At 42.5% G+C, this 144179-nt stretch overlaps 1 protein-coding gene across 1 annotated transcript; it reads right to left on the reverse strand.

Moving 5' to 3' along the window:
- Positions 1–22098: 22098 nt before the first annotated feature.
- On the reverse strand, positions 22099–95596 carry CEMIP2 (cell migration inducing hyaluronidase 2). Its single transcript, XM_080913176.1, has 24 exons — positions 95265–95596; positions 79905–80247; positions 75655–75795; positions 74737–75298; positions 71376–71545; positions 66063–66251; positions 64237–64406; positions 61989–62198; positions 61527–61732; positions 61324–61393; positions 58457–58585; positions 55813–55901; positions 52614–52745; positions 51387–51422; positions 50218–50373; positions 46743–46920; positions 45625–45840; positions 42261–42469; positions 36765–36947; positions 34163–34382; positions 31137–31235; positions 27814–27968; positions 24606–24709; positions 22099–24194 (listed from the first exon to the last, which is right to left on the reverse strand). The coding sequence occupies exons 2-24, from the start codon at positions 80233–80235 to the stop codon at positions 23998–24000; spliced, it is 4152 nt and encodes a 1383-aa protein (XP_080769302.1). The 5' UTR covers positions 80236–80247; positions 95265–95596; the 3' UTR covers positions 22099–23997.
- Between the last annotated feature and the right edge of the window lie 48583 nt (positions 95597–144179).

Consider the following 144179-nt stretch of genomic DNA (forward strand, 5'->3'; position numbering starts at 1 on the left):
TTTATTCCAGGTCCTCTTGATTCCCGTAAACTGCATGGACTTTGTTCCCATCACCTAAGCTTCCACTTCCAGCCCTGCTCCCTGTGCCAGCTCTCTAGACCACAGCTTCCTGGTATCTGCTTCCCAGGTGTATGCCCCTCCCTATCTGGAAAGAGAGAGGTAAATGAGGAGGTCATTGTCACTAGGCAACATCTGAGGAAGGCAGAAATGCAAAAGGAACAGGATTGTCAGGAAAGTAAAAGCGAGTCCTGTTTACCCTCTCAGGCTAGTCTCTACTATCCTTCCTTACTGCGACCCTTTTGAATAGGCCTCAAGAAGAAAAAAAAAAAAAAAAAGCCAGTGGAGGCCCCTAGCAATACCAAGTTTCCCTTGAGGAACTGTTAGCATTGTGGCCAGACATGGAGCTCCAATTCAAAGACTTCCAACATTCCTTAGGTTTGGCTGTGCTGCTAGCCACAGAACCAGCCAACACTCAACCGCTCCAATGTCACTCTCTGCCTCAGCCATTTGTTTCTCTTCCTAGGATTCCTATGGAAATTTTCCTATGAAATAGATCAGAGAAGATGAACAAAGAGCTTCCCCTTGAGCAATCATCTTCCACTCCCTACCCAGATCAGATGAAAAAAACAACATTCTCAGATTGCACAAACAAAATTTGGTTCTGAGGCTTATAAGAGCAAAGTGGGCAAGCATTCTTCGATGGGTTCAACTGGCTGATCTAAATGAAAGTGAATTCATAGGATTCCCTCTTCAGCTAGCATCCTGGAGTCAAGCCAGGCCCTCAAACAAAAGCACTGCACAACCCTCCAACAGGGATTATCACCAGGAATAAACATCTGTAGCCTTAATTCGACCCAGAGTTCTGGGAAACAGGAAATCCAGACATTTGTTATTTTCATGGAGCAAACCAACCTTGACACAACAAGAGACAATAACAAAGCAAAGCCACTGAAAGGAAGAGAAAGAGGTGTGACTGATATAAGGCAGAGTGGAGACAGGACCAGGGTTTGCCCTCAGGACTGACATTTACAACCACATCACCTAAGTAAGTTTTACTTACTAGCAATCCCAGTGTGCTTGCTTAACCCAGGTTTGATTTTTCTTCCCTTCACAACAGAGAAAGCTTGTTTGTCACAGTGTAACTGTATGCACTGTTAAATCTATAAGCATACTATTCTAGAACTAGATAGTTTCTGGTCCTCCAGCATTACAGATTTGTGAATGATGTGACCTACAGGATTTCACAAACTCATTTCTTTTCTTTGTCCTAAGGATTAAGAAGTTAAGACTAGAAAGCCCAAAGACCTGGGGTTAAACCAAATACCAGAGGTCAAAACAAAAGCCAAAACAACAACAAGTCAAACAATAACAGAAATAATAAAACTATTCCTAATCATATTCTGCTATACTTACAGGTCAGTGATTTATTTATTCATAAATCAGAGAAGCTTTCTCTGGCAGCAGATGGGAACAAATGCAGAGACCCACAGCCAGACATTCTGTGGAAAGAGTCTAAATTGGAGGTCTTCATCAAATTCCTCCCCTCAGAAGAGAAGGCAGAAAGATTGCATGAGTCAGAGAAGATAGTGACCACCCTGAGAACACAGCACTTTGAGTCAACTGAGCAAGGTGCGTCTGAACTCACAGAGACGGGAGCAGCGAGCACGTAGGTGTGCACCAGGTCCTCTGCTCATGTTACAGCTGTTAGCTTAGTGGTGTTGATGGGTCCGACTCTTTGGGCAGCTCTTGGGACTCTTTTCTTCCTGTTGGGTTGCCATGTCCAAGTTCAATCGAAAGCTTTTGCTTCATCTTATTATATTCTGTCATGTTTGGTTGTTATCTCTTGGATGCCTGTTCTTTTTGAATGAGAGAAAAAGGGTCCAGCCGGAAAGAGAGGTAGGGAAAACTAATCAGGATATAGTGTATGAAAAAAAGAACCTATTTTCAGTAAAAAACAAATGCTTTGATGAAAATTAATAATTAAGAAGTTAAATTTTCAGGAATTAAATTAGATCCACTTTTGCCTAGGTGGGGGGAATGACTTCTCCATTGCCTGCACATGAGACATGCACCTGTGCAAAGTTAATTGGGGGCTAAAGATAAAGTGTTTATTTTCTCCCTTTCCAGAACTTTGTTCTCTTGGGTATTTCATGCTTCCTTTGGGAAAGATGAAAAATGTAGAAATATAAGATGAAAGAACATAAGAATATAAGAAAAGTTTAGATTCATGTCAGCATTATTATGGCATGTATTAGAATCGCTAAATAGAAAGTAGGACCTTATCAAAATTGTGATTGAAGTTTATAAATTTCAATGACCACATTTACATAAAAATAGGTTTCATATTTCAGCACTACTAAAATACACAAGTTATTTGTTCAGAAGTTGGAGTTACATTTTACAATCGGGGTTGTGTTTAAGTCTCTGTCAACCAGACATAGTGAGAAAGTTGCCTCCATTAGTATGCGCTGACTATAGTGAGCCGTCGCGACTTGTATGATGACACCAATGATAACCATTCAGATACAGTTTATAGCCAAATTGGGACTATTTACTCTACCCAGCTGGGATTATATTCAAGTGTTAAGGGACCTCGATGGAGCTCTGAGAGTCCAGAGCCCATGGGTTTTAAAGGTAAAAACCACATCCTGGCATCTCACTTGGCAGCTGGCATGGGTACATCACAGAAGCAAGCAGCTTAACAGAATCCGAGATAAGCAGATAGCTGGAATTTCTCCACAAACAGGTAGTTTAACAGAAGCTAAGTAAGCTAGGACATCTGGACCTTGGGTTCCTAGACTAAAGCTGTGTCATTTTTCCTGGAATTCTCCATCAAGGAGATCAAATCCAGAAATGGCCTCAGCAAGAAGACAAGGTGGAGCCCACCACTTGCCTGGTCACGATAAAGGTCAACATCTCTTTGGAGTTCTTTCAAATGAAGTCTATGATATTAACAGTAACTGTTGCTTGGGTGTTTATGAAAATATTTCAATATGCTCTGACATTTAATCAAAAGGTTTTGAATATCCAGAAAGTCACAGAAACAGGGTAGAGTGTGATAAGTGTAGTCTGGGGGGAAGGAACAGTCCAGTGTATATAGCAGACACTGAGCAAAACAGTAAGTGTGGTGTAAAGAAAGAAGAAATGTGCCTGCATGTTTTCTCAAAACAAGCACATGAACAGACACATGACAAAGGATTCGTTGCTAATAACATGCATGCATTGTGCTGCCTTATACTGCATAGTTAAGCCTCATTTATCAAGACTTCATAGAAGGAAACACGTCAAAAAACTTCTGGTGGTGTACTGCAGTTTCTTGCCACTTCTGCAGACTAGGGCTGATTAACAGAGTGATGTCGACTGAGACAGAGGCACGTGCTGAGGCAAGACCTGTAGAGGACACGTGATTGAAGAGAGTATAAGACTCAATGGACTGAGATGGAGGCTGACCTAGGTTTGTTTATAGAACTAGCTGTGCAATACTTGTGATCTTGTGTCTTCAGTGATCTTCTCTTTACTGAGAGAGGCACAGCCTAGAACTTCTCTTGGTGTTCCTGTTGGTTCTGATTGCTCCTGCTGATTTGTGCCAAGGCTAAGGTCATGCTACTTCTGCTGCTGACCTGACTCTACCAAAGTGGACTGCTGGTGTATCTGTGATGTGCTTGCAAGTGGTTCAAGCTGCTGCTACTAACCTGTGAACTGAACTTCCAATTTCCAGACAACAGAGATGGGAGTTGATCCAAAGACCCTTTCTAAACAGGTCCACTTCTCTTGTATCCTTCCTTTTCCACTATCTCTGGTAGATGGTGGGCTATAAGAGAGGTAAAAGTTTTTAAGAACCATCATTAAAAATAGGCATAATAAAAAAATTAAAGTTACAAGTTCCTCCTCTGTCCTCCAATCTGCCATCTCTGCCATCTCTATATCCACAGGCTAGGGTTCAAATATTTAATACTGGCTTTGCTTGGCCAGTGTCCAATTAAACAGCTTATGTGCCAGCTTTACTTGACCTAGCTATAGTCATGTGGTTCTCCTGCACTAACTCAATTTAAAATACTAAAATACAACCCAAAACAGACTAAAATACAACCAAAAGCAAGTTCATATGCCAAGGTCACATAGCAAAAACAAAAACAATATTGAAGATTAAGATCACTTCTCTTCCCCCAAATCTATTAGTCCTTTAGTGTTCTTTAATAAGAATTATCTAGAACCAGAAAAGAAACTCCTCATAGTATATTATAGTTAAAATACCAAATATACACAGCAAAGAGTGTATTGCAAGAGAGAGAGAAAAAACATTAGCCATATAAAAAGAAAAACTTACCAGAACAACAGCTAGCTTCTCAAGAACTTTAAAAGCCATAAAAGCAACATACTTCAAATTCTAAAAGATCATGGATGTCAACCTAGACTACAATACCCAGCAAAACTATCCTAGTAAATGGAGATAGAAACATCCCTATAGTATAAACAAGTTAAAAGAATTATATCTGATAAATCAGTCCTAAAGAGAATACTGGAAGCAACACTGTGCTGAAGGGAAGACTAATACTAATTCATTTTTAAGCCAAATATGAGGGGAAATGGCTTAAGAATCACAGTTTGCACCAGAAGACATATTTGTTTCACCTTGCACATTACATGTGATCTTCTTAGTCATATTGCTCCTTGGCCTTCTAGCAAATATCAACTGGAAGTTTTATTTGTTATAGAACAAAGTAAGTATATACTGACCAATTATATTGCTTATGAACCAATAGGGAGCTGCTATAGGTCCAGGCATTAAGCCTGATCAGATTCTAAGCGTTTGCCCTGGTGGAAAGCTGGTGCACCAGGGAGAATTCATCTTAAAGATTTCATAGTCACAAGGATATGAGTTCAGACACGTGTGGGCAAGATTAGCTCTTGAGGGGACTGAAATACCTCAAGATCTGCTCTGGTCTGCAACATTGTAACTTTCCATAATCAAAGAGTTCCTTTGGCATGGCTTTTGTGTTTTCTGAGAAGTTCAGTTTTGAGGATCTATTTTACTTTTGTTTTACAAGGAAAGAGCCAATTTTCCCTGAAACCTTTTGTTGAAGAGTCTTCCCTTTCTTTCGCTTTAATTCTTGGTATTTTCACTGAAAGATGATCATATATAAGTGGACTGATTTGATATGCTCAATTCTGTAAGGCTGTCTGTGAAGGCCAGTACCACACTGGTTGCTCTCCTATAGCTTTGTGATATATTTTTAGGTCAGATAAAGTAATTCCCCAATCTTTGTTAATTTTTTTCAAGACTGCTATTTCAGGGGTTGGGGGGGGTCTTTTGTTTCACATGAATTTTAGCACTGTTTTTTTTTTTTTTTTTCCTATTTCTGTGAAGAACATTATTGGTATTTAACAGGGATTAGCTAAAACCTATAGATTATCTTGAAAAATATGAACATTTTGATATTATTCTAATCTATGAGCATAGAAAATAATCTTTTCATTTATTTATGTCCTATTTTACCTCTTTCCCAAGTCTTTGGTTTGATTTTTGTTTAGGGACACAGTTTAGCCTTGCACATACTAGAGTTCTGACTTACACCTCAAGCCCTATTTTATAGTTCTGTATGTACTAGTGATTTGCATTGTTGATCATATCATTCCCAATTACAATTTTTGTACCTATTTTAAATAGGATTAATTTTCTGATTGCTTTTCAGATAGTGGCTTTTCTACATAGAACAATAACAAAGTATTTATATTTTTTCTATTTCTATTTATGTGTATATGTAGTATTGTTGTGAATACAGATACCCCCAACATCCCAAAAAAGTCAGATCCTCTGGAACTAGAGTTATAGGCAGTTTTGAGCTACCCGATGCTGGTGCTGGGTATTGAACTCCAGTCCTCTGGAAGAACAACAGGTGTTCCTAACTGCTAAACTATCTCTCTACCCTTAAAAAAGGAATTTTTTAACAACCCACAGAATTCATCTATTAGTCCTAATAGTTTTTTTTTATGTAGTCTAAGTTTTTTATATCTATGATCATGTTATCTACAATAAGGACAATTTGACACCCTACTTTCGTATCTGATATCCTTTATTTACCTTAGCTAATAACTCTTAGCCAGAATATCCAGACCATTTCATATAAACGTGGTAAGAAGGGCAATCTTGTTTTGTTCCATATCACAGCAGAAAGCTTCAGTTGTTCCTGTTCAATATGACATTAACTATGGGTCTGACATAGGTTGCCTTTTTATTATACTGTTGAATCTTTACCATGAAGTGAAGTTATGTTTTATCGAATTTTTTCTTAATATATTAAATAATCATTTTGTCATGCTGATATGACATATAGCATGTTGAAAATCCTTGCCTCTTGTATGAACTGCAGGTGGCATGGCAGATGGTCTTTCAGAGTGCCCCCAAGCTCAGTTCCCTCAGACTTTTCCAACCCTTTGTCATGTTTGTTTTGGGATGGGGGTGTGGAGCACATGTGGAAGTCAGAGGACATCTTTAGGAGGTTGGGTCTCTCTTTCTACTACATGGGTTCCAGAGATTAAACTTGAATTCAATGATGACTTGGCAATGATGACTTACCTGCAGTGCCTTCCCACTGACCCAGTGAGCTCATGTTCTTTGCATCCATGTTAACCAGGTATGTAGACCGTGGCTTTTTTGGTTTTCATTGTCACTTTGTTCTTGTCTGGTTTTATGGAGAGGAAGAATGCTACCTAGCTTTGTGAAATGATTTTGGAAGAAATCTCTCATTTTCAGTTTTTGGGACTAGTTTTCAAAGGCTTAGTTCTTCCAACATCTTTGAAAGAATTTAGTAGTCACTCTACCAGACCCTGAGCTCGGCTTCACCGGGAGACTTATTGCTTATTTTAACCACCTTTCCGATTATTGGTTGGCAGAGGTTTCCTAATTCTTCGCCCTCATTCTTTGTAATTTCTATGGTTTCAGTTGTAATTATTTATTCAATCCTGATTTTGAGCCTATTTTAGTTTATTTGGCTAGAGATCAGGTTTGGCTTGTTGTTTGTTTCATTGGTATAGTTTTTGATCCAGGGTCCTACATAACCCAGGTAGCACGTGAACTCATTACATAGCCTAGTAAGATCTTTAACTTCTGGTTTCTATGTTCCTACCTCCACAAGAGCTAAAAGAACCTAAACATGCCACAGTGCCTGACTTAGGTGGTATTGGGATCAAACTTAGGGCCTTGTGCATACTAAGCAAGTGAGCTACATCCTCAGTCCAGTATGTTGATTTAAAGCAACAGACAAACAAAATCAGTGTAATGTTGCAGTGCTATGTCAGAAAGATTATGAGTTCCAAGCAAGTCTGTCAAAACTCTGTATCATTTCCTATATCTTTGTTTTAAATGTCTGTTTTATTTTACTCTGATCATGAATGGGAGTGAGGAGGCAAGTGAAGTTCTAAGTGAATGGGTATTATTCACAAGGACATGGTCATGTCAAGGACCCCAGTATCTCCGGCCAATGGGAATGTCCAATGTATTCCCTCAGTCTGCCAAATTCTTCCTCAGGTCAGGCTCAAGGGAATGGCAAAGCCTTCCCCAGTGATATGTGGCTGTTGACGTTGTGTATACAGAAAACATCAGCTGCATCTTGCTCCTCTCCAGTGTTTATACTCTGAGACTGTTCCCCAATAAAGGCTTCCTGCCAACATTAGCTAAACCTACCTCTTTGTAGAGCTGTATCCAACAAAGTCAACCCCGTCATTCAGATGTCTGAAATATGTGGGCAGAGTATCCTGGCTGCTACTGATAAGTCTTTATCAGAGCATGTGACTTACTTGATCCCAGCTTTTCTACATGGGTGGCTACACATGTCTGTCATTTCCTCAATCTGTCCCCCATTCCCTGTCTCTGCCTCTAAGCTCTTCCAGTCACAGCACAAATGAGCATGTGTTCATGTATGCATGGATACACTTGCGAGTGCAGGTGTGTGTGTGTGTGTGTGTGTGTGTGTGTGTGTGTGTGTGTGTGTATGTGTGTATGTATGTATGTATGTATGTATGTATGTATACATGCATGTGAAGGTTAGAGGTCAAGCTTGGGTATCATTTCTCAGATGTCATCCAAATAGACTTAAAAGAAAAGATATGTCCTATCAGTAGCCAGAAGCTCAAGAGTAAGTGATGTTGTCTGTTAGGAATGACTAACAGAAAATTCATATCCCCTCCTTCCAAGTTCGAAACAGAGGTATAGAAATAAGAGAATTTGATTTAGGTGTGCCACCCAAAGAAGCCCCCCATTGACAATACATACAAACAGTCATATGTATTCATAAACATTAGCCTCATAAAAATCCAGCCTCGTGATCCATCTAAGAGGCCTGCAAAGCATGTGCGTTCATCTAGCAGCACAAGTGATGGTGTGCTGCCTTGCACCCAGCGAGCTGAGATCATGGAGAGAATAGGTACCGCTGCTCAGGCTCGCTTGCCTAATGGAAAGGATAAACTGTGAACAGTTCCAATGCACCCTGTGTCTAAACAAGTAGGTTTCCCTGTTTGCAGATTAAAATTCCCACTGAATGTGGCTTTCTAGTTCATGGCCCCAAATCTCTATCTTCAGCTTCTTTTTTCCCTTCTTCCTTGCCACAGGAACTCTAGCTATACTAAATTTGACTAAGCAGAATATTCCATCATGACTGAGCATTATACCCATGGTGCAGTGCACCTCTCAACCCTCAAAGATGCTTCCTTCTGCAGTATTTGATAACCAACACAGAGACCTACAAGTGGTCACAGTACAGTGAACAGGAGACTTGGAATGCTCAGCCCAAATCTAAAAGTTCTATCATACCTGCTCCCTCTAAGTCTCTGAGATCCTTGCAGAAGCCAGGGTGGAAGGATTGGGAGAGCCAGAGGTGGTGGGTAACTACAAGGAAACTGTCTTCTGGACATAGCAGGGCAGTTGCACCCATGAGTTCACAGCAGTAGTGACGTCAGGCACAAGAACCGCACAGGCTCAAGCCAGATAAAATTCCAACATAGAAAGGGGAGGTGGGCACAAAGCCCTTCCCAGGTGAGGACTCACTGGCAGGTGATAGCTCATGGACCCAAGACAGGTGACCACGCTTCAGTGAAAGACCACACGGCCCAGAATAGAAAAACAGCACAAACTACTTAATAGGATTTAAAAACAGAAAACCAGGACACAAAATTGGGTGGGTAGAGAATGGGGGGGAGGAGTTGTGAGAGGAGTTGAGGGAGGGGTAAATATGATCAAAATACACTGTGAGAGATCCTTACCAGACTAACAAAAAGATAAAGGAAAAACCTACCCTGCCATGCCATGCCCTTCCAGCTTACATGTCTTCTGCATGAAAAACCGGCCCTTCCTTATTCTTCCATTTTTTTCTTGAAGGTTGCTTCCTCTTGGAAGGCATTTCCCTCGGTAGTATTAATCCCACCATCTGTGAGCACACATTTTATAGAACTCAGTCCTTCTGGGATGGATTACCTCCAAAGCACACCAACTGCCTGTCATTACAGCCCCCCTCCCCATCCTAAGAAGCATATGGAGGAGAGAGACAAGACACAGGATAACAAATGCCACTGCTGGAGAGATGGCTCAGCGGTTAAGATCACTGGCTGCTCTTCCAGAGGTCCTGAGTTCAAATCCCAGAAAACGCGTAATGACTCACAACCATCTGTAATGGGATCTGATACCCTCTTCTGGTGTGTCTGATGACAGCTACAGCATTGCAGGGGAAATGTACTATGGGGGTCCTCAGCACTGTGACAATTACCCAATGATAAAATCCAGAGTAAAGCTAAAAAGTCTGAGACAAGGAATAAAAAAAACCCAAACAGCAAGCACGGGGTCATATGTGGCGTGCCTGCAAATCAACTGATGACTGATCCACTGGAGAGTAAGAGTCCTGCTTTCTATAATGGCGGTCCTTCTTCTGACACCGTCAGTGGAGAGTTCCTGCAAAGTGCATCGTGTCTAACACATTCCTCTATTGCCAGGTCGCGCTTCATATTCTCTAGGGCTCCTATTTGTATTATTTAATATTGTTGTATCAATATTTATAGTTTATATGTTGTGTTGAATCATTCCATATAATATTATGGATAGAAGGAAAAGAAACAGTATTTTACGTCTCAATAGCATCGGAAGTTTATACCAATATTAAAAATTAATTTAAACCTTATCCATTTTCATAATTACTACTGTCTACCCTCTTAGTATTTTATTCTCTGCTTTTCTTGTTTCTAACACTATTGTGCACTAGACAGATTGATTTTTTAACTTTCTTTCTTCCCCAATATAGAAATTATGCAACTGATTTTATTTTTAGAATATACTCTTAGATTTATAACAAACTGACAGACAAATTAATCTCATCTTCTCTTCTGAAAAGGGCAGGGCCTTTAGCACACTGTAAATTCCTCCACACTTCTACTTAAGGACTGCCCTGAGTAGAGGAATTTGTTTCCAGTTTCTCTTTACCATAACCAGCTCTGCCGTTATCTCTATTCCTTTTGCTCAGAATTCTTTTCCTTCATCACTTCCCCCTGCAATCTCTTTCATCCCTACCCAAGAGTAAGCAGCCTTCGCATCAGGGCAGCAGCGATTCTCAGGCCTCCACATCCAGGGTCCCTGACTGATGACCCAGCATTTCAACAATATTCTTAACCACCTGTCCATCTGTCTGTGATGCAAATAACCAGGCCCAGGCCTTTGCAGATATTAGGCATGTGCTTGCCATGGTATCCCCGGTGTATCACAGGATCTAAGCATGACACCTGCTCCGAGGAATCAAAAGAGCTGAGATGCCTGGAAGACACAGCAGTTATATTCTTACTATATTCCCAAGACCATGAGAACTTCCTTCCCGGGTGGCAAATGCTCTGGAAAGGCTTTGGGGAAAGTTTTCTGGTTCCCCTGGAGCTTCATCTCCCCCTTATTACTTGGAAATAGTTCTAACCTACTTTCTAATGTGCACAATGTTTCCTTGACTCATTCTGAGGTCAGCTCTGTGAAAATAGGAGAATACATGTTAATATTAAACATGTCATAGGTAGGGCTGGAGAGATGGCTAAGTGGCTAAGAGTACTGACTGCTCTTCCAGAGGTTCTGAGTTCAAATCCCAGCAACCACATGGTGGCTCACAACCATCTGTAATGAGATCTGATGCCCTCTTCTGGTATGTCTTAAGACAATGACAGTGTACAGTGTACTTACATAAAACAAATAAATAAATCTTTTTATTAAAAAAATATATATCATAGGTAATAAATCTAGATCCTAGACTGAACAATAAAAAGATTGTTGAGAAGAAAAGTGATTTTTTTAAATTCAGTACATTTACTGCCTTAATTTGACATGTAAATTATATGTAAGATTAAATGTAATAAAAGTATTTGAATTGTAATGATTTTCAAATTAAGATTAAAAATACCTCATTATGGATTAAGTTACTCCTCTATGGTCCAAATCATACCTTGGACTATGATTAACTCTGACTTGGGACAAATCACTGTTCTTTTAAGTTAAATTTTTTCTTTTGTAAAATAGATTGGTATCTGTCATACACAGTGATTTCCTTTAGCACAGGAAAGGGAGAAGGGTCACTAAAACAGTGGTGTTGCCCTTGAGATCTGACAGGGTGTCCTCCACGAACTGGCCAGAGGTGACAGCATCAGGATGCCATGTTAGTTGTCTATACACTTGTCACATAATGAGGCTGGCACCTTACAATGACTTCCTCTCTCTTCCAACCTAGTGGGGAACACTCGAAAACCATCAAGCAGATGTCCATGAGCAACCTTCTTACAGAAAAACAGCAAAGTATCATCTAAAGAGTCAAAATCCTAAGGAAACAAAATAAATTTAAAAAATAACCCAAAGGAAAGCCTGACAAATTATTATAATTGGGAGACTCCTCCATGAGTAAGAAGTCAGATGAATATCTCGGATGGGATGTAAAGCTTTGGAGTAAAAGTTCACGAGACACAAATAATGAGGCAGCAAATGGGCAGTAGGTAGAGCACCTGTCCAGTGTGTGTGAGGCTCTGGGTTCCACTATCACAACTGCACACATCTATCTGCCGGCACCAGCCGCCTGTAATCCCAGCAGTACTATCCAAGGAGTCCAGGAGCTGCCCTGTGCCTTCCATCTTGGAAGAATGCAGTGAGAAGCTGCTGTCTCTGTGCTCTGACATGAATCCTCACACTGAATCCATCTATACTTTGAACTTTGACTTCCCAATCTCGGAACCCAGTGCATTGTATTGTGTTATTGGAGCCCTGATAAAGGAGGCAGATTGACCATAGCAGAACTTCCCTGTGTGTAACTGATTGTTTTATCTATAATTTATTTTTATTTGTTATATGTGTGTATGTCTGTGTTCGGGTATGTGAATGCATTGCCCATGGAGGCCAACTAGGGCACTGGATCCCCCGGGAGCTGGAGTTGCAGCACAGTCAAGCTTCCCAGTGGTACTGGGAATTGAACTCAAGTCCTCTATCAGAGCAGTAGTACACGCTCTCGGTGTCTGACTCATGTCTCCTGTGATTTGATTTTGAAGTATTTGAAAATGTTCTTTGTTTCAGTATCCCAATGATACTTTCCTGTATTATTTCCTGAAAGCTTTATAGCTCTAAATTTAATCTATACGCAGGCTATTTTCCATTGTGGTTTGAGATAAAGATTCATTTGTAAGAATCCAGTTGTCCTTACATCATTTACTGAACTGACTGTCCTGAACTGATCCGCTCATTCTCAGTGTCATCCTCATTGTGTTAGAAGGTTCTGTGAAAACTTCACTAGGTAAGTTGCTTGTGTAAGCACATATCCATTTAACCCAAGATGCTAATACAACCCATCTAGAATATAGACTGTTTCAGCTATAAACCTATGGATCACGTGGAAATGGTCATAAGCCTTACTTTAAGAAACATGATACTGGGTCTATGGGATGGCTCAGCCAGGAAAGCACTTGCCATACCAACACAAAGAGCAGTTAGGATCCTCGGTACTCGGGTAAATGCTGTCAGGCCCGGCAGCACTCAGGAAGCAGAGACGAGACCCCGGGAGCTAACTATGGCTTAGGTAGACCACTTCAATCAGAGATAATGAGCAATAGAAGAAGACCCCTGACATCAACCTCTGCCTTACACAGGAGCACACATGTGCATGTGCATACCCACACGTGCAAACACACATACACATGCATGAAAGAAACATCATCCCAGGCATTGGTAAGCACCCTGCACTAAGAGTCCAGAGGAAGGTATTCTAGGTTACAGAGATTGATCTCCTTAGCAGCCCATTCTCTCCTATGTGGTACCTGGCAAATTTAATATCCCCTACTCGACATCTCATTTCAAGATGATTTCACTCAGAGAAATCTAATCAAAGAGGCTAAACTTAGAACCTCACACTAAGTGTGTGGGTATATCTGAACAGCTAACTTCAGCATAGTAATTAACAGTAGACTTGACTCTGCCCTTGAAACAGGATTCTTATCTCCCACACACAACATTATATCATGACCTCTGACCTCTGTATTCCTTAACAAGCTAATGACATTGGAACAAGAAATGAATTATTAGACATATGATCCACACACACACACACATACACACACGCACACACAAAGTTGGTGATCACAGGAGGCAGAATTTGCTCTTGAAAGACTCCTTTCATACTTACCAAACTCAGAAATTAAGCAATTAGTCCACTGGCTCCCACTTGCTAATTTAAAAGTAAAAATAACAACTACTTAGAAACTGCTTTTGCTAAAAAGGACTGACCCATTTGGGCCCCTGAGTGACAAAAAGCATGGTACTATCCTGGCATAAAGATAAAAGTAATGTCACTGTCACCTTTTACAATGTCCTTACCCAGATATTCAAAAGGTATCTGAAGCTCTCTAGTCACTGTCCTAAACCTTTAGTCACCTTGGATTCCAGAAACAGCAAACCCTTGCAGACTGATCATCCCTGTGCCAGAGGAAATGTCCCATGCAGACCAATTTACCCCACAAGCAATGATGTTTTCCAACTACCTTTTAAACCTAGAACTGAGATAATACTCAACAAGACCACATCTTGGTCAAGTTTAATGATGCCCCACCCCCAAGGCCGTTATTCCTCTATTCAGAACGTACGCCAGTGACTGCCTGAAACCCCAAACCTTGTGTTCCCAACACAGCCTTGTTGATTTCAATCCTGTCCCGAGTTTTACTTTCATTTGCTCTTTTTCAAGATTCATTATTATTCTTAATTATGTGTGTGCATGTGAGCACGTGCACCTGAGTGCAGGTGCCCGCAGAGACGGACGAGGGTGTCGGGATGCCTGCAGCTGGAGCTACAGCAGCTGTGACTCCTCCTACCCACGGTCACACGTCACATGGGTGCTGGGAACCCAATGTGAGTCCTCTGCAAGAACAGCAAGTGGCCTTAATCTACGCCCCTCCATTTGCTTTCTTTGGAGGCAAGTGGGACCTGACACTTGGGAACAACCTCCCTGTTCCCAGCCAAAGCTGAGTCGTTCATTGTTCTTTCGTTCATTCTTTACTCCCAATATCAGTATTGGGCTGGCTCTTCTCTGTGGGCAAAGCACTTGCTGAGTAAAAGTAGAGACCAGAATTTTAGTCCCCAGAACCCACGATAAACTGAGTGGATTGTAGTCTACCATTTCAATGCTTCTAGAATGAAATGGGAGGCAGAGACAGGATAATCCCTGAAATTTTGCAGACCAAGCAGCTTGGAGTATATACCATAATTTCAAACAACAAAGAGATCCTTTCTCAAAAAAAAAAAAAAAAAATGAGGAGAAAAACAATATGGAAGCTGTCTACTGATCTCTACCGCAGCACATCACACACACACACACATACACTTACACACACATACATACATACACTCACATACACACATTACACACATGCATGCACATAAAAACATATATATATATATACCACACATACCACACACACAAACATATACTCCACACACATATGTACACATACACCATACCATACACACACACCATATCACACACACACATATATACACTCATATACACACATACATATACCACACACACATGCACACATATAAAAACATACACACTACACATACCACATCCATACATACTACACATATATACACACATACCACATACACAAACTCATCACACACATGTGAGGGTGGGAGGCAGGGAAGAAAGGGGGGAAAGAGAAAGAGAGAATGTTTCAATGTTATTATCTTTTAGACCTTCAGTTGGCTCCCTCCGTGTTTCCCAAAGTAACCAAATAAAAGCAAATAATTCTGTATTTGCTGGTTCCATCTTGTAGGACACAACAATATATGTATCAAAGGGATGACTTAGAAGATGACTATCTAACAGTTATCCAGAGACTTCTGACTCAGCTCTTTTATATAAGACATCATTAGTTGAATTAACAGCAACTTGTTCCAATATATATATATATATATATATATATATATATATATATATATATATATATATATATATTTACAAGAGACAGAAATCACAGATCATCAGTAAAGCAACTCCTCCTCGGGGATTATTTTATGTTTGTAACTGATCTCCCCCCACCCATGGGTAAACGGAACAGGAGCTCCCTGATCTCGCTAAGTTTCCTCTTGCTTGTGTAGCATTTCTCCACGTGGATCCTTACCTAGCCTTACTTGTGTGTGTTTCTAATATGGAGCTGCAACAGGGGAAAGTTATAATTACCAAATCTCTTTCTTTTAGCTATTGAAATAAGGTGACCTATAGAAATGCAAGACACTACAAACAAAGAAGACTTCTGGAAATATTACCAGGTAAATATGCTTGCTTGTGGCCAAATCCCTGGGCTCAAATTCAAAAGGAGTATATGCTTCCAAGCCTGACAGTGTTAGTTGTCTGGTCTGTGTTCTGGGAACATTACCTAAAACAGGAGGAACGTTGGTTATTATCTACAAACCCCTGATCAACAGAAAAAGACTCCTTTTAGAGCCAAGTGCTCACATCCTGTTGCTGAGATTGATTTGATTACTCAGTGACTCATTCTGTAAGTTGTGGCCCTTCCACATTTATAACTCCTCACTCAGATGGCTACACTTTCACATTTAGGTCAGTACGTGGGAGGGGAAGATTGCCTTACAAATCAACCAGATTAGATAATTAAAACTTTTGGGTACACATTCTTTGTAGCACAGTAGGTATTGTGGCAGACATTTAAATGTAATTATTGCCCAAATGAGAATGAATTTGAGACACAAAACCTGCTTCTCAAGTAGGTTAGCAAGGACTAAAGATCCTGAATGTTGAACTCATAAACAGGATGAGGAGTTACAAGAGGTCTGGAAATTCAGTTTTGCCAATAACACACACACACATACATACACTTTGGAACCTTGAGCAGAGGGCAAGAAGTGTTGGTGTAATGTGTGACCATAAAGAAATGGGCAGAAACATGGGCAGGTTTGTTGCCAACAGCATTCCTTCCCAAGTGTGCAATTTAGCTTCAGCTTGTTACATAAAACCTAGCTCAAAACCAATCTGCTGTATGCTAGTGACATTTCCTCTTGGGTAGGGAGGGAAAACTTGGATGGTTGAAAAGCAGAGGTTATTAGCCAAGAGTCGTTCTGTGGATCTCAACCTTTCTAATATTATAACCCTTTAATAGTTTTCCTCATGTTGTAGTAATACCCAACCATAAAACTATTCCCTTTGCTACTTAATAAGTGTAATTTTGCTTTTGTTATAAATTGTAGAGTAAATATCTGTATTTTCCAATGGTCTTAGGCAATCCCCCGTGAAAGGGTTGTTTGACCCTAAAAGGGTTGAGACCCACAGGCTGAGAACCACTGCTTCATGGTAAAGGCAGTTGGAAGAGACAAACTAATAGCTGGACTCAAGTTTCCCCTCACCAGATGGCAGGAGCAGAATGCTCAACAGTCCAACTGGAAAATGGGTGTGGCCGCACATTTTCCCTGTAGAAGACTCCTTTCCACATTCAGAGCTCTGCTCTGTAACAGCTGGGTCGCTGAGCTGAGGTACCCGCGCAATCACCGGCATTAATGCAATCCTCCCGTGGGTGTTCAAACCAGTTCCCTAGGCAGGTACTGCCTGACCCTAGCTGCTGCTGTCCACAGACAAGAAAGACAAGACAGGGGCTGGTGGCACAGGGCAGTTTCAGTGTGCCCTCCGCCATCTTGGAAACCTGTTTAAAAATTGAGTTCCTAATCTGTTAACTGTTATAAAACACTAAAGAATTTACAAGTATGTGAAACCCACCAGGTGTTTCAGATTGCCAGCTGTGTGTGAGCCAAGGTCACTTTCCTTCAATACCTCCTGTAATTACACAATGAGTTTATAGTCCTGCTGGACAAGAGAGAAAGCTGAGGACTGGAAGTAGGAAGCTGCTCCCAGTAACACCACTAAATGCCTTTACTGGCATCAGACCTAAATTGCTCACCAAAATATCCATCATTCTGTAGCAAATAACTGCCTCCAGCCTTTAACTGCCAAAGGCTGTCTTCCTTAAGCTGGCTTCAAAAGTATGTGTGTGTGTGCATGTTTACATATATATAGTATGTGTATGTGTATCTGTGTATGTATAATGTATTTGTATATAAAATATTTTATTTCAAAAGTGTATCTACATACATACATATACATATACACACAGATATATACATATACACACATACACACATACATATATATACATATACATATACAAATTAATAAGATTTCTTTTCCTATGGACCTTTTTAACATCAGAACTTTCTTTTTTCCCATGTTGGGAGTTTTCCCATGTTTGAGACTCATCCTTCTGAGAAGCCTTCTTAGTCTAGGTGTCTCCCCCAATAAGTAGGTGCTGATGAACCGATACAAGAGAAACTGAGCATCCTACCCAAGATCTCACCCTTTCCTCAACAAGAACAATGTCCTTATTCCCAAGTCCATCCAGTCACCTCCTGCCAACCTTCATGAAGGTCATGTAGTGGGAGGCATTGGCTTACAAAACAAATGCTTCTCTCTGATCATTTGTCCACATTAAGACAACACATCTGTACTAAAGGAGCTTTGACACATACAAAATAATTCTATTTCCAAAGCTAAGACAACTGTGCTGTCATTGTGCAGTCTAACCACAGCTGATGTTTACTTTATTTCAAGTCCTTACAAAAAGTAAAAAAAAAAAAAAAATTAAAAAGGAAAAACTTGCAAAATCCAAAGGATGCCTAAGAGTTCTAAGTAGGAAACAACCATAGCCATTGCGGACATCAATAAGGGAGAGAGGAAACCTGATCCTGGGCTTTGTAAAAGTTTGCCTCAGTAATTGCCACATACTCTGGAGGGCATCAAATCTGCCTAGCTGTAACCTGTTAAAGCAAACCCAGGGGGTGTGGGTGGGAGGCGCTGTGGAAAGATGGAGCCGGTAAGCTAAGCATGCACAGTACTCCAAGTGCAGCTGGACGTGTTCCTACTGAGGGAGTGTGGAGAAGAAATAATCGCCTTCCTAAGCAACACCTGGGGAGCCCATGATACAATTTCCCTGCCAGCTCCACCCGCTGGAGATGCCCGTGGGGTGGGGGGAGGACAGAGTCTGTGCTTTCAAGTGGCTCTCGTGACAGCTACAGGTTTTTCTCATTATGTTCTTTCAAGTTTTCCAAATGTTGACACATTCCACAAACAAGACAAGGAACCTGACCAATGGGCCTTTCCCCACATCAAGGCTCAGCAAACTTTTCCACTAAAGCATTTAATAGTAAGAATCTGGGGTCCTTGGGGACCAAAGGCTTCTTCAACCTTACGAAGGTACACAACAGAACTCACTCCTCCACCAACAATAATGGCTTAAATAGCTCTAAGTGATGAAGAGTTTGAATGTATTCTCCATAATGAATGGCAGACCTTCAAGTAGTAGAGATGGTTGTATCTAATGGATATACAGGGCTGTGTCAAAACTTCACAACGTACCTTGTATGTGCATTTATGACACCGGAGAAATCTAAAAATATTTTTAAAAAAATTCCCCATCCTTAACTCAGAATTGTAGGGAGGTGCTACCAGTTCAGTTTGGTAACTTTGATGATCAAACCATGATCATAACTCCTGAGCTTTTCTAGGGGGTGACTTTAAATGTTGATATAAGATAATCATTTTGTCAATTAAGGACATTTAAAAAAATCATCCATGTGTACTTTCCAACCTTCATAGTATTTTTCAGCTAAAACATTTTCATCAGGTAACTAATAGTTTCAGAGCTTTTGTGAGGCACAGTTGCTCATTCAAAAGGCAAAGTTCTAGCTATCAGGGAAATGCAAATCAAAACAACCCTGAGATTCCACCTCACACCAGTCAGATTGGCCAAAATCCAAAACTCAGATGACAGTAGATGCTGGTGAGGATGTGGAGAAAGAGGAACACTTTCCCACTGTTGGTGGGGTTGTAAACTGATACAACCACTCGGGAAATCAGTCTGGCAGTTCCTCAGAAAAATGGACATAGTACTACCTGAAGACCCAGTTATTCCACTTCTGGGCATTTACCCCAGAGATCCTCCAACATACAACAAAGGTACATGCACCACAATGTTCATTGCAGTTCTATTTATAATAGCCAGAAGCTGGAAAGAACCCAGATGTCCTTCAGTAGATGAATGGATACAAAAATTGTGGTACATTTACACAATGGAGTACTACTCAGCTATCAGTAACAATGACTTTCTGAAATTCTTAAGAAAATGGATGCATCTAGAGAATATCATCCTGAGTGAGATAACCCAGTCACAAAAGAACAGACATAATATGCAGTCACTGATAATGGGATACTAACCCCAGAAAGCTCTGAACACCCCAGAAACAACCCACAGACTGTGTGAAGATCAAGAAAAGAAAAAAGAAAAAAAAAAGAATATATTTTAATTAAAATAGAACTGTATCACATCCCCCTTTCCTTCCTACAGCCCCTCCCAGTTTCTCGACTATCTCTTTTCCTATATTATTGTTACATATATACATATGTGTATGTATATGTACCCACAAATACTTAATTACAACCTTATTAAAAATGTATTTATATACTTTTATGCAAAAATGCTTAAAAATCTGTATATTTATCTTTGTTTTTTAAAATAAAGTTAAAAAAAAAAAAGGCAAAGTTCACTCCATGAGTCTCCGTATACAATTCAGTGTGTGCCAGGCCCCAAGTGAGTATCCTTAAATCATTTAGCTTCTTCACACTGAAGCTAAAGTGAAAAGAACCTTCATTGTTGAATGGCTTGAATTGCCCACCCAGCAAACTGTGGGTAACATCATTTGTGAACAAGGAACCTGAGGTGGGCTCTCCAGGACTTTTTTAAGGCTGAAATAGTTGGGGTCTAGACTAACAGTTAGCACCAGCCTAGCATGTTTGAGGCCTGTATTCAACCCCCAGTATGAAGAGGGAAAGGAAAAGATATGGTAAGAGAGAAACAGAAAGGAGAAAGAGAGGAGAGGGGGAGAGAGAAAGGGGAGGGGTTGAGAGGAGAGAGAGAACACAGACTAGCTTCAGCCCAGAGTGTCTACTCCTATTTGTAGCAGCCTAACATGGCTCATCACCAAGTCAGACTGACAGTACCATTACAATCTCTTATCCTATTAACACTAATAATATGATCTGTTACCCTATTAAAGGTCTTCGTCCTAGAATTCTTCCAAGCTATTAAATATGGCTAAATAAGTACCTGAACCCTCAACAAAAATTCTAGAGGTCTGGCTTAAACAAGGCCCTAGAGGAAGCTGGGTGTTAGAACTACTGGTAAGGACAGTACTTGGGAGGCTGAAGAGGGACGATCTTGAGCAAGAAGCTACTTTGTAGCCCGGGCTACATGGTAAGAGTCCACCTCAAAATGATAAATAAAAAGAGTTTAGAGAATGAAGTCCAATTCTGCCGAATGGAGCTAGTAAATATTCTCAGTGGGATCTGAGCACTTATCTGCCAGAAGAGAACCTGCAGTGATTAAGTGCTTGCCTTCCTATGGAATGAATCCACTGCGCTGCTCCACGTCACTAAGGAAGGAAAGCCCAGTTACCAGGGGCACTCATCACTTGTCCTTCTCTTCCATGACCTTCCCTCCTCCACAGATTAACCAGCTGAATGGCATAAAGATATGAGAGGGATATGATACACTTGGCAGACAAAGCCTGTCCCCACCCAGAGTGCAAACATCAGCTTGGAGGAAGTTGAGAATGATCTGTCATGAGGCCATGCACCTGTCTTTCATCGTCTCCAACACAAAATCTTCACCTTTCAAAATAATCTATGCAGCACCGGCCTGGGTAGCCACTCATAGGCATGACCTTCTGTCAAAGACAGAAAACAGCCGTCGGTTGACATTTGAAAGCCACTGTATTTCTCCCTAATCAGTTGATGGGTGGGCACCCACATTTCTGGAACCCAGCCAGGTCCTTCACCTGAGAGAAAATGTCCCCCTTACCAGGTCGTAAATTACTTGGAATACAATTTCTCAGCACATAGAGAATATAGTGAAATCTGAGCATTAGCTTGTGTGCCTAAAAAGCAAAGACTACCAAGTTTAAAAAAAGCCTTTGAAAAAGTAACAGCAGTAAAGCTACTTTAAGACTGAGACTCCTGTGAGCGATGTAGGAGTCTCAAAAGAGCACACAGATACATGAAGGTGTTTTTAATCACAACAATTTTGCAGATAAGAGCTGAACAATGGGGTTGTACAGCATTTTCAACATGGCTGCATGTTGAAATCACCCAAGGAGCTTAAAAAATCTAATTAAATTAATAAAAAAAAGTAAAATAAAAAAAGACCCCACATGTCCCAGCTACACCCAAAATCAATTAACTCAAGTCTGGGAGTAAGCCAGTGGGATCCAGACCTCTGCAGGCGATTCCAACATGCAGTGAAACCTGGTCTCCTCTTCATGGTAAAACGTGTTTCCTTTTAACTCTGCCTTACAAAATCTGCTGTTTGGATGGTCAATCGTCACTTTTGTCAGTGACTTCTTTAAAGCTAGACTCTAATATCTCAGCAATTGCAGAGATTCACAAATACACGAACACAAAATATGTGTGCACACATTTTTATTTATTTAACTTAGGCCCTAATTATTAGTACATAAAATCAGAAAAACCGAGTGCCTTGAAACTTACATACCTTCTCCAAATATATATATATAGAGGGAACTCTAAAACAGTACACATCAAATATATTTAAGTCATAACACTCACCACACACAAACACACACACATCCCCACACACAATCAACTCAATCACCTTCAGGAACCATGACCCACTAAATATATTTAATAAGTAAGATCTCACTGTACAAAGAAAAAAAGGAGAAAAAAAAAAAAAAAAAAAAACAGACAAAAACACCCATATCCAAAAAACCCAGATAAACAAATAACCAAACTTTGATTAAGACACGAGCGCGTCCTGTGAGCACTACAGTCCGCAAGGTTTGTCACAGCACTTTGAGGTAGCATGTTCTGTAAAGTAACACAAGTCACAGAGCTGTTTTAGAATGTCCCCTAAGCACAAGGTACAGGCATCAGCCTTGGCCGTCCACGGAGGAAGATGAACTTCTCTGTACTCATTTGCGACTGTCAGCCAGAGCAAGCCTGGCTCCTCGTCCACTCGCCTTCGTGCCACAGCAGCAGCGAACTGATGCATCTTCTTCCCTCTGGCTGCAGAGCCAGCCTCCTCTGCCACATGTGTCCCAGCTGGCGGAAGAAAGGCTCAGTAGAAGAGACACTGGGCAACAGGAGTGCTTTCTTCTTGTCTTTGAAGGCTACATTCACTAAGACAGGTTACAAAGAGGTTTATGTCGTTGCCTCCATGATCCCTTTCCTTGGATACAATGTTTATGGAGTAGCAAGCAGTAGGCTCTGGGATTTTCTGGCAGGACCATGAGCAGAGACGCCTAAAATAAATCCACACAACAAAACAACAAAACACTGGCACAAGACGAAAGAGGCTTTCCTTTTGCAAGTTAATTTTTGTTGGCAGGGTGATTTTGTTTTGATTTGTTTTGTTTGTTTTTGAGACAGGGCTTCTCTACATAGCCCTGGCTATCCTGGAACTCACTTTGTAGAGGAGGCTAGCCTCAAACTCGCTGAGGTCCACCTGCTTCTGGAGTGTTGTGATCAGAGGCATGCACCACCACACCTGGCTTTCTCGTGCAAGTTCAAATGTCAGGAGTTTACAGTTTAGGAAGTGGCTTGCTTCTTTTAGGGAAAAGTAATTCAGTTCAGCTCTGCACTTTAAAGGTCAAGACAGGTTAAGAATTAAAGCTGCAGAAAAAGTCCCACCAACTTCAGACCTGGATGCAAGAAAGCTTTGTGCTGCTTCTTTCTTTTGTTTTTCCCCCAATGGTTGCAGATCTAAAAGATCTCAAAAGCTCTTTTGTCTCAATGTGGTTCCCTCTTTGAAAGATGAACCCTCAAAAGCAATCAGTATACAAGTGAATAATAAGGGCACATGACCAGACAAGAAGGGCATGTGTTGGGCCTGAGTTGCCACTTAAAACAGGATCTGGCATCACATAACACTCTCGTGGGCTGTACAGGAATGAGCCCCAAACATCACTGACCAGGGCAGCCACTGGAGTTGGCTGCAGGACTGAGCATTAGACTTCAAGTATCTGAAATGCTACAGCAGCCAGTCCTCTAAGGAGCTCAAGGAGCCCTTGGACTCTGCACCCTGTTATACAAAAAGCAGAGCACCCCTGATGGACTTATCAAAGCAAGGGGCAAGAGAACTGCTCTCCAAACCCAGCAGCCTCACAAAGACAAAAGGGCTCTTGACCACCTGCTCAGCGCCATGGTGCAGGAGCTGAAACTCAAGCAATTGCTTGAGTTCTTCCTCGCTTTTGTATCAGACAGGTAAATGGTTCCATTGGGTTAACAGTGTTGCCTTTAAAAATGCCATAAATTAAATAAGTTAGTTCACATTTTTTTTTCCTTTCCCAGCACTTAAATTACAGTCAAGTCTCTAAAGTACTTTCAAAGCCTGCTGTAACAGTTCAAGGTCCCTTCTGTGGACACTGCTGGTCCTGGAGCACCCGTATTCCTCCATCTGCAAAGGGAGATACTGCTCCAGCACCCCAAGGCCCTGCTCACCAGGACTGGTGAACAGCTTAGTCCATGACGGTGTGAAGTTTCCACTGAATCCCAAAAATACAATACTACCTATAAAGAGAGAGAGAGAGAGAGAGAGAGAGAGAGAGAGAGAGAGAGAGAGAGAGAAGTTAAAAGTGTATAGTTACCATTTCCAACAAGATAATGAGGGAAATGAGTCAGAGTTGTACAAAACAAAGACAGTTTTTATATTTATATTTATATTTATGTGTATATATATAATTATAAATGTAGATATAGATAAAATACCTGCACTTCCTTATATCAGCAATGAACTCTTGCCTCCCAAATGACAAGCAATATCTCAACACACCTTTGCTGACACAATTCTTTATGAAGAAACTATTCAATGATGCTCACTTTGGGCAGAGCTCATGAGAACAGTGTAGCAGACAAACACCACCATAAAAGTACATTCACCGCAGCATCCTAAGAATGGCACAGGATACTGCCAACACAAACCTTTGCTGTGCAGATGTGCTGGCTTGGCCAATCCCAGACGAACTAATGAATCCGAGATATTCATCTGCTTTATCTCTCCTCTTGTGCTCAACAGAACGATTGACCTGTGGGTCCAAGTTAGACAATCAACACCAATTCTGGTCACTCAGGGTAGGTTTACTGTGAATCTTTCAGGACTAAGGACAGCAGAGGCATGCCAGGTAAAAGCAAATTTAGAAAGGAAAATGCCAGACACAAGTCCTAATTCCCTGCTGTAAAGGGACCTTCTCATGTCCCTGGGAGGGCGATAACACAGGGAAACCCACGAGAGTCACGTAGACATGAGGGCAGGCTGGAAGCCAGCCCTGCAAGGTTAGTCTACTCAGTGGACAGTGGTCTCGGTTTCTCCGAGTCAATGCCTCTATGAGGAATGGGTGAACAGAAACTCAGAAGGTAAAAAGCGGGGGTGCCCATCAGCAGCACAGTGTTGGTCTAGCATAGGGAGGCCCAAGTAATAGCAACGAATCAAAACAAATATACGCTGCTCTCCATGGTTTAAAATTTTTTTAACTTGTTTTTTCTTTGTTTGTCTTAATTGCCATCTTTAAGGTTGCTGAGGTGGCTCAGTAGTTGAGAGCAGCTGCTGTTCGACCACAGGACCAGGGTTTGATACCCAGCACCTACACGGCAGCTCACAACCACTTGCAACTCCAGTTCTAATGAACCCGATGCTTTCTTCTGGTCGCTGAAGGCACCAGGCGCACACATACATATAAAAACATAGTAAATTCTTTTCTAAAAATTGTCATCTTCAATGTACAATATGTCAACACAATACTTAGGAGCTGTTTGTGGATTCCTGCTTTTCTTCCTGGTATAGAGACTATGGTTTCGAGGTTTACTTTAGTTTCTGTCCAGGGAGCTGATTGCATTAGTAGAATTTCTTTAGAAAGAACTTAACACTCTTAGACGGGGACCGAAGTACCAGCTGCCAAGTACAGTAGGAAAGCAAGCTGTCTCCTCCCACTTAAAGGAAATGTGCGGCCTTTGTAATTTTGTTAGGGGCACCTTATAGCACTGATTTCCACTTAGAAAAAAAGATCCCTCCTTTGCACTCTGACTAATTCCTTTGGCAACGTAGATCTTCATGTGGGACTTGATAAGTGTTGAAGCCTGGGACTAGGCTGTGGGCTTGTGGTTGCAGTCTTCCTAAAGCATGCTGAATGGACTCAGAATTACTGCAGGGGACTGGCCACAGCAGTCCTGCAGATCTGAACTTCTTCATAGTCTGGAATTATCCAGCTTGTCTAGAAACGGCCTTAACGTATACACACCTACACACACACACACACACACACACACACACACACACACACACACACACACACCAACAAGCTCTCAAAAAGTCACTGTCATTTGCGCTATGACATAACTTCCACTTCTTTGTTTTTTTTTTTAGAAAGGGTCCCATTCTGAAGCCTGTCTGGCTGGAACTTGCTAGGTAAATCTGTAGTTATCCTCCTGTCTCTGGCTCCAGAATGCCGAGATTATAAGCATGTTCCACCACCCCTGGTCCCTGCCCTCTAACTTCTCAACACTGTCACTATGCATTATACATACGCAGCAATCCAGGGATCCAACTGGTAAGCTTCTGAAGACTAAAAAGTAATATAACCAGCAGCCAGATGGAGAAGAGCCTACTCTAAAAAGCCTCTCCTTCGGTAGAGGCTTTTGAATCTTAGGTTTGTAGGGTACCTTGTAAAACTGTGTTTTCTAATATTTATGGTGAGATTTACATTCTGTGTTGGTCGAGGACAAGCGAGTAAATAGGTTTTTAAACATTGAGAAAAACCTTTAAAGAGCACTGAAACCTCAGAAAGGAATCCTCTGAAATTATCCTGAACCACGAGACAGACCTATAGCTTCCCCTCTTATCCACAAGGTCTGCACACATAAATTCAACAGGTCACTTATCAGAATTATTTGGGAAAAAGCACCACCCAAACAGTGCAGTGGGCAAAGGAGCTTACCATGCAAGCCCGACAGCCTGAGTTCGATTCCCAGGACCCACATGGTGGAAAGAGAAAAACGATCCTGCAGGATAGTCTCTGATCTTTGTGCGTGCACCTTGGCATGCATGGGCCCACATCCCATCATATGCAAAGTAAACATAATAAATAATGGGGGGAAGGGGAGGATATACACATGATATGCATAAACAGACTTCTTCCCTTATTGCTGTCCCCTAAATAATATACAATAGAACAAGTATCTAAATGGCATTTATGTGGATCTTGCCATTATATAAGGAGATGATTTAAAGTGGATGGAAGGACCATGAAGATGATATACAAATATTACACCAGCTTGAACAAGAGACATGAGCATCTGCAGATCTGATTATCTGCAGGGGGAACTCAAATCAAACGTTTGTGGGTACTGAGGGAAGACTACCGAGGAGTGACCCCCTCCACACACACAGTACCCCCATCCCCCATATACTAATGCATGCATAAGAACAGCATGAGCATGTGTACACAGAGGTTACACTAACATAACCCAAAGGCTTTATAGGACTTACTGCGGAGGTGGTTCTGCAGGCTACATGTAGCATCAGATCAATGGGAATAACCAAAAAGCCAGGCAAGGCTCACAATTCAGGAAGTAGGAAATGTTAACCTTAAAAGTTGAACATCTAACACAAAGCAGCAGGGTCTAGGGATCCATCTCCTGTCCTCCTGCATGATCTGGTCAACCCCAGAGAACAAAATCAGACCCTGCTCTTAAAAGAGAGCTGGGGCACACAACCACTTAAAAATTAAGTTACTCTTTTCCAGATACCATGTGACTTGAGCAATGCCTTCCTGAATACTAGCCACTGTCCAAGGCTGTGTGAGAGTCCATCTGAGGGGCCAATGAAGAAAACCACTAGGAAATTACTTCAAAATTAGAAGCCTGTGAACCAGTTAGGTGGGAAGCAGATTCTTAAAAGCAGCATTGGGAAGAACTGAAAATGAGATTTTTCTCTTCCCAGGAGCCTTATCAGCCACAGAATCTAGGATCCAGTCTCTGCTAATGGCCCAGGGATCAGCCTGAGGCGGAAAGGGGTAGCTCAGGGAGCCTAGGATGCTCATGAAGTAAACAGAGCTCAGAAGTAAGCATGTGCCATGGCAGTGAGGAGTTACATCTTAAGGTAGCTTTGCTCTGGTGCAGAGCAAGCTCGACCTACCTTGGAGGGATGCTAGCCTTTAAATATTCTTCCATGTGACTGACGTCTGCAGAAAGGAACATCCGTTTTTCCGTCAACCGGAAGGGCACAGTGCAGGCATCCACAATGAGGAGGAGGGCACCTGCACTCCGGAAGGTAAAGTCAGTACCATTGACCTGCGAATACAAAAAGGCCTTATGGTGTCATCTCCATTTCAGAGATATTCCCAGGACTCTAAACCCAGGATTCAAATTCTATCGTGTTTGGTTTATTGTCTCCCTGAAATGTCTTGGTGGTACCCAATTCCTCTAGATTTCAGTTTCTTCAACAGTAGGTCATAACCAAATATAGAGTCCCATGACTGGAAGGTTCTGACAAATCCACGGTGTTTCTGGCTGTGCTCAGCCGTGGTGAATCATGTGATTTGCTGGAGTCTTGGTTCTGAACACACACACACACACACACACACACACACACACACACACACGTGTACTTTACACTGTGCATGCACCACCTACAGTTCAGAAAATGCTGCCTTCAAACACCCCAGCTAAGTCAAGGAAACTGCACGCTGCTACCTGCAGTATGTTAAATGCACAGTTTTCTGCTCAGGTGGAAAAATAATGGCTGAATTATGGAAACAAAGCCCTTACTATTTCCCTACCACCTTTCTTCTGCATATAAGTACCGACTGAGGCTATCTTTGTGACGTACTGTTGCCATGTTTGGTCTTTAAAAAATTGTTTAAGATGCTGACTTGTGTTTCATTAGAAAAATAAAATCACCCATTAAATTTTGCCCTGGGATTAGGACAGAATTCTCAATAATTTCCAAAATGGCCCTAAAACTCCTTTTGTCATTTTGTGCTATTTATTTAAATTCTCAGCATTGGTGATTATAATGTCAAAATATGAATAAACTTTAAAAAAGAAAAAAAAAACACTAAAGATGCTTTGTACCTTAATATGCAGACAAAATTTAACTTTGTTATGAAAATAAAGAAATCACCTCCCTATTAAATTCACTTTAATCTTTGACAATACTTAGTAAAATTATACGCAGACCAAAGAACTGTCTTGAGAAGGATTTCTTCATGGTTTGTCAGAAGCAAGTGTTTGGCTTGTGTAGGTATGTTATATATCTATATCCCCGCATTTTTCTAAAAATTCCTCTGCAGAAAGGAGGCTGGGAAAAGGTTAAAAGGCTCACCTAGCCTCTCTTGGACAGGGGAAAGGGAAGTCCTTGCTGGCCAGATAACATTTCCTAAGCAAGAGAAGGCAGGCAGCCTCCTCAGCTTCGAGGGTGACCCTGAAGTGTCCAGATCTCAGCACGAACGCTTATAATACCACTGAGGTCTGGAAGTCAGAGCACAGGCACTCGCACCCACCACACATAACCTGTGGAAGGCCCTGTCAGCATCTGGTCCAGAATACCAAAGCCACTGGATGCATTCTTTCTCCCACAAATACATATGTCTCTTCTGACATAAAAATGGCAAAGTGGGACTTTGGCTGACACTTAAGCTATGAGCTACTGGGGCAAAAATGGAATGGCAGGGAGCAGAGGAAACATGGGAAGAGAAAGACACCCTCACCCTGGAACCTGGCTGAGAGTCAAAATACTGTAAAACAACTGATAGATCAAAGTTGCCCACTAAGATAACACCTGTCTTCCTTAAAGAAGTAAAAGGAGACAAGGCACAAGAACTCACAGTCAGGATGTACATGACCTTGAGCTTTAATTGTGTTGGCATCCTACTAATCCTAAGTCCCCAAAACATACCTCCCAACGCTACCTTACAGACTTACCTACAAAAAGAGTGCCAACTTGTCTGTTTCCTTCCAATTTTATACTTAATCTTTGAGCACTGCCACAATGATTTTTTTTCTTTTTTAAGAAAGTTATGTTAGAAAGCTACAGAATTGAAAAAAAAAAAACAAAACAAACAAACAAAACCCCAACAAACTCCCATTGTTGGTACTGAGGCACAACTCTCTTCTGTCCTGGGCTGAGCCCTCCCCTTTAGAGTTTGTCCCCTCCACCCTCGACCACACACCCTCGCTCTCTTGCTTTCTTTCCTGTGTTCACCCCGACATCTAAGACACAGGCTCTCCCCTCTATATGGAAGTTTGAATGACAATGGCCTCAACAGCATCCTGGCTTTGAATGCTTGGTCCCCAGTTGGCAGAATTCCTTGGTAGGGATTAGAAGATGGCCCTGTTAGGGCATGTCACCCAGTCATGAGGTAGGCTGGAGATTGTAAAAGCCTATGGCATTACCGGTTAGCTTTCCCTTTAGATTGTTACCTCAAGATGTGTGCTCTCAGCTACTGCTCCATGCCTGCCTGCCTGCTGCCAGGTTTCCTGCTATAGTCAGGGATTCGCCCTCTGAAACTATAGGCTGGACCCCAATAAACTCTCCTATAAGTTGTTTTGGCCATGATATCTCTTTGTAGCAACAAAGACAGCCTGCTTAAATTCAACTAACGTTGGCTCCTGTTCGGAGATTGTTTTCTATGGCAGTCAAGGATTGAGCAATGCTTTTTTTAAAAATTATGTTCCTAAAAGGGACCTTTAAAGAAAAGGCCAAAGGAATTTGAAAGCCATCGTGTCCCATATTTTAAAACAACCGGGAAGTTTATTTTAACTCCCAAAACGAAATTAACCATGATTTTCTCCATTTCTAATGACCATGAGAATTATTCCCTCATGAAAGGTGCCTTTGCTTCTGTAATAGGAATGGAAAGTAATGTAAACAGATTTTTAACATTAGTCCAACAGTAATCAATAAACAATTCACTTGAAAAAAACAAACTTTAAACACAGCCGTTAAACAGGCATTTCTACTTCAGTTGCATTTCTGCCACCAGTAAATCAAAGGGAATGACAAACCCATGACAGGTCCAAGAAATAATGTATGTCACTAGGATTTAAGACAAAAGCCAGAAGCAATACTAGTTCACAGGCATGTGGTCTGTACTTTGCCAAAAGGCCAAGAAGCAATGCTGTGGTTTGATATCTGTGTGCCTACAAATTCCTATTTTGAGATTCCAGCTCCCTATGTGATGGCATAAGGAGGTAGACTGAGCCCTTGCGGAATGAGGGGGAAGCCTTCAGGAATGAGAGGTTCCAGCCAAGAGAGGATGGGACACAGAGAAGACGAGCAATCTAAGAGCCAGAAAACCGGCCCTCCCTAGACTTTACTTCTAATACTGCCTCGACCTAGGACTTCCCAGCTCTAAAACTGTGAGCAGTAGGTTTCTGACACTTCCCAACTACCTAGTCTGTGGCAATACGTTACAGCAGCAGCCTCCAAAAGACGAGGCTACACCAGGCTGTACTTACGGAAATAACAGACGGCTCTCCACGCTGAGTTTCTGTTTTCCCAGGAGACTGGAACAGTACAGGGAGGTAGCTCTTGTGAGGGTCACTGCTGAACACCATCTAAACAAGAACACATTGCATCCTTAAAGGCAACTGTATCCATGGCCACGGGTCTCTGTAAACACACTCAATTATATCAAGTGACCAATTCTGTATCTGAAGTTTTTATAACTACTTCATGACCTGGAATTCTATTTCATTCATGTAATATAGAAAGTGTATGTCTCTTGGTTTTTGGGAAAAAAAATCACAGGTTAAAGCAAGTGTAACCTTGTTAATTAAAAAAAAAAAGGGATTGGAGAGTGTCTAGCATAGCATGCATTCCCACATCAAGTCAATGAAAGTAACTCAGTAATATGTGCTAATTATAAATCATTGTAAACATTTCATGGAAAATCAGGCATACATCTTTTTAAAAAATTATTTATTTTAAATGTTTATGTATTTATATCTACCTGTCTCTCACTGTCTATGTATGCATGTGTGTGTATGTATGTACAAGTGTACAGGTATCCATGGAAGCTTAGAAAGAACATCAAATCTGCTAGAGGAGGAGCTACAAACTGTTGTGAATGAAGCTACCCTATATCAGTACTAGGAACTAAACTCCTGTTTTTTGCAAGAATGGCAAGTGATCTTAACAGCTGAGCCATTCTCTGGTCCTAGAACACGTCTTTTTAACAGATCTTTGTCAGATCAATTATCCTGAAATAAGGTTCATCAATCTAGGACCAAGGAAAGTCTCTACATAAGGAGGGCTATATTGTTAAACAACTTTCAGTGTCCTGAATGGGCCATGCCTCAGCCCCTCTCAGACAGAGTCAGCCATTACATGCAGGCTCTCATTTCCCTCTGATCTATCACCTCTAATAGTCAGGGTGCTCCTCCGCTTTCCACCAGCACCTCCTTTCCTGCCTCCCTGCTTCCTCTGATGCTCTTCCTCCTTCCCTCCCACCTTCACCTTTCCCTTTCCCCCCAATTCATGCTTGGTCCTTAAGGTCCACCTCCCCAACCAACCTGTCTCATTCACAAATCCTAGGCAGAGGAACAGCATCTGGTCCTTATAAATCCCCATCAACAGTTTCACCAAGAGACATTTGGAAGTCTTTTGAGTCTTAGTTTGGGGCAGAGTTCTGTGAATTTTTCTAATTACTTCTAAGACACACGTGTTTGGCTCTGAGATACAAACACTTGTCTCAAATTTCCAAGTAAACACAATGCTCTCAAACACTTCAAATGCCCTGCAGCTGTGCAGCCAGCCAGCACTGTCGCCTGTCTTCCAGTTTTCTTTGTGAGATGTCTCTACTGTAGACCAGGCTGGCCTCAAACTTGAAATCCTCTTGCCTCAGCCTCACAAATTTGCAATTATAGGCATATACCACCACACCCAGCATCAATATTCTTGTAATGAATTCTATGTATCTATGAAATAGCAGCTAAGAATGCGAAAGTAGGAGAGAAAGCTGTTGGGGGTTGGGGGGGGGGTTGCCCAAGGCACCAACGATAATAAAGTCATTTTGAAAGTTACCAAGTTTATTTAGTAAGAAAAGACATTCTAAACACTGGGCTACAAAATTCAGTCCCTTAATATTACCTAAAGGTAAAAAATATGACCTGCATCTCTGTAGCCCAGGCTGGCTTTGAAATTGACACCCAGTGGGTTTTTAAGGGTAATTTACTGTCACAGCCTCACTTTCTCATATTTGTTAATGATCTTTGCTCTCCCAGAAGCCAGCCCACAAATGCCAAGCCCTGTGCACATGAAGAGTGCTTTCATATGGGTATATGTGTGTAGATATGGGTCTTACCTGGCTCATATACATTTTTATTTTCTTTGCTATGCTTTGGCCAGAATGTAGGGCCTTTAATATGCCAAACATATGCTCTTCCAACAATACACACTCCACAACTGAGATTTCCAGCTCTCTTTTTTTATACGTGTGTGTGTGTGTGTGTGTGTGTGTGTGTGCGCGCGCGCACACAAGCACACGCACGTGCATGTGCTCCTGAAAAGCTCTTGCTCGCTCAATGTGCGCAGTACCAGCATCCTCCAGGCTCGGGCTGAAGCACTAACCCAGTAGCATTACAGTAGAGCAGGAAGTCCCGTGACCGACAGCCAGGGGAGGCTGGCCCAGAAGCAGAGTCAGAGCCATCTCTTCCTTTACCAATATTTGTTTCTATATTAAATGTGTCAGGTAGTTATTAGTTCTGAATTTCTTTTTCTTTTGGAACTGGTCTGACTTTCCTTAGGACCTCATCTGTGTACAATTCTAGCAATTTACTTCAGCTGCCACGTTTTCCCCAAGCTAACTGGAATAAATTCTAAGCAAGAGCCTATCGAGAGATGCATTTTTACTTCTAGCCAAAGTCAGTCTGCATTTTGAGTTACAAGAAAATATAATAGCATAGGCTTCAAAAGAGTGACCTTACCCCTTCAAAAAGGAAACAAGTTTTGATATAAGCTGGAATTTCACACTACTAATAAAACCAAGCATTATGGGGCATGGTGGCATAAGCCTGTAATCTCAGTACTCAAGAGGTAGAGGCAGAAAGATCAGGAGTTCAAGTCTTCCTAAGCTACAGAATAAGTTCAAGGACATCCTTCACTTGACGAGACCACATATCTCCAAAAGCCATTAAATACATCATGAATAAACCAAACAGTTTTACAATACTTTTAGACATGTAAACCCAATAGTACTATTGAAACAGAATTCTAAACCTAGGAAATAAATCATTTGGATCAACACCGTAACCTTTAACCAACTCATAATCAAGGCAAATTAATCAAGAGAAAAGATATTTTTGCTAAAAATGGGGACTGTTCTTCTTGTGAGTAACACACTCTATAACAAACCCAAATTCAAGGGGGGTCAGCATGTATTTATAAAGTTGCAAGATAGATGTTTCAAAGCCAAGTAAGTGTTCTTGCTGCCAAGACAAGAAACTCTGACTTTCCCAAAGGCCTCCTCCTCTTCCCTGCTTACCTGGTGGGCGCCGCAGCCTTGACACAGCCCCGTAAGCATAGCTGGCATGCGCTTGACTGCCGAGGGCTTCTTGTAATACTGCGGGTACGCCTTGGCCATGCAGTTACTCATATCTTTGGAGTCTGTTGCTGCCTGAATCTTGACTCTTTCACATCCCTGAGATGAACAGTAACTGTGGCCATCTCTGTGGCTGTGGGCTCTGAGATACAGAAACAATAACCTATAAAATAGAAACCAAGCCCATTGATGTTAGTTCCTCTCAGAAGCGTAACATTTCTCAGCTTGACTCATGGCCAAGGGGATATTTCTCTAATAAAGTAACTCTCCCTTAAAAGAAAAATAAATTGCAAAGCTAATAATATGTCTCACTTTCCTCTTTATCCCCCTAGTGCAACAAGTCAAATTCATGACTGCCTTGGGGAGGACTGGGATGGTTTCATTCAGCTGTCCTGAAAGACATCAGAGTTGATTTCTTGTTTAAATTAATTCAAGGGATCATCTGAGAGGATGGAATTTAGCTTGTCTCCATGAAAACTATATTTATATTGAGCTTAGAATATAGAGCATTCATATCATCTGCTCTCTTTGCCATTATTGCTCATAAATCACTATGGAAACAGGAATAATAAAACAGCGACTGCAGCTTGTTTAACAAAGGCTAAGACAGTCAAAGCCCTATGGTGTTTTCCAGAAGCACATGGGCCTGTAGTTTATTCTTCTCAACTGGGCCAAAACCAGGCTAAGGGAACAGTTTCGCCAGTCCTGAATTACTGTCTCCCTACAAAGATGAATAGAAAACCCAAGTTCTAAGACATGCTGCAGCATTATCTGCAGACCTAGTGTTTCCAAACCAAAGAAGCAAGATTCAAGGGACTTGATAAAATGTGGCTGATCACCAGAAACCAAGAGTTCACATTCTAAGATGAGGTCAAAAGACAAGGAAAAGTTACAACTGAAAGGTAAGGGTACAATCAAAATGGACTGTACAAAATTCTCAAACAAGAAACAAACACGCCTTTAGTTCCAGCACTCAGCAGGCAGGACAGGTTGATCTCTGTGAGTTCAAAGTTAGTCTACACATAGAAAGTTCCAGGCCAGACAGCGTTCAAAATGAGACCCTGTCTTTCTGCCAACCCCCAAAAAGGTAAGAAAATTGGTGACTATCCTAACATCTAGTAATTTTAGCACAAATAGTTAAAGAATAACAGAGAGCTAAACAGGCAAAAGCCTTTTAAGATATAATTTCAATTGTCAAAATGAACAGAATTAAAAAGAAATAGGTCTTCAGAAACTGGATTGTTTTTTAATACCCAAACCAGAAAATAATGTCCTGTCTGTACTGTAATCATTACTTTGTGGCCACTGGAATGGCCTTTCAAATTTGGGTGTCCCATTCATTATTGTAAAAGTTCAACTGAGAATGGGGAAACTCTGTCACTAACAAAATAAAGGTCCTGTTAATACTACTTATATTTAATTAGAGATTGAAAATTGGAGACTCTTAATATGACCGCACTGGCTGCTGGGGAAGAGGGTACTAGAGGGCAAATGAGTTGCTTCATCAACAGAGGCTAACCAGATAATTAACAAATGAACCCCAACTTTCTTCCCCTGAGCAATCCTGCTCCCACTTCTCCCCACTCTGAACCTTTTGTCTTTCCCACGCATGCCATACCAGGGTAAGCTCATGCCTCCATGCATCTGTGTTGTTTTCTGCCTGAGACTCCTTACCCAGCTCTTTCTACCTTCCCCCAAATGCCCAAGAATTAGCTAGCGAGGCACCCTTTCCAGGATATCCCAGGGGCAACAGTTACTCTAGTTAAACCCATCAGTTACCCTCTACAGCACATTAACTACACTGTTATCAGACTTACAGCATCTAAGTTTTCCACTCTCTAATACCTTGCTTCGGTAACTGAATTTGCTGGAGAAATGACCCCATTTTCCTTGGTGTCTTTATACCTCGAGAGTGGACTGTAGGCCTAGGAGAGTCAGAAGGAGCATGCTACTTGCTGGAGAGAAGAGGAGATCAAGCCTACCATAGCCCACAGGCTGAGAGACTGTAACTGGACAAAAGCAGACAAAGCCACCAGGACCCCAGGAGAGCAGGATAAGAATTAAAAAGTGGAAAGATGCACGCAGCCTAGAGAAAGTTGGAAGCAAATATGCCATGGTTACACAGTGATGCTTAAAAACTCATGGTCAGCTTGAGAAATAACCTTAGGTTAGAAGGGGAAAATGGGCTTTCAGTGAAATACAATCAATATCTTACATAAATAACTATCACAGAGTTGTTGTGGAAGAACAAATTATTCTTACTTTCAATTGGGCCTAGTGATGGCTCTTGACAAATGACAATCTCTTCCCTTAAATTGCTGTAATAAATAAACAGCAAATATCTTCACTTGAGTTCTACTGCCAACTACAATTACCAGTCGTTTGAGCCTTGCTCCTAATCCCTAAGAGTGACGGACACAATGTCCACACCAGTGCCCTGCTCCACACAACAACACCCCAGGGCTCTGAGCTATGCTAGGGAGCCAGCAATTTCATCCTTAAAGAAAAACAGCATTAGTCCTCATGCACTGCTTCCATGGATTACCCTGTGCCAGAGTCAAAATAGAATCTTCTCTCCGACGGCTTCTTCTGTAGCTCCTCCATCGACTGCGTAGGCTCATACTCCTCCATTCTGGATAATGAGCCATTCTGCCGCTGCAGAAAGCCAACAGAAACCTGAAAGCTTGTGTTGAAGGGGTAACAGAGGCCAACCCGGATCCAGTCATCCCTTTAAGAGAGACAGAAAAAAATCACACTTGTGTTGTTGTCTTTGGAACACTGCAGCATATGGCTTTTAAGCTGGCTTCTCTCTGCCTTCTAAGTCCCAAGCCTAATATACGTACCTAGTTCCCAAATATCTGGTATCAATGTATATACACCAGAAATGTGGTCTAACAAAAACATGAATGCCGAAGCTTGGTTTCAAGAGAAGTTGGAATTTATTTGTGAATTAAAATTAAGCAACATATACTCTAAGCAGATAAAGTTCATGTTGGACATGGAGACACTAACATGAAACCGTCAACATCGTTACAGTGGATTTGCCAGCTAGTGAAACTACTTGAGAGAATGTCTGAACACACACACACACACACACACACACACACACACACACACACACACACACACGTCTTTTGAAACTTCAGTTAAGTGATATTCTAATGCCACAAAAGAGAAAAATGAAGGTATATGCCATTTATCCATACTACCAAACTACTACAATATTCGTCCTGAATGTCCTTAGATATAAAATTATTTCTTTAAAAAAAGATTAAAATATTTTCTTTCATGACAATTTATTTTTTGTGTGGCGACATAAATATACTTTAAAATGTGTCCTTTTAAGCATTTTGGCTTGTACAGTTCAGTGCATTAATTATACACACAAGACTGTAGCCACCACCACTGGCCACGTCACAAATTTCTCTATCATTCTAAAGAGCTTTAGTATGGAGCAAGAAGTGAGCACCGGTTGATATATTTTATCAACTAGTCTCACTGATGAATAAATATGAATGCAGACAAAAGGCCTTCAAAGCAAAGGTGTCCCATGAAGTATTGTTAGTAACAGCAGAAGGGGTCAGAAAAACCTTGTGTTCATGGTTGTTTAAACAGGTACAGACTATCCTCAGAAAACCTGAGTGTGAAGGGAAACGCAACCATGCTTGTGTGCCTGGCTTCAGTCAGGATTAAGGATTGTCTCTATTTTCTTTTTGTTTGTCTCTATCTTCCTTATTTTGCTTAATAAGTCCAGCATTTAGATGTTTGGTGTTATTTGCAGAAGTAGAGCTATGACCTCTCTGCAATTACACTAAATTCAGAAAAATTATTCATCTCTTCCTCTTGCCTCTGCCCATCATATAATTTTTATGAACTTTTAGCTAATTAGGCTAGGAAAAGATGACTTTATTTCAAGCTCATGTTGACTTTTTCAAACTTTGGGCTCACCCTTTTCCTTTTTAAAAGCCTTTTTAAAAAAAAATTCAGAATTGAATGAAAAGTTTACATTGTACTTTCTAGAACTGGAATACCTTACCTAAAACTCTAGAGCCAACTTAATACAACTTTGTGGACTAGGGACACTGACTATGCTCTGCATTTGTCCCCACCCCCTACCGTTCTTTTCTCATTGGCTTCTCTGACTCACTGGAAACATCAGACTGGGTCTCAAGAAATCTTACTGGGAACACTATGTGAGCTATGGACAGAAGGTGGAGACTGAGCCAGGGGCTGCTGTGAGGATCTGGGCAAAGATGTGGGTGGCCTAAATTCATAACTTATGAAGGCCAGGCTGGAAATATGACAATGACATTAGGAAGCCAGAAATGAGAGTTTTCCACAATGGGATGAAAACGGAAGGGTCAGCATAAGGAATGAGTGCCAGGTGTCGGGGCTGGGTGACATCAGCTAAACACAGGCAAATGGCAATGTGTTAGAGAAGAAACCACGGGTTCATGTGGACCACCCACCAGTCTCATGGGTAGGGCATCCACCATCATGGGTACACAGCCTCAGAAGAGAGATACTTGTATGCCTAAGTCCAGCCCTCTTTATTTCAACTGCTTACTAATCAAATTCCAACAAGTCAAAGCTTCATGATCAATAAACAAACAAACAAGGTAACCAATTTTTGGGTATAGCAGCTGCATGGAATCCCATGAGCTGGCTACCTCACAATTCCAGCGGCTTTTTTCCCCTTGCCACTGTTTCTTAAATAATAAAGTGTAACGACTGCTTACCATGCCTTAACATCGAATGTAAACAGATGAACAAAGAATACAGAGGTTTACATGTGAATTATGAGCAACTATCATGTCATTTCATTTAAGGGTGTGAGCCTCTAGAGTTTAATATTTGCAAGGTGTCTCACACCAGCTCCCCAGAGACATAGGGGAAAGACTGTTCCCCCTCCTTTCTAGTCTAAACTTTTCCCTTTCTCTGATGTTCCCCAAATCCTATTCACCAAATCTACCATTCTGAGCTCAACAGGTGCTTTCTCAACTCTGGACTTTGAACAAGACTGACGACTTAGAGAGTAAGGATTCCTCCCTCCGTCCTGGCTCTACTCCTCTAGGCAGGATTACCATTCCTATCCAATGTCCACCAAAGACTTGAAAGATGAAAAGAAAGAGGAGGAGGAAGATACATATTCACTCACTATTTTCCCTACCTCTCTAATTGTGAACTCATTCATCTTTATATCAACTGACACACAGTAGATGAATAAATTAGTAAAAAATGCAGCCCTGGACTGAATGTGACATTATGAGGACAGACAACTGATTGAAACAGTGTGGTAAGGCATTATCATGCAAATCTCTCTTACATTCTAAGACTCTAAGGGATTGGATTTTTTTTTCCCTGAGAAAGTGACATTCATTCAAAGAGAGAAAAAGAAAAACAAGACACTCATCCCTTGCTTCCCTTCCCTCCACACTCCAGGTGTTCTTCAGCTCCCAGGGACTGAACCCTGGTTAGGGCCAGAGAGCAGGACAGCCACTCAAAGGAAGACCACAAGACTGAGGGGCATCTCTTCAATGGAGGTCCTGTAGAGAGTCTCAGTGTCTTCAAGAGTCTTCGGCCTTCTACTGTCACCACATTAATAGCCAACCCTTATGCTCAAACTGACCACCACGACCAATTCTGTGGGTGCAGCTTGCCCTTGTTAGTGAGAAAGTGAGAACTGATAGCCTTTGGCCAGTTGGTCAGTAGTAATTAATACACTTCTAGAACTAGACTGGAACTCCCTCATGGTCATATCTTGTGCCTTTTGGTTCATATCTCCATCCATGGCAGAAACCATGAATTCTCAGGCATGCAACTTCTCAGCGAGCAATCCAACTTCCTTCTAGTATTGATAAAGATTGCTGCCTGGATGAAAGTGTTTCATAAAAGCCATAGAGTGACAAGTTCACACCTCTTGTTCTATATTGGTGTATATTGACAGATACCGTCCAGGGTCAATTCTTCCTTCTTGACAAGAATCTGAACTTGTTGGTGACCTTGAGGACATCAGAAAGCAATGTAGCTGACAACAACACTAGGTGATACTGTTGAGCTTTTGGGATATAGAATAGATGTGGTCCTTAACCCCATATAGCTTAACATTTCATCTGCTTCATGATGATATTGGGGAGCTTCAATCTGCAGGTTCTGCATGTACATTGGTGCCTGCCACAAAACACCCAAGACAAGAGACACCCATGTAGTCCCCTAGTGCTATAACTACATTTTATGTCATCTGAGCCAACTCATGAGTGGGTACAGAACTGAGGTATTGAATGCCCTTAGACCTAGTTCCATCTGAAGAACAATATGGCAATTGTATCTGTTTTCCCAATCCCAGACTGGGCTTGAGAACATATCCAGTTGGCACAATGAAGAATGGCTGCCCTCTGAATGGAAGCTTCTCAAAACCATAGACATTAATCCCACAGAGAAGAGAATCTGAGAGGTTCACGTTATCAAAGCTGTCCACAGTCTACTCCTGACCACGCCTTCAGGCTCCATCCTGCCAGGGATGGACCAAGAATCCTGACTCAATCCTTAGTGAGACTGGAACTTTGGCTGCACCTCACAGCCAAGTCATGAATGAAGGTCACTGAAGACTAAAGACTTCTATGGCACTGTGTACTCAGCCTGTCTGATCAACCTGCCTTTAAGAGGACAATATACAAACAATCTTACTTGAATTTTCTATGTAATCAGCCTCTGCAAAGTAAGCTAATACATAGCTGTAATCTTAAATTGTGTACTCTTCCATGTCCTGACCAGAGTATGGATTTAGTTAATGGTAATAAATGCTGAAAATAGCAAATAGGTTGAAAGCAACCATAGAAAACAGATGTCCGCCATAGATGCTAGAAGCCACGTGGATACAGGCTGATAAAATTGTCTGCAGTGATGCGGTCAGTAGTTTTTTATCTGGGACAGCTGGGCCCAGTGAGTCAGAAAAGCTTCATTCCTCATGAACTCTTGGGTTTCCATAATGTGTCCCTCATTCCCTCCCCATGTGATGCTTTCTATGCTGTTCAACACTAGAGTGGAGCCCTTTCTTAAGGACTCAGATACAGATGCAGACACGGGGACAGGGACAGGCAAACGGCATTCAGGCAGGCAGATACAGACTCATGCAATAGACAGATTACTGAGAGTAGACAGGGAGAGAGAGGCAGAGAGAATCCGGGGTTGGTACACCTACTAGAAGGAAAGGTGTTTTGACTTTTCTCCTTAGTGTAGCACCTACACATGTAAGGGACTCAGATCATTACAAATGAACTTGGACTGACTCAAACAGGACCGAATCCTTCAAGGCAGGATAGGAAATACCTGGTACCCGTGCTCTACCACTCCTTCCTGTTGCCCTAGCAACCATTACCAACCAATCACCTTCCTCTGTCCTGTCTCTGCTTGGAGTCGAAAGTCTTTGAATTTTGTCAGCTATTGTGATTTGTACCCTAATCCCAGCACCTGTGACTGTGGACTGCCACAGTGTCAAGGCCAGCATGAACTTCGTAGCAAGGCTGTGTCGTTCCTTTTCCCCATGGGGAAAAGAAGAGAGGGGCAGTGAAAGAAAAAAGGAAAAAAAAAAAAAAAGCCAGCCTTTTAATTTAATTTAATTTTCCGCAGGCTTACTCAGAAAACCACATAAAATTGGGGCCAGCTCTCAGAAACTGCAGCCCTCAGCAGATGGTACTGAAACCTATCTTTTGAGCAGATGACATGGCTTAGAGAGAACTCTTGCTAACTTGCTTGAGGTCCTGGATCCAATCCCAACTACCTCAGAAAACAAAGAACAAAGCAAAGCAGAGTCCACTGCCGGACAGCCTTTCTGTACACAATACCGTGATGGCCAAGAAGGAGAACCATTTTCACAGTCAAATCGATTTGCATAATCAATATGTACAGTCATACTTCCATCTACACAGCCTAGACAGCTTCTCCACAAGAGTAAAGTGCATGAAGTGGCTTCACGTGATGTTCTTTTCTCTGCAGTGACTGCCTATTCAACTATTTGCAAGGACAAAAAGAGAAACATTACTTGTTGAAGTTCACGAGGTACAAGAAAGTGGTACGTGGCGCTGGACCATTCCAGTGGATGGTGTAGCCCTTCTCCAGCATGACGACAGGCTGGTACTGTGGGGAGATGGCCCTCTGGTTGATACCCCGAAGCACCATTGGGTGGGATGGGTATTCATCTCGTGTGATGATCATGCTAAGATTCGGAGTGTTCCACGTCTGAACATACACCTTTAAGAAAAAGACAAAAATTGGAAGAAAGTGAATAAAGATTATACTGCTTCAAGGACCTACCAGTATACATCAAAGGTCTATTTTGAAAAGAGAGATTCTGTGGTAAGTGCCAGACCAACTAAGCAGTGGCCAAGTGGTGTAAGCCATGCTTACGATGCAGTCTGCTTAAGCTAGACATCGCTAAAACCAGTCCCTCACACTGCTAGCCAACATCAGCATCACTTCCACCACCACAGGCCAGCTTGTTCATCAGAATAGAGAATGTCTGTGGCTTGTCAGAGAAACCCCTCCATCTCAAGAGCTCACATCCAAAGCAAATCAGCAAACACAGGGGAAAACTGATATGTTCCAGGCGAGTCTAAGACTTCCCTCTGATCCACGGGATGGAAAATTCATATCTGAGAGCTCTGGCTGTACCCTTCTGTGACCTCTAATTTGCCCAAGAAGTCATTTTTCACCTATTCAAAAGGAACAGTTAAAAGGTTTCTACAGCATCTGGAAAAACATGTTAAGCTTAGATAAACTGGAAAGTCCTGAATATTTTCCAGTAGCATTTGAACCACGGTCCAGGCCAAAGTAAAGCCTTCCACCAAGGCACCTTCCACAGCACAGCCTCCGAACAATTTCCTAAAACAAATCAATATCCAGCAACACGATCTTCAGGAGAGTAAAATCATCTGCAGAACACTGACATTTTACCAAAAATGCACTGGACTCCTCTACAGCCTTGTTCACACTGGAAACAAACACTGAGAACTCTGTCCTGATCTGTTGCTTCCTGCTTCTGCCACAAATGCACAGGCTCCACTCCTCAGTAAAAGCAAACAGCTATACATCTGGGCCTCTGTCTAAATTTCAAATCTTTAGGAAAGAATTTCTGACCCATGGTTCTCCCACTCCTCAAGTCTCCCAGGAAGCATAAATGACTCAAGGCTTCCTTTGGCTACAAACAGAAATAAATCAAATAATTCCGTTCCTATCTCAAACAGCATTACCAATCCAATGGCCAAATGGTTGCCTGAGTTCTGAATGAGAACATATGGTATTTAGTTAAAAACTAGAACTTATGAAAATTATTATAACCATATACCACATACTTTACAGACATATAACATCTTCATTAGTGAACATTCACTATCTTCAGTCAGTCTGGCACAAACACACACATGCATACATACATATACATACATACACACACATACATATATATACACACAATCACATACAAATACATACACACATATACACAAACACATACATACACATACATATACATACATACATACACACACAAATACACAGATAGCCAAAAAAATTAATAAAAACTGCAGCCACTTAAGAAGAGTAAAGGGTAGAGTCTAAGTTATTGATGGGGGACATTCAATGTGGGCCAGGGGCAATTCTGAATAAAAACAAAATAAAAGATGGCGCGCCCCTTTAAAAGTCCTACTTCTCATCCTTGTTATGCTGGAGGGAACTCTCCATCCACTCCTTGACCCTTCAGTGACCTGCTCCTCTTTGGCTGTTCTTTTCCCCATCTATTCGAAGGAATGTGAATCCCCACAACAAAGACACCAATAAAATAAACAGGAAATGCTGTCCAGTCTTCATCCTTCCTAAACCTTTTTCTCATCTACAGAGAACAAGTTGCGACACTTTTTCCCCCCTTAACTTAAGAGTAACATTCTTTTACAATCATTTCAAAGTCGGAAGAATAATGAAGAATTCTGTTCTAAGGAATGCCAACTGCAGGAGGCTAAGAGGATGAAAACCACATCTAACTTGGGGTACTCAGAGAAGCACTGAGGCAAGAAGCCACAATATGCACTTGGCTGCTAAGCCACGGTCAGTGGCAGGGAGAAACCACACAATCAAAGAGGCATCTGGTGTTGGCTATCGCAAGCCAGTGTGACGTAAGAGCATCCCTTGTTCTTCCTCCAGTTTCCTTCGTGCTCAAATCAGCCCCTTCTTTTATTCTTTGTTCCCCTCTGACTTTCGTTTTTCGATATACTATCTTGCTATGTAGCCCAAGCTAACCATGAAGTAAAGCTCTATCTGCATTACCCTCCTGAATGCTGAAATCGCAGCCATGCGACACCAGGCCTAGCCTAGCAATCTGTTATTAAATCCCACATTTTTACTGCCCTAAATATGGGGGTAAGGAGTCTGCCCTCCTCCTCCAAACTTCTGGGTAATTGATGCCTCAGCTCCGTAAGGTCTTCTCCCATCGTCTTGCCGTTAAAGCCAGCTTTGTGACTTTCCGCCCTGCTCTTTAAATGGTAGCAGGTTCCCCAATGGTGGCCGGACCGCAGGCTAAGCAGAATCCATGGAAGTGTCCTGACCTGTCACTGTTCTCACTATGCATGGCCACAGGGTATCTTTCAACTTACCCACCTCACATTTCAGCGCACAACAGAGTGCAGGCAGTCTGACCTCAGAGCCTGTGCTCTTATCCAAGCACACTTTACAAATAAGCCTCTCATGTGTTGATATACATACTCACTGATTTCAAAGACGTGATTCCCCACAGATCTGAGCTATTCCTTCCATATCTCTGCAGACTATCACAATATAATTAGCATTTCCCTGGATTCCCCCTTGTCTATTTATTTCCAAACCTCAGTTCCTTCCTTGGAATCTTACTCTTCCTGGGTCACATTCTATCTCAAAGTCAGATGTCACAGATAAGGGCCAGGAAAGCAAAGGATAAAATTCCCTCGAGGGAACACACTTGGAATGTAGGAAGAAAACCAGAAAGGTTAAGAAAAACATTAGAGCGATGTATCTGTCACAGCACCTGCCTGCAGTCTCGGGCCACAGGAAGTGGAGACAAAGCCAGGAGGATTGCCACAAACTCCAAGCCAGCTTGGGCTGCATGGGGACCTTGCCTCAGAAAAGGAAACGTGGCTTTACTTGTCCCGGAGGAATCTCAACTATGTCTTGAAGCCCATTTACCTTACCTCCACTGCTGACCTGCTGCTTTAACTCGTTTCGGGGAGCTTTTAGTAAAACAGTCTTCCTTTCTCTTCCATGACACTTACTTTCCTCCCCTCCTCTATAAAAAGGACACCCCCAAATCACCCTGCAAGCGCCAGCCTCCTCCCAGTGGTAGCACTGCCCGGAACCAGGCCTGGACCACCTGCTGGGCCTACCTGGGCGTAGGTCCCACTGCAGACCACTGCATTCCACTTGGTGACGTTGACACAGTTTGGATGACGGATCAGGTAGTTGTCCATCCTTCCCACATAGGCGTCCTTGTACCCTGTCACGGAGCCATCAATGTCGTGGAAGATGGAGTTCTTATCACCGTCCAGTTCACAGTCCTCAAACCAGGGGCCAGGCTTCCCAAAGAAGACGTTCAGAGAGACCTGGCGGCAGAGGGGACCAGAAATATCGCAGAGTGAGTCTCCTGCCATCTCACCTGCCACAGAGCCCACAGTAGCTTTGCAGCTTTCCTGATGAGGCATAGAAGTCACACGTCACTGATGTCAACTGTGGTAGCCAGGTGATCTGAGTTCTACAAAATGACACGCTTAAGCAAAAACACTTCTAAAGCTCGACTGGGAAGCATTAAACCACAACTTCTTTTTTATTTTATTTTATTTTTTCACTTAAATGATAAAGCAGGGGGGAAGAGAAAAGTAGAACCAGACATCCTGTTTTATAAACTATCATTAACTCCACGAGTAGCCGGGTGCGGAGGCACACGCCTTTAATCCCAGCACTTGTCAGGCAGAGACAGGCAAATGTTGGTGAGTTCCAGGCCAGCCTGGTCTAGAAACCAAATCCCAGAAAGGCCACGGCTTATATACAGGAAAAAATACTGTCTCAAAAAAATAAACTAAATAAATAAACTCCATGTGTAAGGTCTGTCAATTCCCTGCATGTGAATTAAACCTGGACTAAATAAAAATCTATTCAAACCATACCAGTAATCATTTTACTTCACTAACAAATCAGCACAGTCCACAGCCGACACGCGGTGTCGGTGCTGGCTTAAGGTGGCCAAGTTCTGCTGAACTCACTAGAATCTGCTGGAAGACAGGTGCTGTCTCGTCTCATCTGAACATAGAACATGCCCGTCACTGGCCTCCATGTCAGGCACTGACTGCAAAGCTAGGAGGCTGGGGATGAAGCTCAGGTAAGAATGTTCTCATGACTCCTCCACAGGGACTGTGGTGAAGGTACCAACAAAGGATTTGCACTGAGTCTGAATGACAGAGAGAAAAGTATAGTAGTAGCAATTCCTAACTCAAGCGCTAGATCTTACCTGTGGACCAAATTTCACAAGGGAGACGTTATTCCTGGGTGTTGTCTGCCAGGAATTCTTCATGAGGAAGCCAATTGCACTGCTGTACCTGTCTGGAGTTGGCACATACTTTTTGAATGTGCTTTTTGTGAGATGAATAGGCCCATCATAAATCTGAAAGCCTCGAATTGGGAATGTCCTATAAAAATACAAGATATGTTTAATACATGTGGGCCTGACTCTCTCATAACATTTATGTTTTACAGATACTGCTGAGTCTCCATTAAGCAGCAAATAAGACACAGGTAAGCGAGATACAAGCCCTAATGTGATGAAAATACAAGATCTTAGGAGAGACATAAAGAAGAAAAAGTGCAGATAATTAATACTGTGGATACAGTGTGCTCCAGCAGATGGGTGGGGAGAGACCTGGGTACGACAGAAACTGACGTGAATTTCCCTGAACCAACTCAGCGGTGACGCTTTACTCAAAGCTGGGGATGTAGCTCAGTGCTGACCTTACATGACCAAGGTCCTGGGTACCAGCAAAAAGAAAAATGAGAACAAAGAGAAGAAGGAGAAGGAAGGAGAAAGGAAGGGATGGGAAGAGGAGGATTTATTTGGTAACTGCTTGTGGTTTTGTTCTAAAAGATAAATTTGTGATCAGAGAACACCTCCTGTCCAGCCACAGAACCAAGGTAAAAAGTCAAAACATAAAAGTTGGTGAGGATGTGAAATCCAAGGCCTCGGGCCTGGGCTGTCAAAGGGACTAGCTATGTTAAAATTCTTAGTTTGTCTTTCTTCCTCCTCCCTTATCCTCATAATTGCCAGCCAGAATTAATGTATAACAGAAATGTTTTAATTTGTGACTTCATTACAATATAGCAATTTTATTTAAACCATAATATATAATATTCTGAATTCCTTGGGTTTCTTCACCTATTAAAGCTTTAAAAATATTTATTAAGGGTAATTCGGAGGATTTCTATGGCAGCTGACCTGCTCCTTGGCAGAGTTTGACAACAATGTTTAGAATAGCAAGAAAAATGAACTGTCTGATTAAAAATATACTTTATACATAAACTTTGGGCATATAAACCAACAAGAAACACTATAATGTAAACCAGACAAGACTATAAACACAGTCAAATAAAACTTGAGTTCATTAATCCAGGAGTAAGGTTTTTTTTTTTTTTTTTTTTTTTTTTTTTTTTTTGGCTTCTTTAATTGTCCTCAGCAAAGATACAAAAAGCATTTTTGAAACAAAACTAGCTGTCAAAATTTAAAATAAAAAAAAAAAACAGAAATAAGAAATAAGCTAGACAGACTCTCACTACAGCAGCTAATAACCCACGCTTCTGTAAAATTCAGTTAGAGAGAAGTACAACATAATCATAAGGTGCAGAGCTAAAGCCAAACTCAATGGGTTCAAATCCTACCTCCACTACTTAACAAGCTCTCATTTATAAAGCAGGAACATGCAGGACGCACTTGCCTGTGTTTTGAGAGGGTGAAGTGACCCACATCCAGAGAGGTCCCATAATGGGCTGATTCTCAATGGGTCATGGCATCAGCTTGGAACTGAGTTTATTCTCCACCTGGTTGTCCCACACATGTAATGAAGACAGCTCCAAACCTCAGACCTGGGGGCTGGGTTAACTTGCTTCAAAGGTGGCTCTAATCCAAATGCTACTTTAAGAATTCTGAATGCCGATATGACAGTTCTTCGGCAAACTGGGAATAAATACACCTAAGACCCAAGTATACCAATCTTGGGTATATATATCCAAAGGACATTCCATCCTACCACAAGGACACTTGCTCAAATACATTCATAACAGCTTTATTCATAATAGCCAGAAACTACAAACAGCCTAGATGTCCCTCAACTGAGGAATGGATAAAGTAATTGTGATACATCTACACAATGAATTATTGCTCAGTGGTTTAAAAAAATGACATCATGAAATTTGCAGGCAAATGATATGACAAAATGAAAGACAAATATGATATGTACTTACTTATAAATCGACATCCACAGACCCAGAAAGGTTAGGTAATGGGAAGAACCTTATGGGGACACATGGGTCTCCCTGGGCAGGGGAAAGAGAATAGATTTTTTTCTGGTGACTGGTGGTGGGTAGACAGGAGTGGGAAGGTGGGAGTTGGTGGGAGGGATGGAGGGAGAAAGTATTCGAAGAGATAGCTGTTTAGTTAACTTGAGGCCTACTTCATAAGAGGGAATCCATACCCTACACTGCCCGGCTAACCAGGAACCAGAGACTGGACAGCTCAGAGACCTAGGGTAGAACTAAACACAGCTGTCAGAGGAGAAGGAAGGATCACTGAAATGATTCCTAGTAATAGTCTGCTATACTTACAGATCAACACTTGTCTGGTCATCATCAGAGTCTTCCTCTGGCAACGGATAAAAATGGATGCAGAGATCCAAAGCCAGACAGACAGAGTTTAAAGTGGAGGTGTCCATCAGGTTCCTTCCCTGGGACATCAGGGAACCCCTCAGAAAAGCGGGAGCAAAGACTTCCCCAGAGAGGAAGAAGGACACCAGGAGGACATAGTCTCCCAAAGAATCAACTAAGCAGGGGTCACAAGGGCTCAGAGAGTCTAACACTGGGAACAGGTGTATCTCTAACTCTTTGGCCTGCTCTTAAGAGTCTTTTCCTCCTTTTGGGTTGCCTTGTCCAACCTTGAAGGACGCTTTTGTCTTGTCTTACCGTATCTTGTTTTTCCTGTCTGGCTGTCTCTCTTGGAGACCTGCTCCTTTCTAAAGAGGAAATGGAGATGGAGAGGATATGAGGGGAGGGAGGGATAAGGGAGCACGGAGGAGGGAAGGGATGGGAGCACGGAGGAGCGGAGGGTAGGGAAACTGTGGTGGGGGTGGAGTGTGTGAAAGAAGAATCTATTTTTAAAAAAGAAAAGTTCACACACACGCACACACTGAGAGATTCTGACTGTAATAACAGGACACCTGCCCATTTTGTCCCAGCCCCTCACCATCTCAGACACATCTAATTACATGGCCTCAGCTGCTTTCTGAGGCAGCTTTGGCATCCACCAACTCTCATTTTCTAAGGCTCTTTTCAGAGGTAATTTCCCTTTTCCAGTGGCTATTTCTGAAAAACCAGCATCATGAATTGCAGGAAAGCTGACCTAATGTCATAGTTTATGGTTTGGCAACTTTCTATGTCTCAAGAAAGGAAAAAACATTAAGAGGGAAAAAAAAAAAATTCCACTTATATAACAAGGTCTTGTGTAAGGGATAAGAAACAAGAACGACTCCTTTATAAAACCAATAATAAAACATATGACATGGATAATTATTAATGCTCTGACATCCCATGAGGATAAAGGACAGTGACAGTAACGGTAACAGTGAGTGCTGGGAACGAGACAGGGAAGAGCCGAAGTGAGGCAATCTATCCAGGCTCGTTACAGAAAAGACTGTTTAGTTCTCCACCGCCAAAGTCCTACTCACCTGTTCCTGGGTAGCGTCCGAGGCTTCTGGTCTATCCCCCCTGTGCCCATGTACTTGTTTTGGCCACCCTGAAAGCCGTAATTCCTACTCTCCCCGACAAAGAGGGACTCTGACACCTCCTGGCTGGACCCTTCATCACTTGGGAAGCTCCCATCACTGGTGAAGAGAAGAGAGTGGTTACAGACATTGTTGGGGAAGTTTAAATGGCCCCCCGAAGAAGTCAAGCTAAAATTTAAAAAGCTAAACCATAAAAACTTAAGCTAATATCTTTCTTCCGATGTATAGTATAAAATCCTCAGAAATTGCTTTTATGCTATGAAAATTCCTTTTATAAATTAGTGAGTAATTTGAAAATTATATACAAATACATGAAGTTTAATTTGTTAGCAACAGCTGATTAGCCTCAAGCAACAATGAATTTGCCCAGAACATAGCAATTAAGTGACAAGCATGTATAACGTGGCCAGTAAAATAATCATTGTCTACAGGAAAAAAAAAAAAAAAAGTTACATAAAAGGGTAGAGGTGCAGGTCAGCGGCAGAGGGCATAGGCAGTGTGGGCTGATTTGATGCCCAGAACTGTGGAAAAATACACAAAAGCCCAGACACACACACACACACACACACACACACACAGTTTAGTTCTCAAAGCTTCTCTTACTTGTATGTTAAATCACTTTCTAAGAGGAAAAGTATGATTTTTAATCTTCTCTCTGTTTATCATCTTTCATACTTTATTTTTAAAGACCTTTAGCCTGAAGCAAAAGAGTTTTCTTCTAAGCACAGTTAATAGTTACCCTACCCTTCTGTGGAATTTCAGCTAAATTTCATCTACAACTTTGGCATAAATGCAATTAGTCTATTTAAAAAAAAATGTTTTGGCCCTCTAGTGGTGGTGCCAAGAAGAGTGTTTTTTTTTTTTTTCTTTCTTCCTTTCTTCCTTCCTTCCTTTCTTTCTTTCTTTCTTTCTTCCTTCCTTCCTTCCTTCCTTCCTTCCTTCCTTCCTTCCTTTCTTTCTTTCTTTCTTTCTTTCTTTCTTTCTTAATGCTAATAAATTTAAAAACTTCCCTGGGTTAACTCTTCCAACCCCATTCCAAAACACACAGACAAAAATACATAGGGTGATTTTACCTTAAAGTTTAAAATAATCAAGTTAAAACTGTTACAAACCTGGCAAAGGTCAGCCCCTTTCCATTATCTGCAAATCTGTAAGAGAAAAAAGATGAGAGTTTGTCTACGTGATCAGGAAACATGGACCATGAAAGTGCTTATGCTTTGCTCCACAAACACAGAAGTCCAACCTCCCGGTCACCAAAGTGTCATCTCCATGCAGAAGGGGCTGGGTTCAAATCCTCACATTGCCAACTGTAACCCGTTTCTCAGCCAGATCTCCTAAGTTTTCTCATCCAGAGATTAGAGATATTAATACAACATTTTTCATATGATTCTTGAGAGAATTAAATGCACTAAACCACTGCAAGTATTTGAATAGTATCTGGAACTTAGTAAACACCATGTAAAGGTATTAGCTAAAATGTGTTTTTAATCTCTATTTTTAGAAAGAATTATATCACACTCTTTGCTTCACAATTTTTCAGTCTGAGAACTATGATATCCCTACAGATTTAATACAGTGTTAAATTTGGGGGTGAAAATGTTCAGAGAAAATCAAAACTTTTTTTTTTTTTTTTTTTTTTTTTTTTTTTTGCTAGACTGTTGACCACTAAAACTAAATTCCAAATACATTGGTCCTCTCTTAAAATCATGCAAGTGGAAAAAAACCCAAGCGAGGTGCTTCCTGCCTCCAGTAACACGCAGGTCAGCAGGCACATTAAGTCAAAATTGGACAGCTTTCATTTTGAGAGGAGTGGCAAGAAGACTGGACAAAACTAAAGGGTTTCCAAAAAGAACAACAGTAATAATCAAAACCCCCAGGTAGTTTCAAACTCTCTGTTTAGCTCTCTGACGTAAACAGGGTTTGGTTATATAAAACGAAATCCTGGGTTTCAGGCCGACCTACTGAAGGCCTCTCATGACACCAGACAAGTTCATTTCCAACAAAAGCTCCAAAATGAAAAGGTTCCAAGCCTCGGCAGTAGCGTTCATCCTCAGGGCCCATCCAGTCTGTTACTAATAATAATAATAAAATAATTCCAGGAACCACAACTCTACCCTCAACCTACTCAGTTAAAAAACAAACAAACATCTGACTGGCTGTGGTGGCACTCACTGCTAACGGTATTTGGAAAGGTCTGAACTCAAGGTCTTGTTACATATTAAGTTCAAAGCCAGCCTGGGATACCAGAGGCCCTGTCTTTTAAAAAAATAAAATAAAAATAAAAAGCTTAAGAACAGCCGGCAGTGTCAGCAGGTATTTTCTCTACAGAGAACACTCACGCTGAATTCTGAACAATAATGTCTCCTCCTCGGACCCAGGCACCGTTGTCATTGTTTTTAAAAGCAATGAGCCTGTCAATGACAGCGGCAACTCGTGGCTTTTCAGGGTCTGCGTCCTGATGGGGCCGAAACCTGTGTGGTAAAAAAGCGCTTTGTTAAGAACTGAAATAAACAAAGAAAAAAAAAATAGAAATTGTCTATGTATATACATGCTATAGTCAAGAGAATTGGGCCAACATAAATACATACATACATACATAAGTCAAAATACAACTTAGTTATAGTTCAAATACTCATAACAATTACATTTATTTTACATGTATATTTCACAGAAAAAAAAATCCTTTTGTATATTCTTAGAAAGTCAGTGTATGGAGTAGGTCCACCTGAGGCACAGCCAGCAGAGACAAAAACCTACCATTACTGCCCTCTGAGAGGCCCCACCCAGCAGCTGACCAAAACAGATACAGAGACCCACAGCCAAACTTTAGACAGAACTCGGGAGGTATTGTGGAAGAGCTGGGGGAAGGGCTGAGGGACCTGGAGAGGACAGAAACTCCACAGAAAGACCAACAGAGTCAACTAACCCGGACCCTTAAGGGTTCCCAGAGTCTGAACCACCAACCAAAGAGTATACACAGGCTGGACCCAGCACCCCCCCCACACACACATATGCAACATGAGCACATCTTGGTCTTCATGCCGGTCACCCAATAACTGAAGTGGGGGTACACACTGCTGCCTGCCTGTACACCCCGTTCCCCTGACTGTGCTGCCTCACAGTGCCTCACCCTACCCTTTTCCAAACTTCTTTATGAAATTCCCCAACTTCAAATGAAGTTTCCCAATCTTCAAATTCCCACTCTTTCCCAGAGAGGACTCTGATAACCGGTGAGTCAGCTTCCTCCCTGAGGAACAGGACGAGTGTGTCCGCTGCACTCTACAAGCCTGGTGTTCAGCTCACAGCTTGATTTATTACTCATTTGTGTCCTGTCATTACTTTTTACTCATGTCTGGGTTGCATGAACACATGTGGGCATAGTCTATTACATTGGTTTACACAAAATGATATACACGCAGCTGCCAAGTATCTTGTCTTTCTCCTTCTATAATCAGCTCTTCACAGTGACGGCTTCCTAGCAGAGTCTGTATTTGAAAGCTGGTAAGAGAACTCGTGGAGTTCAGAGGGACAACTACCATGTCCGCAGTACGCACAGGTCTGTCTAGGAACGAACTTCTGAAGGGGTCAGTCCAGTTACAATGTCCACAGCCTCTTAAACTCACTTATTCCTCCATCCATGTACATGCATGTGCACAAACACGTACAAAGTACACAGCGCGCCTTTGCCCACATGCACACAAGTGTGGAGGAACAATCACGAGTGGGGGCAGGATGTTCCTGTCAGCTGGTGTCCTTACTCACGATTCACATTTGTTTTTCACACAGGGTCTCTCAGTAGACCCAGTGCTTCACGACTCAGCTAGGCTGTGTTCGGCAATCCTGGGGCTCCTCCTACCCCCCCTTCCACCTCGCCTGCCTTTTATGTGGGTGCAGGAGGTCGAATTGACATCTAATACATCTGAAGCAAGCGCCGAGCCAGCTCAGCTGGCAAGCATACATAAACTCTTTCAAGGCAGAAAAGGAAGCCAATTGGTTAGCAATTTTTCTGGCAACACCAAGTTGACAAAGCACACCCCACTTAAAACTACCAATTATAAAGAGACGTCTTTAAAAGCAGGTGTGAGGTTTGGTGGCTCCTGCCTGTAATCCCAACTCTTGGGATGCAGAGGCAGGTAGGTCCCAGTGAGTTCTAGACCAGACTGAATTCCATATTGAGTTTAGTCTCATATCATATATAACTAAAAAGAAAAAAGCAACGGCAACTTTCCAATAGCAGCTTTGGGTTTTTGTTTGTTTGTTTTTGTTTTGTTTTGGCTTAGTCACTCTGTTAATTGGATTTATGGTCAACTTGATATAAAGTAGAGTCACCTGGGGAAAAGTAACCTCAACTGAGAAATTTCCTAGAGCAGACTAGCCCATCGTCCTGTCTGTGGGGCATTTTCTTGATTGCAAAATGATATAGAAGAGCCCAGCCTACTGTGGGTGGCACTCTCCCTAGGCAGACAGGCAACAGCATCCCCACCGTCTGCCTCAGGCTCCTGCCACTGCCTCCCTCAATGTGGATGGAGTCTGAGAGTTGAAAAAGATCTTTCTCCTCCCCAAGCTGCTTTTCACAGCAACAGGAAGCAAACTAGGACAGCCAATATTTGTGGTTCATAATTTTATCCTCATCTAACTTGTCCTTACATTTCTGTCCTTTTTTGGTGTTTCATGTTGATCACCTTGGGGCCTTCTTAGGTGGTCCCCGATCACTGCTCTCAGAGGGTTCATGCTTAACTTGACCTCTGGAATCCTGACGTACAACTCACCAGCTTCTCCTGATGCCACATCTTAGCAGTGTAAGGCAAGAATTGTGCTCTGCACATTAGGTCAGATCCAGCCACCTCTCGTCTGGCTTCTGCTTTATTCCCTTAACAACTGGGCCAGTCATGATTCTTCCCAATATCTAGCAAAAGCCTTTACAATCTATCACCCTTTCAACTTCATAATCTGGTCAATAAACTTGAAATATGTTCCTGGTTTCTACTGGGTATGACTTCAGGTTGCCCCATTGTCCAGAACACTTTATATGCACCTGAGATGCTTTGTTTACTTTGGCTGGCAGAGAGAAAGAGAGAGAGACTGAAACACTGACCCACATTCCAAACACATTATGTGGTTACATGGAAGAGTGACACAGCCTGCCAGGAGGTTAACCTGAGGTTACCAACGAAAACCAGAGCCATTTCCTTGAAACAAATCCAGTGTTCTGCCACATTTGAGCACTTACTGTAATTCTATAGGCTTAGGTTTCAGGAGGTTGGCTTGCTTTTCAGGGAGTAAGTCTCTGTTCTCAAATCTGAAATCTTTAACCTCGCTCTCTGTTTCTCTCTGCAACCCCTTCTCACATGAGTCTCCACTGTGAAAGAGGAACAAGGCATCAACTTCCTGGGCACTTCAGAAAGATAAGGGCCTCTTCTGTGGGCCTTCAAAACTTCGCCTACATATGTTGCCATCCAAAAAGAACACCACGTGCTTGAATGTGAATGGTCTCGTCCTGGTGAAGCCTAGGAGTGTACACTGTGAAGGCTTCCTTACCTTGCACTGTTATCCAGGCAGAGGTACTCCCTTGGATCAGAGGCACTGGAGTTGGTCGTTTTGACACCTTTGTCAACAAATAAACCAGCCTGAAAGACACAACAAAGGGCTAAAAAGAATCTGGATCTTGAGGTACAACCACATGCATAAGGAGGCACAAAAACACTTTTCAGCTTCTCATTTTACCCAGAACTGAAAAGTGGGGGGTACGGGAAGGAGGAGGAAAAGTGCTATGACAAGAATAGTGTTCCTGGATATTTTCAGCTTATCCATCTGGACATCCAACAACCATTTAGTGTGTGCTTCACGTTTTACACATCAATTAGCCAAATACACACATGCACGTGCACACCACATACACACATGCACATACACACACTCCCTGGCAAAATGGGACTGAGACAAAGCTTCCTTGGGGCTGGGAGAGAACTCCAGACAAATCTCCTACAAGCTACAAAAATCCTCAAGACAGAGAGAATCTGACTGAGCAGAAGAATGGGCTGGGGTTGAACATGAAGCAGCTGAAGATCTCAAAGAAAAGGACTCACAGAAAGTGTCTATACGAAAAACTCTAGAGAGAAGAGATGGCATAGAATATTCGAGAACAAGTCCTAGATGGACTGACAAGACCAAGGACGGGAAAATAAGGGGAAGCCCACGTCAGGCCACACAAATTTAAACCTTCAGATTTAAATCTCTTACAACTAATGAAGTAGGTGCATGCTGTCCTGCTTATGACACCAAGAATTAAATAATAATAAGTTTTCATATCATGAATGTAATTTTTTAAAATGGTATGCTAGAGCTATAAGACAATGGGGATCTGAGAAAAGCATCAAAAGCAATACTATACACAAAAAGCAAATACTCCAACGGGCAGAAGAGATGACTTGGGAAACGCTGCCCATCATTCAGGAGGAGAACAAAGACTCGGGTTCCTCACAAGCAGAGAGGCCAGTAACTCATCAGTGTAACTGATGAGCTATCTGGGGCCAAGAAGAGAGGTTTAGATTCTTTTGATTACATCAAACACAGAATCAACTAATTGTTTAATTCACTGAAATAAAGATAGAGAAATTGGGCAAGCATAAAGTGAAGGATTTCCACTTTAAGTGTTTTTAAACACTGAAGTGTAACCCTGTGAGCAGTCGTCTAAACATGGTGGCTGACCTAGGCGAGGTATTCAGGAAGCCTAGCATGCAAGCTGCAAGGGCTGGTCCAAGTACACACACACACACACACACACACACACACACACACACACACACACACACACACACACACACACACACACACATGGTGATCCCAGCATGCCATGCGTCTTTTTATGACTCCAAAGGTTCATTGGTTATAAAATATTCTGCATAATTATTCCCAAATTTAACAAATTAAGACATAATTATAGCCTCCAATTTAGTAGTCTTAGAATTAATGACATAAATGAGTGTTACGGCACATGACACCAAGAATTAATTAGAAACAGTTTTCACATCACAAATATAATTTTGAAAAATTAAAGATTTTTTCCTCCTTTGGGATTCTACTTTCTAAATATTAGCATTAGTCAATTACCCATCTCACAGCACTAACAGCAGGTTTTTCTTGTCTCCACTCAAGCAATTCGAAGTTTCTCATAATACTTAGATTTCCAGGTTGTGTGTGTGTTTGTGTGTGTGCACACACACATGGGGGGAGTATGAATCTGTATGCACAAGGTCAAAGGTCAGAGAAGAGCATCAGCATCCAGTGTCTCTCTCTGAACCTGGAAGTAGGTTGTAGTCCAGCAAGCACCAGCCAGTCCCCCATCTCTGTTTGCACAAGCTCTACTGTTACAAGTGCACACCATGGCGGTGTACATAGTAATTTAATCAGCTGCTCCGATCCTAATTCGGGTGCTCATGCTTGCACAACAGGCACCTTGCCTACTGAACCCCCTAAAGGCTCCTCTGATGGTCATCCACGGAAATGTTCACTGGAGCCTCATTTGAGTCATATCACGGGCAAGGATCTAATGACACACAATAAAGAGGCTGAGAAACCGGGGAACAGGAAATGAACAGAGGACATTCATCATGATGGAAGGGAGGAGGAGGGACAAAATGGAGGTTCCAAATGGCTGTGTGTGACTTAAACTAAGTGCAATCTCCTTAAACAGTAGTTGGCCACTGAACTACTCGCTGGCAGTAGTCAACGGCCAAAGGACACTCAGCCAGGAGTGCGGAGAGAAGCAGGAAGTGAAGCAGGAAGAAAAGTCCTAAGGCCCAGATATGTGTCCTGTGACATGCATGGCCCTGGAAGGGGAGAGGGAGGGAAGGAGGGCAGGGAAGGCAGGCAGGCGGGTGGGCAGGCAAACAGCAAGGACCCGATAGAAGATGAGGACTGGCCAGATGAGATGATATCTGTAATAGATTTAATACGTTCACATACGCTGTGCCATGGGATGGTGTGACTATGCCAGCCCTTTCCAGATGCTGGCTGAAGATTATAAGAATCAGCCACCATAACCCTGAGCCAGGAGAAGATCTGCTCATCATAAACTGCGACCCTGTCACTGCGACTCTGTCACCGCAGCACAGAGAGGACAAAGGGATCACGGTAGCAAAATCCACCCTGTGATCGCACGCACTTCCACTCAGAAGCCTACCTTAAAATTCGAATGAACCCTGTTGTTATAAAATATTCCCAGTGGTGTGAGTTCTGGCTTCTCCAGAAGCTGCAGTCCACTGGATTCCCCAGTTGGTTCCTTGTGGAATAAATACCATATTCCAGCATCCTACAAATGAAAAGGCAAGGCCATTAAAAATATTATCTTTTAAGAAAAGTTTTTATGTGCAAAAATGGGTTTCATTATGACATTTTTATACATTTATACATACATACATACATACATACATACATACATACATACATACATACACACACCTCCCTCACACTCACTTCATCCAATACCTCTAGCCCTCCTCCAAGCTCCTCCTCTGCTGCAAACAGTTCCCCTCTGCTTGGATATTATATTTACAGACACACATATACATATGCACAATCCAGATTCCTTCGATGAAGAAAACTTGTGGAATTTGTCTTCCCCATTTCCCCTCTTTGTCCCACTTCCTTCCTCCCATAACAGACTCCCTCTTCCCAACCAGTTGGAGTTCCCTCCTGTACTTTATATACATATATTTGTATTATATCCAAATTCCAAATATGAGAGAAAATAAGCAACATTGACTTTCCACATATATAAAGCCCCAGTTTTTATGAAGCCACCATGTGAGACCCCCTCATAAGCTGCAACAAATGTTTTTTATTGTTTGAGGTTCAGAATTAAATGCAAAAAGTTGTCCACATTATATAGCATCCCTGAGCGATTATAACTGGTTGTTTTTCAAAACAAATAAGGTTTTTGAATGCAGGATGGGACAAAAGACAGAGTTGGCAAATACCCAAACCCGGTTTCCTCATCATTATAAAATCTGAAATGTTCTGCAGAGGAGAGCCCTGCCTGCCTTCTGTATGACTAGAACAGCACAGCCTTTAAGCAATGTGGTTTTTCATGTTTACCTCCAGACCTGATCAATAGATGAGTCATGTCTATTAAACAACTGTCTGCTGGCAGACAGAGCTCACTGGCCTCTTTCAAACAACTCCAATGCCCTTCCTGTTCTCGGGCAAGTTTGTGCCAAAGGGCAGGCGGGGGGATGCGGGGGACGCCACATGTATGAATCAGGGTGCTGTCTCTCAGTGTGCACCCTGTCTGGTCGACTGCAGGAATATTGGCCCTAACAGGAACAGAACAGTTTAGAAGTTTCTGATATAAAGTGAGGCATAAAAACAAAATTCTTAACTCAGTCTCATTTTTCATTTTGTAACTGAATTAATAATTAGCTCAGTGTGAAGGACAACACACTATGGAACAATAACAAGGCATTTTTTTTAACTTAACCATACCGTGTGAAATGATAAATTGGTATAAATTCAGCATGTCTTTGTTTAGTGCCCACTATATACTCATGTGTAGTAAGATTATTGTAATTTTCAATGTAATGGGGGAAAGGATCATTAAAATAAAACATATGTAGTACCCTGTTAGTTGTTACTGAAGTCCTTTAGGGACACAGAAGAGACGTGAAGTGTGGAAGGTAGGCATACCTACACACCCAAATGACTGTAATGTCAACATTTTTCCATGATCAAAGTTTGCGAGTGGGTCTTAATAAAATGAACTATTTTGGAAAAAAAAAACATTGGCCACCTCGACATTCTGGGTGCAATTCAGACAGCAAAAGGAGACATAAAAGGTCTGGAGAAAAGGCTTGAGATGGTACCCCTGCAAAAACAGGGGGCAGAGCCAGCACCCCTGCAAACAGGGGGCAGAGCCAGCCTTCCCGAGATGCCAAGGGCTAGGGGGATGAGGACTACAGGAGTTCAGCAGCTGTCGGCTGTAATGCTCATCAATTCTACACAGGTAACAGCAGCTTTATAAAAGGCAATACCGAGGTGCGACGAAACTGCTTTAAGCCGCTTTGTTTACACTAAGAGAACACCCTGCCAAATGTTGGCTTTACTGAAGCAGTATATCTAGAGAGAAAACTTCAAGAATGACCAGGCAGGAGACACATTCATTATTCTTGTTCAAGACAGGAGGACTTCTTACAGCTTTGCCCCAGGCTGTTGTGGACTATTTATGAATGATCTCCTCTGTGATCCTAGCTTCTGGCAAAGCCAAGAGGAAGCAGTGTTCTGACAGCCTAACTTTCCAACAAGAAGCAGTGAAAACAAACCCACACAAGATACCTGATGGAGAACAAATGAATGAAAATCGAAATCATCCTGTGTCCAGGGCCTGCCCAGCCAAACACTGAATCCTTCACGTATAAGGACAATCGGCGGTACAGGTTCAGCCGTTACACAGTGATGCCTGTGTGTGTTTTGCTCAAGGCAGGTTGCCTCTTACTTATTTCTCAGAAACGGCGTTCCACATTAACATACTGAACGACTGTGATGTGTACATATGTGTACAGTAACTATTTAAGTTACTGCATGTTCCTGTGTGTCTATATGTGTCTTAAACAAATCAGGGCTGAGGTTTTACCCTGCTTTATCAAGATGCCCCTAGATGCAACTAATTCCTGCAAAAAGGTGTGGTCCCTGGCTCAAAGAACACAGTACTCTACACACTGACTCATTCCCATAAAGACATGGGAAGGCTTTCCTTGATCATCACCACTACAGATGGAAGTGATGTGCTGCTTGCCCAGCAACGATGTCATACATCACACCCTACCACTCCATCCTGGGGACCGCTCACCCCTGTTCCTTCTTTTGCTGTCTGTCTCTAGATGCATAGCTCCTAACTGGCAAGGATTTAGAAGGGAAGAACCATCTCAGTTACTTCCTGCTCTCAATGAGACAAGCAGTACCAGAAAAGGGAATCATGCCTGGGTTTCCGAGCATCTATGACATCATACCTGTATAAACCAGAGCCATCACAAGAATCAAAAAAGTGTGATTTACCTGTGAGCCTGCAGCTGCATTATTGATCAGATGGTTGTTGGGGTGGGCAATCCAGAAAGTTGAAACGGCCCTGAAAGATATTGTTGAGGGTGACTTAAAACACGCTTTATAAAACCCCTGTCCATTAGAATCTCCCCAACGAGAGCTTTCCAAAAAGTTGAAGGCCTTGACACAACACAACACCCTGTCCGCTAATTACTCACATACAGTCTGTAGTAGGCACAGGAATGTAGTTTCCAAACACTCCATCACGCATGACGGTGCACATGGAGCTGTTCCTGTCCGTGGGGAGGAGAGTGCCCGGCTTGGTAAGAAGCCCCAAGTTATGGAACAAAATATTTCTCTGTTCAACCCCATCTTCCAAAAAGAAGCAATGGCCCAGTGTGTCGAATCCAATGGTGTCTCTGATCTGCAGAAATGTAGGTGATAACGTCATTGGACACAAGGCTGCTTGGGGTTTCTGTGATGAGTGATCATATGATAATTTCGGTGATTAAAAATGACTAGGCTTCTACAAAAAGAAAAACCAATATCTTCAGCAAGAGAAGGTTTTTTTAAAAAATGGCATGTGTTCAGTTATGTAAAATGGAAGAGTCAGGAGCATCAAGGAGAGCAAACATTTCAATAAAAACTGTTGCATGTCAGCACAATGTGAAGCTACTTACTAGCAAGCCACTGGTCCCATGCACAGTGATGCACCTTGAAAAGCTGTGGTGAATAGACAGGCCATCCACAGACGCTGGCTGTCTGTACCCTCCTTTAGAATCCACGTCTCCACACAGGTGAAAATGCACAGGATACCGTCCCAGATGCTGCTGGCCCATGTGTTTCAATTCCACATAAGAAAGATGGACTGAAGTAAAATTCTTCTCTATCTATAAGACAAAATGAATCATTTTTAGGAGAGGAAAGAACCAAGGAGTGTGCATACATATTATTTAAACAGACGGTATCTATGGAGAACACATATGACGTTTTGGGAGTTGGGGAGATAGATCAGTTGGTAAAATGTCTGCTATGCAAACATAAGGATCTGAGGCCAATCTCCAGCCCTATGTAAAGAGATAAGGGAGGGAGGTAAAGGTTTGTGGTCCCTGTGCTGAGGAGGCAGATGTAGGCAGGTTCATTGGCCAGCCGGTCTAGCCTAACTGCTGAGTCCTAGGTCTCAATGAGACCCAGTCTTGAGCATAGGACACATTGGTGGACAACTCCTGAGGGAAAACCCTCAAGATGACTTCTGGCCTCCATAAATATGCAACTCTCTCTCTCACTCTCTCTCTCTCTCTCTCTCTCTCTCTCTCTCTCACTCACTCACACAAACTTCATACAAGCACACCAATACAATAAGAACATGTCTCTTCCTTTGTGTTTTACTAGAGCCTCACTTAATATGGGGGCCAGAAATGTAACTCAGTAGTGCTGTTTGTTTGGCTTGTATGAAGCCCCCAGTTTGGTTCCCAGCATTATGAAAGGGGAAAAACAACAGGAAATACTTCTTTATATATGTGCTTGTTTCAAAGACCTATAGGACTAACTTCTAAACAAACTGGATTTCTCAGAGGGGAGAATGACAGGATAGGACAGGAAGTTATGGGGTAGGGTTAGGCTCATTTCCTTTCGGTTTCTTAGACAAAGCCTTGCTGTGCAACCTTGGCTGACCTGGTATTCAGTGTGTAGCTTGGGCTGGCCTCATCGTCATCCTTACAGGGACCCACCTACCTCAGCCTTGCAGGTCCTGGGAAGGCAGGTGTGTGCCACTCCACCTGGCTATGTTTTGCTGAAACAGTGTGTAAGACTCAACAATGTAAACAAGGCTACAGCATTATAAAGTCACTGAACTGAAACTCAGAATCCGAGGATGCACTTCATCCCATAACCACAAACCATTGTCCACAGTGAACAAGATCAAAATCCTAACTTTAGTAGAAGGTGACTATTGAACCACAGTGAAGCCAAGATGATTAATAAATCAGATCAGAGGCTGTCTATGTTTCAGTCATTCAGGGTCTTCTTTGATTTTTTTACATCCTCTCCCACAGTTAGGTAGTGACTTATTTCTAACTCCTTACCAGTATTTAGCTTGTGGAAATTCTCTTTTAAAATTCCCTTATGGGGGTTAAAAAAAAAAAATCCCCTGTAATACAAAGTTGGAGCACTCCCAGTACCTTCATACAACTAAAATAACGCAGGTATGCTGGTTCAGCATTTCTGAAACCAGCAACTCAAAAGCACAACTAATATTCAAAGGTCATCCAACAGAGATCTCAGACAGTGTGCAGACCAGACCCAATAACTGGACACAGAATACTGCCTACCACATGGTAACTACTGTTCTAAGGAGTAAAATTCTGCACACAATACGTTTTATAGAACCAGATTTGGATTGTGCATATTACTACTGTCTACCTTTTGGTAGGATCAAGTTAAGAAGCCAAGAAATCTGGAGAAACTGCTCATCAAGCTCGTCACGGTGCTGTGTGACTGGGTTCTTCCCCCAACATCGAGTGGATAATTCTTCACAGAATAATTCTTAAATGAATGAACAATGCCCAGGCTACCTAAAAGCACAATGTTCTTACTTATTTGTGTGTGTGAGAGACAGACAGGGTCTCACATAACGCAGCCTAATTTTGTAGTCAAAGTTAGCCTTGAACTCCTTGATTCTCCTGCCTCAGCCTCCCAAATTATTGGATTAGAGGTATATACCATCATACCTGGCTATCTTTTAGTTTTTTGTTTGGGTTTTTTTTTCTATTATTTTTAAAAAGTATGTCTTCTTCTTCTATCTCTACGTGTGGATAACAGACAGACACACAGACATACACACTATCTAATTCCAGCACTCAAAAGTTCCACAGCAACTTAAATACTCCCAACTAGGTTTCAAAGAAGCCATCGAGTCCTTTCACCCACCATGACATGTCCCCCAAAGGTGTCATAATCAAAGAACTGGCAGTGATTTTCAGCGTAACATGAGTCCTCCATTTCTCCTTGGATCACAATGTTCCGGGTGAGAAGTCCAACCTCTGCTCTCATGTCTACCCCATCCATGATCTCACCCACGTGCAGGTACTGGGGGGTCTCTGGTGATGCAGATAAAGGAAGTACAATGTGAGAACAAATAAAGAAAAATATGAAGCCATCCAAAAAGGCATTCTTCCTCATTCAGCAAGCTCATTACCTAACACCTCTGACACCTCCAGAAGCAGGGATCTTACAGTCTATTCCAACTGCCCACACAAAGCCTGAGCCTCCTACTGCTGCTCTCACCCCCAGGCAGGGTCAGAGAGCTTGCTCCACCCTCTGTAGCATCCTTCGGTGATTTGCACTAAAGACCTGGGACCAACCTAACACTTTCTCCCTACGTCTTGCTGTCATTCTGCAGCCAGTTCATGGACGTAGAAGAACCAAATGCCAGGGGTCTTACAAACATTCACTTTTGCAGCTCCTGCTATGGCTTGTCAAACTGGGTGTCTACTTCACACTAAGTGACCAACATCTGAACACCAACCAATGGAAATTCCAACTTACTATCTTTTGGTTGTGGTCTGTCTGTGTGTGTGTGTGTGTGTGTGTGTGTGTGTGTGTTTATTTTTCAAGACAGGGTCCTCTCTGTGGAGTCCTGGATGCACTGAAACTCACTCTGTGACCAGGCTGACCTTGAACTCACAGAGAGCTGTCTGCCTCTGCCTCTTCAGTGCCGGGATTAAAGGTGTGTGCCACCACTGCCAGGCTACTACTTACTATCTTTTAAATATCTACCTTTCCTGGAAGTTTACAAGACATTTAAAAGAAGTTTGTTTTCTCTCTCTCTGATGTTTTTCTCTTAAACTCAGGAAGGAAAGAGGGGCTTTCCACAGACAGCAATGATGGATGGTGTGTGATCATTGTAACTTGGGATTTTCCTTTTCTCTCTGGCATGTGCCTGGTATTATCGAAAGAAAGAAAGACAAGAAAACTGAGCAATACACAGAGAAAAAGTGAATGCCACCTCTCAGCTAAGCATTTCCACTCAGCATTCTACTAAAGCTCAAAAATGTCAGGCTCCAAGCTTCTTTACTTGAACAAACGAGTACTTTTTGAAGAGTGTAGCTTTTGATTTTGGCGACACAGCATTAAGTGTGAACCGGCAAGAAAGCAAAGTGAACGAAACCGACAATGTGTGCCAAAACCCACAAGCAAAACACGTCTCACGCAGCTTTGGGCAGGACCAGTGGCGCAGGATAGGGGCAGAAAGAAGTGCCTGGCACATGGTAGCCACTCTTGGCCCTCACAACTCCTTAGAGAATCTTTGTGAACGGCTGCTCTCTTCCAAACACTGTATAATTCACCATTACAGCAGCACATAAAGTCTAATGAAACTATTTGGCTCGATTTTAAATATGTCCAAATTAAATATGACTAAGCCATGCAAATGGGAACTCAAAAAATACTTTACTTATGAAAGACTAATATTAAAAAATTAGTTGTTGGACCAGTTTACTATTATCTGACAGTAAAAAAAATTAGTAAAAACTTAGAATGGATTTTAGGAAACCAGTTTGCCTCGTTCTCGTCTTTACCTGTTTGGCACAACACTACCTGTAAGGGTAGCGTTCTCTGTGCCATCTCTGGAATCTAGCTATTGGCACCCTCACCACTAAGACTGTCAGCAGTGAGGGGAGAAAAGACGACAGGAATCCAGGAATTGGATGCCAAGAAAAGAGTGTGTTTCCCAAGCACAGTAAGGAGTCCTATACCTTTAACTTTGACCTGAAAACGGCTGCATTCAGGGCAGGGGAGAAGCGTCAGCTCCTCTGCTTGGTACATGGAATAGTCAGTGCTTGCAACCACAATTCGGTCTCCAGCTTTCCAACTGCTTACATCGTCCAACAGGTGAAGCTTCACTCCATCCGCAATGTCCACCCGGAAACCTGAAAGGGAAATTCCTAAACAAACAAACAAGTAGGTATTAACACAAGTGTTTTCTTAAATAAATTATAAATACACACTTGCAAATTAAAAGCTAAAATATATACAACTCAGCAATCTTTTTCCTAATGCTAACCATGTGCTAGTGATTTATTCCAATGTTTAAGAAAGAAAGAAAGAAAGAAAGAAAGAAAGAAAGAAAGAATGAATGAATGAATGAATGAAAGAAAATTCTGGCCCCTAAAGAAAGAGAGCCCATGTACTACTAGGCATGATACAATTGTTTCATCAGTAAACTATTAAAATTCTGAAGATTCTCATTTGCTTATTTCATCTCAGTCAAAAAAAAAAAAAAAAAACAAAAAAACAAAAAAAACAAAAAACTGTAATACTGTGCCTTCACTACACATTCCTATGTCCCAGGAACAGGTCACACTTGAACAGAAGTGGCCTGACCCAGAACAGTTTTGAAATAAATGTCCAGTGGCTTTACTTGGTCTGACATCAGAAGAGACAGGACTTTAGTGCACAGATCACTTTTGTGCTAGGAATGAAGAAACAGTGCAAAGGACGCCTCATTTCTGCACCTCTGTGCATGCTTTATTCATTTCCATTTTGAATTTATAAACAACGGAAATCTATTTTTCATAGTTCTGGAGACTGGAAGCAAAGTCACTATGTACCCCAAGCTGGCTGTCTCGAACATGCCGCCTTCCCTCTTCTCTCTCGGTTCTGCACAGTGGAAGGGCAAACATCTTCTGCATTCTCTACCTGGGATGTGTTTCCACTCTTGTTCACCAAACAAATGACTACATTAAATGTTTATAAAATGTTGGGAGACTGCAAGGAGAAGCCAGCCTAACACACAATAAGACCTGGATGTGGTCACTAGGACCTCAATCTGAAGTCACAAGAAGTCTTTAAAGACCTCCACAACATCCTTGCAGGAAGTAAATAACCTCTGCTCTGGGCCCAAGCAAAGGCTGGTAGGATTTATATCTTTCACACCCTTGCAAGGATTAACAGTAAAGGCATCATCATCCTATTAAATACTAGTAACAATGTTTAATATAACACTATTTAAAATAATGGTAGTTAATACCCCTTGTGCATTCACTACTATTTCTCTTCTTCATAGTGCAGGTCACTGGTGTGTGTTAAGTGGATAATTAACTACTTTGATACACTGTGACCTATTGAGTAGATTATTGTGACCTGTCTACCTTAGCTCCTTTGGAGGGTGTTGTATTACCAATTATGGGAAGTTCTGACTACTGATAGATGGTATAGTAGTTTGAGTGAGTTTGGCCCCTATATGCACATATATCTGAATACTTGGTTCCTATCCTAGTTGGTGGAACTGTTTGGGAAGGATTAGGTGTGGAGATATGCCACAGCCTTTGAGGTTTCAGAAGCCTATGCTATTCCCAGTTAGCTCTCTCTGCCTTGGGGTTGAATCAAGATGTGAGCTCTCAGCTACTACTCCAGCCTACTTGCCTGCCCACCATGCTGGTCACGGTCATGGCCTCTAACCCTCTGAAACAGTGAGTCCCAGAGTAAATGCTTCACTTTTACAAGTTGCCTTGGCCATAGTGTTTTATCATAACAATAAAAAAATGATGATGGTCTCTCGGAATATTGCCTGTGAAAGTCAGAGCCAGTCCATAATCAGGAAGAAAAGAACTGAATTGTTAATCCAGCTTCTCTCTAGCTCACACATTTATCTGTTTCTTGCATTCAAATCAATGTTGAAACACATACTGTTCCTATAATATGAGTGGCTAAAAAAAGTCAGGAACGAAAAGCTGATGTCAGGGAAATGTGACAAGAACAGGAGGCAGCTGCTCTACCAAAGTGACAGGCATGGGAAACCTTCCTCATCGAAGATCCGTGTTGAAGAAATACTTCTCCAGCACCACCCTGATTCCCAAAATGCTGCTGACTCAACTGAACTGAAGATTATGTCTACTTGAGTTGGGAGACTAAAGACACATTTGGGCAAGGAATAGGAATAATATGGGTGACTCACAGTCTTAATCAATTGCTGGATAAAACCTAACCTGGCTAAGTCATGGAGTCTCATGGAGTCTGTTCCTAGAGACTAGTCTGCTCTGCATGCATATTTTCTGCATAGAATGATGTGTACACATATGTGCAAACACAAACACACATAGAAGTACCTAGTAAAGTTTGCATATAGTCTCAGTATGTTTCTTGGAGTCATATTTGCTACCGTAAGTAACTCCAGCAATTATAATAGATTTTTATTTATAAACATAATTTATTGTTTATGGTGAAACTGTAAATCACCTTCCAAAAAAATAAAAACAGGCAATTTAAGAACAAAGGTCACCAGAAATCCTAGGAAAACAAATCATTACCCCAAATTTGAGTTTTTATAAAAAATAAAATACTCCATAAAAGGGCGCAATGAGGAAATATTCAATTTTTTTCACATTAAATTTCAATACTTTTTTTTCCCAAGATACAATTCTAAATAAATAAATTTTGATTTGAAAGGGCATTAGAATTTATTTCTCTTTCAAAAACAAGTCAGAAAGGACTTGGGACACTTTAGTGTTTATAATAATTTTTCAGTTTTTTTTTTCTAGGTTTAGGAGAAATTCCTGCTTACTACGATAATCTCCCGGCACCCCTCCTCAAGTAAGAAAGAAAGGAAGTAAGTTCAGTCTCCTGCTTCCGACGGAGTTTCCACCCGTTCAGGAAAGCAGGAAGCCCATGGCAGAAGGCAGGAGTTCCCCTGTTCCAGAAGCATGAGCCACTGTGAAGTGGAAATGAAGGTCCTCACACAGGAAAAGCTGATTCAAACCTTAGCTGTAGTCGCCTCCAGCCTGGAACTGTCCTGGAGAAATATCATCCAACACACACTGGACCAAGCTCCAGCTAGGACTCATGCTTACCACATGTGCCTGACAGAGCTATGGGAGCCGGAAGCAGGGCGTGGCCAGCTTCTCCATCCGCCATGGACATCACTTCCTCTCCCTTGCCTCCCACATTGCTTAGAAACCATACATAGAAACTCCCTGTCACATCTCAGAGATTCCTTTTATTTGGGCTTTAATATTTTATTTTATGTGTTTGGGTGTTGTGCCGGCAGATATGACTGTATGCTGCATGCATGTAGTGCCCCCACGGGCCAGAAGAGAGCATCAGATCCTCTGGAACTGGAGTTACAGACAGTTGTACCTTGCCATGTAGGTGCCGGGAACTAAACTGAGGTCCTTGGGAAGAGCACCAGTGCTTTCATCACTGAGCCATCTCTCCAGCCCCTCAGTGATTTGTTCTAAAGCAGAACAGTGGTTTTAATCACAAGCACATGGTAGATCTTATTATGACCCGAGTCACGTTTGTGGCAGCTAATATCTGCCTATCTTCAATGTCTATGTGCACTATGCTGAAAACCTCACATCGGATACATGCGACATCTAGTGCTTCTCTTCTTATCATCACTCTTCAAATGAGAAGCCTGAGGTTCAAGAAGTGAATCCCGAGCCTATGATCAGACAAGAAATAAAGGAACCAGGATGGGATCCCAGGCATTCTGTCAACAACGATCAAGATTAACAAACAATTGGTTTGCTACACCGATGAGCAATCCTAGGTAACTGCAGATACAGTAAAGCTCTTAATTTTGCTAAAGAGCTATCAGCAAGCCTAGGCTACAGAGCGAGAGTCTATTTCAAGAAAAACAGAAATTTGGCAAGGGTTACATTACAATAAAAACTTATAATGAAGAAAATTTAAAGACTCAGAGGTTAGAAAGACAGCTTAGCAGGAAAAAGCCACTCGCCATGAAAGCTGTAACCTGAGTCTGATCCCTGGATCCCACATGGTAGAACTAACTCTTATACACATACAGGCACACAATGCTACATGAATGAATGAATGAATGAATGAATGAATGAATGAATGATAGAAAGGAAGTTAGAAAGAAAGAAAAAGAAAAGAAGAGAGAGAGGGGGAAAGGGAGAGAGAGAGGTTAGAGAATTAAGATATCTGTTTTAGGAGCTTGAGAGATGGCTCATCAGTTAAAAGCTCTTGCTGATTTGCTGAAAACCTGGGTTCAGTTCTCCGCACCCACAGAGCAGCTCACAACCTCTGTAACTCCAATCCCAGGGATCCGATGCCCTCTCGGGCCTCCTCAAGCACGAGGCACACGTGTAACACATACACTCACAACAGAAACAGATCTCTTTGTTTTTAAATATAACTGAATTAGAAAGTCGGGTCCAAAAATACTACTGTGAGCTGAAAAGAAAAAAAAATCTCTGAATAATAAGGTTAAAATTAAATTTTATTTTATACTGCTTCTGTATTTCCCGTTTGTCCATAGGAAATGTCTAGGTAGATTATTGGGACATGGCAACAGGACGATAAGGGACACAGCTAAGTAACAAGGTGGGGATTTTTTTCCTTCTGCATGTAGCCAAAGGCAGCGTTTGCCGGCACACCTACCATAAGAGTCTAAGCATGTTAGTGCTTACTCACGGCACTCACGGCACACACCACGCAGATCAGCTCTACTGCTCAAGGGCAAAAGGAAAACCGTTTCTATTCCTTGTGTTAATTACTTTTCTGTTGCTGAATAAAATACCCTAAGGAAGGGGTGGGAGCTCCCCTCATAGGTTGAGAATCACTGTGGCCAACACAGGCAGTAGGAGCTTGAGCAGTTGGCCACACTGTGCCCACAGGCAGAAAGAAGAGAGGGATGAATCTGGGCTCAGTTTACCTTTTCCCTTTTCGTCTGAACAGGAAAGGTGTCACCCACAGTGGGTAGTTCTCCCCACCTCAGTAAACCCTGCAAGATAATCCCTCACCCTCCCAAATGCCCAGAAGACGGGTGACTGTAGAAGTCACCAAGATGACAACTAAGATCGCCCACCATTCTACTTAATTAGACACTATGACTCAGTGTCGAGAACACAGTCCAAGTATCACTGCTTAAACCAAAATGGATCAGTGGCTTGGTGAGATTTCCTGAGTCTACAAGACCTAAGTTTAGTAGGGAAATCAGTTTCAATTTCAACTGGCTAACAAATCCACTGAGACAGACAGACTGCTGTTTGGACAGAGAGATACCCTCCAGCCATTGTCACAGAGTTTAAACGACCCTTGCCCACCTTCAATCCATTCACTGTAAGCTGTCACAGAGAACTTCTGACCATCCAGGGTGTAGAATTCTCCTTGTGCCAGGGCCTTCCCACCAGTGCTGTGGTTTTCGTAGTTTCTCACAGATTCATTGCAGGAAGAACTTCCACCATCGATGACACCAACTAAAGCCCAAGCTTGCCTATAACAAAAAGACAGCAAGCACAGCTGGTTATCTGTCGTAAAAATGACCCAAACCCCAGACATGGATATTGTGGGAGGCTCATGTTGGACATCCGTGTTTCATCTTTCACTTCTCCCATGAGGCTGCACTTCCAGGCTTTTGCTAAAGTAGCTGACGGCACAGAAGCAAATGCACCTGATTTTTGGGAACTTGTTTTCCAGCTCTCTCACAGTGAAACAGTGAAGACTATGGCTTCCATTAACCACGGACTTCCTGGACACACACAGGAGCATGTGTCATTCTAGCTATAAATCCTTGTGCCCCCTTACATTCCCGACCCTTGCCTCTGCAGCCATGCTGCTGGGACTGCTATCACACCCAGCCTCTCCATTTGTTTGGTTGCTTCCATCATATTGCTAGGGATAGAATTCATGGACTGAAAACTAGAAACGCTCATCCTGTACCTGAATGTGCAGGTAGATAACGCCACACTGAGCTGAGTGTTCGCTCAAACCCTAGCATCAGAAGGACTAGAGGGAAGAACTGTTAGCCCAGACCTCTTCCCCACTACCCCACTACCACAGCTTGAGAAGTAGAGGATCAAAACATCTGCATGGGTAGTACATTGCCCAGTGATGCTAAATGAGTCTACTAGTCATACTATGAGAACCCTGAAGATTTAGAGAGAGGACTCAGTCAGTGGAGATTTGGAAAACCATAAAGACCTGAGTACAGATTCCCAGCACCTCATAAAAGGCATAGTCCAGTGGCACACATCTGTGGTCCTGGTGTCCAGGGGCAGACAACAAGCAGATCACTATAGCTTTCTGGCTAGCTAGCCAAGGCAAAGCTATGAGCTCCAGGTTCAGTGGAAGATCCTGCCCCCAAAAAATGAGGTGGAGAACAATTGAGGGAGATACTAAAGGTTGTCCAAGGACCTACACATACACACACACACATGCACATGCATACACACATGCACACACATATACATACACACACATATATACACACACACATGCACATATATACATACATACATACACACACACACACACACACACACCTCTAATTTAGAGATAACAGTTTACAGTAGTAATTATCAATGTAGTGACTGAAGTCCTCCCCTTTGAAAACCGGATCAAGACACCCTCGACATTAGCATTTTTTAATGTCTGAGTATTTGGCAAGGTTGAAAAATCACTGAGTTACAAGTTTCTAATCATCCTTAAAGCCACAGAATTATGATCCAACAAATTTTCCATTTTACAATTAACCTGAAGAAAGCAATGTATTTAAAAATATCATCTGACTTCCACAATAACAAATACCCAACAGACCCGCCCAAGCTTAGTCAAAGAAAAGCTATAGCAACAAAAGCCAGGAAATTTGCCTTAAGCCTCCTGGTTCAAAACATGAAAAGAAAAATGTGAACTTCCTACTCTGAGGGGCGGAAAAATACTAAACATGATCTCTGCCAGACAGATGGCCAGATACTCCGAGATAAAAGTTCACTTAAGCAAGCCGACATCCAAGTCTCGCAGCTGCCCCTGTGAGGATTAGAGACTGAGAACCAGTCAGCTGTTTATATCCGTTGACGCAGCAGAAAGGATCAAGCAGAAAGTGTCCCAACTATTATCTCCCAGCAGGGAGGAGAGGAAGACTGTCAGAGGCCCCCTTTACTGACCAGAGCTGCCTCAGCAACTATGAAACAACAACATTCTGTTCTATTAACATTATATCAAGAACACTCCTACTTCCGGCCTCCACTTGCAAGAAATTTCAATGCACTCAAACAGTCCTCAAAGGGGTAATTGTTTATGAGCACTGGAGATAATGTCAGAGGCCCTGAACACCCTTCTAACCTCTCCATTAAATGGGTGATGATATTTTGAAGGGAATTTAGAAAGAAACAAAGGAGATGCTCACAATGTCCTCCCAGTCTATGGTGTTACTACTGAATAGAACCTTTAAGGGGTGGTTTGGAAAGATAGGTTGGGGCAGCCAGTTAAGAAGTTAATAGCACTGGCTGCTCTTCCAGAAGACCAGTTTTCAGTACCCTGTACCTAAGTGAGGTGACTCTGAACGTAGCTCCATGGGATCTAACACCCTCTTCTGGCTTCTGTGGGTACATTCACTCCTGGAATCCTGTGTCTACCTTTGCAGCTGACACAGCACAGTCCTTGAGTTCCTGCAGGCCTCTTGTCTCTGGGACACCTGTCTCTCATTTCCCCAGTCAGTTTTGGCTGTTGCTTTCTCTTCTTGTACTTTGACATAAAAATAAATAGCAATCCAAGAGCATAATAGACCTCTTTCCCTCACTAACATCAGCTTCGAGAATGTCTATAGTCAATATTGTGCCCCAAAGGACAATCTAAGTGTGTCAGTTCAGGATGCAGTCAAGTCCGGTTCTGTCACTGCAGACGTTTCCCAATGACCCTAAGAACATTCAGCAGAATTATAATGTTGGGTTTCTGTTTCCTTCTTCCTTTCTTCAGTTCCGTTCTGTTTGTTTTCATTAAATGGTGAGCCAGTAACTCCCCCCAGCCTGCAGACAGCATTAGGAAATCAAGGTTGATTAGCAGAGAAACTAGAGGCAGAAGTGACTTCTGTTAAGAACAATTAGCTTAGCTCTCCAACTTTTGGCTGCCTCTCCTATGCCAGAATCCAACAGAGCTGAGCCAATAAAGCAAGTGGAATCGAGCGAGCATGTAAAGGATTCCAAGGGAATTAGCATGCAAGAGATTCCAACAAAGAAAAAGAAACCCATGCAAGCCTGCCCCACAGGGGTTTATGACAGGCTTTTCATGGAACATTGCCGTAACCTTACAGCTCCTCAGCCGGCTCCATTAGCCTAGCCTTCAGTGCGTTCTATTTCATTATTCTCAGAAGATCATGGTGAGAGGAAGGCTCTTCAGAGGCAAATCATCTTCATCTGCCCATTCTTTTGCAGAACCACATCTCTGTGCTTTCCACAGGCCTTAGAGACCATTCACAAGGGGCTTCATCAACCGAAGCCAAGACAGTCGGTGTACATCTAGTTAAACCCAAAGAAACAATCCGAGGCAGCAACCTGAGAGACCTTTAGTGGGGTGGCCCTGCAACCAGCTAACTTAGCATCGGCTGCCCGTGGTTCTTTGCTCGCCTTCTCTGCTTTTACAGGATATAGGGTCTGACACAGAGCAGGGAGAAGAACAAAGTCTACCTACCTGTAGCCCAGACCTTGGATCAGCTTACTTCCCAACCGGTCCTGGATCATCTGGATCGTTCCCTGTAACAGGCTCTTGACTGCTGAGTCTCCAACAGCAATAGCGACAATCCGGCCGGGGTCCTGAGCTCTCAAAAATTCCTGAAGTCTCCTGCTCTCGTTGTGGTACTCGTGGGTATCAAACTTCTCATATTCTAAAACTCTGGCGGTGTCCTGGTCAATGACCCTCACATTAAGGCCCCGGGAAAAGTCCTTTTCGAAGGCATACGAGCCAAAGGGCAAGCCTGAGGAATGCAGAGTCCTCACCAGCATCGTCCATGATGTCCTCCGAGCCCCATGTAACTCCAGTGTCCCGCCAGCCTCCACGCCAATAAACTTCTTGCCAAATGTTGGCATACTTTCAGATTCATCTGACTTGCCATACAAGGTAATTGTTGCTTTGGATCTATAGCGGCATTTTTCTGCTCCAATATGAAGCGCCCCACCATCCTGGATCAGGATGTATCGAGTCCTCAAAGTTATATTCCTGGATCCGTCTTTATCATCCCCAAACACAAGCAGTCCTGCAAAGAACGACACTACTTAAACCTTTGGAACTATGTTCTAGCTAGCAGACGTGGGTCCCTGGGGATGGTCCACAAGGGTGACAGGCCCCCTGGTTCCAATCCCTGCTGCTTCCTGGCTGCCACCATGATATACCCAGCTGCCAGCTCCTCAGAGAAAGACACACCAGTGAACATGCTTCCCCAGCCATTTCGGACTGTTCCCTTTGGAACTCCAGTCAAAACAAACTGTTCCTTTAAGCCACTCTGTCTTATGTCCTTCTTAAGCATACTACAGATATTCTAATAGGGACCAGCAATGTCCCCCACACTGCAGAACATCCATGTGGCTCCCACAGACAGGGACTGTTACCTACCTCCATTCTGAATGACTATAGAATTCACTGTAGCATCTGAGGTCAGGCGAAACATATCCCCCTCCTTGATAACAATGTGTTTCGAAGAATCTTGTCCTGGATCCCAGTTCCTGAGACGAGGGTTTTGATCTGGACAATTTTCTACAAAACAGCACAACCCAGATATAAGCCAACAAAGTGCTACAAAACTAGGAGACCGGCCAAGCCCAAGAGTCACTGTCATTGAACACAGATCTGCATGGAAGGTGCAGAAACAGGGACGACTTCCTGCCCCTGGAATGGTACCCCTTCCCAAAAACGAGAGGAATCAATTTTTACTTCAATGTATTCTTAAAATAAATATATTTAACATCTTTAATATTTATGTTAACTGTTGTATTAAAAATTAAATTTTAAAATATTTTAAAATAAATATTAGCAAAAAATTAAATCATCAGCATCTGGATTATGTCAAACTTCACAAGATAAAAATGAAGTTCCCCTGACTACCCACTTTGAAAATAAACCACAGTAATTATCAATTTCTCTTGGAATCACACTATAAAGAAGGTTTTAAAAAGAAAGTAATAAGCTGGCAATGTAGCTCAGTGGTTTAGTACTAGCTTATCATGCATGATGTCCTGGATTTGCCTCCCTTCCCCACCCTCTGTGTCTCTGCCTCTCTGCATCCTTCTCTCTGCATCCCTCTCTCTCCCTCCCTCCTTCCCTTCCCCACCCCCCACCCCCGGCTTTGACTAATGGAAAGAGAAACTGTAGAAGCTTCTAACATGTATGTTATATATTCACAAGTTCCTTCCTAAACACAACGAATCAGAAAGCAGGCAGTAACGGCACCTCTTTCACCACATGCACACTTTCCCAACACAACTGCAGAACGCAAGTGGCCAAAGCCATGACTTCTCACTTTCAGAGATGGGGAAATTAAGAGGAAAAAAGCCACCACAATCATTGCTTAGCAAGTTGAGTGACATGGAAGTGCCACATGAAGAAATGAGGTCCGTTACTTACAATCTTCCTTTAACAGAACTGTAACTTGCCCCTTAAATAGGAGATAATAGAATGACAAGTGCTGTGTAGGAAATATGTATCAGGGAAAGAAGAGTGTCCCAGCTTCACTTTTGATCGACTAAGAACTGAAATTTGTCGAAGGTCATTTGTCCACTCCGTAAAAGATACTATGAATTTTTGTAAAGTATAAACAGAATGGGGGTGGGGAGGGGAGACAGACAGGACATATTCCTTCAAGTCTATAAATCAGCCTGGGGGAAAAAAGCCAACATGTATGAAATAAATTATGTGATCCTTAATCTAGGTGCAAGTATCCTCAGACAACTAAGAGAAGCTGGAGTTACTGAGGCAGCTTCATAGACTCAGAGCCCAAAGGATGGACAGTATTTAAATCAGAGGAGCATGAAGGGGAGAAAAGAATTCAAGAAATGCTGGGGCTGGAGACAGAACAATGAACAATGCTTAAGAGCATCAAGAACTCTTACAAAGGACCCCAGTGTGGTGCCCATGACCACATCCAGCTCCCAAGTACCTGCAGCAACAGTCCCAAGGGATCTAATATCCTCTTCCGGCCTCTGTGATCAACCCACACAGGTGGCAGGCACTCACACAGATACACGAACACACATACACATTTATTAAAAACAACAATACCTACTTTACTTGAAGAATAAAAGAAATATATGTCCCCCACCCCATCTGTACCCCACCTGGTCCAACTGTTACTCAAGTCACCTTATATTAGGCACCTGTATTTAAGTTAAGGAATGGGTGGCATATGCTTAGGACAAGGAGCAGATGCACTGTGCTTAGTGTGAAAGCAGAACACTGGAAAAGAAGAAGAGCATCTAAATCTGCCTTTTGAACCTGCACACCCAACGTTGTTTCTAGGTGTCTAAGGAGCCTATGTTATCACTGTGAACCGGGAGCAACTAGAGTTAAATTAGCCCCACTAAGGCCTTGGCAACTGTTTGATGGCATTGTTTCTCACACACCAGATTCAGAATTAATATTTAACTCTTCACATTATTCAGTAATCATTACCATTATATGAAAGGCAGTATCCTTGGGGCTGGCAGTGTGTGTCTCACTGACAGAACTTGCTTAGTGTAAAGCCCAGGACTCAACTCCTAATACTACCAGAAATAAAGCTCCAACCCTTTCATAAAACTGCTGGAATTCACAAGCAAATGTGTGTCCCATGTCCCAAGCTACTGAGAAGGAATTCCAGTCTGTGGAGACCCGAAGCCCACTATAATAGCTATGTGTATTCTCTTAATTGTTTGAAATCAATTCCCAGAGAGCACACTTCATTAGAACCATCACCCCTGTATCATGGTTCCTTCCAGTAAAATATACTTAAGTGAGAAAATGTATGATGTGCAAAAACCATTAAAAATCAACTCAGTCAGCCCCGTCTTCCAGGCTAGCCCAACTGTGGAGTTAGCACATTTATAACAGCAGAACCTACAGTGAGGCTGACCATAAAACACCTCAGCACACCAGAAGCTTCCAGCAATGATTTGCACTTGTATGGTCAACATGTGAAACTGAAGAACACCAACTCAAGGAACCATATCTGCAACCCGGTGTCTCAGATGGACTAAGAAAATACCAAAGAAAACCACAGACTTCAGTTATGATTTCCCACTAGTCTGGCTTCCCTCTCCTGAAGATTATTTGGAAAATGTGAATCAGAACTTGGTTATTATGTTTGGAACTGGGAATAGAAATTCAGCTCTCCGTGTAAGAAAAATCAAATCAATTCATGGTGTGGCCAACTGGCTCAGTCAACAAAGATGTGGAGAGGCTCATCTCTCTTCCTCCCTGTGTATTCTCTCAGTAATGCTGGTCACTACTTCCTCTGGGACCTGAAAATTTACAAAATCCTTAAAGTACCCTGAAAAACAAAATAAGGGGCCTCGACTGCTACACTATTATATGTGTTGAAGACTTTGTTCAAAAAAAAAAAAAAAAAAAAGACAGAAGACAGTGGACCAGACTGTCCTCTACGTCACAGTCACAGATACTCTTGAGTTTTAGAATGCTCCACGGGCAGGTCTGTGAAGCTACTGTTGGCTGAAAACATATTGAAGCTGCAGTCAACAAGATTCTCCAACAAACACACACACACACACACACACACACACACACACACACATCACATCACATCACACACACATCACACACACACACACACAGAGAGAGAGAGAGAGAGAGAGACTCTCCATCCCTCCCTCCGTGTATGTATCTATATATATGTCTGTGTGTCTCTGTGTTTATGTGTCTCTGTGTCTATGTGTGTCTGTGTGTCTTTCTGTCTCTGTTTCTGTGTGTGTGTGTGCATTTGAGAAGGAACCCACGAATGTGGAGACAAGAGCAACACAGAGGGTCAGTCTGGCTCCATGCTGACTTAGGAATCTCTTGGTCACACCTTCCCAGCACTGCGGGATAAGCACATGCCACAACACCCAGTTCTGCTTTTGGTTTCCGTTTACAGATCTCTTTTTAATTTTCACTCAGATCTGTTTGTGAATGCACAGCAGGTGTGCAGGTGTCCAAGGGAAGCAGAAGAGGGTGCTGGAGCCCCTGGAATTCCAGGTGGCTGTGACAAACCCAACACAGGCTATGGGAACTAAACTCTGATCCTCACCAACTGAATTATCTCTTCGGGATTGACCATTAGGTTTCTGGCCTGGCTTCTTGATAAGCAAATGTCACTAAAGGGATTAAAGCTCCCTACCTGATCTCCAGTTATGAACAGAATGGAAAGACTGCAGCCCTGGAAGCAAGCTTCTAAGGATACACTCCAGAACTCAACTTCTGTGCACTGTTTATCACACCCGTTTCAAAGCACTCGAAAAGTTTATCACTATACGGATAACCAAGTAAACTTTTTGTGATCCAAAACTCACCGTTCCCACAAAGCACAATCCTGCACTCCCACGGGGGGTTGTAAAGAGCATGTAAAGAGATGCTCCAAGAACAACTTGAGCCCTGAGAAACCGTGGTGGGTGAAAACAGGAAAGACAAGCCTTCCCATTTATAACTTCCCAGATTCCTCAAACTGCTCTCATTTGTAAGAAGTCACACCTCGTCCTACCTGTGCGTTAGGCAGCTACCGCCTGCCTCAGCAAGAAAAGGCCTTTTTCTTTAAAGTGTGTTCCGTCCTCCCCTTGGCGCTCCTGTTGGACTATGCTCTATCTGCGCACACACATACACCATTCACATGCAGCACATACCATCTGGAGCATATTTTGAGGATATTCCCAAAATGACTGCAAGCGCCACAAAAAACGAGAGGCTGGTTATAGCGAAGCAGATGAAGGTGTTCTTGTGTCTCTTCTGCTTCCGGTTCTCCCTCGGAGTTCGCTGCTCTTCCGGGGAGAAAGCAAAAGTTGCCGGGGCTTCTTGGCTCCTGGAGGTCAGTTTGGCTGAAGCGTGGTTCTTTGGAGGAGGAGCGGGACGTAAGGGAACCACCTTCCCCGGAACATAACCAGGTGAGCGGTGGCCGTTTCCGTTTTGAGGTTGCAGGAAAGCAGGGGAGTGGCCCCTGGAGCCAGCGGCATACATGATACCCTGTCACTGTGGAAAGGAAAAGAACCTTTTGAACCTGTACGCTGTCATAGCATTAAAACTTTGTTTGTGAGCCAGGGTCCTACAGACCAAGCTCATATAGAACTTACTATATGACCCAGGCTAGCCTCAAACTCAGGACAATGCTCCTGCCTCAGCCTCCCAAATACTGGGAGTAGAGGCATGATCCCAGCTTACAGAAAAACATTTGAGCTGGGGATCAAACCCAGTACCTTGTACATTCGAGGCAGGCACTTGACCACTAAGCCACATCCCAAGCTGTCACAAATGTGGTGTGCTAAGACAAGCATAAGTCGTCGTCTTATTTTTTAATCCAGTGACATTAAATATATTCATAAAGTTGCGTGACCGTCAGCACCATCCTTTCTCTGGTATTCTTTAATGCCCTGAGCAGTAGCTCCACACCCTGAGCACACTTCTCCATTCTCACCTCAGTCTGATACTGACTGAAAATACCAAGTCAGTTACATCCCCGATTCAATTAACTGGGTCCAGCCATCTTCTGTTTAGGTTGTCTTCTAAGGACACTGCCTCTCTGTTCCAGTGCAGAGCACAGAATTGCATCCTACAGCTGCCCAAGGCCCAGGGACACACCCCAGAACAATTCAGTTAGGGTGGGGAGGCTGGGTCAAAAATGTTGGAAAATTAACATTCCCAAGAGAATCTAACAGGCACCTAGAGCCACCTGCTCCAACCAACTGTTCTGAGCTTTCAGAATGGCTAAGCATTAAGAAAACCTGCTAGAAATGGATATTGCCAGACTCTTGCTTAGTCCTTGTGATTCAGGCTCAACTACTGCAAAGAGAACTCCAGATTTACTTGCTTTAAAAAATACTTTGAAACAAAAGGGCAAATGATGTAATTACATTATAGTCTCAGGAATAAAAGGAAAACGTGTGTCCATAAAACACACTCCGGTGACACTGAAGCAAGTGATCACCTCACAACCCTAAACTCTTTAAACTGAAAGTACAAGTCCGTGCATCCCATGAGAACCCAACAGATGCCCTAGGAAGTTCCCAGAGAAAGGCATTCCCGTCTGGGTGTTCAATTCTCTGACTCGGGCTATCTCACGGTTAAGCAGTTTAACCCATTACCTCACGTACAGACTCTGAATGCCCTCAGTATGAACCTTTAGTCTGGTGCAGTGACGTGTGCCTATAATCCAGCATTTGAAAGGCGGAGGCTGGAGGATCAGGACTCCAGTGTTAACTACAGCCACATCGAAAGTTCAAAACCAACATGAACCACAGTAGGCCGTGTCCTCCCGTCCGCCTCCAATGCCAGCCAAATATGAAGGTAAAAAGAATCTAAAGTTTTTCTTTTCCTTTCTAAAATACTCAACGTTCCAGTGATTCTTTTAAACTAAAATGCATTTAATCCAACAAATCAACAAGTAGGTACCATTATCCCCATTTTGTTCATGAGAAAGCTGAACCCTAGAAAGAGATCCAACACTTAACAGCCCAGAACCGTGACTCTAAGATCCGGCTCTTAACAGTTTGCAAGGGGATAATCAGAACCTAACTGGCCTCAGGCAGAAGGTTAATTTCTGGAATTTTCCATGAATAAGTTCACTGGACTAATGCTAAGTGATTCTTTTTGAGCTAAGAAAAAGTGACACACACAGAGGTTCTCCTCTTTATGTTTGTCACAGTCAGCACTAGGTAGAACAAGTTTTGAATACAACTGTTGATTTAGTTAGGAGAGTATAGAGGAAGAAAGGAGGAAGGGATTCTCCCATAATGCCTTCCCACCGTTGATAACTGTGACAACAGCTTCAGAAAACACAGCATCACGACATCCATTACATCCCCTTCCTTAACAACCGGAACATCCCAGTCACCCCTCAGAGTAAATTCCTAGTCTTCTACCAAATAAAGAACAAGAATCCAGTTGTACGACGAGCCTCCAAATCGTTCTGAACAATCAGCAAGCCCATTAAAACATAAACTGGGGGACTGGAGAGATGGCTCAGCAGTTAAGAGCACTGACTGCTCTCTCTCCCAGAGGTCCTGAGTTCAATTCCCAGCAACCACATGGTGGCTCACAACCATCTGTAATGGGATCCAATTTCTCTTCTGGTATGTCTGGAAACAACTACAGTGTACTCATATAAATAAGTAAATAAATAAATAAATATTTTTTAAAAAATTAAAATAAAAACATAAACTGGTCCACAAATAAGTACTTCCAGGACCCAAGTGACATGGAAATGAATGGAGACAGAAGGAACTGATCACACGAGGCAAAGTCCATTGTCTTGAGTTGGTGTGTCTGTCAAAATGACTAGATCCATGAGGCTTGATATGTGAACAAAAGCCATTGTTTAGAGGAAGCTTAAGGTCATTCTTGAAATAAAGCTTACACTTCAAGCAAAGAAAAAAACGCCACCTTCCCAGGTGCTAGTGAGGAAAACGCTCGTGTATCTAGCAGCAGTCTCAAACAATGGGCATGGCCAAACAGAGTGAGACAAGAAAAGCTGTCCATTAACAAACACTGGGGTAGAGGGGATGTTCCTGGGGCCAGGTTCACTGGGAGGGGACACACTGTCAGGATCTGCTGTGAAAAGAGTGCCATCTATACCTCTTGAGCTGCAATCTGTCTGCCGCTTTGTCTCTGGGTGAGAGGGACTGGTGTTATTCATCAGACTGAAGGGCCTTTTTCCGGGAGATAATATGTCACACCAGATGTAGCCACACACAAACACACAAACACACACACACACACACACACACACACACACACACAAAGCATTGAGGCTCTAGGGAGTCACCAATGCACTGGAAATGACAATAACATGTCCTCAGTGTTACAAAATGGCAACCCAACATGAAAATTTAGAAGGCTTCTGCCATAAATGAGTCCTTCTGAATCCACTAGACCACTGGCTAAAAGCTACAGACAAGCCATCATTCTTGTCAGTGAAAGTAAAATAGTACTTCCACGATATTTTAGGATAAATAATACAAAAAAATAACTTATTTTCAGTGCATGAAAACTGTTAAAATTGTAAAACAGACACATACCTCCTTTCAGGTTTCATTTAACATTGATGGATTTACTTTAGAGATGGTACTATGAATACATTACTTTAAAAAATATCGATTGCCGCTTAGAGACTTAAATTATTCATGACAAAAAAAAAAAATGTGTCACAAATCCAAAAAGCAGCTGCGCTCAAACCATTAGAGAGAGGGTCATTAGAGGGCTGCGGCAGAAACCATGAGGGTCAAGAAATCTAGCTTCCAAATTCCGTTTAAATCCTTTGTTTGAAAAAGGTAAAATTCACCCAGGAAATACCGCCAAGGGTTGTTCAGCCTCCCAAGCTCTCAACAGCAGCTGCTTCCGCCTGAAAACCCAGCGCTGCAGAGGGGCACCAGTGTACCTGGGTGCTCCAGCTTCAGTGTGAGCATTAGCCACCACCTGGGTTTTACTGGGGGTCTGTTTTACTGTCATGGTGTGAGCTGGCATTACCAGTCCCTTTTTAAAGGTCACTCTTGTAGTGAAAATCAGATTACAAAGAATGGGCTCATCCATTTTTTATGGATATTTTAAAGACCAATATTTCGGGGGCATGGCACAATGGTGTTCCCAATACAGAACATGTGGACATCAGAAAAGCTTTGCACGGTTTTTAAAGCATAATTTTTGGTGTTTGATTATATTTCAGAAGTCCTTGAAACCGTTATCTTTTTTAATGTATTTATGTTTATGTTGCGTGCATTGGTATTTTGCCTGCATGTATGTCTATGTGAGGATGTCTATCTTGGAGTTACACACGGTTGTGAGCTGCCATGTGGGGAGTGGGAATTAAACCCCTGTCCTCTGGAAGAGTAGTCAGTGCTTCTAAAATGCTAAGCCATCTCCCCAGACCCCTAAAACAATTACGAAAATACACCCGGTGATGTAAAAATATTAGCTCAACAGACTTGATTATAAACCAAACAAGCATATAATTAGAAATACTTAGATGAGCAACACAAATAAACACGTAAGGCAGATAACTAAAGCAGTTCCTAAGACCACGAAAGCTTTGATTTACAAAAGCTGATAAATGTTAGGAAAAATGAGCATTCAAAGAAGTATGGGATATGTAAGTTTTTCTCAATTCTCAGTCCCTCCTCACCACCCCTCCCCACCTCTAAACCTCACTGTAATTTAAATGGAGTTTCCTTGGGAATCGGGCATGTGCACTTTCCAAATCACAGCAAGGCTGGAGGAGAGCTACAGCTGATAAAAGAGCCACAAATTAATTTGTGTGATATAAATACAGCCAGTTTTCGCAGGAAGCAGTTATTTCTAATGATGACGATGTTAAAGGGAGTTGTGAGTTTTAACCTTTAAGGAGTGCAGCTTGGGGAGGACCATTTTTAGGGGTTTTAAACAAGTGAACATTGTCTTGTCTAAGAGGCTCAAGAGGCTCTAAGTTCCCATTGTGTTTGCTCTTCCTATACTGTTTAAAGCCTTATGCTTCGATTAATTTATGTAATTATCCATCTATCTCACCCTGAAGTTCACACGGGACCCTACAGACAGTAGGTGCTCAATTAAGTGGTTGCTGTAGTTAGACTACAAATTCCCGAAAAGAAATTCATCATAAATGTTAGGAGAGGTGGGGTGTGTGTGTGTGTGTGTGTGTATGTGTGTGTTCCAAATATAATAGAGCATATATTTACTCTCTCTCTCTCCCTCCCTCTCTCCCTCTCTCCCTCCCCCACCCTCTCTCTCTCCCCCTCCCTCTCTCCCTCCCTCTCTCCCTCCCTCACTCTCTCCCTCCCTCCCTCTCTCCCTCCCTCACTCTCTCCTTCCTTCCCTCTCTCTCCCTCCCTCCCTCCCTCTCTCTCTCTTCATCTATCTATAGATATATATGCATGTATACACATATAGTAAAAAGAAAGGCAGAGTGGGTGAAAATCTGTCTAATTTTATGTTATAGTTCTGAAGAATCTGTTAAACCACAGATTTCTGGGTTTTTCTTCCCATCTCTTCTCTCTCTCACCACGCTCTCTTCCCCACATCTTCCCTCCCTACCCACCCCCAGAGGAATTTTCCATTTACGCCTTCATTTTTTTTATTTTATTTTTATTTTATGTTCATTGGTGTTTTGCCTGTATGTGCATCTGTGTAAGGGCATCAGATTCCCTGGAACCAGAGTTACAGACAGATGTGGGGGCTGGGAATTGAACTCTCATCCTCTGTAAGAGCAGCCAGTGCTCTTAACCCCTGTGCCATCTCTCCAGCCCCACCCTTTAATAATTTTGAGGTTCTCAGGAATGTAGCTAGAAAGTCAGTTCTCGTTCAGCTATTACAAAACCCAGTCTGCATTCTGCTGACAGGTCGAGCCACGTCTGCAAGCAGGAATCCTACAGAGTGGGTAGCGACCGGGCTGGCTAACTTTACCCTTTCACGGTGTGCTATGATGACTTAAACCACACAGCGTGATAGAAAACCTTCCCCTCTAAAACCTTCCCTTTCCCAAAAGTTGGCAGAAGATGAGGAGCCGGATGAAAGGGAGAGTCCCCAGTATGTGGAGATGCCAGATGCACACCACAGGTGCTTGTTACTCACAGAGTGATGGCAGACACCAGCTCCTGGAGCATCAGTTTTCCAAAAGAGCCAGCCCCGCCCCCCTCTGCAGAGGCTCCCACTGCGCTTCATCAGACACACACAGCTCCCAATCATACTCATACCCCGATCCTTTAGCTTTGTTTATACTCTTCCATATGAGGATATATTTTTAAATGACAAATTCAGGCTCGTAGAAACACCAAGATATCAGCATAATCAAACCAAAGACTTCTTCCCAAGGTTGTAGTTTTTGAAAGAACAACCGTCTTTGCTCCTAAGAATCTCTGTCCAGCTGGTTAAAATTGGGCTAAGCTAACTTGCTCTTTTGTTATGATCTTAGAAAATCTTTACAGTGTGATCATTATTGTATCTAAAAAGTAAAATCATGCAATAAAAAGTTAAATATTCAAGAAGAAAAGGAATACACAAACTGCGAAAACACAGAGTATGAAATATAATATATCTGAACTTCTGACCCAGTCAAACTGTTAGCTTCTAGCCGCTTTGAATTTTCAATTAAGATTCTATTTAGAGAAAGACCCAACGGAGTTAGTTTGGCTTAGAGATGATGTTAGGTATCTCACGGCTCTTTACATAGAGACTGTGTCTGCTACTAAGGAGTAAGCAGGGTCTTGAACATACAAAACTGCCCAATGAAAAATAACCTTAGCACCTGGATATTTTTTTTAAGGCCGTTAAGTTTTCAGACTTTCAAGTACATATTTAAATTTGATCAGTGTCAAGAAAATGATGTCCTTAAACACATACAGATTTCTGTGGGACAAAGAAATGTTGGGAAATTCTGTGTGAATGTGAGTGGGTGTGTGCGTGTGCATGCGTGTTTTAGGGAAAAATAAAATACCGCACACTGTATTCCCAAAGCATATAGTATAAATATAAAATACGTTTTCCTAAAATGACCGCTGTGCGGAATTCAGCATGAATCCTGCGTCTGTACGCACAATGGCTGCGGGAGCAGACAGCAGGTTGAGAGAGCACCCGCCCCTTCACTCGGAGCTGAAACTGGAATAAACATGCGCCGAGAGAACTGAAAGCCCTACAGCCCATTGGCACCATTGGTACACTCAAGGCGCACAGCTCCATCAGGGCACCAAGCCTCTTTTTCCTTTCAGTTTCATCATCAGGGGATGCCACATTCCCTGCAACCATCTGGCTTTGAAATCTTGGCTGATTTCACGGCAACTTTCCTTACACTGAGCGCGTTTCTCTTTCGTGAAGCCCCACGTACCCACGCCAACGTCCCCAGGTGCAAGAACAGATGAGCCCGAAGTCCAAACCTCCCCCAGGATAGGAAAGGACAAGGACTGAGAAATGAATCGTCAGCCAGGCAGTGATGGCACACGCCTTTAATTCCCAGCTCTGAGAAGGCAGAAGCAGGTGGACCTCTGAGTTTTAGGCCAGCCTGGTCTACAGAGTGAGTTTCAGGACAGCCAAGGCTACACAGAGGAACCCTGTCTCTCAAAAAACAAAACTGGGATATTTACAAATGTCTGTGACCAAAAGCCTCAGGGGAATACTTTCCCTATTGTTAGGTAAGCGGCTTCTAAGCATTTGAATTAATTCGTACGTCCCATCTTTCCCATAGGCATATGTCTGGCAATAAATATTCTTAAGAGTGCCCTCTCAACTCTGCTAAGCAAGTCCACAAGGAGCAGAGGGTGGCTGGTGACTGAGTCCTCAACAGCTGAAAGAAACCAAAGTTATCCACCACGGTGGAGTTAGGCAGAACTCCGCCTCCTATCTACACTAAGGGGCTGAGTCGGCAATGACTGTAGATAGCAAACTCCACTCTGGCCCAGAGATAAGAGCAAAAGGAAACAGATCACAGGGGCAGGCCTGGGGAGGCCTGGGAGGTGTGGGGAAGGGGAGGGCTGTGGGAACCGTCAATTATGAATGGCTTTTCTCTAGAATGAGCTCCTGCCATAGGACCAGGGGACCAGACCAAACCAAACTGGATTCAGTGACTTGTGCTCAATGCCACATAACCAAACTAAGTAAAACAAAGAAAAAGACCTCAAAAACAAAAATTTCCCCCTAAATACAGGTGATGGCAGTCTACCTGAGCCCGAGTAGTAAGGAAGAGCCTTTGGGGGCACACAAAAAAATAGAGCCCTAGTCAGCTAAGGAGTCAGCTATTAGGATTGTTTTCCTACCTTACAAAGACCACTGTCCTGACACTGCCTTTCTCCAGAGTGAGAGCTGTCCCCATTCACGAATCCCAAAGAAAAACCCAAGCAGATCCACAACTGTACTCAGTGCGGCTCCTACTTCAGATAGCTCTCAAAGGCTCCTTAATCTGAAGAATCAGACAAAGAGAGGGAAGAGTCATTTGCATCTCGGCCTTTCACTGTTTCTTTTTAACCCCAGAGCGCTTCCTCAGATCCCTTCCCTCTCCCCTCATTCAGTCTCAGAAAGCTCCGCCCCAACCCCGTCCAACACTCCTTAGGCCACACCCCCCACCAAAGTCTTGTTCCCCATTGGCTAGAAAGACACAAGAGGGGCTTCCAACCTGCTGACAGTGACAGATGGCTGTGCAGAGGCCCACAATGGAGGCTCCTGCTCCTCCGTACCCTTGCAGCTGACCTTCCAAAGAAAGACCCAAAGCCGGGCTCTGACCTGAAGGAGGCTGATTTAATTAACACAGCAAAGGGCAAGGCAGCCAGCCAGCGGCCTGCACTGGCTGGCTGCATTCTCTGCACTCTGCCAGGGACAAACCTTTAAAATGTTGTTCAGGAAGAAAGCACCAGGAAGTTACCCTGGTGGAAGTCAAAGGTAAGGGAAAGGCTGAAACAGGAGTGTCTGACTACCAAGCCCAGATTCACCACAAGGTCCTAATCTAGTGACCCAGTAACATTGAAATGCTGCGACTCACAGAATAAAGACTGTGCTCTGGCCTGTTTTTCAAACCAAGAAGTCTAGATTAGCAACGATGCATGAATTGAAATACTCTAGGGTATTCAAGCACAGGACCTGGACCCAAGTATACTACTGCCCTTCCCCGAAACAGGAAGCTTCTAATCCGAGAGCACAAGAACAAAGTCCAGCTTGTCTGTGTTCTTTCTAGATCATTTGGCTATCTTGGAATCTAACTATGGAGACTAGATGTCCTCGAATTCAGAAATCCACCTGCCTCTTTCCTGGAATTAAAGGTGTGTACCACCACCATTTCTTAACTCGAGGGTTCTGCCTCGCAAGAGAGAGATGGTAGTCGTTAGAGACAAGATAGTTAAAATACATACATACACACAACAGCACACATGCCACACACATATACAGGGCACACCCATGCATATACAGCCCTCCAGTCAAGATGCTCTAAGCTCAATGCTAAGGGCGGTGGGGAGATAACAGGAATCAACAAGGGCCTGCAGTACAAGGTACAACAAAGAAACTGGCTTGGTGGATCGTAATTTATACAATCTTACTCAGTCTCTAGGAATACAGCATACTTTGCATTTCCTAAATACCCCCATCAAACCGCTCCGCCCACATGTCGAGCACAAGACCACTCCTGTGCCAAGTCCCCCACCTTGTAGATGCTTGCCAGCACCCGGAATGACAGTGCACTGCCCAACAACAACCAAGGTGGTTGGCGAAAGCCAAGACGTGTTTCATAGTCTTTGGATCTTCAGGGCATGATGTCACCTGCAGGTGAGCTCTAAGCCAAGCTACACATCATTCTCCATCCTCTCCCAGAGCATGGAAAACCTCACCCAAGCACAGTGGCCATGTTACACCTTGTCGGCAATTGGCCTGATCGAGGGCTACTGGAGTTGAAAAACAGGTCCTTCATGAGCAAGTATTGACAGAACTATGACGGTGGCCTGACTTCATGCAACCAAAGCAGGGAGAACTGAAAACCTGAGATGCATGATCAGCAAGTGTCCCAGACAGCAATAACATTGGCTGGTTTTGTGTCAACTTTACGAAAGCTAGAGTTATCACAAAAAAGCCTCTGAAGAGGAAATGCCTCATGAGATCCAGCTGTAAGGCATTTTCTCAACTAGTGATCAAGGCAGGAGGCCCATTGTGGGCAGTGCCATCCCTGGACTGGTGGGTTCTATAATAAAGCAGGCTGAACAAGCCAGGGGAAGCAAGCCAGTAAGTAACATCCCTCCATGGCCTCTGCATCAGCTCCTGCTTCCTAACCTGCTTGAGTTCCAGTCCTGACTTCCTCTGGTGATGAACAGCAATGTGGAAGTGTAAGCTAAATAGACCCTTTCCTCCACAATTTGCTTCTTGGTCATGATGTTTGTACAGGAATAGAAATCCTAACTAAGACAGCAACAAAACTGAAAAAGACCAGAAGGTTCCAGGTCAAGAAAAGACAATGTGCTCACTGGGCAGCTAGGTAGAGTTAGCAACTGGCTGTAGAGGTCAGGCATGGTCTACACAGACACAGACACCACACAGGTGAATGTGGAATCAGCAGTCGCTGTTAGGAAGTAGAAGGATGCTATGAACCTTGCAGTGAAGACTTCATGCCCTTTATTTCACCTTGTGAGCTAGACCACCTTCAAACACACCCTACTAACTTAGCTTTGACTATCACTGGGAAATGATTATCCATGCATTCCCAGTGAGCAATTAAGGCCACATCTTTACCTCACGGGGACAAGCTTGAAAGTTTCATATGAAGACTTCATAGTTAACAAAGTTGGTTCTACTGTATTATAGTATTGGCTTTTTTAAAACAAAAACCCACAATGAATTTTTCTCATGTCTTCTGTAATGGGATGCAGAGTTTTGTTTTGTTGTTTTATTTTGGTTTGGTTGTTGTTGTTGTTTTTGGTACTTATCAAACTCACCAAACTACTCATTCCTCAGGAAAGTGTAGCCATAGGGAATGTATAGCTGAAACCATTATAATACAGATGTTTGCAATCTCCAAAATGAAAGCCAATAACTAGATAAAAGCTTCTAAATCAATAACTGGTTCACTCAAGAGACTCAGTCTCCAGACCTGACCAAGAACACACCTGATTTGTGATGAATTAGGCTATGTCTTAAGATACTTCATCAAACTCAGAGGAGATAAGGACAAATCCTTTCTCAGTGGCTCAATCTAGATTGTCTTACACTGCAAGTCTGTCCAATATCCCAACAGCATTTCTACACAGTGCTAAAACCATTTAACACAGTCAGGATAAGACTATAATCTCTCCTTATCAACTGTCCATCATAAAATTCCCATACCCAGGAGGAAGGAGGCAGATGTGGTGTCCAAGGTCATCCCTTGGCTGTATTACAAGTTCAAGTCCAGCCTGAACTTCATGGGATACCATGTCAACCAAGGAACCAACAGGAAATAACAACAAAAATTCTTACTAAACACAACTTAACTTCTACCTCCTGTCTACACTAAGTAGTCCTGGTAAGCCTCATGTTAAAAGTTCATTTTTTCCATCTTGTGAAAGGAATGTCTGGTTACAAATCTGTCTACGGGAGGGAATCTACTAATAATTTAAAAACACATTTGTAAGAAGATAGTAAGTACATTTTCTGGGTCTGTTTTACTTTCTTTTAGAGGCCTTTTACCAAAGACTCTATGCCTCACTCTCTCATGGATGCCACAAGCCTTGCCTAGTCTAGAAGTGTAATTAAACACTTGCTGAACGTAGTTCTTGATGACCAGCATTGTAGGTTTCTCAGAAGGAGCAAAGAGAAAACAGGAGAACACACAAACTACCCCTAACATGTTTTTATCCCTATGATTCACAAAGGGAAAAACGTCTGCATGTTTCCAGGAACTTGCTTCTTTGGGGGAGAAAAAAAGAACTTCTACAATATTGCAGTTTTGCATCCTGTTTAGAGAAAATGCAAGTAAAGCTAACATTTTTTACTCAGAGTTCCTTATTTGACAGAAATTTCCCACAAAGACCTCCCTACTATGTGCCTATCACCCTACTATCATGGACAATAAATATGGGAGAGGAAAAGACATGGGTCCAACTTTTAAACCTAAGTACAATGGGTTTCTAAGCTCAAGGAAAAGCTAAACACTTAATAACTGCCAACAAAAGCAAAATGGAACAAGCAAGTAAATAGGAAAGGAGCGGGAAACCGCTGTCTGGAAATAAGGACAAAGGGGTTCTTGTCCCTGCTCAGCCGTTAATTTACTACACGACCTTACCTAATTAGTGAGCCTCTCGGGGTCTCCACTTCCTTAATTTATCAGTATTTTAGGATCCCTTGGATCTCCAGGCCAGGACTCAGCAATGTACAGCAGTGTCTAACACCCTGGCTCACACTCACGCCACCCACAAAAGCCACACTTAACTTTATACCTTTAAATATCTAAGTCTAGATTCCCCTTATAAAACGTCAGCTGACCTTATGCACATTTCTAGTGGGGAACTGAAGCGACCGCCGTCTTACAGTTTCAGGTTTCATCCCGACAACAGCTGCTGTTAGGAGAGCATTTAACAGTCTGGTTGAAAATTATACCTCTTAACAAAAGAAGACAGTAAGAGTGACTCTTCATAGTCTCAGATAGGCAGATCCCCCACCCCCACCCCCACCCTATTCCAATGTTGACCTTGTGGGGACAATGGAGTAAAAGGGAAGCTGGTTGGAGAGACAAACTCAGACAAGGCCATCTTGAGTGATACCCTGTACCACAGAGCTCATCATCCCTCTACTCAAAGCACGACCAAGTCAGTGAAGATTCCCTTTGAGCTGGGGGGCCGAAGCCTTGACAAGGGAGGTATATGCAGAACAGCAGGCAGCCTGTGGTCCCACACACCTGCTTACATTCGGACAAGAGCCAATAAATGGAAATCTATGGGGGAAGCCAGTTTGATTACGCTATAATTTATGTCTACTTGTTTCAAACTCCAGTATAAAATAACTTTGGGTTGGCATCGTTAATTCAATAATCTGCCTATCAGTTGGAAACTTAGTCGACTCCAGTATATTCATCAAGCCTCTTAAACCTTATCTCACGGATGAAAAACTAGCCATTAGCCCAGCAGCACATTGCTTTCAACCACCAAAGCCTTCTTCCTTTAAATCCATGCCTGACTTCCCGCCTTCGGTTTTGCTGGGTGGAGTGGCAGGCCAGTGACAGGGAGTTCCATGGTGGCCTTAGCAGTGTGGGACCAGCCTTGGCTATCAAGTGAGACCATCTCAAAAAAAAAAAAAAGAAAGAAAAATAAAAGTGATACTTCTTACGCCATTTTTCAGTCTCTGCTCTTTTGCCTGGTTTAACAAATAATGTCATGTCAGAAACTATTCTGCCGCCCATCCACCCACCCTCTGGTAAGCACTTCCTCTGCCCTCCTAAAGAGGCATAGGCACAGTGGATCTCCCATTCCCACGCTGATAAGATCTCAGTATTGTTAGTTTGCTTGGGTCCCCAGCAACACTCATTTCCTCGGAGGCAGCCTTACTCATCTGTCACTGGAAAACACACAGGGATCTCCTGCCCTCTGGCTTCCCCATCTGCAGCCACTCCCGCTGACAGAAAGTGCCACAGAGTATGCTGAGAGTCCTTCCAGCATGTCTGGCACGTGATGAGAGGGTTTATTAAGTATTCAGTTAATGGATCCATGGCAGATGGATAGATGGGTGCATGAGTAATAAATACTCCAGAGCACTTTATAGTGGGTAGGCATTTACAAACTCAAACGATCCATTCAGTAGGGATTACGGTTTTCTCCTTCTGAGATGTGGCTCATTTATCTCAATTTCAGAAGCTTGCTCAGAGGCACACACAGCTACATCCTTTCACAATGGTCCACAAGTCGGCTCTATGCCCATTTTCTTGGTATCTGTAACAACAGGCTCAACTTCGTCCCCTACAGCCTAACTGAGGTGTTACCACATTCGACTTCCCTGTGATTCTAACACGTCAAAAAATCGAAGAGACCTTCTTCAGACAGCCATGGACCTGCTATCCCAATTACACAGAACTTCCTAGAAGCCAGGAGAAGAATTTAGATGCTAATGTCTTGTCCACACATTAACACACACAGGTATGCACACTCACCACGCCTCAGCTTACTCTCATCTGACGGAGAACAGGTTCACTTCTAACCTTAACTTTACTTTCTGGAAGAACAAAAATTAGATAGGCAGGATGGAGCAGGGTGAGCTCAGGTCAGAAGACAAATCTCCAGCCCCAACCACCACTCTACACATAAATAAGCAGTTATTTCAAAGACAGAAAACACCACCACAAGCTGTCCTGTGTTAACTAAATGAACGTGCCTGGTGGACATTCTGCTTTGCCCAGAAATGCACACTCAAAGGAATCCTTTGAAAAACAGTGAGGGACACACCAGAGTAGGACGCCCAGACCGGTGCTAACGAGTCACCTTTAGGGGTATATACAATTTCTATGTATTTGGCGTTAGCAGCCATTTACAACGGATATGCCTGGTTGCAGTGGGAATTCAGGCCTCCCTTAGCTTTGAGGAAACTCTTCTCCCACTTTCTCTCCCTCTACATTTTCTTTTTACTGGTTCTGCACGCCTTTAACCTGTGCAACTGGGCAGCTTCACACTAGTCACCAGCACATGGGAGTCAGTCCAAGACACTGTGTGGTTCAGGAGCAGAATGGGAGTTCCTAAAGACTAGGCACTCTACCTTTAACCCCAGTGCTGATGAAAGGAGACGCGTCGAAGTCTGTTTTCCTAACCTTCAGCGGAGGGTTTAGGGGAAGTGTTTCTGCTCCACAGGAGGGTCTAGTGACAAACATCAACCCCCAGCAGAGATCTTGGTTTTATTGCAGGAGGTCAGTGAGTAGTATTAAGTTCAGCACCTCAGGGCACTCACAGTGAGAACCCCCATTCTTTGTCAGGACCTCCCAACTCTGCCGGGAACTGTAGTGAGTGGGGTCCTGTGCTAAAACTGGTCCCCGGCTTTAGAAATGCCCAGATTCTGAAGCCGCGTCTTACCACAAGGAGCAGGGTCACATTAACTCAGGGAACATCAGGAGACAAAGATCCCCACCACCAAACTTTACACAAGCGCGCTCTTGTAGACGCCAAGGCTCCACAATGCACATTCCATCAATCTTTCCCATCAGTCTGCGTCCCCCACGCAGCCTTTCCCGAAAGTTTAGGGCTGTTCACACCGACTTTAAAAGATCCATTGTTACCCTCCCCGAGGTGAAAATATGAGTCCAAGGGGGATCAAGCCCATATTCCTATGGACCCCTTTTCGTGGAAGAAGGTTAAGTCTCGGGAAGCGTTGGGAGAACCCCCCGGCGGGAAGGCGCCAGCGAAGACGGACGCTGGGACCCACAGGATGTTGTGCTTCTCAGTTAAAAAAAAAAAAAAAAAAAAAGGCCAGCACAGGGACTGCCAGGCCTCCAGGACGCCAAGGTGCGCAAGTCGGGTGTGCGCCCTCCCGGCCCCTGGGACCGCCAAGGAGGCGGGGCTGGGCACCAGGGACCAGAGGAGCCTTACCTTCCCCTCCCCCTCCTGGCGTCGGTCTACTCAGGTGTCTAAGCGATGGCCAGGGGAGCGGGAACGGGAGCGAAGCTCCTGGAGTCCCCGCGTGCAGATCGCCTCTCCATGGCCAGGAACCCGCGACCCGCTGCCGCTCTGAACTCAGAGGCAGACTACGCCGGAGGAGAAGCAGTCGGGGCCGGGGAGTAACGCTCCTCCCTCCGCCTTCCCGGCCACCTCCTCCGGCCAGCCCGGCTTGGCGCTCTCGGATCCTTCCCTCCTGGAGGAAGAGGAGGGGAATCGCCGTCCGGGCGGCGCGAGCCTGTGCAGCCCCGAGACAATAGCGGCAGGGCGCGTTCCCGAGCCGCGCAGGTCCCCGGTCCAGCGGGCGCCGCGGCTCGCTAGGGTCCCCCTAGCCTGCCTTGGGCCACACAAGCGCCGGCTCGGCTGGGCCGAGAGTGCTGCGGATTGGGCAGGCGGTCCCGAGCTAAGGAGGCGGGTCAAAGGCGGGGTGGGCGGGACCTGTTGTCCGAGGGACGAGACCTGCGGAGGCTCCGCCCACCACAAGCTGCAGACGAAGGCTCAGCGCCTCCAGCTGCCTCCAGCAGGAAGAACGCCAGCCAGCGCTGTCGCGGGCCAGGGTTCCCCAGCGGCGCCGCGACCTTCGGCTGCAGATGACTACCTGGGAGTTCCCGAAATCCAGCGGAACTGGACCTAAGTCTGTGTTCCTCATCACCCCAACTGAGTCTGATACTACTAATTTTTTTTTTGTAGTCTCTTGACAAAGCCGACCTGAGCCTGAGCCCCTCATCACTCGAAACTGAGCCTGCACACACACACACTCAGACACACACACATACATCCTATTCTCTTCCGTCGTCATCCAATAGTTCAGTTAGACATCTTTCATCGCTCCGGAATGAAGCTGACTCGACATAGCATAGCAGTAGTCCCCCAATAATATCGCGCAAGTCCCCCATCCCACTCAAAAACTTTCTGAGCCTCGGGTCATGGCGACTTGACTGCCCCCACCTGGCTGGCCAGCAAGGGAGCTAGATTCGTAGCCCTCTCCGCAGACGCGGTGTGTTCTTGCAGACCGTTCCCTTCGGGAGCTTGGAGCAGCCCCAGCATCTCACACTAAGGCCAGAATAAATATACCTAGATCTGGTCACGCCTTCTGCCCATGCTACTCTAGAGTGGCTGAGGCTTGCAGGGGGCGGAGATGCAACACTAAAAGCCAATCCTCAGCCCACCCTACTCCAGAATATACTGGCCGATGGCTTGAGTACCCTGCCACCACTGGGTCCCCAGGAGGAAGTTGCTCTGGCAAAGGAAATAGCTTTTCCTGCAGCAAAGGGCGTGACCTGACTTGGTCTGTCAGACCACGAGGTCAGGAGCTAATGACAGCTGCCAGATTGCCAAATCCGGACAGTCATCATCCTCTGTCTAACTCGGAGTTGGAAGTGTCCCCGCTGGAGAACTGTTTCAATGAATACTGTACAGACAGGATTGTTCATTTTTCAGGCTCACTGTTGTTGTTTGTTTGTTTGTTTTCTCTTCTCCGCCCTTCCAGTAAAAAATCAACCATGTAACCTTGACACACCAGCAGACAGGAAGGGGAATACGCTATTTCAGGTTTGGTTCAGGACTTCGTAGAAGTGAATCAGTGTTTCCAGACTGGGACGAGTAAGAATCCCCTGAGATCCTAAAAAAACTTGGGATTGCCTCAACAAAGTACTATGGACTGAGTCAGAGGAGTCTGCGAATGTAAATTTTGGAACTGCTTCTAGACCGAACCCACAGTTCACTGAAACCTTGGAAAGATGCACCCAAGGAGGAGGAGCTCTACATTCTTCTGAGAAGTCACAGAATACTTACCTGTCTACCATCTCCAGCCCCAGTCCCTTTTTAGATGAGAAAAAGGGGCCGTTTAAGATAATAGAGCAGATGGTTTTCTATGACAAATTGTAAAGGAGGAAGGGTTCTTTTGGTGGCCTCAATGGGAGATATTTAGAACTTAAGAAAGGGGGGTGGGGAACTGGAGATATGGCTCTGGCTCCTCTTCTAGAGAATCCAGGATTGATTCCCAGCAACCTACAAGACCGCTCATAACTGTCTCTAATTCCAGTTTCAGGGGATCTAATGCCCTCTTCTGACCTCAGTGGTCGGTACACAGACTTACATGCAGGCAAAATGCTCATACACATAAAATACTAAAAATATTTTTAAGGGAGAAAAAAAGACAGGCCACCCTAACATATACACACCTCTATATATCAAGATTCTAATCCTGGAAACTACTGGATGTAGAGATGTGATTAAGGTAAAGGGCTTGACTGAGAGATTTTTATGAGTTGCCTGGGTGAGCCCTAACTGCAATCACACTTATGAGAGAAAAACAGAGAGACATTTAAAACATAAAGATGTGGAAGGTATATGACCAGGGAGGCAAAGGTGGAATGGTAAGACCAACCAGAAGTCCAGGAAGAAAGCAGCCGCCCAAAGTCGGAAAGGTCCGGGGAGAAACCTCCCTAGAAGTTGACTACATTAGTGTAACCGAGTTCAAATGTCAGACGTCCAGAAACACAGGACTTAATTTATTGTTTTGTCCTATCAATGGTGTTGGTGCAGTTTGAGGCAACCTGTATTCCCACTTGTGCCAAATTTATACAAAATGGCTCTTCTGGATCTTTATTAAGTATCAGGCACTTCAGTTGGAGTTTATTAATCCTCCTGAAAGGCATTGTGCCGATGTGACACAGAAGCAGGAATATTTAAATAGCTTCTGCAAGAGTATAGTAGCATCAAGACAGCCAACTACTCCCTAGCTATAAATATAGTCATCACAAATTCATGTAAACTATTTTTAAAAGGGTTTTGATTGTAAAGAGCTCTTCCACCATCTGTATTCCTTGCCAAACCCAGGGAAACAGATGCTGAGAGTTGGGAAGATTAGAGAGACAAAACTCTCTTCTGCTCAGTTCTCAGGCAAAACTAAAACTACACTTAAAAACTGAAATCTGTTAACAAGAAGTTTGGGGACATTTTTTATAGACTACCTTTGAGAATGTTTATAAATTTTGCTTTAGATGTTCATGTTGTCAAACATGAAAAAAAATCAAAAGAAACTGATAAGAAAGCTACAAAATGGGAGCACGCGCACACACACACACACACACACACACACACACCACCACCACCACCACCACCACCACCACCACCACCACCAGTGAAATCAGTCATGGTTCCCAGGGACGAAGGCTCTGAGACAGAGTAGCAGGATGTTCGTTAGGCCTGTCCATAAAGTGGTACCTGTAAATTGAGGGGTCCAGAAGCAGGGGGGAAAGGAAAAGCTATGCACCAGTGTGCTCCCAGTGCCCACCGCCAGCCCCACTGGAGGCATTCCAGCTAGCAACATGGCTCTATAGGGCTAGGTGTTTGGACACTTCTGAAGCAGCCAGTGGACCTGGTCCTTCCTGGGAATACCACCCACTTACATGGTAGTTGATGTCTTTGCTGCTATATTCAAAGCATCAGAGAGAGAGGGATGGATGCTCAGAGATGTCCTCCACCTCATTCCTGTCATGACTATGCCTTCACTGACTTCAGGCAGGATAGCCCATTGTCAGAGAGTTGTCTTTAGTCAGATTGTCAGGATCAGAACCAAGGTCCACAGCTCGCTACTATAACTCTGGACAAGACACCCAACCTCTATGGGTTGCTTATTTGCATGTTTAAAGAAGAACAGCAGTAGTACCTGGCAAGCATCACTGTGAGAAGTAAATACAGTGATGCTGTAAGCAGATTAACTATGTCAGTCAGAAGTCCCCATCCATTTGAGCTACTGGCATCCATGATTTCCTCTTCTTTAACTTCCCCCAGTATTAGGCTAAACTGAAATATTAAATCAGGTAACTTTCAAGGTGATTAGTTTTTAGGGGTCAAACACAGAAACTGGCTGCTCTTGGCACTCAGGCCATACCTGAAGGTCACAGATAAATTAAAAAAGCAAAACAGTACCCACTGGAAGTTAGAGCATTCTAATGTTAAAAAGTGGTACTCACCCTCTAAACATGTTTCATTTTTTTCAAGTTTCTAGCATGGGGGTAGAGGAAGCTCTTCCCTGGTTTCTCTGGTACACCAGTCCTCATATTCCTGACTACTACCACAGTTGCCGTTTCTTCTCCCGATGACTAACAAGTGTCACCTTCTTGGTGAACTATCCCAGGGACAGCTATGGCTTCCCCTTCTTGGTGAACTACCCCAGGGACAGCTATGGCTTCCCCTCAGTGCCAACGACACATCCACAAGTTTGCTTTGCTTCTTATCTAAAGACTGTTGTCCCATAAGTCTCAACCCAGCTGGCCCCAACCTGCCCACTGCTCAGAGTTGGTGGACCGGACACCTTAAAGACTCCAAGAGTCATGATTAACCTTTATTCATTTCTACAACCTCAGATTACAGGACTTGATGACCGAGTCTACCTGCCAGGTAGGGGAAAACCAAGTTGCCCTTGGGAAGAAGGGAGGGGAGGGACCTTATGCTGGGACGGGGCACACATCCGGGGCCCCTGTGTTCCACAAGACCACTGCTACCTCCCACGTCGCAGCATCCAGCTTCTAAACCCTTTAAAGGCGACCATCCCTCGGCTCTTCCTTTTGTATATTCCCTCTCCAGTCTGTTAGAACTTAGTTCCTTGGAACACAACCTTCATCCTGTGAAGGTTAGAATGAGAAGTTGTGTCGTCCTGGTCATACTTGTTCCTGCTAGCGCCAGTGCATGGAAATGACTCATGAAAAAGGTGTTGAGAGGCCACTTCCCATCCACACCTGAATTCACAGTTTCAGAATTACCTCCTTTCCCCCATCCACTGGGTGCAATAACATTACCGAATGGACTGCGACCTTTCGCCACTGTGGCGTAACTGTGTGTCAACAGACCGTCTTTTCTTTCTTTTTTATATTTATTTCCTTGTGTCCAGACAACTACATTCTCACACTTTATTCATTTCTAATGAAGGCTGCTTGCTTCCGGTTGAGCTTGCTGGCCATTTGCCTTAACGTATGATGTAAGCAATTCCTAGCGTAATTAAAACTCTGACGTAATCTTTTTGCAAGAGGAGAAAACATGTATGTATTTTATTTCAAACTCCTAAATCCTATTTGATTGATAAAAATTAAATCTTTTTTATCATTAAAAAGAAACAAACGGGATTTTCTACTCTGAGGAAAAGATAACCTCATGCAACATCTAAAAAAAAATCACACAAAATATTTTGTTATGGTAACAGTAGTGTGTGTACTTCATACTGTGTCAAATGTTTCTGGGAGTACACACATGTGCACACTTGGAGTCTGGAAGTGGAAACTGAGGGCTTTCCTCTGACACTCTTCATTTTATTTTTTAAAATAGGATTGTTGAGGTTTGGTGTGTTGCTATGTATTGTAATGCTAAACTTTTTCCCAGGGAGGAAGGATTTTTCATGATGCTATGTAACCTTGCTTCTTAATTTAAAACCACTGGGTGAATAAAATGCAATAGCCTCTAGCTGGGTGGAAGAGAGGTAAGGGAGGGTTTCCGTTTCTGGGCTTGGGGTCTGAGGAGAGACCACAAGTAGGAAGAGAGAAGAAGATGGAAAAAGGAGAAAATGCCATGTGGGAGATGAATCATAAAACCAGGGCCATGACGATGGGCCAATTGGAGTTAAGAGCAGCCCAGTTGGAATATGGCAAGTTATAACTTGGGGTTATTAATAGGAAAGTAGAGACTAATAGGTTAGAGAGTAGCTATCTGCCCAGCTCTAGTGCATTGAAGGCTTATTGTAAATACAAAAGTTGTGAGTCTTTTATCTGGGAACTGAATGGTCAAAAGTCAGGAAGAAACTCCCAATTGAGATTAATTCTTACCACAACACAAGACTTTTTACTGAACCCGAAACTAACTGATTAGCTAGCCTTGCTGGCCAGCCAGCCCTAGGTTCCTCATGCCTCTGTCTCCCAGCACTGATGTTACAGCCACACTTCTCCATCTGCCTTCTTCCGTGAATGCTGGGGATCTAAAGTCGGGTCCTTGGACTGGAGAGATGGCTCAGTGGTTAAGAGCTCTGACTGCTCTTCCTGAGGTCCTGAGTTCAATTCCCAGCAACCACGTGGTGGCTCACAACCATCTGTAATGAGATCTGATGCCCTCTTCTGGTGTGTCTGAGGACAGCTACAGTGTGCTCGTATACATTAAATAAGTAAAATGCAAAGTTGGGTCCTCACACTGTGCAACAAGCAGGTTAGCATATGATGAACCATCTCTCCAAACCCTTCAAAGCTTCATCATTCCTCTTGCTATGCATTTCATATCTGTAAAGATTAAAAAGACATAAGAACTGTGGCATCTCTTCAGTATGCTCATATATATGCAGTATACTGGGAGATTTATAATAAAATAATGAGTTTTTATAAGAACAGAGAGTTATATGTGCATGTATAGGTGCATATGTGCGCGCGCGCGCGCGCACACACACACACACACACACACACACACACGGTTCATGTGTACAAAGCTCGCTGTTCCAGGTAGTAATGGGAGGGTTGAAGGAACCTATAAGAGGTGAGGCCAAGGGGAGCATCTAGATTAGGTTGGGGAGATTAATGTAGTCCTCTCCTATTAGGACTCCGAGGTTAGCTCCTAAAGAGAGTGGGTTTTTATAAGTTTTAGAAAGTGAGACTAGCACCTTCAGATCTGGGGTTTCCTGCCATGCGCAACATTCCTCCAGCAAGATTCCTGCATTATGGTGCCTCCTCTACCACGCCCATCATCAGCTTCCAAAGCTGTGGCCTCTTTCTTTATATAAGCTGCCCAGGTGTTTTGTCATAGTAACCAAAAATGGAGTGACCCAGCACATAAATTTCAACTTGGAATAAAACCAATATCCTAAATCACATATTATCGCCTGGATCTTATTCCTTCCTTCCTGCCTGCCTTCCACGCATCCAGGAAAAAAAAGTATAAACCCATTCTGCCTAGAAAGGTTAAGATCCTGTGTTCTCTTCAAGCAAGAGAGTTAGAAGGGAAAAGTTTAATTTCCAGTAATGTGTTGCTATTGAAATTTCCTCAAAATATATTACACAAAAGCTCTCCGTGTTTCCCAGAGTTATTACAGAAAACCAATTTAAATGGGAAAGTTATAATGGATTCCTTCAACATCAGCAGACCCTTTGGGTGGAAAAAGAATTCTCTAAGAATTCGAAGCTCATCCTGAGTTGAAAAATCATACTTAACAAAGTATTAAAGTTAACATTCCAGTTAAATTCTACAACTTTTAAATTACTTTTATGTATTTCTCTCTGAAGAAAAAAAAAAGTAAGGATGAGACTGTAGAGTCAAGATCTATTATGTGTGAAGAAGGATGTATTGTTGGATTTGATGGTGGTAGCCCTTGCCCGAGGGCCATGTGTATCAAACCATCACATGCATGCTTTCAATATATGCTATGTTATTTATCAATTGGGCCTCAATAAATCTAGCTAAAATTACTTAAATAATACTAACAAACTAACAAAACTGTCAAATGTTTCATAATTTCATCTTATATACATATATACCATTTGGAACAAAAGTGGAAATCTGATTTTTATATTCCATTTGGATATAGGTATTTGCTCCATGCAGCCAGGTGTGGTAGCACGTGCCTTTAATTCTAGTGTGCAGACTCTCCTGATCCTGTAGATCTCTGCGTTTGAAGCCAGCCTGGTTTACAGAGCAAGTTACAGGACAGCCAGGGATAGAGAAAAAAAATCTGTTTCCAGAAAAAAGAAAAAACTGCATAATTAATCTAATGTACTGAGGTGCTGCCAGAAAAGCACTGTTAAAATGTGTAAGTTGCTTCACTTTGAGGAAGAATTTCTAAACCTTTGTATTGTCACACTGTTACCAAATCTTTTCTAGATGAGCTAGATACTGCCCAGAACACTCAGAGAAAGCTCAGTCATTCAACAACCATGTGCTGTTACCCCAGAAGGTAAATGGAATCACTAAGCCCTGCATTTTTTATAGGGATTTGCTAGTTTTTGTTTATTTTACACAAAGTAAAGTTACTGTGAAAAGGAAACTTTGCCTCCATTATTGCTCTATTGACTTGTCTATAGGGCATTTTCTTAAGTAATTATTGATTGGTGTGGGAAGGCTGTGCCAAACCTGCCCAGGCCGGGTGGTCAGGAGGTATCTAAGAGATCAAGTTGAGCATGTCATGGAGAGGAAGTCAGTGGGCAGGGTTCCTCCATGGCCTCTGCTTTAGTTCCTGCCTCCAGATTTCTGCCTTGAGCTTCTGCCCTAACTTTCCTATAACCTCTAAGATGTAGTAAAACCTTTTTATTTCCTCCACAAGTTGCCTCTGGTCAGTGTTTTATCATAGCACCAGAGAAGCAAAGGGGGCAGGATCCGTCCTCCTGATAAGAGCAAATTGGGCTGAGACCTTAGCTCATTGGAACAGCTCTTGCTGAGTGTGCACAAGGCCTGGGCTCAATTGCCAGTACTTGGTAGGGGAAGGGGGCTGTTTTAGCAGTTTCTCTGTTGCTGAGGTTAAACTGCAAACTCCATAACCAAGGAAACTTATAGAAAGCACGGTTTATTTTGGCTCACTTTTTCAGACGGTTAAAGTCCATAATGGCAGAGAAACGTGTCAGCAGGCAGGCAGTATGTCAGCTGAGTGCAAAGTTGAAGGCCTGCATTGTTTATCACAATCATGAGCCAGAGAGCAAACTGTAAGCGACACAAACTTTTTAATCTCGAATTCCACCCAGTGTCACACCTCCTTCAGCAAGGCTGGGCCACCTAACTATACACAAATGCTGCTACCAACTTGAGACCAAGTGTTTACATGTCTAAGATTATGGGGGATGTTTCTCATTCGACTGAAGACAATGGCACAGAATGTGGGGGGGGGACTCTGAAGCAAATAAAAATCCTGTGTATTGAGTAAAATGGAAGTTATATTTGTAAGGGTGATCTGGGGTCTCAAGAAAATGACCAAGGGAACAAATGTTCTTCAGCAAGGTAAAGCTTTGCTTTTGCAGAAGGGCACAGAGCTGTGCTAAATCAAGCAAGCCCACCGGGTGTCCAGCTAGGTTTTAAATCCTAAGCTAAAAAGGGTTGGAGCTCAGCCCACCCTTTACACTATTGGCTAATAGAGAGCAGCACAGTTTCTAGGGAGAAATAAAACTCGAGCGTAGATTTTGATTTCAAGAAACACAGACCTTGGAAGAATTTGAATCTCTGCCAAATAACTTCACAGCTTAGGATTTTTTGTTCTTCATTTTTTTAATGGAATTTTGTCTTTTTTAACCCTTTAATAAGAAAAGCAATGCATTTTATTTACATTTCCCAAATACTGATGTCATTCACATTTTTGATGAGCTCCCTTTCCCAATTGACTCTAGACTGAAGATATATATATATATATATATATATATATATATATATATATATATATATACATACATACATATATATACATATATATATATATATGATATGTCTCTCTCTCTCTCTCTGACACACACACACACACATATTCACACACACATATGTGTGTGTGAATATGTGTGTGTGTGTGTGTGTGTCAGATGCATTTGCACAAGGAGAGCATTTTCACAGAGGGACAAAATTTGGCAATGGAGGGGGAATTTGTAATAACATGGACAGGGAATGTTTCTCCCAAACTGTGACAGTTAAGCTGAGCTCTAAAGAAGGTTTGTCAAGGAAGATAAGCTGCGTTGGTGAAAAAGCCTGGGAGTCTGGGAAGCCAGGCTCAAAACACTGTGCACCTGGGAGCTACAAACTCTTTTGCCTAACTCCTGCTTGAGCTCCCCTGTACCCTGAAACCACAGTGTACCAAAGGAAGTCATGGATGTACAGTTATTTCTTGGATGGTGTTTCGCTCTATGTAAAGAAATGTAAACTTGTTGCTTAGTTGAACTTTAGCAATAACTGCAAGAATGCTAGGCAGAAGTGGATGTCACTGGCAGCCCAGGGCACATTCTGCTAGAGAGAGCAGGGGCTAGACAATTGCGTCTTTACTCTGACACTGGACTGAGAGGCCACGTGTGGGGAAAGACAGATATGAGAGGGAGAAGATCTAGCCATCCCAATAATCACCTGGACCTGGTTCTTCTGTCCTATGGACGAATTCACCCAGAAACATTGCAGCTAAATCCAAGAACGAAAGCATCAAGCTAAACTCAGTTTTCTTTTCCCTTCTCTTTAGAATCAGTCTCACTCTGTAGCCTAGACTGATCTCAAACTCTCTATTCCCCTGCCTCAGCCTCCCATACATTGAGATATGTAGTCTCCAGCATGAGGTTCCATTCCCAAATCAATCAATACATCTTAAACAGAGGTGATTTTGTCTCCCAGAAGGTACTTGGCAACATGACTTTTTTTTTTTCACTCAAAGGGTTTGAAGATAACTGTTACTGGCATTTAATGAATATAGTCCAGGCAAGGTCCTAAACACCCCCAACCCATAGAATGAAGCAAAGACTGTCCCAAACTCTCAAGGATACCTATTAAGAAACCTGGAGAAATCTGATATGGATTCCTCCTCAGAGGCTCTGCCAGAGTCATACTGATACAGATGAGGATGCTTGCAGCTAACTATCAGACTGGGCACAGGGACCCCAATGAAACAACTAGAGAAAGGACTGAAGGAGCTGAAAGAATCTGCAACCCCACAGGAAGAACAAAATTATCAACCAACCAAACCCACCACAGTTCCCAGGGACGAAAACACCAACCAATGAGTTTGCATGGAGAGACTCATGGCCCCAGGTACATATGCAGCAGAGGACAGCATTGTCTGACATCAGTGGGAGGAGAGGCCTTTGGTCCAGTAAAGGCTCATTTTCCCAGTGTAGGGGAATGTCAAGGTGCTGAGTGGGGAGAGGGAGGTTGGGAGAGGGAGCACCTTCATGGAGATAATGGGAGGGGGGGAAGGTGGGATTAGGGGAATGGGAATAACATCTGAAATGTAAATACAGAGAATATCCAATAAAAAAAGGAAAACAGAAAGGAAAAACCTGCTTGAGTTTTGTACCTGAGTACCGACACCATTATGACCATGTAGCCACAGTCCATGATCAAGGATGCAGACCATGATGGTGATGGGATGTAGAAGTACCGCCTGGGTTTCCTCACTTCATGATGTGCTACATTGTGGTGCTTGAGATTGATGTAGGATGGCCTCAGCTATGGTCGAAGTAGCTATAATGTCTAAGAAGTAGTAGTCAGACAGAAAAGAAAAAAGAAACTCTGGCCTAAACAAAACGATTTCTTACAATTTTTGAAAAGATCATTGACACACAGTCCTTCACAGAGGTCACACTGATATATTTACCAAGGGCATGAGATAAAAGTCCTATGTTCTATCCTTTCAAAGGACACAGGAAGTACATTAGTAATTATATAGCATGTTCTTACATTTCAATAGAAACAGCTGATACCGTGATCTCATGACATAGCTCTTTAGGAGTGCAGCTGAGTGTGGTTAAGTGAGTGAGTGTGACTGAGTGTGAGTTGGTTGTAGTTCCCTTGTGCTTCCTGTCTGTCCATTGCTGTCTTTCTCTGTGGTTTTCTTCTTCTCTGTGCAGTACTGAGGATTAAACGCAGGCAAGCACGATCTCTCAGTTACATCGAAGACCCTTCCTGTTGATTCGATAACGCTTTACATGTGTCCCTTTGTTTATGACTTTAGTAGAAAATATGTTCTGCCTGTTTAGCAAACAGACTTAACATGGTAAATGGCTAGAAACTAAACCATATTAAGAGAAGTACATGTAAGTGAAAAAATATGTTTGCAGGTTGTAACTTGAATCAGTGAAAACCAACAAATGGATGTGTCAGAGAAAAAAAAATGCTAACATTTGCTGCCAAAACCGTTCAGTGAGGTACAAAGAGCCAGCTCGTGTGAGCCCGCACTGATAGACAGCACACCACAAGGAGGCCATCAAGAAGCTCCCTCTGCGGCACTAGGCAGCCTGAGGAGTTGAGAAACTGGATTTCAAAATGCAAGTAACTCCTTAAAAGAGTGGTGAGACGTGACAAAAGTCATACTCGAGTTCAGTCTCCCTTTACCTTTCTTCTCTTTTCTGACCCATGGGAATCGTCTCTCTTCTTCAGCCCTGTTTACTATATATATGTATATATATAGCCCAGCATCCCATGGCTCAGATCCAGTCTTTGCTCTACTGAGGACGAGCTGTGTGGCTCTGTAGGAGTTACTTAACCTCCCCATGCCTCCACTTAATTATCCAGCAAATGAGAATAATGATTCTCAGTGCACAGAGCAGTAAATGGGTAAGCGCTGTGACAGAGAGGAGTACTTGTGTGCACTAGTGTACACACATGTCTCTAACACGATAATATCTACATTCTTAATCATATGCTAAGAATACCTGCCCTCATTTCACAGAGAGATTGAAACTCAGAGAATACGGCTTGTTTCTCAGCAACTTTAGGTCATGTGCGGTATTAGAGAAGCAGCTCTCTTTGTGAGGAAGCCCAGGAGAACAAGAAGTCTTCATCACACGGGCAGTTGGAAAAGGATCTTCGACTACACGAAGAGTCATTGTGAGGACCAAAACTGAACCTTGATCTCTGCAGCTGATCGCAGAAGAGATGCCAGCAAGGAGATCAAGGGATGCAAAACTGGATTCCAGGACATTTCACTGGCTGTGTTTTCTACAGATCTCACCCGCAGCACCGACGACACAGGTCCCATCTCTGACTGTTGGACAAATAAACGAGAGCTAAGATGTTCAAGTTCAAATAACGACTCACTCATTAACTCAGTCTTCCTGTTTAAACAGTTATCAATTCCTTCATGCTTCAGTGATGCCATGTGTAAATCAATAAAATGAGATCAGATAATTCCCCAAGACTACAACATAATACATGCATACATACATACATGCATACATACATGTATAGATAAGTAAATAAATCTACCAAGGAACCCAACAGAGTCCTGGTACTATACTCTTCTCCTTTCCCCAAATCAAATAGTACCAAAAGCCACAATTTGGAGTTCATTAAATGCCTCGCTTCTGGAGCTAGAGAATCTTCACCTTAAGAGGTGATTGCTTGCCTCTGTTTTATTGGAGCCTAATGCTCCTACTAAGCATTACAAATAAATAGTGCCACATATAAAGTTAATATGAGCCATGCTTCTCTCTCTCTCTCTCTCTCTCTCTCTCTCTCTTTCTCTCTCTCTCTCTCTGTGTGTGTGTGTGTGTGTGTGTGTGTGTGTGTGTGTGACAGTAAATATGGACTCCATTGGCTCACACACTATGCTGAGAATGTAGACATCACCGAAAGAACTAAGACAGAACATCTGGTTTACCTCTGGCAGAGTGTGCAGTTTGTAAGCACCAGCAACATGAACCCAAGGAGTCTGGCCTGTTACACTTCCTTCACCACAAGAGGAAAAAAATAACCAAAACAAACAAAACTCCCAAAACTGTACATGAACTCCAGTGTGAAAGACATTTGACTGTATGAGGCCCATGTTGGTGTCTTTGACTTCTAGCTCCCTTCCAGGAAGCACAAAGGTCAAAGTTAGGTGTGGACAGCTGAGGGATTCAAGCTGGACTTGGCCTTATGCCAAGGAGGGGAATCCTGCCCGATGGAGTGGGACACTTCTTGTTGACCAGGCTGTTCAGACAAAGCCGTGAACTGGGACCCTTGGGGTGACCATGTGACGTGAGACCCTGACGCACTTTCATTTGCACAGGAAATAACACTGTCACCGACAGAGATACACACCGTGAGCACAACAGGGATGCTGACGCACAGAGGGGGCAAGCAGAGGCGGAAAAGGTGGCTCTTTGTGTCAGCAGGTTGCCTGCTTAGGGCGTGTGTTTCGTGCCGGAGCCAAGCCTCGTGGGGCAGCTGCATACACAGCTCAGACTGTATGCCACAGAGGAGGAGAATGGGCTCTCATTGCATATCTTGACATTTTGGTTGTGAGCCTAGCCTTTAATGGCTGAATCATCTCTCCTCCCCTGCCTCCCCCATTGCCTAGCTACAAATCAGGTTTTTAAAGTTTTAGTACCAGCTTTAATTTGGTATTTGGATATTAAGGGGAGAACAGGAAGAATGGGGTGAAGTATTCTCAAGAGAAACCTTGCTCTCTACTTTTAAAATTATTTAGATGTAATACCTTGTGCTAACTCTCAAGTTTGTTTGTTAAGTTGTTCTGCCAAAGAAAATAATAATAGTGTCAATTTGCCTGTGCACGCTCACGTGTGTGTGTGTGTGTGTGTGTGTGTGTGTGTGTGTGTGTTAGTGAAAAGAATGCCCACACATACAGTATACTTTCTGCATAGAAGGACTGTCAGCAATATCGTCCCACAACGAGAGCAGCGAGGACCTGGGGGACAGCTAACACTATTCAAAACTCCATTTACTTTGTTCCTAAGGAGAGAGGCATCCTTAGTTTTAGATTAAGTGTGTTCTGGTATAATTAGCCTAATTGGCAAAGACTAATTCCTTGTTAACTGTCTCAACCCAGTCCAGGTTATATTCGGTATAGGGCAGGAAGGAGGGAAAAGAGTAGGAGGGGCTGCAGGAATGCTGGGAAGAGACAATGTGCACTTTGCTTCCTGATTCCAACTGGTCAGTGAATGACACATTTGTGATCGAGTGAGGAAATTTGAATATGGACCAAGAATTAGGCGCCATTGATGGATCACTGTTAATCTAGCCAGGCTTGACCATGGTATATAGTTACAGATGTCCTGATGGCCTTATTTTTAAAACATGAGCCCAAAACAGTAAATGAAACATCTTTAGCAAGCTGCTGACAATTGTTAACTCCAGGTTCTGATTACTTTTCTCTACATGTTAAATTCTCCATATTTAAAACTATTAAACGATTCTTTTTTTTTTTCTTGAATGCCTTTGTCTGTTTCGTTTTGCATTTTGATCTTTTGCTTCACCCTCTTTTATAAAAAGCTTGATGTACAGAGACTTAATTTGAGGACTAAACATGACCTCATATTTGAATGACATTTTTGGAGGTGTATCTTTTTGGAGTGCACACCAGTCATGCACTCGGACTGAGATCACAGAGACATGGCTGACCTATGTCTCCAGTCCTCTTTATTTACTCGTGGTCATTTTAATTGAGAGACAGCCTCACTAAGTTGCCCATGAAGGTGTTGACCTTGGAACTTGTGCCTCAGTTTCCTCAGAGCAGCAGGCATTGCAGGCCTGTGCCACTGGGCACAGGCTTTCTTCTTTACTTGGCATCATTTCAAGCCTACAGGCCTTGTAGGGATGGAGTGAGATCCCACACCCAGATACATCGGTTGCCAGCACTTTGCCACATCTTTGTATGTTCCCCTCTTTCTTTTTTCTGCACATTTATATATGTTTTGTCTGAATCACTGGCAAATAAATGGCAGACTCCATTCCCTTTAGTACCTACACACTTCAGTCTGCATCTCCTGGGAAAGAAGACATTATGTCACAACATAGCACATTACCAAATTCAGCACAGTGTCCCATTCAGACTTCATCCACGGCTTCAGCAATGTCCCCAGTTCAGAGCTCAGGGTCCAGCCAAAGGTTGGGTGTCACCTTTGTCATGCCCCTTGATTCCCTATAGTCTAGACCAGACTTCTTTGTCGTCTCTGGCATGAATGGTGTAGAGCACAGGCATGGTTTTGAATAATGTCCCTTAGTGTAGGCAGAATAGCAAGTGACTGTTTATTATCAAAATTGCTGTCAATTCAACCTTTCTCTTTCGTAAGAACAGCTCTAATTGTTTTATTTTTTAAAAAAAAGATAAAATGAATTGTTTGGCCTGCAAAGTAACCATGAGGAGCATCATCCCCTAGAGGGTTCAGATGAGCTTTGCTAATGAGGAAAAAATTAATTGAATAAACTTCCCTGACAGAATTAGCTTGAAGCTAGCCAAAAGATAACAGCTGAAATGACTTAGTATTAATGCACGCTATCAAGTGACTCTTTGGGGATTTCTAAAGGTTTGAGGCTTACTTCTGTTCATTTCAGTTATTTTTGAATCTTGAATATACAAGTATTTCATCTAATTTATGCAAGATAAATTTATGCAGAAGCAAGAAAACCTTTGTTATAACTTAAAGGTATCTGCCATAATTAGATTCTTAGAGGGAAACTTAAGGATTATCCCGTTCAACAGTTAGGATGGGTTTGTTTGTTTGTATGTATGTTTGTTTTGTCTATTTGCTGTTTGGTTTGGTTCAGAAAACAAGACACAATCTAGACAATATTAGTCCTCATGAACATTTACACAAGGCTGCTCACTCAGAACTGTTTGTAAGAGTTAGGATGAGCTCCCAGCCTCCAGACAAGTTCTCTGTCATCATTGACACACAGAGTAAATGTGAGACAGGGAAACCAGGTCATAAAATAGCATGCACAATAGAATCTTATTTTTAGAAAAGCAAGTGCAGATGATGGTATGGGGGATGAGGGTGTGGAGTAGCGTTGAGAAATAAATACATCAAATGTCACTAGTGATTACCTCTAGGATGACTAGAATTGATTTACATTGACATGGGGGGAGCACCGATGGGTACTGGGGAAAAAACTAGGGCCTCTAGACCAATTAATATTACAGATAACAAGAAAGCAAGAGGCAATCACAAGAAACTAAGTAATAGAAACCTGGCAACATCAGAATCCAGTAATGGATATATGAACACACCAGAAAAACAAGATTTTGACTTAAAATCATACCTCATGATGATGATAGAGGGCCTTTAAGAGGACATAAATAACTCCCTTAAAGGCATACAGGAGAACACAGGTAAACAAGTAGAATCCCTTAAAGAGGAAACACAAAAATCACTTAAAGAGCTACAGGAAAACATAACTAAACAGGTGAAGGAATTGATTAAAAGTATCCAGGAACTAAAAATGGAAATAGAAGCAATAAAGAAATTATAAAAAGACACACCCCAGGAGATATAATACCTAGGAAAGAGATCAGGAGTCATAGATGCAAGCATCACCAACAGAATACAAGAGCTAGAAAACAGAATCTCCGGTGCACAAGATACCATTAAAAAATTGACACAATAACCAAAAAAATGCAAAAATCAAAAAGGGCCTAACCCAAAACATCCAGGAAATCCAGGACACAATGAGAAGACCAAACCTAAGGATAATAGGTATAGAAGAGAGCGAAGATTCCCAACTAAAAAGCCCACTAAATATCTTCAACAGAATTACAGAAGAAAACTTCCCTAACCTAAAGAAAGAGATGTCCATGAACATATAAGAAGCCTACAGAACTCCAAATAGATTGGGCCAAAAAAGATACTCCTCATGTCACATAATAGTAAAAAAAAGAAAAAGAAAAAAAAAGAAAGAATATTTTAAAAAGTAAGGGAAAAAGGTCAAGCAGGAAACAACAATCACTGTTCCTTAATATCTTTTAATATCAATGTACTCCATTCCCCACAAAAAAAAAGGCATAGACTAACAGGCTGAATATGTAAACAGGACCCAGCATTTTGCTGCACATAGGAAACTCATCTCAGAGACAAATACAGACACTACCTTAGAGTAAAAGGCTGGAAAATTTTTTCCAAGGAAATGTTCCCAAGAAACAAGCTGAAGTAGCCATTTTAAACTTGATTTTTAACCACAAGTTATCAAAAGAGATAAGAAAGAACACTTTTTAGTCATCAAAAAATCAATCCTGAACATGCTCTAAATGCAAGAGTACCCACATTCATAAAAGAAGCTTTACTAAAGCTCAAAGCACATACTGTACCACACACAATAATAGTGGGAGACTTCAGCACCAAACTCTTATCAATAGAGAGATCATGGAAGCAGAAACTGAACAGAAAGACAGTAAAACTAATAAAAGTTATGAACCAAATGTATTTAACAGACATCTATAAAACACTTCGTTCTAAAACAAAAAAATATTCCTTTTTCTCAGCACCTCACGGTACCTTCTCCAAAACTGACCATATAATCAATCACAAAACAGAACTCAACAGATACAAGAAGATTAAAATAGTCTCATGCATCCTATCACATCACCATAGATGATGAATGGTCTTCAATAACAACAAAAATGACAGAAAGCCCACATACACATGGAAGCTGAACAACACTCTACTCAATGATAACTTGGTCAAGGAAGAAAGAAAGAAAGAAATCAAAGACGTTTTAGAATTTAACAAAAATGAAGGTACAACATACTAAAACTTATGGGATACAATGAAAGCAATGCTAAGAGAAAAACTCATAGCTGAGCACCTCAAAAAAGGAACTGGGAGAGCATACACTAACAGCTTGACAGCACACCTGAGAGCTCTTGAACAAGAAGAAGCAAATACCCCCAATGGAGTAGAGGGCAGGAAATAATCAAATTCAGAGCTGAAATCAACAAAGTAGAAACAAAAAGAACTATACAAAGAATCAACCAGGATCTGGTTTGTTGAGAAAATCAACAAGATAGATAAACCCTTAGCCAGACTAACTGGGAACAGAGAGAGTATCCAAATTTTAAAAAATCAGAAATAAAAGGGGAGACATAAAAGCAGAAACTAGGAAATTCAAGAAATCATCAGATCCTACTACAAAAGCCTATATTTGACAAAATTGGAAAATCTAGAGAAAATAGACAACTTTCTAGACAGATACCAGATACCAAAGGAAAATCATGATAGTTAAACCATCTAAACAATTCCATAACCCTTAAAGAAATAGAAGCAGTCATCAAAAGTCTCCCAACCAAAAAAAGAATATGACCAGATGGGTTAATTGCAGAATTCTATCAGACCTTCATAGAAGACCTACTACAAATATTCTTCAAACTATTCCACAAAATAGAAACAAAAGGAACACTACCCAATTTATTCTCCAAAGCCACAATTTCTCTTGTGCCTAAACCACACAAAGATCCTATAAAGAAAGAGAACTTCAGTCTAATTTCCCTCATGAACATAGATACAAAAATACTCAATAATTCTTACAGCCCAAATTCAAGAACACATCAAAACAATCATTAACCATGATCAAGTAGGCTTCATCCTAGGGATGCAGGGTTGGTTCAATATATGGGAATTCATCAAAGTAATCTACTATATAAACAAACTCAAAGGGAAAAAATATGAGCATCTCATTAGAGACTAAGAAAGCATTTGACAAAATTCAACACCATTTCATTATAAAAGTCTTAGAAAGATCTGGAATCCAAGGCCCTTACCTAAACATAGTAAAAGCAATATAAGGCAAGTCAGTAGCCAACATCAAACAAAATGGTAAGAAGTTTTAAGCAATCCCAATAAAATCAGAGACTAGACAAGGCTGCCCACTCTTCCCCTACCTATTCAATATAGCACTGGAAGTCCTAACCAGAGCAATTAGACAACAAAAGAATGTCAAAGGCATACAAATTGGAAATGAAGATGTCAAAATATTACTATTTGCAGATTATATGATAGTATACATAAGTAACCCCAAAAATTACACCATAGAACTCCTAAACATGACAAACAACAATTTATATCCAGCAAAGTGACAGGATATAAAATTAACTCAAACAAACAAACAAACAAAAGTTTTCCTCCACTCAAAGGATAAACAGACTGAGAAAGAAATTAGAGAAACAACACCCTTCATAATAGTCACCCATAATATAAAATACCTTGGTGTGACCCTAACCAAGCAAGTGAAAGATCTCTATAACGAAAACTTCAAGCCTCTGAAGAAGAAAATTTAAGAAGATCTGAGAAGACAGAATGATCTCCCATGCTTATGGATTGGCAGGATTAATGCAGCAAAATGGTCATTTTGCCAAAAGCGATCTACAGATTCAATTCAATCCTCATCAAAAATTCAACTCAATTCTTCATAGAGTTAGAAAGAACAATTTTCAAATTCATTTGGAATAATAAAAACCCAGGATAGTGAAAACTATTCTCAACAACAAAAGAACTTCTGGGGGAATCATCATCCCTGACCTTAACCTGTATTACAGAGCAATAGTGATAAAAACTGCATGGTATTGGTACAGAGACAGGCAGGTAGATCAATGGAATAGAATTGAAGATCCAGAAATGAACCCACACACCTATGGTCACCTGATCTTTGACAAAGGAGCTAAAAAACATCAATGGAAAAAAGACAACATCTTCAAAAATAGTGCTGGTTCAACTGGCAGTCAGCATGTAGAAGAATGCAAATCAAATTATTCTTATCTTCTTGTACAAAGCTCATGTAAAGTGGATCAAAGACCTCCACTTAAACCAGGTATGCTGAAACTAATAGAAAAGAAAGTGTGGAAGAGCTTAGAACATATAGGCATAGGGGAAACTTCTTTGAACAGAACCTCAATGGCTTATGCTGTAAGATCAAGAATGGACAAATGGGACCTCATAAAATTGCAAAGCATAGGCAAATGGTGCTGTCAATAGGACAAAATGAAAACCAAGAGATTGGGGAAAGATCTTTACCAATCTTACATCTGATATAGGGCTAATATCCAATATATACAAAGAACTCAAGAAGTTAGACTCCAGAGAATCAAATAATCCTATTTAAAAATTGGGTTCAGAGCTAAACAAAGAATTCTCAACTGAGAAATACTGAATGACTAAGAATCACCTAAAGAAATGTTCAACAACCCCAGTCATCAGGGAAATACAAATCAAAACAACCCTGAGATTCCACCTCACACCAGTCAGAATGTGTAGGATCAAAAAATTCAGATGACAGCAGATGCTGTCCAGGGTGTGGAGCAAGAGGAACATTCTTCCATAGTTGGTGGGATTGCAAACTGCTACAACCACTCTGAAAATCAATCTGGTGGTTCCTAAGAAAATTGTACTTTGTACTACCTGAGGATCCAGCTATACCACTCCTGCGCATACCCCCAAAAGAAGCTCCAACATACAACAAGGACACGTGCTCCACTGTGTTCATAGCAGCCTTATTTATAACAGCCAGAAGCTGGAAAGAACCCAGGTGTCCTTCAACAGAGGAATGGATACAGGAAATGTGATACATTTACACAATGGAGTACTACTCAGCTATTAAAAAGTGACTTCATTGGGGTACAGAGCTAAACAAAACGTTTTCAGTTGAGGAACACCGAATGGCCGAGAAACACCTGAGGAAGTGCTCGACATCCTTAGCCATCAGGGAAATGCAAATCAAAACAACCCTGAGATACCACCTCACACCAGTCAGATTGGCCAAGATCCAAAACTCAGATGACAGCAGATGCTGGTGAGGCTGCGGAGAAAGAGGAACACTTCTCCACTCTTGGTGGGGTTACAAGCTAATACAACCACTCTGGAAATCTGTCTGGCGATACCTCAGAAAATTGGATATAGTACTACCTGAAGACCCAGCTATTCCACTTCTGGGCATATACCCCAGAGACACTTTAATACACAACAAAGATATATGCACCACAATGTTCATAGCGGCTCTATTTATAATAGCCAGAAGCTGGAAGGATCCCAGATGTCCTTCAGAAGACGAATGGATACAAAAATTGTGGTACATTTACACAATGGAATACTACTCAGCCACCAGAAACAATGACTTAACCAAATTCTTAAGAAAATGGCTGCATCTAGAGAATATCATCCTGAGTGAGATAACCCAGTCACAAAAGAACAGTCATAATATGCAGTCACTGATAGTGGGATGCTAACCCCAGAGGCTTGCACTCCCCCAGAAACAACTCACAGACTGTATGAAGTCCAAGAAATAAAGAAAACAAAAAAATATACATATATTTACAAAACAAGAAGACTTTGACTATTTCCATGTTGCGTTTTGTTTTGCATGTACTTTACACTTATTGTAACTATTAGGTTTTCAATGCATACTGTCAAGCCCTTGAAAAAAATCAAGTACTGACTAAAAAAATATATTCACATGGTTTTATGTAAAAATTATTTCAATGTCTGAAAAAACAGTACTGACAAAAATGTATAATTTTAAGCAAAAAAATGTTTAAAATCTGTACATTTATCTTTGTTTTGTAAAATAAAGTTGTTTAAAAAAATAAATACATATTTGAAATATTTTATGATAAAAAAAGTGACTTCATGAAATTCTTAGGGAAATGGATGGAACTAGAAAATATCATCCTGAGTGAGGTAACCCAGTCACAAAAGAACATTCATGGTTTGTGGATACTAGCCCAAAAGCTCAGAATACCCAAGAAACAATTCACAGACCATATGCTAGATAAAAAAGAAGGAAGAACAAAATGTGGATGTTCAGTCCTTCTTAGAAGGGAGAGCAAAATACTCAAGGGAGGAAATTCAGAGACAAACAGAGAAGCAGGGACTGAAGAAAAGATCATCCAGAGACTGCCTCACCTGGGGACCCATCCCATATGCAGCCACCAAGCCCACCCACTTTTGCTGATGCCAAGAAGTGCTTACTGGCAGGAGACAGACATGGATGCCCCACAGAGACTCTGCCAGAGTCATATAGACATAGTTGAAGATGCTCACAGCTAACCATCGGGCTAAACATGGGGACCCCAAAGGAGGAGCTAGAAAAAGAACTGAAGGAGCTGAAAGGGTTTGTAACCCCATGGGAAGAACAACATTATCAACCAACCCCTGCCCCTACAGCTCTCAGGGACTAAAACACCAACCAATGAGTATGCATGGAGAGACTCGCGGTTTCAGTTGCATGTATAGCAGAGGATATAGCATTGTCCAGCATCAGCGGGAGGAGAGGCCTTTGGTCCAGTGAAGGATCATTTTCTCAGTGTAGGAAATGGCAAGGCGCTGAGGTGGGAGTGGATGGTTGGGAGTAGGAGCATCTTCGTGGAAGCAAGGAGAGAGGGAGGGGGATCAGAAAGAGGAGAAAGGGGATAACATTTGAAATGTAAGTACAGAGAAAATCCAATTTAAAAAAAAAAACCCTAAGGCCTCTGAAATGACAGGCAAGCACTTCACACTGAGCCACATGTCCAAGCACTGACTAGATGTTTAATCTTAATGCAGTGAAAATGAGAAACTTGGAGGCATTTGTTTTGTTGGTTTGGAGTTGTTGTTGTGTCTTTGATTGTTTGTTTTACAGTTCGTTTTGTTTTGACACAATAGGTAGCTTGGGCTGGTATACTTCCTATGTAGCCCAGGCTAGTCTCTTGAGCCTCCCGCCTCCATCCTCTAAGTGCTTGCATTACAGATGTGTGCCGCCATGCACAGCCCTGGGTTTTTTACATCCATGTTATTTCACTAAACAGGAAATTTCAAGAGGCAGAAAGCATGCCCTTGTCACATTTCCTAGTGACTATTAATCACCACTGAAAGTATGTGGCACAACATTTGAAACTGTCGCTGGAAGCACTGTTCTCATACCCAGGGTGGGCCAGCACCACAGAAGCAACAGCCAAGACAGGGAGCTCAACAGAGAATTTATAAGTGGTTCGGTCATCATCAGAGAAGCTTCTTCATGCAGGGGGAAATATAGAAACTCGCAAGAAGACATTGCACGAATAATCAGAGACCTTAGAACAGTCGCCCCTGAATGGGATTCTCCATCCAATTCTTCCTGTGAGAGCTCAGGAAACCCCGTGGAAGAGGAGAAACAAGAATTTAACCGCCAGAGAGGATGGAGGACGCCAAGGCACCAAGCCCTGATATATCAACGGAGCAAAGGTCTGCACATGGCCCTCTGTGTATGCATTATGGCTCCAAGGTTAGTGTTCTTCGGGATCCGCGTGTGTGAACAGGTGGATCTCTAACTCCATGCTTGGCCTTGGGCTCTTTCCCTTGTTTGGCTTGTCTTGTCCAATTTCAGTGTGGTAGTTTTAGCTTTATCTTATTCTACTTTTTGTTGTGTTTTTTAAAAATAGATGAATGAATGCAAACCTAGCCACAACGGTAAAGGTTAACAACTAAATTGTCATTGATAACTGCTTGGAGATGGAAAGTCAGTTTCCCTCAAAAGAACGACACTGGATATGCCAACCACCCCGGGTCAGTCCTCATGTTCAGCCGTGGTTAGCCACCACTGTATAACGGATGCCTCAGTTCTTCCTGTGCTTTCATTTGGTTACAGTTAGTTTGGAGTTTTGTTGTTTGGGGTGTTTGGTTGTTTGTTTGGTTGTTGTTGTTGTTTTCCATTTTGAATGGTGTTTTATTGTGCTTTCTTGGTTTTGAGGGATTTGTTGCCATATTGTTTTTGTTTGTTTTTTTACAAAGAACTTAAAGATGGGTGTATAGGGAGTGGGAGAGGATCTGAAAGGACTTGGAGGGGGGAATATGACCAAAATATATTTAAAATTAAATTTTGTTTTAAATAATAAAAAATCAAAACAAAACAAACAGAAAAAGTAGAGCTACATAGAAGGGATTAGGTTCTGAAGGGACACGGAATGGACAGCCATCACTTGAGAAAGGTTTCCTTTGTGGGCGTTGTGGTTTGTACAGAGGAGAGCCGGTGGACAGATGAAAAGAAAGAAAGGGTAAGTGAATAAATCTGCATGGATGTGCTTAAACACATGTGGACAGGTATGGCACACCACAGTCCACACGGCTTGAGTGGACACAAGGCACATCATAGACGGCTAGAAAGCCCAGCGTTTTAGGTTTAGATATTCAAGGCAACATTGATAGTGACCACATTTCTTCAAGTTGTTAACACCATTGTGGGAAGATCCAGGAGATCTCAGGGCTCTACCAGTCCCAACTTTTGTCCAACCAATTGTCCTGCGTCCAGTCTGGCCACAAACAGAAATCCACCTGTCCCTGCCTCCTGAGTGCTGGAATTAAAGGTGTTACACCACCACCATCCAGCTAAGAAAAATTTTTGAGACAGAGTCTGATTACTTAGGTCTAGCTGGTTTCAAACCTTATGTTAGATCAGGCTTATGTTAAACTAGGTGTTCCACCTCTTTTTCCCTCTCTTGTGCTGGAATTAAAGGCTTGTGCCACCATGCCTGGCCATTTAAGGAATCTGTGTTATCTTTAGAAGGTCTCTTTTAAAAATCTACAGAAGTCTATGATCTAGCCCTGGTATGGCTATGCTCTGAGAGGCTCGACCAACACCTGACCAATACAGATGCAGATGCAGATACTCACAGCCAACCATTGGACTGAGCACCCTAAAGGAAGAGCTAGGGGAAGGACTGAAGGAGCTGAAGGGGATTGTAACCCTGTTAGAAGAACAATATCAACTAACGGGACATCCAAAGCTCACAGGGACTAAACCACCAATCAAAGAGTACACATGAAGGGAGCCAGGACTTCAGATACATATGTAGCAGATATGATGGTCTTATCTGATATCGATGGGAAGGGAGGGAGGCTTGATGCCCCAGCATAGGGGGATGCTAGAGGGGTGAGGAGGGAGTGGGTGAATAGGTAGAAGAGCACCCTCATAGAGCCAAAGGGAAGGGAGGGTATAGGATGAGAGTGTGGTTTGTGGAGGGGTAGCCAGGAAGGGGAATATCATTTGAAATGTAAATGAAAAAATGATTAATTAAAAATCTAAATTAAACTGTAGCAAAAAAAAATGATTGGTGCTGGTACTGAGAGACAAAACTGGTCAGAGAAATTTTGGAGATCTTATCTTTGTATTCTAATGGCAGAAAGGATTCTGGCAAATTAAAATTAGATAAAGTAACTAGGCATTGAAAGCAGTTTGGTGCACACCTATAATCTCAGCAACTGGGAGGCTAAGGCATGAGGGTTTTAAGTTCTCGTCCAGCTTTAGCTACATACTGAGACCCCTGTCTCAGAAAGCAACACAAAAAATTAGAAGAAGTTAGAAGTCAAGATACTTTTCTGATTGGTACTTTGAGTTATAACAAAGCCATTCAGGAATAAATAATTCACCATAGTTCCAAGTGATGAATTAAAGACAAGAGTTCATGATTCCTTACAAACAAACAAAGAAAACTACATTCATCTATTAACAAGCCTGTATTGAGTTCCCTGTGTATGCCAAGCCTTGTCCCAGGAGCTGAAGACTTGACAAAGAACAACACTGAAAAAGTGCCTGCCATGTGGAACACACTTTCTCACTAAATTGAAGGAATGGAACAATAAATAAATGGTGTGTGACATAATGTCATATTATAATATGTGCCCCAAAGAAAAACCCAGTAAAAAGAGAGAGAGGACAATGGAGCGGTCATGTGCTAGGAAGCAGACAGTCAAACCTAACCATTCAGGGGCGAATCACCACTATCCCGAATCTAGTGTCTCTGGTGGGAAATACTAATGAGGTTTCAGGCACGTAGTAGGAAAACACTGGTTTTGTTGTTGAAATTTCTGTATGTCATAGATAATGATATAGCACTGTAATTTTACCTCAGGGCTATATGCACTTGTAGCCCTCTGCCATAACATTTAAATATCTCATAAAGCACCATATTGGTGACATTGTGTGAATGTGAAGTGACTAGCAGGATAAAGATTATAGTAAGAGACATATATTCCAGACAGTGGGGAAGAAACTCTTTACACTCAGGACTTCTATATCCATAAAATGTCAAGAATTCCGAGGGTAAGGTGTGTGCCAGAGTAAGGTTCCAAAATAAAGGTTAATTGTGTATCTTGCATCTCTCCCAGTGACAGGAAGCACAGTGCCCCCTGGGCCTCTTTGGGTCCCAAAGGTAACACACTCCATACCGACAAACATGGTTGGGATCCATACATTTAGTGTCAACAAAGGCTGCCGGCTTTGAATGGGGCTCAGAGCAGGGAAAGACTTTAGACTAAGTCTGATTTGTAACAGGAGCATCCTGGCTACCATGTAGTTTCTCAACCCTGTGGTACAGAAGGCCTGTGGGCAGTTAGCCCCCACCCCTGTGTGCAGTCCTCCTCCTTCCAAGAATTGCTTGTGATCTGGTCCTTGTGGTACAGAAGGCCTGTGGGCAGTTAGCCCCCACCCCTGTGTGCAGTCCTCCTCCTTCCAAGAATTGCTTGTGATCTGGTCCTTGAGCTGAGCTTTCGGTAGGCTGTCCCAACACTTTGATGTTGGCCTGGCATATGACAGGCATCACTATCACATCTCTTGCTATGACCAAGTGCCTTTTCCAGTACAGACACAAATGGGTTTCGTGCTAGTGATTTGAACCCTTCCCAAGACCTTAGAGAGGAGTCTTTCCAGAGATCCAGAGTTCAGGAAAAGGAAAGCCCACACTCAGAATATCTGTCTGTTGCTGACAAAACTCGTCTTCTAGACAAACTGAGTCCAGTGCAATCCATTCTTCCCCACTCTCTGTTGCTGGCAGATAGACACTCAGTCTGTTCAAACTCTCAAAGCTTGTTGTGGCCACCCTGGCTACATGATGCAGACATTCACCATGCCAGCAGTGGAGTGGCAAGGGAGAGCTGCCAGCCAATTATCCAGGTAATTTGCCTTGTGGGATTTTTATGCCTTTCCCATGTGTCCCGTGTAACTTAACAGTTCTTCAAGTCTAGCCACTTGTCTCCACCCTAAGCCACAAATCATTTTTCTTACCAGGCTCCTGGCCAACTCATAAAATCATTTGTCCATGGGTTTATATGTATTTTAACCTCAAACTACGTGTGTTTCCACACAAAAATGGATGCCCAGGTGCATAACTAAAGGTCCTACTGCCTGGGAAGCTTTTCCTTGGCAGCCTCCTTCAACTACCTCTGAATGCTCCACAGATAAACTACCATTAGTTTCCAGCTCACCCTCATTTACAGAGCCAACGTTTTTTTCTCCTGTTCCAATTGGTCATGCAGAATCCCTTGCCAGCCAAGAGTGTTCACTGATTGGGGAGGATTGCTGAAACAATGTCTCCTTGAATGACCGGGCTACACCTCACACGACTTACCTGTCCCCTCTGGCCCTCCTAATGCTCAAACACAAATGTCACACTTTCATTTTTTGCAAATCACTGTGTTCCCCTTATTTCTGTTGATATGCATTAGCTCACAACATAAAGTTTCACAGTCTGGAAAATATTGACAAGGTTCCATCTCTGTCAATGCCTTGTATCACTGAAGAGAACATTTTTCAAGTTGCGATTCTCCGCCACAGATAAAGTGTTCTTCCTGCCAATTTCCAAGGCTCTGAAGCATGGTTTCCTTATGACAAAATTCATAGGACATCTCACCACCAATGCCAGCAGTAACATCTGCAAGATCACATGCCTCAAGCGACAAGACCTGGACATACTCCAGATGCTTTCTCTGCCCTTGACCCCCTACACGTCTGAGCTTTTCACATCACCAAACTATTCACATGACTTTAAGTTGTTATCTATTTCATATAAATGTAGTAGTGAAAGTGATTGAAAACTGGAGGGCCCTGTTTTATATGTAGGGCTTCAGTCCAGACAAGCAATAACCTTCTCAGAACCACTTTGGATCACTTTTTACGGAGATATGCAGAAACCAAACTTTTTTGTTAATCAGTTATGCATGAGCACTTAACCTTGACAGTTTCAGAGGTTCGGTCCATTATCGTCATAGTGAGAAGCATGGCAGCATCCAGAGAGACAAGGTACTAGAGAAGGAGCTGAGAGTTCTACATCCTGATCCACAGGCAGCAGAAGGGAACTGTGTTCCACACTGGGCAGAGCTTGAGCATTGGAGACCTCAAAACCTGCCCCCACAGTGACACACTTCCTCCAACAAGGCCACACCTCTTCGTAGTGCCCCTCCCTGTGGGGCAAGCATTCAAATATGAGTCTCTGGGGACCAAACCTATTCAAACCACTGCAGTACTTTTGTTAGTTCCTTTGTGTGATAGTCTGTTTCCACTTTAACCAGTACTGTGAACTAACGGTGTAGCCCATCACATCTTATGATTTCTTTCTTTGAAGTTGAAATAATACAGTGACTGAATCGCTCCATACACAGGTATAATATAAATGCCCAATCAATCAACGTTTTCATTACTACTATCAAAAATGCCATTCAGTGGTAATGAACAATTTATTTTGAAAACACGTTGCTATCTTTTAAAAATAGAATTCCGGAGCTCAGAGGACACAAGAGCATTTACTGTTCTTGCAGAGCTTCTGGGGTTGGTTCCCAAGCCTTACAATGTAGTTTATAATTCTCCTTATTATATAACCATTCCAGGACATCCAACAACAACCTATTCTGACCTCTACAGGCAACAGGCATTCATGGTATGCACATACCTGTGTACAAAAACAAAAAAATAAAAAATAAGCTGCACATACACATAAAATAAAACAAAACAAAACAGAAGTTCTTTCCTTCCCTGCTGAGGAAATAAAAATGAGAAAAAGTATTAATTCACTGTGAACATTGTTCTTATCTGTAAGGACTGGGTAATAGGAAAGTTATGGAAAACCCCAAGTGATTAATGTTGAGAGCACAGGGGTCTCTCTGGAATGGAACAAGATGCCAGGAAACAGGAAAGCTGAATATCAGCTGAGAACTTCGGAGCTAGGAATGGAGGCTGTAATTTACTGGTACTCTCTTGGAAAGTTCCCTGATAAGAGTTTGCCTGCTGACACGTGGGTTGCTGTAATGATAGGACGATGGGAAGGAATTAGGTAACAGATGGCTCTAAAGCATTTTAATTTTGCCAAAGTTTATTTCCTTTGTGCAAGACTGGGATAGTGTGTGTCTATCTGAAGAAACTGGTATCAAGATTTTGAACCAGCCTATGTCTTTACTCTATTTCCTTAGGATCCAGGAAGGAATTTATTATATATCTGGGACACTGGTTCTCAACTTGTGGTTAAAGACCTGTTTCACAGGGGTTACATATCAGATATCCTGCATATCAGATACTTACACTATGACCCAGAACAGTAGCAAAATTACAGTTATGAAGTAGCAATTGAAGGTAATTTTATGATGGGGGGTCATCACAACATGAGGAACTTTATTAAAAGGTCACAGCATTAGGAAGGCTGAGAACCACTAATCTAGGAAGTAGGAAGAAGTTTAGACTGTTCTCTATCTGAGAATGAGTTCATTAAGGACTGGGTTAGAGACAGGGAGAATGCAAAAGCCAGAGGGTGAGGAGGAGGGCTGTGAAGTGCTGTCTTCTGGATGTAGGATGACTAAAGCTATTATGAATCCACAGCAGCTTTAGAAATTGAAGTTCACTTCATGTTTTAAATGACCCTTAGACTGCTTGTTTGTTTGTTAATTTAATTGTTTGTTTGTGTAAAAGAGAGATTGGAGATGGGGAATAATAATTGTTCAGCACTTGTCTAGCATGCAGTCTCCTGGATTTGACTCCAAGCACCACACCGGGTACAGGTCCCCTCAGATCTTCTAAACCAAGCTTTAAGAACTACTTGGCAAGCGTTCAGTAACATGATTCACAGGGATAAACTGAGATGCGGAGCCTTAGCTCTGAAAGATATTTCCAGGAAGTATGGGGAAGGGAAGAATGAGCAAATATTTTCTAGTGTTTTAAACTATTAAAATTATAGGTAGACAGGCCTCATTTTATTTTTAGTACTTGGATGTTTTTATTTATTTCTTATTTAAATATATGTTTATTTTTATTTCATGTGTCTGAGTGTCTTCTCTGCATATATGGCATAGTGTGTGGATGACTGGTACCAGCTGAGGCCAAAAGAGTGCACCAGTATCCTGGTACTAGAGTTACAAATAATTGTGAGCTACAAAGTGGGTGCTTAGAACTGTTCCTGGGTCCTCTGCCAGGTCAGGAAGCTCGTAACCACTGTGTCACCTTCCAGTCCCTTGATTTTAATTTTTATTCATTTTTCGTACATATGGAAATTACATGTGCCTAGTTACAAGTAATATAGGTAACTACAGGTGTAATTGTCAGTTTCTTAAATGAACTATTTCTTCCTGTTCCATCTTTATGCTGTGTATGCATGTGAGTGTAGTGTGCATGTGTTTGTATGCATGTTCACATGTATCTGGGCACAGATGCATGTACAGGTCTGTGCATCTAGAGACCTGAAGTAGATATCAAGAGTCTTCTTTGGTTTCTCTCTATCTTGGTCATTGAGGCAGCTGTCTCAATCGAACCTTGAACCGGTATACAGAAAAATCTAGTCAATACTTTTATCATTTTTATCTTGGAATATTTATCTTGATACACATGCTACATAATTGGCTTGGATCCCTTGGTAACAGCAGAGCAGGCTATCAGTACATCATAATTACATGGAAAATCTCTTTTTGAACATATGTTACTGTTTTCTATCTGATCCATGATCAACAATGTCATGTTCTCTTGTAAAGAGGATGAATGTATTTTCAAATATGATGATATATTTCTATCTCTACAGAATATTTTTCATTCCGTGGAAACCTAAAACATAGATTTCTGCATAGAACATTTGTTCTAAAATTACTATTGCCTATACCAAGCCTTAATCATTTGACAGTTACTCTTCTTCATGGAAAAGTTAAAAAGTTATATTTTTGCACTTTACAAGGTTTTCAGCATTTAAAAGAAAATTCCCCCAAACATGAATAGTTTTATTTTTGCAATAAATAGAGCTGTGCAGGAGAAGCTATTGGTTTAAAATGCGGGGCACTATAAAAGGCTTTTGTTTTCCCTTGCTCCAAGGCAATGCAATACAATGTTTTAAAGAAGTTGGCAGGGATACAAAGGGGTGAGAAGAGACCTGTGCCCCAGTTTCCAGTGTTTGAAATGTAACCTGAATTCTAGGCCTTTCACTGTGTGTGAGGTTTAGGCTTTTGGTCCAGAATATTTTGCACCATAAGAAGAGCGTTTTTAAAATGTGTCACAATATGTTTTAGAAATGAATGATAACATGCCCCAAAGAAAACAGGTAATTCTTAGTGTCTTATGACTCTACTAAAAGTATGGACCCACTTTTTCTTTTTTTATTATTTATTTATTATTTACTTTTTATTTTTACACTCCAGATTTTATTCCCCTCTCCAACTGTTCCACATCCCATACCTTTTCCCCTGTGCTCCCCTGTCTCCACCCCACCCACCCCATCGGACCTCTAAACTCCCTGGGGCTTCCAGTCTCTTGAGAATTAGGTGCATCTGCTCTGACTGAACCCAGACCAGGCAGTCCTCTGCTATATATGTGTTGGGACCTTATATCAGCTTGTGTATGCTGTCTGGTTAGTGATCCGGTGTCTGAGAGATCTCAGGGGTCTAGGTTAGTTAGGACTGCTGGTCCTCTTACAGGGTCACCCTCCTCCTCAGCTTTCCCCAACTTTTCCCTAATTCAACCACGGGGTCAGCAGCTTCTGTCCATTGGTTGGGTGTAAATATCTGCATCAGACTCTTTGAGCTTCTTGTTGGGTCTTTCAGAGGGCAGTCATGACAGGTCCTTTTTTGTGAGCACTCCATAGCCTCAGTAATGATGTCAGGCCTTGGAGCCTCCCCGTGAGCTGGATCCCCCTTTGGGCCTATCCCTGAACCTTCTTTTCCTCAGGTTCTTCTACATTTCCATCCCTGAAGTTCTTTCAGACAGGAACAATCATAGGTCAGAGTACTAACGGTGGAATAGCAAATCCATCCCTCACTTGATGCCCTGTCTTTCTGTTAGAGGTGCACTCTACAAGTTCCCTTTCCCCACTGTAGGGCATTTCATCTAGGGCCCCTCTCCCTTTGAGTCCTGAGAGTCTCTCACATTCCAGGTCTCTGGTACATTCTGGAGGGTCCTCCCAATCTCCTACCTCCCAAGGCTGCCTGTTTCCATTCTTTCTGCTGGCCCTCAGAGCTTCAGTCCTTTCCCCCTACCCAATACCAGATCATGTTCCCCTCTCCCCTTCCAGTCCTCCTTCCTCCCAGGTCCCTCCCTCCCCTCCTCCCACCTTGTGGTTGCTTTCTTCTCCCTCCTATGTAGGACTGAGGAATCCTCATTTGGGCCCTTCTGCTTGTTGATCTTTTTGAGTTCTATGGACTGTGTCTTGGGTATTCTGTTATTATTATTATTATTTTGGCTAATATCCACTTATTAGTGAGTACCTACCATGCATGTCCTTTTGAGTCTGAGTTACCTCACTCAGGATAATATTTTCTAGTTCCATTCATTTGCCTGCAAAACTCAGAATGTTCTCATTCTTAATAGCTGAGTAGTATTTCATTGTGGAAATGGACCACATTTTCTGTGTTGATTCTTCTGCCACGGGAACATGTGTCTTTGTGGCATGGTGGAGAATTATTTCAGTATATTCACAAGATTGTTATTTCTGTGCCTTTAGGTAGATATATTTCCAATTTTCTGAGGAACTTCCAAATTTTCAGAGTGGTTGTACCAGTTTGCAATCCCACCAGCAATGGAGGAGTGTTCCTCTTTCTCCACATCCTCACCAACATATGTTGTCACCTGAGGTTTTGGTCTTGGCTATTCTGATTGATGTAAAGTAGAATCTCAGCATCATTCTAATTTGCATTTCTCTGATCACTAAGGACTTTGAAAATTTCTTTAGGTGCTTCTCAGCCATTCCATAGCTTCTGTTGTGAATTCTCGGTTTAGTTCTATACCCAGTTTTTGATTGGGTTGTTTGGCTTTTTGGTGGTTAGCTTCTTGAGTTCTTGGTATATTTTGGATATTAACTCTCTATCGGATGTGGGGTTAGTGAAGATTTTTTTTCCCAATCTGTAGGTTGCCAATTTGTCCTTTGTCTTACAGAAGCTTTCCTGTTTCGTGAGGTCCCATTTATCAGCTCTTGATATTACAGGGCGAGCTTTTCATGTCCCCAAACACCATGGTTCTCAGCCACTGCTGACAGACAGTATTATTTCAGGTCTTTATTGACAATGGCACTATGAAAAAAATATAAGATGGAGGCCCCATATTTTTTATTATATCCTTTATTCATAACTAACCATAATCCACCTCTACAAAACCAATTAGTTGTCAAATAAATGGCTGTTAAATGTCAATTGGCAGTTGTGCTAATATGTTCATAACAGTTTTTTTTTTAAAAAATCTAGGAAGACATACTGGTGGAGAACAGAGAGTTTGACCTTTAAATAGAAAGTAGAATCTCTTTCTTTATACAGGACCAACCACAAAGCCTGATATGAACACTCAGCTCATGGCATCACCCAACTTAGTCTGCAAGTTCAAGCGCCAGTGCCATGGAGATGGCTGTTTCCAGATAAATTTCCAAAAGGCAAAGATGGAAAGTTAAATATTCCAATCCCAGCATATACCAGGTGATTCTTCTTTCTGACAAGGAGTGGGGATTGCATAGTTTTAGCGGCAAGATTATGCCTGTAGGTGGCTATATGTCTTAGCATCTATTCTGTTGTGATGAAATACTCTGACAGATTCAGGGACAAAGGCCAGGTATATGAGAGAGACAGGAACCAATGACTGACAACAAGACCACATATAATCACAGACAACAAGATGGCAAGAGGAAAGCGAAAGAACTTACCCCAGGGAAACCAAGACAACCTGGCAATACCAGAACCCAGCTCTCCCATCATAGCAAACAGCGGAATGCCAAACACTTCAGAAAAAGACCCTAACTAAGCAAGTGAAGGACTTTTATGACAAGAACTTCAAATCTCTAAAGAAGGAAATAGAGGAAGATCTCAGAAAATGGAAAGATCTCCCATGCTCATGGATTGGAAGGATCAACATTTTTAAAATGGCCATCTTACCAAAAGCAATCTACAGATTCAATGCAATCCCCATCAAAATTCCAATCCAGTTCTTCACTGAGTTGGAAAGAGCAATGTGCAATTTCATCTGGAATAACAAAAGACCTAGAATAGCCAAATCCATCCTCTACAACAAGAAAACATCTGCAAGAATCACTATCCCTGACCTCAAGCTATATTACAAGGCAATTGTGTTAAAAACTGCATGGTAGTGGTACAGAGATAGGCAGGTGAATCAATGGAATAGAATAGAAGATCCAGAAATGAGCCCTCATGTATATAGTCACCTGAATTTTGACAAAGAAGCTATAAACATTCAATGGAAAAAGGACAGCCTATTCAACAAATGGTGTTGGTCCAACTGGCACTCAGCATGCAGAAGAATGAAAATAGACCCTTTCTTATCTCCTTGTACAAAGCTCAAGTGCAAGTAGATCAAAGATCTCCACATTAAACCATGTTCACTGAAAATATTAGAAGAGAAAGTAGGGAAAACCTTAGAACTCATAGGCACAGGAGAAAATTTCCTGAACAGAACACCAATGGCTCGTGCTCTAAGGTCAAATATGGACAAATGGGACTTAATGAGATTGCAAAGTTTCTGTAAGGCTAAGGACACTGTCAAGAAAACAAAACGGCAGCCAACAGAGTGGGAAAAGAACTTTACCAATCCCACATCTGATAGAGGCCTAATATCCAAGGTAAACAAAGAATTCAAGAAGTTAGACACCAGAGAATCAAACAACACTATTAAAAAATAGGGGATAGAGCTAAACTAAAAGTTTTTAATCGAGGAATATGGAATGGCTGAGAAGCATTTAAGGAAGTGCTCAACATCATTAGCCATAAGGAAAATGCAAATCAAAACAACCTTGAGATTCCACCTCACACCAACCAGAATGGCTAAGATCAAAAATTCAGATGACAGCAGATGCTGGCGAGGATGCGGGAAAAAGAGGAACACTTCTCCACTGTTGGTAGGGTTGTAAACTGGTACAACCACTCTGGAAATCAGTCTGGCAATTCCTCAGAAAATTGAACATAGTACTACCTGAATAACTAGTTATTCTACTTCTGGACATATACCCCAGAAAAGCTCCAACATAAAACAAAGACACATGCACCAAATGTTCATAGCAGCTCTATTTATAATAGCCAGAAGCTGGAAAGAACCCAGATGTCATTCAGTAGATGAATGGATACAAAAATTGTGGTATATTTACACAATGGAGTACTACTCAGCTATCAGAAACAATGACTTTATGAAATTCTTAAGAAAATGGATGCATCTAGTGAATGTCATCCTGAGTGAGATAACCCAGTCACAAAAGAACAGACATAATATGCAGTCACTGATAATGGGATACTAACCCCAGAAAGCTCTGAACACCCCAGAAACAACTCACAGACTATATGAAGTTCAAGAAAAAAACAAAGGCCAAAAAAAGAAAAAGAAAAAGAAAAAAAGAAAACGAAAACCATTATGCTTAATCTTTACACACCAAGAAAACTTTGACTATTTCCAGGTTACATCTTGTTTTACATGTACTTTATGCTCATTGTAACTAGTAAGATTTTAATGCACACTATCAAACCTTTAAAAAAATGAAGTACTGACAAAAATGTATTCGTATACTTTTATGCAAAAAATGCTTAAAATCTGTACATTTATCTTTGTTTTTTAAAATAAAGTTGCTTAATTAAAAAAAACAGAGACACAGAGACAGACAAAGAGGCACAGAGAGAAAAAGAGATGGATAAAAAAGTCTTGTAGTTTCTTGAAATAACTCTGGTTCTGTTGTTGTCGATTATGTGATGACCTGATTTTTTTTTTTTTTTTTTTTTTTTTTTTTTTTTTTTTTTGCTTGATTTGAACCTTAAGCTGTTGAATATAAATTTGACTGGAAATGTTTTAAAAGTAAATACTGTCTATGGTTTAAAATGGTAATAATGGGGGGGGGGTCAATAGAAAAGGACCTACCCAGCATGTGCACGGGCCTGAATTTGCTCCTCAGGTCTATAAAGACAGATGAAGGGCTGGAGAGATTGTTCTGTGGTTAGGAGCACTGGTTGTTCTTCCAGAACACCTGGTTCAATTCTTAGCACCTACATGTCAGCTTACAACTGTCTGTAACCCCAGTTTCAGGGGGTCTGTCACCCTCACACAGACATACATGCAGACAAAACCATATAATGCACATAAAATAAAAACAAATCATAGTTTTAAAAAGGTAGATAGAAAGATGGATAGATAGATGGTTGGATGGATAGATAGACAGACAAAACATGTAAAATGAAACCCTGAGCCAGGTAGCACATGCCTTTAATTTCAACACTCAGGAGGCAGAAGGAGACAGATCAGATCTCTGAGTTCCAAGACAGCTTGGTCTGCAAAGTGAGGTCCAGAAAAGCCAGGGATACACGTAGAATCCCCATCTCAAAAAAGAAAGAAAGATAAAGAAAAAAGAAAGAAAGAAAAAGAAAAATAGGAAAGAAAGAGAGAACCTGAGCTACACAGTCAAATAATGGGTACAAGTTGCTACTTCAAAATTGTAAATATTAAATGAGAAGACGCTGCACATCAAATATTTAAGATTTTTAGTCGGAATCAGCTGTGGTTGACCCCGAGCATCCCTCAGGAGGTGAGGGAAGTATAAATGTTAGGTCCACCCGCTGCCTAGTGAGCTCCAGGCCAGCAAAGCCAAAGCTTGTGTGACACAGCTTCAAAAAAACAGACCAAGGTTTAAACAAGAACAAGTTCAAGACTGAAGGTAATGTGTATATAAGAGCACAGTTGTCTACATTCTTCAACACACTTTTCCAAATACGATTTTTTTCATTGAGAATGTAATGCGCATATACCATTTCGATCAAATCCCTCCTTTTCCCCCTCATCCCCCTTCAGTATCTCCCCTATCCCTTCCTCCCCTACTATTCCCTCGGTTTCTTGGTTTGGTTTTGCCCACTAAATCCACTTAGTTCTGCCTGTGTGCACTTGGGTGTAAGGCCATCTGCGGGAGCGTGGAGAGCCTCTCAGGGGCCACTTCTCAGCAGATAACTATCTCCTCTCACAGGTGCCAACGGCTCCTCCCCTGGGCGAGGACTTCCTCACCACCTCCCCATCCGTGCAGAGATTTAGTCTAGCTGGACCGTGTGCTTGCAATTACAGCCAGTGTGAGTTCGCACATATGACTGCCGCGGGTCCAGAAATCACTGATCGGTTGTAGTCATCCACTGCCCCTGGCTCTGGCAATCCTTTATCCCCTCTTCCCGGATGGTCCCTTAGCGTTGGGAGAAGCAGGTGCATGTGATACAGCTGTCTCCTTGAGGCTGAGCACTGCGAAGTCTCTTACTGTCTGCACACTGACCAGTTGAGGGTCTCTGTCATCTATCACAAAATTAAGTTTCTCAGATGAGGGTTAAGAGATGTACTATCTGGTTAGCATTTGAGTTGATTAATTACTATTTAGCTAAACACAAAGTAATAGGTTTATTGAATGACTTGGGTTAATTGTCATGAGCTTTGCAAATTAAATATTTTATGATTATTTATTAAACTTCATAAATGGTTCTCTCTCTCATATATATATATATATATATATATATATATATATATATAGAGAGAGAGAGAGAGAGAGAGAGAGAGAGAGAGAGAGAGAAAGAGAGAGAGAGAGAGAGAGAGAGAGAGAGAGAGAGAGAGAGAGAGAGAGAGAGAGATCCCTTCTTGTAAATCTTGAAACAATCTAAAAATTAGAAAAAATAACTCAGGTGACTATTCATGTGTGTGCGCATGTGTTAAGCATTTTAGGCTACTCAATGCTTAATGTAATATAAATCATAAAATAGAATACAATAAAAAACTTCACAAATGGTTAACTTTATTCATCATATATTAAAATTGCTGTATTTCATATGGCCATGAAAACTTGAATCATTAAACTGTAGATGAAAGTACACTATTTTCTACCCATCATTCAAGTAAACATTATAAGAAACAAAGAAATAAACGCTGTTATAAGGAAAATACTGCTGTTATAAGGATATGATTTAGTGAATGCTCAGCTAGCAGCTGTTTTTTCTAGGAATGGCTCCACTCCACCAGCAGAGGGCGCCCTGTGCATACTGGGCCAACAGCTTAAGTTCATTAGCACCTTACCTCTTGGCTTGGCTGTAGGAAGGGAGAGTGAATACAGCCAGTGTGTAGAGATCAAAGCTGCTTATCCTGTTCCTACACAATTCTGTGGAACCTCAAGATTTTGTAAGACACCTCTCAGCACCAATATCTAAGAGGGCCTGAATACAGCCTTGGTCCAAATGAGAACCAAAGCTGTAATTACAATTAATGGCTGTTTGGGAACATTCCTATCAATGTTGAGAGATGAGTGGGGGACATGTTGGCAGAAATGACACCATTCTGTTTGTATTCTGCTAGACCAACTCTACTATCACTTTTAATGAATAAAACCAAGTCCAATCTGGATTGTTAGCTTTGGGTTTTGGTTTTTCTTGGAGCAGAGCCTCTCCACATAGCCCAGACTGGTTTCACAGACCTCTGCCTCCATCTCCTGAGGGGGACCTCATTCAGCCTTGGTGTTTATTACACATCTTCAATATAAGAGTTATTCATATGTATTTTCCATTTTTTCACTCCACAAAAGGTAGGTCACAGAAAAAAAAATAGAGAATATTCTAGATACTTATAGAATAAATAATAATGGGCTGGAGAGAGAGCTCAGTGGTTAAGGACATTGGTTTCTCTTACAGATAACCCAAGTTAGGGTTCCAGTATACCTGTAAACTGCTTACAACCTGCTGTAACTCCAAGGCATCTAGTGTTCTCTTGTGGAATATGCACACACAAGCACACACGCCCCATATACACACATATTGCTTAATCAAAAGCATAAAAAATATTTTAAAATAATTTTTTTAAATAACATGAATATCTCACAGTGTCAAAGGAGAAGGAAGGGAACTATGGCTGTAAAAAGATGTTTTTCAAAATGATGTTTGTCTTTTTGTTAGCCCTGCAACCAGCAGATTATTAGCTAGACTTGACATTTTCTGCCTTGACTACATCATCAAAAACCAGAAACAGAATCAGACACCCTTTGACTTGGAAGGCATCAACAACTGCTTCGTTTTTTCCCAAAGGACCGAGACATGTGAAGGTGCAGCGTTTGTCCTGATTGACTGCTAAGCAGGCATCAGAATCCAGATCCATTAACCCAGCCCACCTTGTCTGTCACCACATGTGGCCTTGAACTAAGCCTTTAGCTATTACACTGACATCAAAATGAAGTCTTTTGTGACTCAAGAACAGTTATAATATCGAAACAAAAATAAATGTATCTAAGGCCAGTGACAGAGCAAGTGCTTAGCCTGTGTGCAGCACTGGGCACCAGACCCAACATTATGACCCCATGAGGAGCCAGAAGAGGCCAAGGTAGGAGGATCACAGATTTGAGTCTAATTTTTTTAACCTGTCAATACTTTGCTTTTTCCCATTTTATTCATAAGTAGAAAATGTCAAATGTAAATATCATATTGAACGTGTTTTAGCTGCAAATACTTTTCCTCTATTATTATTATGAAATAGGATGGTATTGGGGGCAGTGTGTAGTGGGTACCTGGCAGGCCCATGCCGAGGTGTTTCCTGAAATCACACCATGCAATTGACCTGGTATAATGGGGGGATTATTGGGAACAGGGAGAAGGAGGAGTAGAGGCAGACAGATGGGAACAGAGAACAGGGACAGAGGACAGAAGTGAGGGGAGAAAGGGTCAGGAACACATGAGAATAAAGAGAGGGGACCAGAGTGACCAAGCAGTCCTTTTATATGCTGCCCATACCTGGCATCAGCAGGTAATGACATAAGCAGTTGCTAGGTCACTGGGAGGAGCCTAGCAGGATCCCTTATAATCTTACAGATACACTTAAAAATTTAGAAATATGACTCGTGTATTTTTGTAAAAGTTCCTTTTATTGGTAATAAGGAAGATGAATATTTAAGGATGTTGTATATATTCAGGAAAATGTTATAATGAAACCTATTATTTTGTACCTATTATTTTGTGTGTGTGGAAAGAGAGGGGAGGAAGGAGGGAGGGGGGAAGAAGAGAGAAAGGAAGGGGGAGGGAAAGAGGGAAAGACTCAGATTGTTCCAGGACAGAACAATGCTAGCTGAGTCCAGAATGGTATCATCAGTTATCAGTATGATTAACACGAAAAAGAAAGTAACAAATGTTTTGTCATTTTGTTTTTTCGAGACAGGATTTCTCTGTGTGGTCCTGGCTGTCCTGGAACTTGCTCTGTTGGTCATACTGGCTTCAGAGATCTGCCCGACTCTGTCCCCCACCCCCAACGTGCTGAGATTAAAGGCCTGCCACTACCAGGCTTTTGTTGTTGTTGTTGTTGAATATTTATTTATGTATTTGAGTACACTGTTGCTATCTTCAGACATACCAGAAGAGGGCATCAGATCCCATTATTGATGGTTGTGAGCCACCATGGGGTTGCTGGGATTTGAACTCAGGACCTCTGGAAGAGCATTTAGTGCTCTTAAACACTGAGCCATCTCCTTAGCCCTGTTGTTTTGTTTTTAAGATTACAGTTTTTAAAAGCAATCAACCAGGACTTCTCTTTGGCTTACATCTCTTAGGAATGCACCTCATCGGGAATGGCTCCCAACTATGATAACAAGACAGTTTATCCACATTTCAGTACTCGGCACAGCAGAGAGACTGGAGTTGTCTTTATACAGCACAAACATGGCTTCATGTTCACAGACCTTTCGAACTAAGGGATGATGGCTGTGAGTAATGGACAGTAAGTGATCAAATGCTCTCAGACTTCGCTGTTCCCATTGGCAGGGATTTTAAAAGAGACTTTCCCGTGCTGGCAAGAACTTTGAAACATTTGTTATATGTTACACTATTGGCAAGGATATAAATTAAAATTTGCTTTCTGGAAAATTATTTGGCAATGAGCCACACATTTAAAGCTAGAAGCTAGTCATTGTGACCTCTGATTTGACCATGTTGCTTCTAAGAATTAGCTGTGGTGGGGCTGGGGAGATGGCTCAGTAGGAGAGCACTTGCTGCACAAAACATAAAGAGCATAGCCAGGATTCCCAGCACCCAGAGAGGAAGCCAGGTGTGATGGTATGTGTCTGAGTTAGGGCGTTACTGATGTAAACAGATACCATGACCAAAGCAACTCTTATAAGGACAACATTTAATTGGGGCTGGCTTACATGTTCAGAGGTTCGGTCCATTATTACCAAGGTGGGAACATGGCAGTGTCCAGGCAGACATGGTATAGTAGGAGCTGAGAGTGCTATATCTTCATCTGAAGGCTGCTAGAAGAATACTGGCTTTAGGCAGCTAGGATGAGGGTCTTAAAGCCCACACCAACAGTGCTATGCCCACTCCAAAAGGCCACACCTATTCAAACAGAGCCAAACCTTCTAATAGTGCCACTCCCTAGGCCAAGCATATATAAACCATCAAAGTATACATAGGTAACCTCGATGCTTTGGGACAGAGAGAGGTGGAGCCTTACAGTCTACCAGAGACAGCAAGAGCCTGATAGAGTGAGAGATCTGTTTCTGAAGATGAGGTAGAGAAGCAGTCAAGGAAGACATCTAGACATCAGAAAGATCTGACCTCATGTGAGTCTACATGTGTTAGTGCATCTACACCACACAAACACACACACACACACACACACACAGAGAGAGAGAGAGAGAGAGAGAGAGAGAGAGAGAGAGAGATTTCAACTATGAAAGCAATCAGAATTAAAGTTCATTGCTATTTATTTACAACAACGACACACACACACACACCATGTAAATAATAATCTAACACTCAACAACAGGGAAATGGCATTTGTCAGGCATGGTAGAACTTACCTGTAAGTGTACCACTTAGAATGAAAGGCAACAGGCTTAGGAGTTTGAGGTTATCTCAGTTTGCATATGGAGGTCCAGTCTTCAAAAAGAAAAACAGTGTGGTGGTGCAGGTCTTTAATCCCAACACTTGGGCTGTGGAAGCAGGACCAGCAGGAGTTCAAGGCCATCCTTGGCTACTTAAGTTTGTGATCAGTCTAGGCTACTCAAGATCCTATTTCCAAAACAATAACAACAAAAGAAATCTAAATGTCTGGGATGTAGCTCCAATGGTAAAGTGCTTACCTAGCATACATGGGTCCAATCCCCAGCACCACCTAAGATTATACATGGGGGCACAGGGCTGAAGTACCAGCATTCAGGAGACAAAGGCGGGAAGATCAGAAGGTCAAGTTTATCCACAGCTTTGTAGTAAGTTCAAGGCTGGCCTTGGCTACTTAAGATACACTCTTGGAAAACTCAAGAACAAAACAACAGAAGATTAGAAAGCAAGTTGTGTTCTGGTGTGGACACACACTGAAATAACTGCTGCTGCTGGATGCTGTGTTACTGAGACTTAGCGGCACGTGGACAAAATGTGCACAATACACAGAGAAAGACTGCACATGGAGAAAATCCATGTATTTACCATTTGTGGGATGAGGAGGGAGTAGTCTTCCACTGAGACCCTCTCCCGTGTGTGTGTGTGTGTGTGTGTGTGTGTGTATGTGTGTGTGTGTGTGTGTGTGTGTGTGCGCATACATTTAGAAAAATACAAGCAATACATTAAAAACGCTTCACAGTAACTCTCCCTGGTGGCATGATGAGATGGTACTTATTTCTATTCTGTATTCCTTTGTGCTGTGCAAAAATTTTATAATAGACATGCAGCATATTGGTCAAAGAATAAATACATAGAAATAGCTTTGTGAAACCTGTGACTCACACACACACACACACACACACACACATACACACACACGCATACACACACACACTATATATATATATATATATATGTTTTTACTCTTAATCTGAGACAAAAAGCCAATAAGTGAAATATGTAGATTTTTAAAGTCATTTTCTAAGTGACTCTCCAAATGTGATGAGGACATGTTTCAGAGGACGTGTACAACAGTGCAAAGGGGTGTTCCTGACACTTACAGCCATGGTACATGAAACCTTTGTCAGTCTCAAGCACAGACATCCTTAACTCTGAGGCTGAACATAGGCTTCCTTCTTCTAGCCCACTGCAATCCAGGCAGAACCACCTGAGGGGACTGGCCCAGAGCCACACTGTGTCCTCCAACACTCTGTGAGAGCCACAGAAGGGCCAGCTCCTCACCGAATAGGCAGATGGCGGAACTTCCTCTTGGCTTCCGTACATCCAGCCATATTGGTGCAGATATGGCTGGAAAAGGCAAGCAGGTTCCCCAGGGCCAAGTGACATGAGTTTTCTCTCAGGGGGTGCTGGCCAGGCCAGCTGGCATTGCCGGCAAAGTCCCAGCCTGGTTCAAGGAAGATGGACAAAACCGGAAAGAGCTGAAAATGAAGGGTTGGGTGTTGGGGAGGCTGTGAGCTGGGCTGTGAGCTCTGAGAAGATGCTGTCAGGAATGCCCATTGTTCAAGAAGCAAAGGAAACTCTGTGCTGAGAGCCAGGAGCCTGGGGACCCTTCTAATCTTAGTTACTGCTATCACGGAGCAGAGTGAGGTAGGGAGTACAAAAGGAGCTGTGGAGTTGCTTCTAGCCCTCCCAACGTAGGCAGAAATTTATAATAAAGATATATAATAATCAGTTCAGTTAATAAAAATGTATGCAATGCTTATTACGTGTAGCAAGGAGGAGTCAGTTAAATAAAGCCCTGTGCCTCTTCACCATAGTGTAGAGTTTCTCATCCAGTGATTCTCAATCTATGGGACAAGAGACCTTTGAGGGTTAAACAAGCCTAAGATCATCAGCAAACACAGATACTTAGTGTGCTGGCTGGTTTTGTGTGTCAACTTGACACAAGCTGGAGTTATCACAGAGAAAGGAGCCTCAGTTGAGGAAATGCCTCCATGAGATCCAGCTGTAAGGCATTTTCTCAACCAGTGATCAAGAGGGAGAGGGCCCAACCCATTGTGGGTGGTGCCATCCCTGGGCTGCTAGACCTGGGTTCTATAAGAAAGCAAGCTGAGGGGCTGGAGAGATGGCTCAGTGGTTAAGAGCTGGTACCAACTGCTCTTCCAGAGGTCCTGAGTTCAAATCCCAGCAACCACGTGGTGGCTCACAACAATCCTTAATGAGATCCGATGCCCTCTTCTGGTGTGTCTGAAGACAGCTACAGTGTACTCATATGTAATAAATAAATAAATCTGTAAAAAAAAAAAAAAAAAAAAAAAAGAAAGAAAGGAAAGGAAAAAAAAGAAAGCTGAGCAAGGTAGGGGAAGCAAGCCGTAAGTGACATCCCTCCATGGCCTCTGCATCAGCTCCTGTTTCCTGACCTGCTTGAGTTTCAGTCCTGACTTCCTTTGGTGATGAACAGCAATGTGGAGTGTAAGCTGAATCAACTTTTTACTCCCCAACTTGCTCCTTGAACACGATGTTTGCGCAGGAATAGAAGCCCTAAGGCACTTAGCCTACAATTCATAACAGTAGGCCAGTTGTGAAGTACAACAAAAATCATTTTGTGGTTTGGGGTCACTGCAACATGCGGAACTGTGTTAAAGGAAGGCAGCATGTGGAGGGTGACACCCACTGCTCTAGTGCTGCAGTGACCCTCTAGACCACGTGTTTCAGAGAATGCTCGCCACCCACGTTCGCTGGTCTCTGTTTCTAGGGCAGCGTCCCATCTCACTGTCAGCGGACAGCAATGGTTTCCTCTGAAAGACACATGTTTTTGGTTAAAAGCATTATTCCAGGGAGTCTGTGCACTATTTCCTGACAGGTTGGTCTTTAAAGATGACTTAAGTCATCTTATCTAAAGTTTCTTTGTATTTAAATAAGGACTAATAAGAGCCCTCGCCTCCCTGGTGCTACTGTAGAAAGATACCTAAAGTACTCCAGGTCACCCCTCAGTATGCCATTGGTATTTATTTTAATAAAGGAGATATTAAAACGCCAGCCAAGACAAAGCACAGGATGCTAAGATGTTAGATTTGAAAGGCACCTCGGACGTAATCTTTATTTAAATCATCTTATTTTTTATAAAATATCATAACTCACAGAAGTCAAGTAGTGCGCAAGGACCCATAGCACCCCCCCACCCTCCACCTCCTGTCCCCCCCTCCACCTCCTGTCCCCCCCTCCACCTCCTGTCCCCCCCTCCACCTCCTGTCCCTCCCCACCCTCCACCTCCTGTCCCCCCCACCCTCCACCTCCTGTCCCCCCCCTCCACCTCCTGTCCCCCCCACCCTCCACCTCCTGTCCCCCCCACCCTCCACCTCCTGTCCCCCCCACCCTCCACCTCCTGTCCCCCCCCACCCTCCACCTCCTGTCCCCCCCCTCCACCTCCTGTCCCTCTCCACCCTCCACCTCCTGTCCCTCCCCACCCTCCACCTCCTGTCCCCCCCCTCCACCTCCTGTCCCTCTCCACCCTCCACCTCCTGTCCCTCTCCACCCTCCACCTCCTGTCCCCCCCACCCTCCACCTCCTGTCCCCCCCACCCTCCACCTCCTGTCCCTCCCCACCCTCCACCTCCTGTCCCTCTTCACCCTCCACCTCCTGTCCCTCTCCACCCTCTCCTTGTTCCGTATATCAATTCTCTTTGTGTGCACACTGTTAATTAATAGAAAACATACATTTCTGAAAACCAAAACACAAATATTTTGCAAGTGATTCAGAAATTATTTCTGCCTTTTATATTACCCTAAATACTTTGGTTGCTGCTTATAAACCTCTGCCATTTCAGACAGCCTTTCTGATATGAACTGGGCACTTGGCTAATACAGCCCAGCTGACCCTTGCCACAGCTCACCCAACCCAAGACTGAGTCAGGAAACTCGGTCTTTGCTCCTTCCAATAGAGGCAGCCCAGCCTGTTTCCTTACCCTTAGCCTCCCTTGTCATTTTAGCTAGACTGAAGAAAACAGTTATAAGTTTAGACAAGCCATGTGTGTTTCATTCATTCCAATGACACAAAACATCTTTTCTAGAAATTAAAACTGGATGAGCAACAGTGTCTGGCAGGTAGTGAGAAAACAGAGGGAACAGAAAAAGACAGGTACTGTGTGGTCTCACACATGAGGAATCTAAGACCGCGGATCTCCTGGAGGCTGCCGGTGGAATAAATAGTGGGTACCAAAGACTAAGTGGGGAAGGATAAGGGGGATGGATAGATACATGTCACCATGTGCAGTGTAGAAAAAAGGCTTGGTGTTTATTTGTAGTGGGATTAAATAATTCTTTAAAAGAAAGAAATTAAACATATTTACAGCAATAAGTACGCTAGTTACCCTGATTGGATCATTTCAATATGGATACATGTATCAAGTTATAATGACTAAATAAGTATCGGTTTTTGTATAAATAAAAAAAAAGACTTGGCAGTGTAGGCTTATAAGACTAGCTTTTAAGGAGTTTTAGGCAGGAAGATCAGGATTCAAGGGCAGCCTGAGCTACAGACTAAGTTCAAGACAAGCTGGATAATATAGAGAAACTCTGCTGCAAAATGAAGAGTAAAAAGCAGGATACAGAGACAGAGGTGGAGCACTTGCACAAAGTCCTGAGTTAAATTCCCATTTCCACCAAAAAAGCAATAAGTAAAACTGTTTTTAAAAAATAAGCAAAACCAATAACGATGTGTAAGGAGAAATGAACGAAGGGGAGAGCGAGGGAGCTGATGGATGTTTTTCTGGTTGTTTGTAGGTGGCTCGGGGTACATGCAGTCCTCCCAATGGCTGGTTATTCATCCGTTATGATCCCCATCTCAGGTGAAGCCATGAGAGTCAGAGGGCAGCTTGCTTGCCTGATGTCATACATCCAGGAAATGACAGGGTTGGAATTTGAACCCAGGCCCGTGTGCTGCCAAACTACCTCCTTTAAGTAAGGCTTGTTCTAACTCATGCTAGTCATGACATCTCTCTGATAGAGAACCTCTTCAGATCAAAAGCAAAAAAAAAAAAAAAAAAAAAAAAAAAAAAAAATCCTCTAGCAATAGCTAGCCATGTGTTGAGAGCCAAGAAATCCTGTATGAAATTTACTAAATGTGTCCAGCATCCAGTAAGCGTTACCAGCACTCTCAGGTTGAGCCCCAGACTCCTCGGATGTAGTAGGAGAGACATAAGGCCACAATCCTACCTGGCTACCTTGTTTTCTGTGCTTTAGACAAGCTCTCACAACCTCTGCCAGGCAGGCTGGTCTTCAGCTTTCCTTCCTCCAGCCTCCTCCTCCAAGGGCAGGGCTTACACTTAGGAACAAGAACCCCTGCTGTTAACCTGCCTTGTCATGTACTGTCAATTCCGACCCATACATTGTCAAAAACCGAGACCGACTCTTCACAGACAGAAGAAAAACCATCCACGTTTTGTTTGCATAAAGGCTTGCCTCTAAATTCAGCGTCTTTACGATGGATGGGTCAGCTCCTCTTCCCTGCCCTTCCTGGGAGTAGAGATTCTGTGCGTTCTTCGCTGGCTTTCCCTCAAAGTGTTTTTCCAGTCCACTTACAGTTGAGAACAGATGTAGATGCTGGCCTGCTCCCAAAACCCTGCAGCTAACTCCTGACTCCACCGTTCCCCACAGACTGAGCAGGGCTGAAGTAGAAAATGACTTCAACCCGTGGCTCAGTCTGTATCGCTAGCTGCCAATCCAGTTCCAGCCGGTAGGAGCCAATCTTATTTGCCGTCTTCCCCCTCAGTTTGTGCTCAGCACGTACAGGGCGCACCCCATTCCGGTGATTTAAGGCTTCTTGCTCTCTCCGCTGGCCCAACACCATCATTTGTCAGTTCACCAGACTCTAACAACTGAAGAAACCAAGTCTTTGGAAAACTGGAAACACACAATAGGTGAAGATTATCGGTCCTTGGCTACTGTGCAAATGACCATGAGCTCAGGCAGAAAATAAAGTGGGTCATTTTTTAAAAAGTAAGTGCTCCAGGCTGGAGAGATGGCTTAGCCATTAAGAACGCATCCTCTTGCAGAGGATCCAAGTTCAGGTCCCCCGTGAGGCAGCTCACAGCTGCCTGTGACTCCAACTCCAGAGGATCCTACAGCCCCTGCTGATCTCCCCAGGGACTTCCACTTGCGGGCACATACATATGCGAACTTCAATTAAAAAATAAATCTTAAAGAAGAAAAAGGAAAGGAAGAAAGACGAAAGGAAGGAAGAAACTGGGGATCATTTAAAACAAAAAGCTATAGCAGGGGGCCGGGGGGCAGAGGAGCAATACAGTGTAACTCTGAGTCACTAGTATGTGCTAACGTCAGAGTGTCATTTCCGCATTACTGACAAATACAGGAAACTGCCCTGTGCTGAT

This window comes from Micromys minutus (genome assembly GCF_963924665.1).
Source record: "Micromys minutus genome assembly, chromosome: 2".
NCBI classification, from domain to species: Eukaryota; Metazoa; Chordata; class Mammalia; order Rodentia; family Muridae; genus Micromys; species Micromys minutus.

Excerpts from the sequence above, each read along its gene's own strand:
- CEMIP2 (XM_080913176.1), bottom strand. The coding sequence starts at position 80,235 with ATGTATGCCGCTGGCTCCAGGGGCCACTCCCCTGCTTTCCTGCAACCT. Across the intron at positions 71,546-74,736 it reads ATCCAAGGTCTGGGCTACAG|GCAAGCTTGGGCTTTAGTTG; the intron begins GTAGGTAGACTT and ends TTTTTGTTATAG. Across the intron at positions 51,423-52,613 it reads ATTATTGTTCAGAATTCAGC|ATTTGCAGATAATGGAAAGG; the intron begins GTGAGTGTTCTC and ends TTTCTCTTACAG.